The following is a 144179-nucleotide window of genomic DNA, read 5'->3' as shown; positions in this document are numbered from 1 at the left end:
GAAAAAATCATTCCTTTCAGCAATCTGGAGGGACTTTTACTTTTTTCTGTCTCAGAGTCTCCAAATCTTACACGAGTACCCCAAGAGTGGTATATATTTCTGCTTCATGTGTGAGCTTGAGCTATCCTGGTTTTCTGGGCTCAAATACTGTCAGCCCAAGCATTGTGCTGCAGTCCTTCAGCCTGAACTGTCTTGAAACCAATTTGAATTGCACTTAAACAACTTTGCAATCTCTGGGAGCATATCTGTAAAAACATGCTAAACACTGAAAAATATGCAAACATTCTCTCTATGGAATATTACTAGCATATCTCAAACACAAGTATGTCTGTGTACCCTCAGTTTACTTTTCACAATTAAAGGTCATTAACTGAAATTAGGCCAGAGAGCAATTGCAAGCAGAAAAACAGTACATATATAAATGCTTCTTTAAATGCTTTTCAAGTACATTGAAGTCCTAATTCATGTTTGGTGTAAATGCAATGTTTCCTTCTCTCAGCTAAAATGTGGTGGTTTATTGCTGTAATAAATGAAAATAGTGGCATCAGGAACGTGGTTTTAAAATAAAATGGATATCCTCTTAGGTTTATTTTGCTCAATTCTGCTTTCAAGGAACACATTGCCTTTCCCCAAAATTTCTGGGCAGGAAAATATTTGGGGTGGGACAGAGTGGCTATATCCCCAGAAGCATTTCAGGTGCAGTTTGTCCCCTGCGTATCGTACAGCTCCATTGCATTTTGCAGGTGTGCTTGTGCCTTCTGCAGGTGTGCTTGTGCCTTCTGCAGGTGAAGTTTGCCTTCCTTGCAAAGGAGTGCTTCCATCATCTTCCTGAGCACAAACTTGATTGCTGGTAACTTCAAAGCCAAAGAAACAATAAGGAATCTGACACAGATCCCACAGTGCTATTCATGATACCATATCCTGGCATCAGAAAGGCACAGTACTATCTTAAGTGGTTGGCAAAATAAACTTCCAAAAGCATTCCTGTTTTAAAAGAACAAGTGATGAGCTGTCTTTTTGAAAAATTCCATTCAAATTGGGATGCTGAATTTTAAATATTTTTAACAGTGACCAACCCCACAGCTTCTGCAGAGATTCCCAAAATTCTGTCTTGATTACATAGTTAAACAAGTTAACATCACTAGGACTGAATCTTTACCACACCTGCGCTAGAAAGTGTTCTTAAGATATCAGTTGTATCAGTTTTTGTATTAGTTATTGTATCAGTTATTTCATGTCTCAATAGAATGACTTTCAAAAAAAGATTTAACTACAAAATCATTTTACATATTATTGTCCTGTAAATTGTGACATTTTCCTTCTCATATAAAGTCATTCACCTGCTTAAGTTCTTCATGAGCAGAATTTGAATGCCCATGACAATGACAATACTGAAATGCATTTTATTTTTTGCAATAATTGAACTATTTACATGTAATCAAATTTTATTTTCAGTATGTATATATGTATATGTACATACACATGCATATATATACACACATGTATGTACATATACACACATATACACAAATATACATTTATATATATAAATTAAAGAATACTTGCCTTGTGTTAACATATATTATTGGCTGCTAGTAGTTGACACAACAGGTGGTTATGACATTTTATGTCACTCTTCTATATTAATAGCCTAGAAAGTCACCATTCATGTTGAAAATTTCACAGACTTAAAAACAATTGCTATTTCAATCCTAGAGGAGATTCCACCCCATATTTAGCAGCCAGCTAATATAATCAGTTGATGGCTATGAATAACAGAGAATGGTAGGTTATGAATTAGTGTTGATCTGGATTCTTTCTGTCAAATGAAATGATCTTATGGTAATGTGAAGCTGCTGACTGCATAATCAAACTCTTACCTTTAAACCAAACTATTGATACTGTAAATGTTAAGATTGTCTGTAAAGTAAATATTTTTTTAAATGCCATGAATCATTCAAGTTGCTTCAGTTCATACAGTTCAGCAGAGAATTTTTAGCTTTCTTTTTCATCTCTCTTTCACGTGTTTACCAAACTGTTACAAAACATATGCACTATTTTTGAGGAAGAATAACACAAGCCAAGCAGACGGATCTATTCATGATCAGAATGCAATGGCCTTCATTATATTCCAGTTTGCTTATAAGTGACTGATCGAGAGTTAGCAGATGGTGTTTTCCTTCACCCCTTCGCCTTGCTCTTATTTAATTACTCCAACTTAGTTTATGTGCCGGCTCTATAGTGCCTAATAAGCATGTATATTTGTAAGATCATCACTTCCGTGATCTCCAAATTCATCAATGCTTAATCCATCCTCACTGAACTTGGGTCCTGTATTTGAGCTATACATCTAGGACCAGACCAGTCAGACATCTTACACTGCTCTTGGAAGTGTTTCCATCAAATAAACAACCTAGCATCCACCTAGGAAACTGTAGCACCTGTGAAAAATCAGTCTGGAAAATTATGTATTGTACTTAAGTGTCCTTCCAAGCAGCAACAGCTGCAGTCATTAGTGGCACTGGGGCTCTGCAGGCTGCCTTGCTGGGCTGTCAGAGGTCTCCTGGTTCTGCCAGGGCAGTTTACTCAAGGCTGATATACCAGGCAGGCAGAAGGCTTGCACATACAATGCTCTGGAGCTCTACAGAGAGAATACTGCCTCTGTTTGACATGGTAATTGTCACACATGATGTTATTTATAAAGAACAATCCCATTGCTATTCAGATAACACGCCATTCCTCTTCCTCTGTCTAATTTTATCCCAATTCCAACCATTACATATCTGATAAGTTATGGTGGGCCCTGACTCTCAACTGATGATGTTTCCTTCCCTCCAAAGTCAGTTCTGTTTCAAACCCAAATATTTGTCACAGACAGGACCTCATCAGCAGCCCCTTCTACCAGGAATTTGGTTTTGGTGGATTTACATCAAGTTGTGACTTCTGAAAGCCCTTTCTGATTCACAGCCTCATGAAGCACAGCTCAATGGGCATCCCAGAGTGGAGAGCCCCCATTAGCCTAAAGCCACAACATAAATCACTCATGGTTGAGACAATTGAGACTGGGAAGACATGAAGGGCACGGGACAGAGTGCCCTTCAATTTGCTTTTTCCTCAGTAAAAACTCAAGAAAGGGAAACTCTTCAGATAGGAGCATATACAAATCCTAGGGCCTGCCTGGGCTAGAGACACAGTCAGATTTCACTTCTCCCCTGTCTGCTGCCTCCCAGTGCAGTCTGGCACATCTGGGTGTGCAGCAGTTAATGAAGAGGTTTTGTCTCCCCAGATTGCTTTAAGTATACAAGTGTGTCCATTTGACAGAATTTCTGTGCATCTGGAAATTCAGCTAAAAGTTCATTTTACAATATCAGCAAACATGATACTGACATAACTAGTTTTTCCCATTACTAGAGTGAATTCAGAATTAGCACAGCCACAGCACATAAATTCTGGGGAAATTACATTTGCCAAATGATCTACTAGAGAGCATCAAAGACAGAAACTGTGTCTTTGTTTTGAATCAAAGTCAAGAGATTATTTTGTTTTTGTCTTAGATCTGTTTTGGCACTCATGTATGTAGCACAAGTGAATTTAGCAATATAGAAACTGTGGAAAGATTTAATTGGCCAAAGTTAATACAAATGTTTGTCTATATATGGCATGCATTATTTATATCCATTACAACTGTCCAGCAGATTCCAGCAGATGTCCATTTAAAGTGCAGATTCCTGAAATTAGCCAAGACACTTCAGCAGCAATATTTTAATCTATGCCAAGTATTGTGAACTTCTGGAATATTTGGAATTTTATTATTTTGATTTGCAGTTTAGAAGGCTGAGCATGACATCAGTTTATTTTCCTCTGATAGGTGTGTTAGGCATCTGGATATTACTAGACAGAAAAAAGAGCCTTTTTTTTTTTTCTTTCTCCTTGGTTCATGCTATTTCTAAGCTAAGGAAAAGAATTACAGAGATGGTGGTTTACAAATCACTAATACAAGACCAAACTCCAATCACTGTGAGAACCCCAGATGCTCCAGTAAACTGGATTTCTGGATTATTTCCACCTCAACAGGGGTATCATGGCCCCATATAGAACCCATGATCTGGTTCATCATGGTTAAAGATGGAGTTTTAGTTTTTTTGGCTGGTTTATTCATGACACAGTCAGTACAAGCCCTTTGGATAAGCATTTCACACAGTAGGTGAGAGGTTCAGCTCTAAGGACAGCGTTACACTGCATTAATCCAATGACTTTAATACCTTTACTCCTACTATCTTACAGCCATGTAGCTGAGAGTGAATCAGGCTGAAGATTTTAAGTATAGGTAATTCTGCTATTTTTATGAGGCCCTGCAGGCTCTAATTCTTTGCACCATGTGGGAGCCTTCCATGAATACAGAGTGCCATCTGTGCTTGGGTCTCATTCCTTAAAGAAACATTTAGCTTTCTATTCATCCTTTCTGCATTCCTGGGGCTGAGCAGTGTGTGAGTGTGTTACCCCTTCCTCCCTTGTGTCACTGGAGTTTATTGATCAGCCTCAGGACTAAAAACACAGCAGAGAGCCCTGCTGTTTCCAGTAGCTGCTGCCTATCTTTTGAAGCAGAGATGAACGTTTGAACCATAATGTATTCTTTCAACACAAGAGTATTAAACTATTGTGAAAAATAAATGCAAGAGATTTTCAAACTGGGAGGTGAAAAGGCATTGGTGCATCAGAAAGCTTGCACACCGAGCCTTTTGCTTCAGCTCTTGCAGGCTGAGCCTCTTGTATCTCTGACTAATTCTCTCCCTGCTCACCACAGGAATACTAATTGCCAGACGAAGCTCTTTGTTCAGCTAATGCCCTAATTGTTGCTTAGAAGAGAAATTATCTCTGCCAATCACTAATTACAAGGAAACTTGAGACTTTATTTCTATGGTTGGTCCACAGAGCTCAGAGTTACAAAGTTACTGAAATTACAAGGCTAGAGTCACTGGGTGAAAAAAACCAACCAAACCAAAAAACCACAACCACATTCTTTCTGTAGTGGGTTGTTCAAATCCAGATACAAAACATTTTACTTTACATCATAGGTGACACCATTCAGTACTTTGCATCATTCTACTGTAACACAAAACCCACAAGACATCTGGAGTTGCAATATGAATGAGAATCCATGAAGTTCAGATTCACATCATAGTCACATTTGACTCATCAGCACTAAGCCATGGGAGCTTACAAAAACTACCTGAGAAAAAGAAACATTAAAACAGAAAAACACAATCCAAATGTAGGTAAACTTTTGAAAGGAATAGCTGCTTGCCTGTGTTTTGATTTTTATCCATCTAGTCTGTATGAAATGTTGAATGGGAAAATTTAAGAGCTTTTTGATTGGACATTGCCACATTTTCTGCAGCACACTAAGAACAAAAACAATAACTTAAATGTTTCCAGGTTTTCCAGTGATTTGGTTTATGATATTGCACATAAACCCAAGAACACACAGCAGTATAAGCACACGCATGCACACACACACATACAAGTACACCTGGTTTAATAAATAATTAAATAAATAAATAAATAAATTTTCTAAAAAGTACTCGTTTCTCATGTCTAGAACCCATATCAGTATGTAAGAGAGAACAGAATAAAAGTAGCAGAGATATGTACCACACTACCACTATTGACCTGTTTACATCAATAAACTCCTGCCGTATTAAATGTAAAAATAAATCCAATCCAAAAGACTTAATCACATAAGTAATCAAGAATTCAGAGACTTCTTTTGTACCTGAAGGTACTTTCTGGGAATCTGTCATACCTTACAGAGGACTCTTTAGTGCCTGCTCTGCTGATTGTGATCCTGTGCATAATAGCTATGATGTGTCATCCATTTATTAAGCTAAAGTGTTCTTACGAAGAGTAGGATTTATTAAGATTGTTGGTAGCATAAAATAAAACCAGAAAAGTACATATAGATATACTCATCCTTCTAATGTATTGGGTAGTGCATCTTAGAGGTGGTTACAGTACGTAACAAAAATCCTACAAATTTCTTTACTGTAATGTTTCTTCCTCTCTGACCTACCAAACATTTGAGCATTACACTGACTTCCTTTTTCATGGCTTTTCAAAGCTTGATAATACCTATAATTTTCAGGTTTCTTATGATATCACATAACTCCTGTGGTCTCATCCCAGATTTGCTCAGTGTGTGATTAAGTTTGTTGCTTCACCTTTCCTTCTTAATAACCCAGTGCAAATGTTGCAGACACTTATTTCCAAACATAAATCTGCAAGCACTCACTATTCTATGGGAATGAAGGAGGTGGCTATGGAAGAAACCCTGTAGAGACAGCAATTATTATGTTTGTAATTGCTTGATGAACCTGACCAAGAATGTTAGAGAATTTGGTACTTTTAATACTAATTCTGCTCTTTATGAAGTACGAATTACTGATTAATGAACACCAATCTGTTCCAGCTACATCCTACACCCCATATGGTGTATAAAAAGAATCTTACAAAAAAGTTATAAAAAGAGAGCTACTAAATCATAGGCAAGTGCATGACTAAAGTAGAGGGATTATCTAGAATCTCATGACTTAGTACATTATTCAAAATAGTTTAAAAAGTGACTAACAAGGATTCAGTTGCTTGTTTGGGAGACTGCCTCATTCCCCAAAAATTGCGTTAGCAAATTTTCACAGATATTTAAGGCAATTATTTCTTCCTTTATAGTAGACACTAGTATTGAGTCTAGCAAGAGCAATAGATAAGATCTACAAAAAATGTTCTACATAAAGCAAAAATTCCCAGTACTGAAAATATAACAGATAAGAAGGGTGTTTTCTAAAGTTGTCAGTGATCATGTGGCCATATTAGATCATAGAACCATAGAATACTGGAATGGTTTTGTTGGAAGAGACTTTAAAAAGTGATCTTGTCCCAAACCCTCCTGCCATGGCTAGGGACACCTTCCACTAGACGAGGTTGCTTAAAGCCCCATTCAGCCAGGCTTTGAAGATGTACTTTTTTTCAATAATGCAGTTATGTCTCTGACAGCTAACAGAACACTTCTTCCCATTTAATCTCTTTTTTCTCACCAATACCAGGAGCCATGTTATTCGGCAGTCTATGGCAAATGATGTAGTAACGGCTGTTAACAGGAGTATTTCTACCACAGCTATGCAAAAAAAGAAGGAAAGCAAAGTAGCTGAGAGCTGTTTGAAGACCTAGAGTAGGCTACTAGGCATATATGCAATGAGACATAGCAGTCCGGAGCTTGCGGCCACCAGTCCTTGGCTCCTGATTGCCCAGACTGGGACTGCCACTTCCCTGTCTTCTGCTTTGCAGGTCCCTGGTGAGAGGCAGGTTAGGTGTCACAAACCTCTACCAACTTTTGGATGATGGAATCCAAATGCAGCATGAACCTGGGTGTAAAAACCCAAAACACTCCTGGCTTTGTCAATTTGGACATAGCCTTGAAGTTATGCTGTTGCTATATGCTATATAGACCCTTGCCTGCATCATTACGCTTGTGTCCTGAAATTTATGGACATGGGGTTTTAAAACACTCAGACAGATAACTAGCATCAGATGTAACAAAAGGTAGGGATTTATCCAATAATTCAACCCCCCCACAATGGTTACACTTGCTTTCAAAGAATAGGAACAAATGTGACTATAAGCAGAGATCAGTTTTGCAGAAGATATACCTAGAGCAGATTAAAACAGCATGTAAAAGAGTATAAACCAGTGCACAGAGTATATATATTGTTTTGTTCATGCCAAACTCTATTTAAAAAAAATGAAAAGTTAGTGGAGATTCATATCCAAAGATTATTGAATATTATAAGCTGTTTAAAAAGTAGAGATTTTGAGGCAGTATTCATTTACCTATACACTAGGACTTTGATTGTGGTTTCTGGATTAGTTGGTATTTGATCTATTTGTTTTTTTCAAAGCATACAGAGTCACTAAACTTAAATGTTTCCTGTAATCCACAAAGAGCCTTTAAAATCATAGATTGTTTTCTCTCTTTTCAGGATTTATTTTATTTTAAAAAGTATATATACACATATTCCATAATCGTTACTTCTTCTGTAAGATTTGAAAGACATTCAGATGCTATATAGATCATGTATGACTTAGCCTGGACAGGGGACATAAGGTACTTATCAAAATTCATCCCTGCTATTGCTTCTGCTTTTATTTCTGTCCACTATAGCGAAAAGCTTTATATGCCCTTCCAGTAAAGGATGCAAGGCTGGCTAGCAGTCAGCATGACAGAAGGAAAGCAGTGCAGCAGAAAATTGGATAACAGGATAAAAAACACAAGGACCACAGGAAGCTCATCAAAACTGCCTCCTCTTGTCAAAAACCAGACAAGTGACAAGTACAAATATAAAGTATTATCCACAATTCAGTATTTCTAATGATATCACAATTACAATCCTGCTTCCTATAGGCAACCACTTAACTTTTTAGGCTTGACCTTACAATCACAAACCAAATGTGGTGCGACAAAACAAATCTGTGGAAGAATTGTTTGCAGTCAGACATCTGACTATACAGTCCCAAGCTAACTTTTATTTAGCTATTTATCCTTAGGAAAAAAAGTGTTTAAAGAGTACTGCTCAGTCACTGATATAAAAAACATGTTGACTTAAGACCATGTACATATTTAGGAATTCCAGATCATGCATCAGAGTCAGGCAATTTAAATTGTCTGCCAACAGTTCAAGACAGTGGCTAATTCATTACTCACACATCTCTAGTTGGAGTAGTAATTTAAACTCATGTGTGTCATATTAATTGTAATCTTGTTTCAAAATGACAAGATAAATTTCTCAAGGTACATAATATATTATGGACATAGGTCAAAACAAATGAGTGTCTAAAAGAGATTAACACTAAATACAAGCAATATGTCATGTTTGTAAATTAGGAAAGGATAAATTACATTAACATTTAACAGATTGTTCATTATACTTCATCTATGCTTAGGCTTAGGCAAATACTTCCCCTTTATAAAGATCTCTTCAAAAAACTCATACAGAATATATAGGATTGCATACTTGGGATACAGAAGCATCAGTTCCTAGATCCTACAAAGAACAGAACACAGTGCTACAGGATAAACAAAACTAGTATCCTGATTGGAGTTTCCATGATTTATTCGTATTAGTAGCAGGAGTGTTAAGGAAAGATTCAAACATTTTTCCCCATTTTTTTCTTTCCTTCCTGTTATAAAATTAAACATGTTGGAGACAAATGGTTTAATTTAAAAGCAGTTTTCCTAACAAGGAAAGCTTTGAGCCACTTGATCAGTTCAAGCACCTAAGCAATTCACGGTCACTGTGCTCTGTGTTCTGCACGGACAACAGCAATGTTGTGTGGGACATCACTGCCTCAAGTTCCCTCCATATGCAAACCCTTGGCCAGCTTCAGAAACTCACAGCAATGGCTTTCAAAGTGCTCCTAAAAATTAATGAAGGGTACAAGGAAATAAATAGAACTGCTCCTGTGACTGGAATTTGACCTATCAGAGTGTTCATTCATGTTTATATTGTCACAAACATGTTAAAAGGAAAGGATGCATTTCTATATTCATCAATATTCACTGATTATATCACAGTAAATAAGTATTTAATATAATTGTAACTATATTGACACTAAAATTTCTAGTTTTGTTACCAGTATTTCTCACCATAATCTACATATAGTCCAGTTCTTCTACACTTTCTAAAGCAAGTATAACCCTATTGATTCAATGTCCATTGAGCTAAAAATAAATAAGTAGGAAGCCTAAATACAACTCATTTTAAGCAATTTACTAAAAACAATAAACATTTCAGGTTGAAATCACTGATCATGCTGATTTTATCAGATAAACTGTGGGGCTTTCCCCCTTGTTATGTAAGGATTCCTTTGATAGACTGAATAATAATGAAAGGATTTACTTAATTCCAGATGACATTTTAATTCATTTAATTTTAGTCACTCTGATGATAATGCTGTAACACTCCTTTCAAATAAAGAAAATCTGCTGAGAATTATGTGCTGAATGGAGGCTTTTCCATCACTCACACATGATCTCATATATCTATTTATTTCTGCAGAAAACTGCTGTAGCCTCATACTCTTTAATTACTGCCATTTAAAGGTAATAATTTAAATTTCATTGCTTTTGCCATGTAAATGTCATTCCTTGTCTAAATAAGGTCAGCCATTTAGACATACTGGTTTTGATATGTGTGTCATCTATATTTCATTTCACTCTATTTCATCTCTTCTTAAGGCATCGTGATGCTTCTCACACTGCTTTACCTTCCACCCTAACATTTGTCTGCAGGATAGCTGTGTTGTTAACACAATTCATGTATCAGTCACCAGTCACTGTCATCTGTTATTTCCAACCTCCTGTCTTTAAAAATCTACCAATTTCCATTGGAAATGCACAAATGCTAATCAGAACCAGCAACAGCTCTGGCTGTGGGATAAAGGAATGAAGGAACAGGAATATGTGGGATAAAGCAGATTTCATTGCTAACTAATGCAGATTCACCCAGTGATAAAAACAGAAGCCAAACTGAAGCCTTTTTTCCTGCTATATGTTCAACATGGGCAGCTGGCATTCAATAAAATGGGCAGCATTAACAAGGCCAGTAGAATAGTATCTCCTTCTTCTAGTCTGAAGTCCCTGGGTAGCATGGCTTGGGGGATCATTCTGATTAAAAATATGTTTGCTATGTGTTTTGAGCCTAAGTAGTCTTTTGTAGATATATTATTATCTGGCTTCCACAGGGAAAAGATCCTCCAGAACTTTTGGTAGTTTGCAGTTAGGCTACCTCATATTAATAATATCTGTCACACTGGATGATGTTCTCAGAAAAGTTGTGCTTGCATCACTCTTCCTCTTTTAACCAGGTAGTATTAGACTGACAATGCAGAGCAACAGAAACACAAGCTGGAGGGTCACATTTGGAATCTATAATGTGCAAGGCAGAAGAAAGGTCAGCCCACATAGGAAGAAGACCATGAGATATAGGATTAAATACTTATAAAACTTTCTACAAGACAGTACATAGTTGAACAGTCTGAAAAAGTGAAAAAAATTCCAAAATTAGAGTAATTTTTTTTCAGTGCATTCTTTTCCACTTCTCTTTTGACTGAACTGAAAATTGTGGCATTATTTTTTGTCATATCAAAACTTATGTATAAATTCAATCTGACAAAACAGACTAAACTGTGTGCGGAAAAAAAAAAAAGTGAATTTATAATATTTAACTCTCAGCAGAAGTGTTCACATGCCAGGCAGACATATGTCCAATATGCTCTCAGGTTATAATCACCAAGATAAAATTCTCTTATGAACATATCATGTGAGTTGCTAACTGAAGCAAAACTTGAATTACCTCCAATGGTCCATTCCAGCTTGAATTTTTTTGTGAGTTCTGATATCAGATTATTTTTGTGAAATGTCCTGGATCACTGACTCAGCAAAAGGAGCAAATGTGTCAGTGAAAATGTGATCCAAATCTTACTCTACAGGAAGATTTAGTAGAAATTACAGGAAAAATTAAAATTTCGATTGTTTTAGGCAGGTTTTTTCAGATTTCTTCCCATGTTTTCTGGTTAGGTAGTGAGATGTGTGCAAACAAAACATGTGTATATTGTTTTATTACTTAAAAATCCCAAATATTTCATGAAATAAGAGATACTTCAAGGACATATTTTGATCCCTCATTATTACTGTAAGGTCAGTGGCTTTAGCAACAGGGAAAAATTTTGCACTTTTAAAAATAATTTCTGTTTGTAATCAAAGTTTTTAGTCAAGTACTTTCTCAAACCTGCTGAAATAAATGGAGTTTTTATATTCTATTTAAATGGGCAGAGAGCAGGGATCAAAGACATATTTTGCAGCTATAACCATGACATATGCAACTTTTTTCCTGCAAGAAATTCTTAGATCTTGACATTTTGAAGGCAGGGAAACAATTTCTCTTGCTTGTTGGTTTTAGGAGAATTTAGAACTATACTGAGCAGATGCTAAAACAGATGGACACTGTCTTCTGGAAAAGTGGGAAAAAATATCTGATTAGAAAATGTCATGCTATTGTTTCCTCTTAATTTTTCCAGCTGGATAAGCTACGAAAGGACATTTCTTTATGTCATAACTGAAAGAAAATATAAATGCTGACACTATCGGCAGCTAGGTCCTGGCCCTGCTCCACTACTCTACTACTCCTTTTTTCAAGAGGGATCTCATGTCGGGTAGCCCCAGTCTCTGCTTTTCCCTGAGGAAAAGCATTTCAGGATGAGAATCACAGCAGACTGTAGCTGGAGTCAGAGAAATCCCAAATGGGCAGGAAGCCCTATGGGAACTGTAAACCCTGCTCTGATGGGGGATAGTGGCAACAACCTGTCAGGCTGACATCTTTGCTGTATTTTATTCTTTCACCACCTGGGATTTATGTGTTTGTGGGAACACACTGGACTGGGAGAAGGAAAAAAGAAGACATGCTACTATTCCCCTTTTGATGACGTCTTTTCTGACTACTGCTCACCTAGGGACTGGAGATGCTGTTGCTCACCATAAAAGTTTGCCAAATGTCCCACATGCCCTTCTTCCTGGCCCTGCATCAAACTGCTTGCTGCATGGGCACCTTTGTTTCCTGCATACAGCTGTTTCAGCTGTAAATCCAATCAGCTTAAAAGCAAATTTATGTTGGTCACTAGTCCAATTGGTATCATAGACAAGAGTCTCCCAGTACTGGAACTGCAGGATGGAGATCTGCACATGGAGGGGTTACACGTTGTGAACAGAGCACACGAGAGAAAAGTGAGGGGCTTGGTCTGATCTTTCCTCCTCTATAAATGACTCCTCTCTTGTGTTTTGTCTGTAAATTAGATAATGGGCTCTTCCATAAGCCAGGTGGTTTCTCTCAGGCTATCCAGTAACACTGGCTGGTGTATTAGCCAATGGAGCATTCTCTAATCTGTTTCCCTCATCACACCAACCTTCTTTTCCTTTTAATAGCTGTTCTTTCTATGGTATTGTATTGCTCTGCAGTTAGATTTTTACGTCTTTCTCCCAAATAACACAAGAAACAGTTGTAAACAGAATCACAGCCCCATGAATAATTGAGTATGTTCTTGATTGTCTGAATTGGAAAAAGATTACTATTAAGAGAGGCTGGGATTCCTGTAAATTCAATTTTACATATAGAAAAATACTTCCCTCTTGTCTAAATGGAATATTTTGTTTCATACTGATACATTTAAAAAAGCTAACAGGAGATATCTATTTATACATAGAAATTCAATTCCTATAATAAAAGCTGTTTTGATTGTAGAAACACTTTCCTTTAAAATTTTGCAGCAAAATGTTTCAAGATTGGATGGTTTTGGTGTTCTGCTTTCCTTTATTGAAAGTAATCAAAATGAATATGGAAAATTTCATGTTCTACTCAAATTGGTAATTTGGAGTAAAAATATTTCATCTCCTGTTTGAAAGAAGTTTCTTTGTGATGATGATTTAGAGTAAATGTGAAAAATTTGCTTCAGGCTGCAGTTTTTCCTTTGGCACACCGTGATGGATTCTTAGGATGATCTCTTCTGAGGTGACCCTGAAACACTGGAGTGTGCTTTCTAGCAACCTTTTAGCTCGTATGATGTGAAGTGCATTAACTTGTCTGAATGTGAACTTTTAGTCTGGCAGAAATTGCACCTACTGCAATACAGACTGGATTTTGAACTGCATAAAAACTTGCTGCATGATCTGTTTAACAGCTTAATAAAAAAAAATTAACAGCTTTTTTGCTACAGTTTGCTAAATCCATTTAAAACAATGGTGAACTGACAATAAATAGACCACACACACAAGAATACTTATCCAACCAAGTTATTACCTTGCAACAATATGGCCATGTTATGCCATAAGATTGTCATATGAAGGCTGAGAAAAAGTTCTAGGCCCTTTAAAGCAATTAATTTTTATGCCAGTGTGCAAACAGATCAAAGAAATTAACTACCATGTTAAGCATATCACACTATGCAATGGAATAAGAGACTACCTTAGAAGCTAGGCCTTTTCCTTCTTTCATTTAATTCAGTACAGAAATATGAAATAACCATTTATTTTCCGCTGTGATGTCTAGCCACATGTCCTTAATATTTTTCTTCTGCATTAAATCATATTTTTCATGGTCCTATTATTACATAAAAATTACATGGAAGAATTACTGCATATCTCCTAACACGTATTTTATGATGCAGTAATCAAGTCTAAATTTTACACCTCCATTAAACTAAAAATATTCTTAATATATTTAACCTTATTCTGCTCACCTTTGCTGAGTATTTTCAGGCATATATCCTTCAGCTAAATCCTTTATTTAAGAATAATACCCATTGGCTTGTCCCACTCATTTTGTGTTCTATATAAATTAAGAAGTGTAGTAGTCTGTCAAACAGTTGTTCTCAGAAACAACATAAACAGAGAGATGTGTAGCTGATGGATTTGAGAAAACCTATCTTTATCACAGTATATCTGTGTAATTCTGAAACTATGTACCTACCTCTCTTCTTTCTTTCCACATGAAGAGTTTCTTTCATGTGAGTGATGGAAAAAATACACAGTCAAAACCAGAAGAAACCAGGAATAAACCACTGTGGCTGACAGTGTGTGCACTGGAGTAGCTCTCCAAAGAAGTCATAGAAGGCCTCAAATGGCCTCTGAGCCTCCCCGGCACAGCTCCCAGCATCTCCCACCGCCAGCACTCTTCAGACAGCTGTGGGGCATTAGATGGGGCCTTGAACAGAACCCAAGAGCCCTTAGTGCCATTTCTTATCACAGAACTCTTAACAAAGACCTGATGTTACTGGACAAATACTCATTACCCTGCTCTTTCCTGCATTACGTAAGCTACCAAGAGTTCTGGCTCCTATCTCTGAGTTATTGAAAAGTTACTTTTATATCTCCACCTTAATGCAATCCCTTGAAACTAACATACATGAATCTTTGCATGTAATTTTGGGCTCTAAGGGGTCTTTTAAGTATTAAAGAATAGGAACCAAAACTTACTCGTCTTGTAAAATTTAAGAATATCATGAATAATTAAATAATACAAATATAAATTTTCACAGGAAAAAAAGCACAGCTCAAACAATTCTGAAATGGTTACTGTTGAATAATTAGATACTGTTAAATGAAATGAGCAAATGTCTAAATTAATTTTAAGAATCCTGACCTTCTTTTGCCGAAGAACTAAAGTTCTGTGTTCAAAAGAATAGCAGGCAAAAAGTAAAAAGTTAGTGAATTGCCTTCAGATATATTAAGGAAGTCTTGTAGAATTAGGCATTGGAAAAGACATATGCTCTAAGACAGTAAGGAATGAAATAAGAGTGGAGTGAAAAGAAAACTGCTTGCCACAGAAAGCCTGCAGTGCCAAGTATTGATAAAAACAAGGAAACCTCCCAAGCTGATTCCAAACCTCATCATTTTACTCCAGCACTAAGAAACTGTATAGAAAAGAACTCACCACTAACAACAAAAAATAAACAAACAAAACAACAACAAAATCAACAACAAAATCAGTGCACTTTGATAACTAGTTGTGCTGAGCTACAAGAAATTATATAAATATTTATGCATTAGTCATTACAAGAAAATAGATACCTTCAGTGAGATATATCCCCATTGGGATATAAAGAGTATCAGATATAAATGTTAAAATCTTATATTTTGTATTAAAACTCAATGAAAGAGCAAAAATATATCAGTTCCATCCCAGAATAAAAGATATAGTTGTTTTTTTAAGTCCCAGCATCAACTTAACAATGAAAGTTTATCTGGATCCATACTTGAAAAAATAATAAAATGCATATGTGTGGTACATAGCAGGACAACATTTTCTATGAAGTTTTAATAAAAAGAAAGATTTCTAGCTAGAAAATACAAGGGTGAAAAAGAAGAGGCAAATATTCATCCTTAGCAAAAGGAGGGGCTCTAATACTCATTCATTGTAGAAAATAATCACAAGAACAATTGGTGTGTCTTTATAAAAGTACCTAAAAGTCCTCAAGTGTTTTAAAAGCTGGGATTCTCACCCTGAGGAATATCAGAATATGCATACTATAGATAGAACTCATTATTTGGTGCAAAAAAAGAGAAAAAAACCCCAAAAGGCTGCTCTGCTATTTCATCAAACCAGGACAGGGTCTATATGCCATCCTTTGCATCATCAGGGGAAGCTTAAGAAGCTTGGAAGTAAAATAGGCAGAGACCCACAAGTTCATGAACTGATGTTTACTCGTGTAAACTGGCATTTAAAAAAACCCTAATTTTACTAGGGGGTGTAGAGAGGTGGGTGGGCACAATCTGCATTCTGCAAAACCTGCACTTAAAATTAGTGAGCTACCATAAAGCCTGGACTGCAGCAAATGAGTCTCAGAGGCTAATGTACACTGAGACAGTAGAAAGCATGGTAAAATTTGTTAAGGGCTAAGATGCATTTTTTGTAATCCTGTAAATACTTCCAGCTATTATCATTAATGTTTTTATTGGTATGTCACTGAAAGTGCTCACAGCTTCACAATTTGCTTAGCTTCAAGAAATCAGACCTATGTGGTTTGAACAGCAGAAAAATCTTTGAAAAATCCTGTTTTTACACATGGAACCTATTTTTCTGGAACAAACAAAACATGTCAAATGTCGTCAGCAGAAGAAGATTTTAAGCTTTGTCTGAGACAAATTTTGACTAGCAGGAATAGCTGGCTTTAGCACTTGATTTGTGCCAGTGCATTTAGTATCTGATCCAATTTGGATGGAAAGTGCCTTTTCCAAATGTTTAGCAGATGGAAGGGTGGTGGGTAGTCACAAGAAACAGGTTATTTCTATTACAATAAATTGCTTGGAAAACCAGGTATTCCTCCACTGCCACTGACAGATATCATTACAGCATTACAGATACATACAGAATCAGGTAGACTACTGTCTATCCAAGAGCAAGGTCTCTCACTCTGCCCCATGCTGCTTTGTAAAAACCAGTTGCTTTCCAAACAAGTGAGTACATTGGTCAAGGCTACAGTTACATTCTAAGGAGCTTTCCTGGAACATTCAGCCATCCCTTTAGAGCAGGGTAAAGCTCATGGAGTGGAACAGGAGACCTTGCCACTGTAAGGACTTCATGTTCAGGCCTATCTGTATTTCACTGCTATTTTGAAAATTTCTTATAGGAAGGAAATATTTCATAGTACTTCTGCTGCTGCTTTTAGTATTAAGCATAAAAGGTACAAATAGGAAAATAACAGAATTAGTATCTTTATTTTCTATACTGTCACTTATCATTCTCTCGGCATGAGAGCTGCCAGACACTTTGACTCATGCAGTCAGAACTAATATACGAGTGTAAAAATAAGAGATAACTGAGACAGCAGGAAATGGTCCAGAAAAGCAGTCTGATCTTCACACAGCTTCTTTTCTGCTTTCTTCTACTTGGTATGCTGTATTTTGCAGCTCATTAGTTATCATATGTTCACTTTGCTCTCTGATTCTCATGACAAATACCTCTGGTAAAGAAGAGCACAGCTCAGAAAAACTGCCTCCCCATTTTAGGTACACTGAAGAAACTGCCATCATCCTTAGTTCCAAATTGAAGTTGTGATTTGGGATCCTCATCTCATACTCCATTTGATGTTGCTTACTTAAAAAAATATTAAAAAATCATAGCAATAATACAATCAGTTTAAGCTGATTGGGTCCCTAGTGCTTATTGGATCTACACCATATCCCTCACATTGTTCTACCCACGCAGTGACAAATGCAGCAAAGATCGTAAGTTTGGAGTATTCACTTAACCCTGATCTGCTTAACTAGATGTAGAGTACTCAGTTTTCTGGCTCTTTGGCCAATTGAATATAGAGAAAATTCTCAAAGTTTTTTAAAAACATCAAAATAAAGTTTCTGATTTCCTCACAACTGATCAAGGAGTTTTATAAGTTTTAAGTGGTATTTGAGTAGAACTCTATATTAGCTTTATTTTGCTAATTCAACCCTGGCAATTCACAGCTGTCTATAATGGCAGGAAGATTTGTACCCTAGTATATATAATTTATATATTATATATATAAATATTAAAAAATATATTTAAAGCTTTCTAATGCTGAAAGCACTGTTGCCACTGTACTTCCAACCAAATAAAACCAAGGAGGTATGTAAGCACAACTTGGAGAGCAGCACTGAAGGTGCAATGTGGTCATTACAAAGTATTCTTCTTGCTTTTGTATCCAGAAAATCACTGGGTGTCAGAAATATACCACAGCCTTAAACCATAGCAAGAACCTATGTGGAAGGGCAAAATGTTCACTCTTGCCATTTCTCTGTTCTCTGGCTCTCTTACAGACAGATATCCTCATCTCATTAGTTTTACTGATTCTTTAAGTTTAGGTATAGAGTTTCTGAGTGTTTAGATAAAGCTACAGTAGCATCCAGTGTTATCCTCCCAGGGATTCAGTATGTGGAGAGCACTTGCAGGCAGACCAGCTTGAACCCTCCAAGATTTATATTCTGATCTCAAGAAGGCACAGTGTTTTTCATCTCCTGTGGGTCGCCTTTTTCTATGTATGCATGTTCTTCTTAATATGGAGTAACAAATATATCTAAGTCAGTTCCTTAAATGCCATGGGAATTGGATTGAGAGCAGTTCCCACATTTCAACAGAAATGAAAAATTAGGAACTGGGAAGAAATCCAATACATATGAATTATGCTTCTTCACTTCCGCTGGTTTCCACTTACAAAGAGCCAGAGCTGGTAATGCCACTCTGAAGATTAAAGAGTCTTGCACTCCAGTGGAACTATCTTCTGTCTCCTTGTAATTATTATTCCTAGTTCTTACAAAATGTTACCATAATAATAAATAATTAAACAAAATAACGTTAACTTCAATATTACAATAGCATTTGCTTTTGGAAAATGTGCAGGAAAACTTACGGCCCAAACTTGCAGCTGGCCAAAAACATTTTCCCTATTACAGTTCTGCAGCACAATTCTCACACTCTCAAGTGTGAGAATTTATATTTCTTCCAGATTTTTGACTATTATAATTCTTTGTTACAATTTTAGGTATCCATAGAAATAGCTCAATGCAAAACTTGTCCAAATCTTCATCTTTATGATATCGTATGTAAACAGGAAACATTGACCAATGCTATCTTGTGAGAACATTCCTAAAACATTAATTGGTTTGAAGTCTGCCAGAGAGCTCTCAAATCTATCTGACCAAAAAAATTGTTAAAACATATAAAAGCCTCTTGAAACTTCTTTGATGATAAAATATTAACTTAATCTTTTAATTATAAGTTGAGCAGGAGATGGAGCTATCCATTTTGAATCTGAAATATGAACTGCATAAATGTCTAACAAGTCCAGTTGTCTCTTGTCCAGTTTCAAAGGACCAAGAGTAATCAGAAATCTGGTTTATCTCATTCTTTATAGAAGCATTTTCTGCTATTTTGATGGTACTTTAAAATTACTAAATGAAAGAAAACACACATATTGTCTGTCTAAACAAAACATCTAAACCCTAGTATTGCTCTTTTGGTTGCTCTTGTGGTTCTCCAGATGCTAACATTTAAGATTTAATGTCTATCAGCACTACCTGGGTGTGAAGCTCAATGTGTTAATGGGAACACTGTCGTCTATGTGATGCGTTCCCACTGAATCTGACTCTTTGAAAGTTCCCTATGACATGCCTGATTTAAATCTGAATCAATAATAAAAATAATCTGCCTTTATTTTCTTAACAACATACTTAGTTCTTGTACAAATGCCGAATGTTTTGAGTCTCCTCACTTTTGTGAGCATTTTGCTTCTTATTCTGAAGCTTTGTTGAGACAAGCCTCTGAAAAATAAAGGAATCCCCAATTTCAAATACCTTCATGCAAAATGAATGACTGATATTACAGCTTATGTAACTACAGATCCTACAAAGAATAATTTTTCCAAGATCTGATGGTGAAATAGAATCCATGGGACAGGTACTCTCTAAGGGCAATGAAATATCAGCAGTGTAGCATTGGAGGTATAATATCTGAACATAAATACTGACATTCCCTCTTCTGAAACTTGCGAGAGCTCAGAATTACTCAATGCTTTCCTATTTTTGTTTACATAAAACACAGCATCAAAACATCCAGGGTTTGTATGCTTCTCTAATAACAGATAACTGTTATAATGGATAGTCTCAGTTTAGTCATCTTAGTCTGAGAGTCTCTCTAGTTTTATTCCTGTATTTCCCTAGAATCCCTCAAATCTTCAGGAAAAAAAAAACTGAGTAATAGATACAGATCTGTAGCATTTAACCAAAATTTAACTGTCTCTTTGTAAAGTCGATTGTGTCAGTATTTTGGAAGACAACACAAGTAGGAATATATTAAGTTATTGTTCAGCTTTTAACTTACCTGGAAACACAGTGAAATGCTTTACAAATAAGGGAAGGCAGTCTTAATGTATTTCCTGCATACATTATGAGCAAGTAAACACAGCAGTTTATACAAGCCCAAGTTTTAATGCTGGGTCTTTTACAACAAAAACAGAGTCCATGAATTTACAGTCTTGCTTACAGAAGCCTGGCATAAGATTCCTAGCTAAGAAGATGGTAGGTACCTTCCAGCACAGATCACGATCACGAGATGGATTTCAGACAGTAGCCAAAGGTTCAACAGGACCCTGTGTAACACCATAGAGGTGTTGTGCTCTACTCCCCTGCTGATCTGTGCTGATCTGTGCATTTCTGACCGTGCTGAGCTCTTAACTAGCAGTAGTTCAAAGGCACTATGCAGCAAATTAAGGGATTTCTGGGAAAGAGAAAAGGTAGAGAAATCCTGATTCTCTTCTGCCACTGAAATGATTTGAGCTGGTTAGAAAATGAATTTTATTTCTTATGATTTATTTTATATGACAAAAAGGCCTCTTTCCTTTGGGCCCCTGTTCTTGTGAACTCCAGTGAAGAAAAGAAAAAAACAACACCCAAAAACCACTGAGATCCACCTAACCCCACCCCCCACCCCCAAAAAAGGAGAACCAATAAACACCAAAAAAAAGCAGAGGGAGAGGAATGTCCTGTAGGCAGAAAGAGGTCTATCTGTGGATCTTGGAAATAGAAATAAACATGTTCATAAAAAAGAGAAAACAATCTGAGAAAACAAAACTAGACTGATAAAAGCTACATGAAATGACTTTACAAAGTGTCTTTTAAAGCATTTAAGGTAATCTTTGGAAAGTGTCCATAACAAAAAGCTCTAAGATGGGCTTTTAAATGTTTTGGAGGTTTCAATCACTAGTAATGAGAATTTCCCAGTATTTATCTTGGGAAATTCTTTATAGTTTTAGAGGAGGATTGATCAGAAATACTCCTAAATTTAACCATTCCAGTGTCAGAATAAAAGTTCTCATACTGTGAAAGCAAATCTTCCTGCTCAGGCAAAAAAGATATGACAATTCAAGCTCCAAAGAACAGTCAAATACAGAATATAAACATGTTTTAGACAAGTCTCTTTGTATAAATTAAAAATTCTGCTCATGCCTCTGCCACTGTATCCTTTTCCAGGAATATGAAACTGAGATCTTCCAAATTTGGCTTTGTATGTTTTTAGCAGCTTTTTCCAACTGGACCTGCTATTCAAACTGATACCATAGCTCTGTTTTTCTTCACTGGGTTACTGCAGATTGATGACAGATTGCAAAACAGCTTTATATGGAAGGACTTTCAAAAAGCTTCCCAAATTGTTAGCAACTTATTTATTTTTCTCCTTACTGTGGAAATGTTTTGGCTCTGTATGGCAAGGTAGCATCTTTAACTGGCATCGCACAGCCAGTTTCAGGCCATTTGGTTCTACAGAGAAGCTCTGCCAGTCCTCTGAGCAAGCTCCAGAAGGGACCCCTTGAGCCTTCACATTCCTAGCCTCATGGAGTCTCTGTTATATTCTCAGTAGAATCAAGATTTAGATGCTTCAAATCACCTGACAGGAGTCAGACATGAAAGAAATATATAGAAGGGCAGTATTTATGCAATCTATACCCACACTGTGTCATTGAAACCCAGTTATTGTGCAAGCTCTTGATGAACCAGAGCCCATTCCTGTTCTGCCTGCAATGTGGTCTTTTCCCCCTTCTTTTCTATTAGATTTGTTCCCATGGCAGCTGACAGAGCATTGGGCCTGAGCAGTGCTGAGAGCAGTAGAGGGGAGGAGCAGCTGGGTGGGAGAGCTCCCCATCATGAGCTGCTTCACTTGACAGCCATGCAGGATGCACATCCTGACAGCCATGCACAGCTCCTGCCTTGCAGCAGACTGGGGGACAAGGAACAGTTACTGATTCACTTCTTGTGACAAAACAAGAGTCAAGCCAATATCCCTATGTGCAAGTTGCTGTGCAAACAAACCACTTCTTCCAGCCCTAATAGCAATGTAAATACAAAGACAACCCAAGGGGAAAAAATAGCATTTTCTGGATCTTTACATGAAAATGTGAGAGGTTTTATCCTCAGTTGTTCAAGAGATTCTGAAGAAAAAAGGATCAAAGAAATGGTAATGCACAGGTAATTCTTACCCATGGAGTTAAAACTGACCACATGGAACAAGGCCTCAGTGACTGAGGTAATCTCAGAATTAACACAAGGCTGTCACATCTCAGATCTAATCTCTGTAAAGAGAGGTGGTTAATGAGGTTGTTAATCTCAGGCCTATGCTGAGTTTTCTTCTTGCAGATGTAAATGCCCTCCTGGTCTTCATGGTTAACTTCTTCAGTGCAGCTAAGGTTTATTTGCAACTTTTCTTTTTTCTTAGCATTGTCTATATGTATATCTTATAGCTTAGTGGTATGCTAGTCTAATTAACTTTTTTATTATATCATCAATATTTTTATTTCCTTTGAAGCAAGATCTTTTAAAAAAAATGTTTCTTTAGAGCTTTATTTTTTGATCTTTCTCTGGGGATCAACACATAATGCTTCCAAATACATGAATCAATTTTTATCCTCTTCACTTTATTTAAATACCCAAATTTTGCATTTGCAACAAAAAAATGAACAGTTTCAACTTCAGACAGGCTAACTCTGGAGTGTCTTCCCAAAGAAGAGGCAGCTCTAGTGCAATGATCCTGTTTCACAATACAAGTCCCAGGGAGCTGCTCAAAATCTATTGGCAGGGCCTATCATGGAGTCACAGAATCATTTAGGTTGGAAAAGACTCTTAAGATCATTGAGTTCAACCACAAATGCCAGGTACACGGCATCATGGTGGCAACAAGAACACTTTGTCTGAACTGAGCTTCCTCTGGATAAATGTTGCTGTCTGTCATAGGAAAAAAATAGCTTTGCCTGGTGTTAGGAAAAGCATCTACAATTTTAAATGTAAATAAAATAATATGCAACTTGTGATGGATAAATATCTTAAAAGGTCATGCTAGAGCTGTGCAGACAGAAGGTGAAAAAATGTAACTTTCTGAACCCCTTTAAAACAAGAAATAATCATAAATAACTGTCTCCACACATGCTCTTCCTTCTCTGTGACTTTTTATTTACCAGAGTCACTCATTGCATGCAGCACTCAGCTCAATCACTAAATAATTGCCTTGCCAGGTTTTGTTTGTTTGTCTGATGTGTCTTACTTCCCCTGCAAACTCTCCCCCTTTCTGCTGGGTGGCCCACAGCCTCTTTAGATCTGGAATGCATCGTTGCATACTGAATTCTCTGGATTTGAGGTCAAAATTCAGAAATCAACATCCACAAGAGTGTCTGTAACCCATGTTCAGAAATTTAGGGAAATTAAAGCTGCTGAAGACAAGGAAATAAATTGTAGGGAAGGAACTTAATCCTGCAGGGCACCAGTGAGGATTGTTGTGCCATTTTGACAAGGCAAATGTAATAAACAATGTAAGAAGGCACAGACAAACTTATTCTTGCATGATTGCCCATTCTTATGTCCAGAAGGATGCATGCCCATGATTATCAGAGGCAGATGGAAGAATGTACAGACAAGCATTCATCTGCACAAAGGAGATCATCATTCAACTCAAACTTTCCTGAATGTGCTCATTCACTGCCCACAACTTGAACTCCTTTTAACCTGCACACTGGCAAACAGCTTGGAACTGATTAACTTCTCTTTAGGGCACAGTGATCTACCTCAGCCACCTATGGCACAAAGTGCAAATCACCACATCCCCTGGGACATATCACACAAGGAATTGCTGGCTCAGAGAAGACAGACTGGGCCATCAGTCACATTCCAGCTTCAGGAAACACTCATTACACATCAGATTTTCAAGTAAGCAAGACCAATGTAACTCTCTTTCTTCAGATGAGCTGTACTTAGGTGTGGGCACATACTGAAGTACCCTGCTGAGTCAGATAGACTCCATCATCTGCTTGTTCAGAAAAGATATCTTCAATTGTTTCAGGTTTGGAATGATTCCAGAAAAAAAAATCAAGATATTTTACCATCCAACATACATTTGTAGCTACATTTTTTGCATAATTCCTAAAAAATCATGTGTGCTTTTGAAAGTTTTTTTCCAATGTATCAGTTAACTTAAAAGGGCTTAAAAACTTTGAGACAAATCTTCTTTTCAGCAAGTCCTCAGCTTCCTCTGTTTTCTCATTAGTACTGAACACCTACCTTGGAAGGTAGATATGAGAAAGAGATATGAGAAAGAGAAAAATACTTTAATGCTGGAACACCGATTTCATTGATGAAAAAATTGGAAATTAAGCAGAGTGCCAGAAGGTAGGGATAGATTCAAAAGCTAAATGCTTTCCAGTACTTTCAAACATAAATATCTGTTAGATGAAAGCACAAGACAAGAAAAAGGAAAGACCATATGGTTTCAATGCTGTCTATGTGACAACAATGCCACTCTTAAAAATTGCTAACTGATGATCTTTCTGAATTAGATCAGACAACTTTCTGCCACTGAGAGGAAGAAGACATGATATTGCATGCCACACATGTTCTAGAAAAAATAAATCCTTGCATGAAACATCTTATATATGTAAATAAATTATTCTACTGATTCTAGCAGCTATTTTTACAGGCATTCTTGTGTTTTATTGGTTGCTTGGGAAGAGGAAAAAATAAGATAAAAGAGCTATAGGAAGAGACAGTTATGTCCCAGAAATGGATTTCCTACAAGCTGTGTAAACATTTTATACTGAAAACAAATGAATTTTAAAAAGGTTTAAATATTAGCTTTTCAACAGAACATTTACAAGAAGCTTTTGTCCCCCCCTAATTTTGGCTCTCATAGAACGAAGAGTTCACAAATGTCTGCAGCCTGTCTCTGAGTTTTACATGCTAAAAAACATCAGTTGATCTCAGATTCCTTGCCTAATATTTCTGAATGGAAATGTCAACTAAGTTCCAGAAAGAAAAGCACTGGACAAGGTTTCTGGGAAAATCTGGCAAGATTGCACTGTATTGGAATTTTCAAATTCTAGAAATTGATGATAACCCACTTTTGGGTCACCTTTGGAACCCAAATATGATATCTCTGACTATTTTGGAAGAAAGAAAGAAAACCTGTGGCTGATTTTGAGTGTTTCCTCTAATTCCCTGCAACCTTGTAGTTATCAGCAGGGATTGTTCAGCCTGAAGTGCTTGTGGTATTGGCTTGTCTTCAGGTACTGGAGTCACTTGAAGCCACCACTTAGGGCCTGCTTTCATCTTCTACCTTGGGAAATCTGGTCTGCTGCTAAATCACTCTGGTCTGCAAGACCCACTGTGAAAACTTTTCTCTCCACAATCCACATAATGGCAACTTCTGATTTTATCAAGCACATTGATTTGGTCTTCTTGAGTTTTACATTGTGTACAGGACTGTGACAGAAGTTTGGAGCTTAATTTTTCAGCCACAACCAATGTGAACCAGGTGAAATCACTTGTAGATTTTTGATTTGTAGCTGGGGGCAGTGCAAGGGCTCAGGCATATGGGGCTGCATGACTGGACAGTTTGTCCAAGCCCCTGCTGCTACCGGTGGCCTTCACAGCCTCTGCAGTCTCCAGTGTCATTCAGAACATTTTTCCTGTAATGCTGAAAGGCAAATAAGACTGCATCCACCAAACCTAAGCACTGAGATTTTGCTTTGAATAGGCCTCCACCAAACTTTTTGACTACATTCAGTCAATATAAAGAAAATATACAATTCCCATGTATGGTGGTCAAAAAGATTCCACAAGACTTTTTGGTAGGGAGAAAGAGTAGCAACCAACCCAACAACCAATGAAATTGAAAAACTCTCTGAAAGGCCACAGATATCATCAGTGTCTGGGCCAGATTGCCATGTTCAATTTTTCCTTGAGAAACTAGGTTATCTGTATTCATGTTACAGTACCAACTGCTAACACACATTCATTATTATAGTGGTGTGTCCAGCTATGTGCACTGCTGAGGGATAGGGGCAAAGAGGTTGAAAATACAACCCAAATCCTAGCTATTTGTTGTGTTAGGATAACATAGTAAGGCTGACAAATGGGGAAGAATATAAAAATTGCTCTCTTTATTTCCATACGGAGCTTTCTGTTTCTCTTATCTATTGTATTATTTTTCATTTCTTATGGATTAGTCAGTAATCTCCCAAGGGATGGTAAACTTCAGCAGAATCAACTTAGCTCTAGAAACTGAACTCCTAATGAGCTGAACGTTTACTTTAGTGTTTCCTTATACAAGTCACTCTTTTGTAACAGGAAGTCTCATGTTAAATAAAAAAAATGTTAACTGGGAAAATATAAGCTACATTCTGTTTTGAGAAAGGCCTTGAAGTTCTTGTAGAGGAGCAAAAGGATGTAGTTTCAGATTCTTCCCATATCTCAGTGTGGTTGGTATAAAGAGTGAGCAAACCAAAGCACTTGAAAAAAAAAAATAGAAAGAAAAGGTATGCAAGAATAGCACACGATTAAAACATGAAAAACAACTTTACATCCCAAAACAGTCTTAACTAAGGGAACTACCTTGATCATTGAGCAAAGACCAGAACCAAGATGTATAAAAGAAACAACTAAATTTCTCTCATGATTATCAGATCACATGCTTCTTTTTCTCAGATTTATTTTTACTTATTCCCTGAACATAAATTCATTACGTTAATATTGATCTATCAAAAACTAATAAAAGTTGTTCATCAAGAATCTGAGGGTTTCAGCTCATAGAGTATTTGTCGGTCCCTTATGCTGGTCTGAACAGAAAATGTTCTCTGATCAAAACAGATATAAAGCAAGAATGAAACAAGCCAAAATAACTCCTTGGAGGTGAAAACATAAAACTTCTTTTCAGCCTCTATTTCTGTCTTAAAAACAGCAGCTAGGTAAACTGAATCTGTTCTCACTGTGATGTGAAAACTGAAATGTTGGATACTTTAAGAAAGTGGCCATTAACTTGGACTGAAAAAAATTTCTTTATGTTCTGTCTATGCAATATGAAAGCAATACCTCTTGCATTTCTGACATTTGTCTGTGCTTTGTTATGAAAGTAACATCTTTTTTTTTACCTTGTTTTTAAATCTAGTCCATTTATAAATGTAGAATTCTTACAATTCTGCTTTTTTCTCTTCCTGTCTTGTCCCTTAAGATATAAATACAAAACTTGATATATTAGACATCTAAACCCAAAGCCTTTATTAAAGTTAATGAGGATTTAAATAATCCCAAGGCCTTGCTTTTTGTTTTAACTTTTGCTTGTCCTCTAAAGTGCACCATACTGATCATCTTTGAATTCCTAAAGGGCTCATTACAAAGGAAATTCTGAATCAAAGACAGCGGTCTTCTCCTTTTTATAGGACACTATCTGAATGAAGACAGAAGAGGGATTGAGATCCATGGCCTTGTATTAAAAAGCTGGTGCAAATGCTGTCATTAAAAAAAGTTAATCCTTCTAAGCAGCTGAAATTATATAGGGAAACAGCCCCTGTGTTAGCAGGATCTCTTACAGAGCTTAGTCCTCAGTGAGAAGTGCTGACAGGGAATTTTATTCTGCACTTCAGGGACTCTGCAGTGGAAGACCATAGTGTCTATTCCACTCTATTTCTTCCTCTTTCTTCTGTACTATCTGGATATTGAGGTGAAAAAACCAGATTCATTCTGGCTAACTCTTACTCCAAGAAGTCAGCATTTCTTGCTGATATAATGAGAAGAATTAAAATTCCAGTGAGAAAAACCCTCACTCATATAGTGCAAAAATCAGTGTGATTTGAATACATATGTTTATTTGACTCCTTTGAAAATCTTGCCTAAAAATCATGGAGTGATTAGCAATGTTAGAATACAGAAAAGAAAATTTAAAAAGAAGAGAAATATCCAAAAAATGAAACTCTGAGAGTAAGAATGAAACTATCCTTTAGAGGACAGTTGGGATGACTAATAAATTTCAGTCTGTGTGGTTCATTCCTGTCTAACAAGAATTCAAGAATTTCTAGAATTTCTTGATTTCTTGCTTATATGGTCACTTTCCCCCCCCCTTTTTTTTTTTTTTTTTTTTTTTTTTTTTTTTTTTGGTATTTATAGGCAAAAAGAAACCACCTGAATAGGTGTTGGATTACCTCAAGATTCTGGATAAATGCTATAACATATTGGTCAATTATCAGCTTTATTTTCCCTCCAATGGAGCAGCAGAAAATCTACACTATTATAATAACAGCTATTTGCTCAGCAGGTTTACTTAATGGAATAATAAGAATTAAGAGAGAAAACCCTGCTGCCTTAGCACAGCAAGAAATAATTCCCATGGCTTGAAAAAGAATTTGAGAGGATAAGACTGCTAAATATGGCCATTTACTCAAGTAAATTTTCCAGAAAATCCATATATTATCAGCTGAAAGCATTGAAAGCACAATTGCTAATTAAGAATACATATAGTCAGATGCTCATAAGCTAATTTCCAGAACACTTGTAGAATGATACAAAACACCCCTATGATGTTGCTTTTCCTGTTCACACGAAGTTGTCTTTTATTTCCATGAAGCCAATAGCTAAATATAGTTTTATATGTAATTAGTAGTCAGCAGTTGAGCATATATTTACACAAGTGTAAACTTATAAGTACTGTAGTACTTATTATTAAATTCATAAGTAATGCAGTGCTGTTTGTATTTCTGATTTTTTGTTGTTGAAGCAGATTAGATTTAGCATCATCATTTAGTTTTGCAAAAGGTCAACAAGAGAAGTAACTAAATGAGAGTTTTGTTTCTTTAAGTCTCCTGTTGCCTCAGCAACCCCCATTCACAACAAAAATGTGATACTTGGTCTGTAGATTTCGAGTAAAGTTCATGTTCTTCTAGTAAAAGAGTTTTGTTATGTATAAAACTGCCACCCAACAGCTTAATTTCAGAGTAGATAGTTCACAGCCTTCTTTAACTCCCTGCTGAAACAAAATTTCATTTCAGCAAATAATATGTCCATGGTTTCTGAACACTTTCACTGTAAATTTACCACACTAGATTTAAGACTGCATTCTGGTACATGACAGTAAGCATTGTGCCCCAGAAAAAAAAAATCCCACAACAATCCTATAAAAATATTAAAATTATTTGCATATTGCTCATGCAGCTCATGGGGATACACTGGAGTGTCTAGGGCAAATGATGTTCATTTTGAAGCCAGTGCATTCGAGCTAGAGAGACCTGAAAGCCAAAGAAGATCCAGCAGGGAGATCCACAACTCAGACATGGACCCAAAAGCAGAAACCATCATCTGAATCACAAATCAATGCTAGATGGGGATTGTGCTGTTGGCTTCTCTCCATGGCACAATAGGGATTATTTAGCCAGAACACATTGGTGGCTCCTGTTACAAACAGGCAGGAGGAGCAGAACTGTCATCATCCAGTCAAAAGTTCACTCCTCAGGAGCTGCAGAGGAGCAGAAATTTTATATTGAAAAAGGGATGTCATTCTCCAATTACCTGTATGAACCAACAAATTTGTTTCACTGTTTGCCTGAAGAACGCAACACTTTGTAATTTTTTGTTGCAGTCCTTATGCTGAACACAAATAAACTAAGTGTAGGCAGAAAACACTTTGCAGTATATCAGGAAAGTATCCCATAGAAACAGATTAAGAGCTGTTCTAGAAAACCAAGCAGGCCTTTAAATTAAATGCAGCTTTACTTTGAAGCTGGTGTACAAAGCTTTTTTGGTGCCCTTAAGATGCCTTTCTTTAAACAGAGGTTCCCATTGTGACATTCCTGTGCAGAGCAGTAATAACATGGGTTTACTCTCTGCATGATAAAGTTGCGTGCCTTAAGTCTGACAACACTCCCCATACCGTGCTGCCTATCAGTACTTTGAACAAAGCTGTTTTTTCACTTGGAAATAGTGCTGATGCATTATTAATCCAGGAATAAAATTGTAGGTTATCAAAAGGTATTTTAGAAGCTACTCCCAAAACACTGTTTTACATCCCAGATTTGAAATTTCTTAACAGTTTCTAGTTAAATATTAAACATCATATGCACAGAGACACTATTGTGCAGTCTGTCACAATGCAATCTAAACAATATCTAAATGAAAATTCTATTATTTCTGCTAGATGTAATCAATTGTTATTCTTACTACACCCCTTTGAGGAGAAGGAATTCAGCAAGCTTCAAGGAAGCTTTACAAAATGAACATTAGCTAACAACATAAGGTCTTCTGTTCAGGAGAGTGAAAGAAAGACTGACAATGAATACAGTAATGGAGTAATCATCTGTTGAATGGTCCATTCAAAATACTTCTCAAATTATTAATAGACCTTAACTGAGTCATCTTCTGGCAAATTTTTAGTGGTATCAAAACTGTTACCCATAGCTGATAAAGGAAATCACATGTAAACAATTACTTGAATGAGAATTTGTAAAAAGAACATGAAAAAATGTTGAAAAGATACTTAGGAACCTTATTTTACATAGATTTTTTTAATCCTGACTTCTTCATGACCTACATGAATGCAATTTGGCTGAACATTGGAGTTCCTTAGATCTGGATTAGCTAATTTACTGAAATAGCTTAATCACACTCCGGACATGTCTCTCTCATCTCTTAGTTGTACAGAAGCCTTAGAGAAATGCAAAGCTTAATTCGGGCACTTCCTCTCAAATACAGATGCTGAGTGTGATTGATCTGTGCTTTCTTTTATGGTGGGGTGGTCCTTCCAGGCAAAGCCCAGCCAGATCATCACTTTGATCTAACTGTGCTGCTGATTTTTGACAACAGGCAGCCTCTGTTTTCCCTCTCAACTTCACAGAGCTCATCCCTATAGCAAAGAGAAAGAAACTATGGCAAGGTTCTCACTGGCCCCAGTGGGACCAGCAGCGAGGTTAAGGGCAGCATCCAACAAAGATATAGTTTTCCTTTTAGCAGCAAATATAACTTTTTAATATCTCAAAGACTACAACATAGAAAAATAAATGCAATTCTATGTTGGCTTTTCCAAGTCACCATTTCATCCACCTCTACAGCCCGTTTTCCTGCTAGTTGAGGTATCTCTGTACCCCAATGAATTGCTTGGTGTGGATTCAACATCTTGCTTCAGACCCATCGGAGCCAGCCCCAACACATACCCAGCTGCTGCCCTGGCTCCAGGACACGGCAGGGAGCGGGGGCTCTGATGCACAACAGCTGTGGCAAAACTCAGTTCTTTCCCTGATTTTGGGTTTTTAATATCCCACTGGTGCACATTTACATATTAACATATTTTCAGTATGTCTATGGCCCTGAACAGAAGCTGCAGTGGCTAGTCAACCTTGTGGGAAGGCAGCATAGTCTTCTGAATTTTTGTCACCAGTAAAAGTCTCTCAGGACTGAGTAATACCTGCTCAATTCTCTGCAGACGTAGTCATTTAATGCTACCTTATACAGCTGGTTTTGTTATGCACTTTTTTAATAGAAAATGCCAAGAATGTAGAAATTAGGACACTTGAAATTCCAGAATATCTGGCACTCTCTGAAAGCAGTTACCTTGCTAAATTAATGGTCTACTGCTGGTGGTTAAATAAAGACTTCAATTTATTACTATCACCTCTACAGACTGCTTCAAGTAGACACAAGACCCTATCCTTCTCCTGAAATTTGCTGTCTATATTTTTGTTCTTGGCAAATTTGGACACTTCTGTCATCTATTAAGAAAAGTTCCAGATGTGTTTGCTGACACTTAAAAACTCATAAGTAGAAAATGTTTTGCTTGTAATAATGTTTACATGATTAGGTACATTTTTAATTAAAAGTAGCAGAAGACATTAGATCATAGAAATTAAATAACCGCCTCATTGACTGATTTATTGGAAACATTTAACAAGAATCTTTTAATCCAGTAATGGTAAAAGCACCAGTTTCCTATTTAATGTATGTTTTCAGAAATATTTAGCCCACAAATATTTCAGAATTATCTCACACATAATATCAAGTTGTTATGGAGCAACTGTATAGCAATAATCAGAAATACTAATACATTTTTCCATTTTCAATTTAAGTTGGGAAAGTTTTTAGAAAAAAGGGTTCATCTTCTTAAGTGCTAAACATAAATTGTAAAATGCAAAGATTGATCAAATTAAATAATTTGAAGCAATGGTGCTATAAACTAAACATAATAAATTTAATCACAACTTTAAGAGATTTCACATGATTTAAAGTTAGTTGCAGATCCTCTGCCATAATTTTTAAGGTAAAGCGATAAGTCACCAAATTCTGAGAAGAAAACTTTTCAGTAAATATTGAGAATAAACCACTACTTCACTTTTTTTTTTTCATATCAGTTTTCTGCATGTATTTTCATCAGGAATATTATTTCAGTAGCAAAAGTAGTTCTTGCCAAATAAAGACAATGCTACCTTAAGCTCATGAAGGGTGAATCCAGCAATTACGAGCAGATTGCCTCCAGATGCCAGGTATCCATCAGGTTTACCTTGGATTGCTTTGTTTGACCTGCCCTGCACTTCATTTGATCCTTGGTATTTCAAAAATAGAGGGAGAGAATGGGGAAATCCTTTTCACTGATTTTGAATCGCAAATGCCTGAAACTGGCATAAAATGTAAGGTGTTTTATTGCATTTCTCAGCAGTCCCTAACAGCAATGACAATGTTAATGCCAAATGGTTCTGTAACCAGCAGGAACATTGTAAAGTCAGTGAATTAAATCACTTGGGCATTACTTATGCTTGTATTACCGGAGACTTTATCTCTTTGCAAGCATTCATTACCACAGTGATTCAAAAATAAAACCAACTTCACAGCCTTCTTTTTAATTTAAAAGAGATTAAATAACTATCTGTTTGAGGAACATGGCCTAGCTCTGTAGCTATTTGTGCATACAAAACCAATTTAAAAGCAATTCAGCAAGCTGGAAGTAGTACAATGTAATAGCTCCTCATTTTGTAATACTACCCAGAAGTCTTGCTTAAGCAAGCTAAACATTCTTCAGTGATTCTCAGGTATCTGGGTTTACTTGAATTATGGAAAATTTTGATTCAATATCTGCAGTAGAGACTGCTGACAAGATGGAATAATTTGTGGGGCATGACAGCTCTATCCTGAGCCAATTCTTCTGATATTTCTACAGTTCCAGTGTGAACCTGACAAATTAATACCTGAGGCAGGTTGTAACTTTGAAGTTAAACTGCAATTCTTCCAGTTGAATGTAAAATGTTTTCATGACATGAACTGCCTGTGAGGCAGCAATTCATTTACAAGACTACAAGATGGAAGATTTAGCATCAGTCATGTAAATGGCATTTTGATCTTTTTCCATCCTGAACAGAAATACTTGTCAGGCTTCCAGGAAATCAGAGATATGACCATCCTCAAATGCTTTCCTTTTTTATAATTTTGATATCTCATTCTGTCACACAATTAGGAATTCCCTAGTGATAATTTTCCCAGTGCTTACGAAGAGAACAAATCTTTTTTTTTAGAGGATGTGTAGGATGAATAAAATGAATGTCAGTTGTAGGAAGAGGACTGCATGTGAATGCAGTGTGGAACCAATAGAGCTGAACTCTTGAGCTCAGGACCCCGACTGTTCTATCCTGCATGCGATGTTAAGTTTGCAGTTAGAGAAAACAACAGAAAAGCCAAACACAGACATCTCTCAACCATTTCTCCAAAACAGAGACAATGATTGAGACTGAGATTTTGTGGCAGGAACTTTTGGTACAAATGTGAGGCTGACCACCCATTACCATCATACACTAGGTGTAGACTTGCATATCTTATATATACATATACATGTGCATGCATACATGTATATATGCATTTATCAATTTATAAAACCATGAGCTGAGAGATAACCCATCCATCCACTAAAGCTGCAGACACAGTATCCTAACCCAAGAAGTCTGTCATTCTTTCTGGTGAAGAACAGCCCAAAACCTTTTCTTCAAAGGAACGAGCTGGAGACATATTCTACTGAGTGAGATTTTTTTGCTTCATTGGGAGCCAGAACTATCTTATTCTCCATTATCTTTCCCATCCCAGCATATCTAAACAGCCACTGAAATGAAAGGACAATTCTCAATAAATACAGGATTTCATTAATTGTGTTAAAAACTATGTATAAAATATTTCAGTGAAGAACAGAATCAGATGTAAGGAATAAGTTAAAATGAAGCAAAAGCCTTTCTATTTCCTTTTGTCAACAACAGTTTACTTTTGCAAATAAGTTTGGTAGTAATGGAATTGAATTCAAGTTACCTGAGAATCGTGCAGGTAAATTCTGACATGCATATATATGTGGCTTATGAATGACACTATGAACTATTATATTTATTAACTAGCTGTTTTATTTATCACCTTGATGTTCTAATTTTGAAGTGACAAGGAAAGTTAACCCATTAAATTCAATTTTGGTTCACAAATTGCACATGCAACCCAACTCCATGGCCGGATTTGTTCTTCACTCAGGCAGTGTTTTCTTCCTGTGAAAATCCTGGCTGCTGGCATCAGAGCCTGCCCCAGTCTGTCAAGAAATGAGACAAGGAAACCTGCACATCAGCAGCCATGTTCACCAATAATGCCAGATGTGAAGCTCTTGTTAACACTGAGTGAGATCCTGGCCCTGAGGAAATCGATGACCCCAGACAGGCCCAGCCCCCTGAGACTCCCCTAGAACACAGAGATGCTGCTGAACGTGTTAGCAGTGATGTGCAGCTGAGGAACAGAAAGCCTCAGCACAGACAAAGCCCCAGTACAGACAAGGCATAGCCAGACTAGTATAGCAAGGCAGTAAGCTGCACTTTAAAATAGATTTTAATCAATTGCTATCAGATAATATGTCAGCTCATATTCTATTGCCAGTTAACAGTTATGTTAAGGCACTGTCCTGAAAATGGTTGGCTGGATATAATAAATCATAATGGCCCTAAATTTCTACTTTATTATGTCATTATGAGTCTTACAGAATAATTTTAGGGCAATCTCTCCTTTTGCATTTAACATTTTTTTTTAGTTATATCTGTCTCTTTCATATTTTTGAAGCAGAAGAAAGTAATGGAGCAGATGGTCATGGTAGAACACTGAATTAAAATAGGAAAGCATGAGTCAACCTGTATAGAAATGCAGGCAGAATAGATTAGCAAGGAACACTGACCCTCTGATCAGGAATTCAAAACTCATGTAAAAGGGAAACCTGTGAATCCTTGTGGGTATTTCAGACAAAGTGAGAACAGGTAAAGTTGCCACCAGGAGTCCAAAAGCAGTGTTACTCAGAGGGAAAATGGATTTTTTTCTGGTGCAGGGGAGAGGCTGCAGTACCTTCCTTGTCCCATTTCTATCACCCACAAGGAAGTCATACATAAGCCATGTCATTTTTTGAGAATATGAACTGCAGCATCTGAAAGGTTGAATGCAGTAAATATTCAAATTCACAAATACATTTTTTTCCATTTGAAAGTAATATATAAATGCAGATAAGGGCTGCAACATGAGTCTAGAATGGACCCATGAGAGTTTGAGAGGTGTTTCTATGTGTGTGACAAGCCAGGGAAATTCAAAATTAATGATGACATGTCACATTTCTGGTACCATTCCTTCGCTAAAGATCTTTTAATGATGTCTGGACCTTGAAACGTGCAAGAATTTTTTTGGCACCTACACATTAATTATATATTCAGGTAGTATATGCATACTACTCTATCACTGTAGAAAATACTTCAATATAAAGCTGTTAAAAATTACTGGAAAGTGGACTTTAAAAAGCAAGCCACTGTGTTCAACTTTGTGCATGTATTCATGGAGTTTAAAGCAGAAAGGACCATCAGATACCGCTGTCTCCTGACCTGCTAAACACCTTTTAACCCAGTGTTCTGACAATTATTAATGACTGTCTTGAATTTAGTTAGAGTCTATCCTGCTGCAGATCATCAGTTCTTTATTTGAAGGAAAAGTGTGACCATAAGTAGACCATGACCTTCAAAAGCAGCTCATGCTATTTGTTCATTTAATAACACCTAATGTTCATCTAACGTTGCTCTAGTTCGCCTCATTTCAATTTCCCTGGCTTCAGCTTCCAGGCACTTATTCTTCTTATGGATTTTCCACAAGGTTAAAGAATCTGCAATATGCATTTCTTCCTTTTATGTGGCAGATATTTGTGCATGGTATTCATGTCACCTCTTTGCAGTGAACAAACTGATTTCATTGCCTCTCTAATTCAAAAACTTTTTTAAAGTATATATTCTTCTTGAGTGTCACTGCTTTCCAAGATTTAATTTAGTATTCTGGGCTGGGGTTTGCATTCCTAGTCCCTAGACATATTTTACATTTAACTCTATCTGAATACACTTTGCTTCAACTTTCCCAGCTTAACTATTCTACCTATTGTCGTCTGCAAATTTTATTTACTGTAATTTTTCCAGTTCATTGATGTGAATATTTAGTACTAGGCAGGATAGCTGCAATTCCCTGAAATGACTGCATAAAAAACTTCTGCATTAGTCCCAAATGAAAAGTTAGCACTACATCGTATCAATAAATCTCAGATTATTTTATTAGACAAGTCTAAACAAATACCTGTCAATAGGAAAAGTACATCAACTGTCTGAGCAAATCTTGTTACATCTATGTTGTTACAGAATGATTTGTCAAGCTCTGCTTTTCCTGGATAATTTTTACTAAGTTTTCCTGCCTACTTTGGGTAATCTGGCAAGAGAGATTATTCTTGTTTCTGCCCCTTTTAAAATTTCCCAGCTTGCTATATTTTTTGCTTCTACTATTATGTTTTCAAACTCCATAAATATTATTTTAATTGCCTATTTTAAAAAGATATTGTCAATTTTTAATTCATGCAGTAAAGCAAATGCTCTATTTTCATTTTCTTTGAATAAATGTTTCTCCTCTTTTGTTTTCCTCAGATGTGAAATTGTAAATATTCATGTGCATGTAGATGAGTGTACCTCAACTCACCATATGATCATTTACTCACATATTCTTCTGAAAATTTAAGTTCTAGCCACAAATAGTAAAAGACTGATGCTAAAAATATCTTTTAAAATAAACAGACAAGCCTCACAAACATTAAAATTTGAATGACAATATAATAAATTCCTAAGCTGTTTAAATAAGAAAACCTTTAAAGAGAATATTTGTTTAACAAATCAAGCAGTATCACCTGCTTTATAATGCATAAAAACTAAGTCAGTCAGTATACGGGTTTTTACTCTGTGTGCAATGTACAAATAAGGTAAACTCAAATGGCTCTTTATGAAGTCAAGCCAAGTATTACTTTCCTAACTTGGAAAGTTTCTTTGTGTGCTTCACTAGGCTTTTGTTGGAGTTTTGGTTTGGCTTAGGCATTTGTTTCTTTATTTTGAAAAAATTCTTATTCTGAAAATTACTAATATAATGTGGGTGGAGAGCAAGACCCTGTTCCTCCAGTTCCCACAGAAAAATTGCAGGGATTAAGGGACATCTGTGTAGAGAAACCAGTGTCCTGTCTCTTGTGGTTCTTTTAAACTGACACCCACTTAAATTTTATTTAGGCTGACAGAGAGCAAATAAACATTAAAACTTTTGGGTATTTTTCTCTGTAAATAAAGGAACTTTCATAGATACTTTGGTTGAAACACTGCCTATTCATTTTGTAAAGCTCTTTTATAGCCCACTATGGAAGATAATGATGTAATTACTGTCCTTTCAAGGCTATATTTTCTTCATGATGAACTAGCAATTACCTGATTAGAAAAATTTTTAAGACAAATACTAAATACACAATAGACAAGCCAGGTCAGATAGGCAATAATGGGCCAGAACTTCTGTTGTTACAAACCAAAACGTATCTAAAGGCAGTGCTTTGTACATGTGCAAAATATGTTTAAAACCTGGATTTCTCATTTTCCTTTAATCAGATAAAACTATAGCAGATGTTAGTTTGTGTTGAAAATTGCTTTCTTGCTTTGTGCATTTATTTTTAAGTTTATTCTAGTTTCCTACTAATGTAAATCTGTCATACTGGGTGATATATTATGAAGTCCATTTTTAATCTAACTCATTTGGAGGGATGGAAATTTATCCAGTCTATAGAAGTATAGATGATTTATTCCAGTGTTAGAATTTTCCCAAAAAACTAAACTCACAGAAGTATGGAAAGAACTTGAATCACCTTTCAGATCCAGTGGGACCTTAACTGTCTCTACATTCTTCAATCTTCAGTCAAAGATTTGTAGGACATGCAATCATTACTATCATGTGATTGCAGCCTGCAGCAGTCTTCAGTGCAGGAAAGTTAGAAAATTGGAAGTTGGAAATAAAATCAGACCCTTATAGTGTGAGGAAACATTTAAGTAAAGCATTACAAGTTTTATATTTGGGGAAAATATTCAATTGGTCTGTAATAAGAGGGGAACCAGGGGAACTGACGAAAGAAGTGACCCAGAAATGGCACTGAGGTTAATGTGGTAAAGGAAACAGAAAAGCAGGCCCATACCCACCTGAAGTGGAAAGGGGTAACTCAAGTGTAGGATATTTCCTTTAGGGTCCAGTATCTGTGGCATGAAAAACCTAGCAGAGGCTTGTCTGGAGATTCTGGCAGGAGAACAGAGATGAGCCTGCTGTGAAGAGGGTGCAGGGCCCTGGGGAACATCTCCACCCCATCAGAAGCAATGGTCCACCTGTGGCATCCCCGTGATGACAGCGCCTTATTTTGATGGTGCTGGAAGAAACAGAGAAGAAAGTGTCTGGCCCTGGGCAGCTGGGTAGGGGATCACAGCTCCTGCCCACGAAAGTCCCTGATTTTGCTGTGGTGGAATCAGCAAAATGTAATTGTTGGAAAGGTTTCTGTGCAAATACATGAGAACAGACACAATTTCTGTATTTTGGGGTTATTTTACTTTCAAATTAGAAGAGTAAGCAGCATGTGTAGAAAGAGTAACTATCTGAGCTGATATTATGTCTCTATTACACAAAGGTGACAACCGTATCCAAAAGGCAGTATGTGTAAACATTTGGAAGGGCAATTATTTTAATTCCAATTCCTTTTTTTTGCCCCTGAACCATAATAGCAAAGATGATAATTGTATAATATGTTTTTAAAAACCCTTTCACAGATATTTTAATGATGTGTTTATGAGAAACTGGCATTTACACATACATTTTTGTAAATGAAAATCATACCAGCTTCAATGTCAATGAAAATATACTATCCTATATCTTGGGATTTGGCTGTGTCCTGGGAAGTGCCCCTAGAGAGGTTCTGCTGTAAAAATATTCTGGCCTGGATCTCAAGCTGTATTTGATGGTTATGTTTCCCATTTGTGATAGAAACAGACAACTTTCCTACCATACACATTTGTGAGTTCATGAACTATGAGAGGAAGTTTTCATATTGTGAACATCTGTTTTTTTCCCCATTCAGCTGCACAACTACAGCTGGTAAAGACATGAACTGAGCTGTTAGTCATTTCTGAAATAAAAATAGATACAGTATATGACTTTAGATTTTAGCTATGAGCCTTTAAGGCATTTTATTCACTATATTTTATTATGTTAACTTACATAATTACAGGATTCTTATTTAAGAAAATATTTTAAAAGAATGCAAGAAAAGTACAATATTTTTTTTTATTAACTAAAACCCATTTTAATGGACTATCTTCCAAAGATAACTACTTTTTTGAATCTTCAATCATTGACTAATCAGCATACCACAGACAAAACATATGGATCTAAACAGTTGAAAAACTGGCACGCTTATTAATCTTTTTACAGGAAGCCCTGATTTCTGGCAGTCATTTCATATAATGGTGTAACAGTTAGGTGTAGCCTGTGCTCTCTTGCCTAGATTTAGTGCTAAGCAGTAGAGTAACATATAAGAAAAAAAAATAATCTAAGAAATACTTATTATCAGCAATTTTATTTGAGAGCTAATTTGAACACAGGAAATGGAAGAAGTTTAGGCATTCTTATGAAAAAACAGTGGTATTGGGCAAATTTATCCAGAAGAGACACGCATGGAAAGAGTGCTTTCAAACCCATCAACCTCTGCTGCATTAATGCTTCCCTGTCTGGGAGAGCTGGGGATCTCCCAGGTGAAAAGAGTATGAGCCAGGAGTGGGATCAAGGATAATGACATTATTTTCTCTGTGACTACTTCACAGTTAATGTTTTTCCAGGCCTCAATCTAGTGAATAAGCAAACCAATTTTAGGTGACTGCAGGTGACCTAGGTGTTTCTTTTTTCAATATACTTCTCACCACCAGGAACTTTAGTAGCATGAGTATTTTTACAAACTTTTGCAATGAACAGTGAGCTCTCCAGTCTATATCAACATCTTCAAGCAGCCCCTAAGACAGCTCATGATGTGCCATGACAGCAAGCACTGACAATATTCCTGTAAACACAATTTGACAAGATATCATATACCAGTAATTACAGTCAGTCTCAGTCTTTGGACAAGATCAATGAATGAATTAAGAAGATAATAACTTCTTAAAAATGACCTCACAAAGAGAGATGATGCTGAACTGTGAAGGAAATATTCAAAGATTTTTTTGCAGACCTGCTGCAGTCCTTTTAATGGTACACTTGTATAACTAAGTGGTTAATAGACCATTGTAAAAGTCATCCAAGTAAGGTGCTCTACTGTATCAGACTGGTGGTGGAATGTGTCCCTCCCTGGCAGTTGGTGGCTTCATCTCTCACATGTGTCTTCTCCTGCTTCATGGAAAGTAGCAGCAGATCTGGCCATAAAACTGAGTCTTTAGAATGCACTGATAGAGAGCAGAGGAGCATGGGCCCCTAGCCACTTGTCTCCCATAAAGCCCTTCCCTGTATCTCCACCTTCTCTTCCTCCTGTCTGTAAAACTTAGGAAGAGGTTTAAGGCTGGCAGAAGAAATCCTTACCATAGGGCAAAACTTATGTAGAAGACAGAGCTTTGCTGGAATAATCTCAGACTAAAGAACAAATCTACATGAAACAGAACAGCCACTTCATATATTCCTGCTGTGTGATCTGTCTTTTCTCATACAGGTGCAGTAGGACAGACCTCTGTTATTTAAAAGGGAAAAATATATCCTAAAAACTGACTTTTCCATTTAATGTGGTGACAAGCATTTGTTTTAAAGCTTGTGTCATCTGATTTGCAAGTTCACCTCATAACAGAAAATGGACACAGAAATGTTTTTTTCTGATAACATTTTCCTGTAAGTGTGTTAAATGCTCTTTCTATTTACAAAATGTGTGAATGAGACACAGTGGATGAGAAGTCATAACAGGAGTGCAATGGAAACTTGGACCAAGAGGAGATCATGGTAATAATTTCTATCCACTGGCAAGGATCAGCTGTCCTCCCTCCTCCTGATCTTTCTTGTTCTGCTCTTCCTACCCTACTTCCTACTCTCCGACTGTTCTCTTGTCTTGAATTCCAACATTTACATCTTGTTTAACAATTCCTCCCTCTCCTGGAGATTTGAGTTATCTTAGATTAACATCCTCAAATATCTTCTCTTGAAATACACTAACAGCAATTTTAACTAGGAAGGTAAATGAGCCCAAACAACCATCTCTAGTTCAATCACACAGGAGGCACAATGGCAGCTTCAGAGCCACCAACAGAACTGCCTCAGAACCTGTGAAGAAACCAGGTGCATCTATATACAGGAGAAATCTTTGCAATTTCTGCCCCTGAGACTTTTCTGTGCTTGGAGAGGAATCTGCACTTGTACGAGTACACTTGCAGCATCCCTCTTTCAAAAACCTTATGTTGTTAAAAGGTATCTCTATTATTTTCTTCAGGAGCAGAAAATAAATGCGTAAATAGATCAGTGACTGAAAAATGAAATTGATTTTGGAGTATCTTCTCTCATTTTGTCAATGACTAGCTAAATAAAAGGCACTGGACATGACAGACTCCCCTCAAACTACAAAACAGCATATAGAGCATGCAAAGGTTCCAGGAAATATATGGTCATGCTCTGATTCCTTCTAAAAGAGCACAGACTGGTGAGAAGGTCGTTCCTTGATTAGTGGAGAATTTTATCATGGTTTGGTTTTAATTTCCATTTAATTACTAGGTTTTGTGGTGATTTCTTTATGTCTGTGAATGTCTTACAAGATGAGGAGTATTCTTAGGTTCTTGAGAAGAGATATGGTGAAAGTAAGAGTTTGCTCCAGATTTCAGAATGGAAAACCACCTATACTTTAAATGTGTATAATGTTAATTTTGCCTTTGAGTTTGCTTTAATTTTGAATGTTAAAAATTCAAATTCATCTTTTTCCACCGTATGCTTTCCAATAGGTTTCTACAGCTGCCTAGTGGGAAACTGAGATCAAAACAATAATTCATCTCCATTTGTTTAAATGTCACTTTCCCCACTATCCTCTGATAGCTCATGATCTCATACCTCTATCAAGAGGTCTCAGATTATGAGGAAAACCCATATCCTAAGGATGTTTGACCTCCATCTCATCTTTGTGGTTTCTATTGGACAAACTTCTAGAGCTGGATGTGTAAGATTTTTATTGTTTTATCTCAACAGATTTGAAATTGTCCATCAAAATATAAAACTCTTTTCCTGAAACAGACTCCCAGGAATAGCTCAAATCTGCTATCATTTAAAAATTCTTATATCCACCCAGAATCTCTTTTAGGAAAAAAAAATTAAAATGTCTTTTTAAATTTTATGAACTGGACCTGCACATCTTAGCTCTGTAGATCAAGCACAGTGAATTAGGTGCTTAATTTAAAATTTGACAGGCATTAATTTATTACAACATCTTATGAAGGTTATCTTTCATATGACTGAAATTTGTAGCATTGGTGTTAATTTTTCATCACTCAAAACATATTTATCCAGAAGAATGTTCTAAGACTATTTAAGATAATTAATTTCCCACCAAAATTCTGGAGCTTCATACACTTTTGAAGGTACATATTTCAAAATATTTCATTTGTGAGGCTTGAAATTGTTCCTTGAGTAACATAGAAAAGATTTCAAACCAGAAAGAAGTTGGTATGCTAAATTAAATGGAACTGCTTTGGGAGCAAAGGAATACATTTTAATGTTTAGATAAAAGCTCCCTTGAATTTCACAAGACAGAAATGTACAAACATCCCATCTAACATTTGGCTGTATTGTATCTGATATCCTGGATTACTACAGGATGAGAGGCTGAGAAATTATCTCAGGACATATGGAAATGAAAATGTCTTCAGATCCATATGGGAAATATCTCTGAGAGTAGAGAAGTGATTTGCAGGCTGGTATTACTTCCTGTGGGAAAAGAAAATTCTTTCTACAGGAATTGATCTTATCCTGTCTATTTCCAAAATTTTTTTCCGAAGTTTTATACATGGCTGGGTAAATTTTTTCAGTGTCTAGTGATTCTACATTTGCCTTTCATACTGATTGTAGCATTTCTGTTAGCTAATTCTTTCTTCCATGAAATTGTTTGAGCTGGTTTGCATTTCTTACAAAAGTTATCTTCAAAATGTATAATGGCTGGACTCAATGATCTTAGAGGTCTTTTACAACCCTAATGGTTCTATGAATTTTTTCTTCCTTCACATGCAATCTCTTTGAAATGTTTAATCATGTAGAGTAAAACTGTTTACCTAACTCAAATCAACAGCAGACAAGAGACTAAAGTTTGTCCTAACCATGCTAGAGCTTATTTCACAAGTACATTTCACAAGTACATACAAACGTGTGTATGAAAACCTGCCAACACTGAGCAGTTCAGGAGTGGCTGTTTAATGTCACAGAGCCCAGACAGACGAGCTTACATGTGTGGATAAGCTGGGCACCACCAACCAGCAGGAGAGGTGAGCCAGAGGCTCGGTTATCTGAGCTCTCAGAGGAGCATCACAGCTCTGTCCCTGCAACTCAAATACCTGCGGTGGAGCCGATAAAATCTGAGGGGAGGACTGAGACTCCATTTACTTCAGGACAATGCCCTTTGTTCAGGAACAGCAAACACACAGGCACAGTGCTTGCTTACACTTATGTATATGTGTGAACTATTTTGCCAAACGTACAAAGGGCAACAAGATCAAGTGATTAATATTTTTGATAAAAATATCAAAACCTATTTGAGGGAAGTAGTTAGAAAAACTAGCTATCTAGTTATGTAGGGACTGCTGAGATTACTGGAGAGGACGAGAAGAGGCATTATGGCAGGGACTGCTTCCCCACTGCAGATATCTGAATAAAACGAAAAGTTGTTGGCCTCATTTGCTGATAAATTCAACTTTGTATCTCAGTGCTCAAATAGAAAAAGGAAAAGACAGTAAACCACTTGGCTACTGGTCATGTTGTTAGTTGCATTACCCACCTGCAAATATAAAGAAAAGGTTCCTTCTTCTCCCCCAGATGTTAGTGTGTTCAATAAGAAACAAATATAGCGAATTCACGCTTTACAAGATAATTTGTTTTGCATTGCCAGTGCCTGTGAAGTCAGTAACCAGTTTCAAATGCTGACAAAGATGGGTTTTTACCTCATGTTTTATACTAAAGAGAAGAATACTGCAGTGTATCTGTCTGGCAGTTCTCACCTCTGGCTCTCAGCTTTAAGTAATACTTGGTACCTGAAGGACGAAAAGTGCTTAGAAATCTTTTCATCTGAGCACATTCCTACTGCTTTTGTCACATGTCAGGAAGTGACACACAGTGCGGAGACTACATCTTTATTGCTTCAGGCAGCATAGACTGGAGAGCAACTGAGTGGTGCCAGTCCTATGGCTCCCCCCTGCATCCCAGCACCCTTCAGGACACCTCCAGCAGAGCCAGAGGCAGCCCAAAGGTTTAGTGCACCCAGCAAGGCCAGCAGCGCCTTGTCTGCCAGCTGCTGGCTGTGGCAGTGCCTGCTTGGCCTTTCTGCAGCCACAGCTGTCTACAGAGGGCAGCTGAAAAGCAGTGTGGACTGGCCTGTGTGACTTCTCTGCCAAGCAGAGGAGGAAAACTCCCCTGATGGAACTTCAGTCTAACGCAATGCAAACAGCTGGGTGGCACCCAGTTAAACATGTGGGACAGGGTGAAAACACAGCAGTCACCCAGGATGTCCTACATTCTGCCATTGCTCAGGGCTGCCCTCAGCTACTCTAGTCCTTTAATGAGAACTGGGGCATAGATGAGGAAAAATTCAATCCACCTCTGGATATTACGAGACCACTGAGAAGAAGAAAAATTATATGCTTTTGCTTTGTGTTATTTCTTGTGATGTGCATCATGTTACACCTGCATATGTCAAAATGCATTATGTCACGTGATGCTCTGTAACCTGGTGGCATTGAAAATGTGTGTCAGGCTGCAGAAGTAGCTTACTCAAGACAGATTTAAAATAAACAAGAGAGAAAAACTCAATAAAGGTTTCCAAGGCAAGGGACCCAGCAGAATTTGCACTTTAGTCTATGAAATCATGCCAGTTGAGATTTCTCTGTTCACAGAAATGCATCCTGAGCAAAACCACCAGCTATTTTCCTCAGTTTTATCTAATCTCTATGAAGTGATGAGCTAAATTTTATTTAGCAAGGGAAAAGAATAACAAGCAGTCAGAACGAATACTTTGTTAATTCAAAAGATTTGTGAAGTTTGAGGCTTTCAACTGCAAATTGTTCATTTGGCTGCCTCACATGACTATAAATGCATGTTTCTGCAGAGGGAGTTATTCTTTCATACTTCTCTACTGCTAAAATAATGTTAAATTTATACTATTGAATGTAGAGTGTTAAAATGCTAATTTTAATTTAATTTATTTTATATTGTTTAGATTTTAAAACTTGAATTCAGACAAGAATGATGCTTGTTTTTCCATTCAACATTTTGTAAAAGAAAAAGAAACTTAGAAATATCTAAAAGATCCAGATAACCACAAAAGCTCATATCTCACTGAAATGACTGGATACAGAAATATGCAGAACTGTTGCAAAAGGCTGAATTAAATCACGGAAGTAAAGAACAATATATTATGGCTGAGTTATATTTGTGACTGTTAAGTGGCAAAAACACATCCTTCTTCTGAAAGAAAGTTCAATATATCTTCTATATCATGTATACACTAAAAATGGGAAGGAACTCTTAAAATACACTGTGGATTTTTCTTCCTTCACTCACATCTTTATTTGGCTAAGCTTCAAGCAGTTGTTACTTGCAAAGACTCCAGGAGTGGTTACACTGGTAGCTTAGCAATCTCCTGCACGCAAGTAGCTCAGCAGAAGCCCTGTGGTCTTCCCACTTGGTGTAAGAATAAAAGGCACCCTAATGCCAGAGAAAGAACTTTATAGCTCTGTAAGAAGACTCCTGAAGTGGTAATGGCAGCAGCCAGGACAGTTGCTAATTTAGGAGAAGTGGGGATTTTTTGCAGGCAGAGCTGGTATCTTTTGTTAGACTAACCTAAAAAGGAAAATGGGAATGCATCTATGTTCAGGCATACAAATACGAGGTTAACTGAACTCAAAGAAGAGTTCACATCCTGATAAACTTTAAAAATAATCAAGGTAAAATGCATATTTCAATGATCTGAAAAGCATTAATTGGCTGATTAAGTTCCCTTTTCTACCAGTGTCTCTCCATCTCTGCCAGAAGGCACATTAGAAAAGACTCTGCTTTTTCAGGTTGTGGGTGAAATAGGCCTTTTTAGTCCTGTAGTAGAAGAGACTTTTGCTGTTCTTGGTGTGGAATTGAAAGATATGTTCCTTTCAGTAAAAAAAAAAAAAAATTATCCTTCTCACTTGCAGTTCAACATCAAGAGTTTTATCCTGAAGGAAGATTTTTTTCTGTCTTTATGCAAGTGAAAATAGGACATACAGTGCAGATCAGAAAACATGTGTTCTTATTGAATTCTAATCATTATTGATTTAGTTTTGACAATGTGAAGATATAGAAACAAAGCCATACAAACTCATACATTTACTTTAGCCTATTTCCATGAATAGAAAGAAAATACAGAAGTAAATGTGGTTCTGTTTCTCTTTTGCTGCACTCAACACCAAGAAGATGCAATACAATAATGAGAGCTTCATGTGTGCTTGTGACAAAACAGCTAGTGATAAGCTGTGGTCGAGGAAGTGGTTTCTGTTCTGTACAAGAGCAGGTACAAGTGGTACTTGAGTGGCTGCTTGAGTCAGGCACAGAATTTCTGTAGTACTAAGAACAAGAGGTCAAAATAAGTTCAGAAGCAAGTAATGAGAGTTACACCTTTTACTCTGCAAGGCACGCTTGGCCCTACCCAAGTGAAGAAAGGACATAAATATAACTGCCTTGTAGCAGTTGCATCCAAAATTGCTTTGCTCCCAGGATTTAACCGTTCTTACATTGCTTGTGTCTCCCTTGTTGGTTTTTCAATATGCCAAGCTGTGCAAATACAGAACTTCACACTACATGAAGAAGTTCACACACATATTTCCTGCCATTTAGCCCCAGTGTATCAATACATACATATTAGTTTTCACCAGGATTCAGCCCTGATACTTTACTACTTCAAGATTGTCCCAATTTGGCTATATTGTGCTTATTTGCACCTCTAGCAGGCCACAGTAAAACCATAATTTGCACCTTTTGAAGGAGAAAATTCAGAGGCAAAAAAGAGAAAGGTGTTACTGTTCAAAAGCTGTCACAACAGAAACTTAATCAGGAAATACATATAAAAGGGAATGTGGGACAGTATGTGATGACAGCCTCTTGTTTCCATGCCTGTGCACAGCATGAGGCTTCTGCATCACACTACTTCTGAGCAGCTGAGACACACACTCTGCTTTTCCAGGTGTCTGAGCTTGGTAAAGCAATCTCTTCATCATCTTGCTTCCTCTGTAATGTGATAGAATCCATCATTCCTTTTGTTATCTCCTTTTGTGTTTGCTTTGCCTCGTGGTAAATTTGCTAACTGCAAAGCAGGCAAGCGCCTCAAAAACATACAAGGCTACTGCAAGTTAAGTCAGATGTGCTGGTAATGAATCATGCTGACAGATTGGCTCTGTTTACCTTAAACAAACTGTCAGAAATTTTCAGTACATGAACTAAAGTATGGGAAAGGCTTTCAAATACACAAGCAGATCAGAACATAGCCCAGCATGTCATATTTGCATATTTCATAAGGTATCACATGTACGTTTGCATGTAACAGTCTGAACATGCTGCTTGCAAAGATATTTGGTATCTCTACAAGAGAAAACAATTAAGATTCATGTAGCTAATGGAGCAGGAGTGTATTTTCTCTCACTCTTTCTGCCCAGTGAAGCTATTTGGGGGGCTGCAGGAGCTGCTGCAAACGCTGCTGTCATTTTTTCAGTGCTCTGTCTCTCTGCTTTGTACCAGGCTTCCAGTGGTTTTGCATTGCCCTTAAGAATAAAATTATACAAACCCCAGTTGAAATTTGTTGTTGCAAGTTCAATACTGTAAAGTCTGGGGGAATAAATAGTTCATAGTAAAAAATGTATCCACAGCCTTCCCAGTATTAAAATGGAAGTCAAGTGTCACAATCTGAGGCTAGGGCAGAGGAAGCAGCAAAGGATTGTTTTGTTTTTCACTTCTCCTTGGTTTATTTTTTGTGCTTTCTACCTGTGAAAGTAGTCAGAAAACCTCCCCTGAGGCTGTGAGGCATCATGACTGACTTTCCTGAGCAGGCACCATGCCCCAGATGCTCCAGATCTGCACTTACCCAAGGGGGCTGGCAAGTGTTAGAAGTGTGAGCAAGGTTTCTCACTGGAAATAACTACAACTGCATTTCAGGATGGGAAATGCCCTGATGAGAAAGGGAGCACTGCTTATTTATGTGTACAGGAAATAATTTAGTATTGACTTGGGAACCCAGAAACATTGTTGGGATAGGGTGATGGAAAAGGCTTTCCAGGGCTGTCTTGTGCTCTAAAAACCAGCTTAGAGCTGCAGTGCCTGTCACTAAGTCTGCCTGTTCCCCAGAAAACCACAGCTTGTTTGCATCCAGTACCACTGAATATGGCAAATAAGGCACTCTGAAGGGTTCTGTGGTTAGAAATACAGCAAGTGGATGTGATACTAATGCCTATTTTGTGATTAGGATACAGGACAGGTTTGCAAATTGGCATCTCTCCACACAAGAAAATAATTAAGTAAAAATTAATTGCCTCAAGCTATTTTGCTGCTGGTGAAAAATCAATTTGTTTATATAAGGACAACAAGATGGGTCAGTAAATTCTCAACTTTATAGGGAACTGGATAACAGCTCTTTCCTGCTAAGTGAACAAAGCTCCTGACTTTTTACCCAATGTGTAGTGCTATAACCAGCAGCATGTTTATGAAAGGGACTAAGAATACTCTGCTATGACTTTGTGCTTAACTTTCATTTTATTAGTTTTGTTTCAATCTTAGTTTTTGTGATTTCCAGACATCCTTACCATAGACCAGTAGCCGCAGAGTGAGGGAAACAATGGTGAGTTGTTCTAGCCAAAATACCTGCAGTACCATGGCTGCTAGCAACATCCTTTCCCTACATTTATGGGTATCTGTTACTTAGGGGGAGATGAGCCTTTGTAGATGACAAGAAGAGGATGGACTAGAAAGATTCATGTGGGTCATTCAGGTGACCTGCAGAAATCCACCAGAAAGACAGAAATACAGGCAGATGCAAAAGCTGCCTGAAAGATTTCTTTATATACATATTTCTTTCACTTTTTTTTTTAAGGCGTTTAGCAATAACATTTTAGTTCTGTAAATGTGGCAGCCAGAAAATTTTCTATTTCTATATAGTTTTTCACATTCATAAATTGGGAAATAATGTGCCACTTGTCAACTCCAACTGAAAATGCAACCTTCTGTTCCCTCTTGAATGGTATTACCTGTATCTATACTACAGGCTAAAGGAATGGAAAAAAAAAAACAAGCTAAGACATTCTCCCTGGTCTATGATACTAGAGCAAACTGCAGATACATTAAAAATATCCCCTTACAGTACTTTAGATGTGATATAAAATCCTGAAAATGAATTGTCCTCAGATGGCTGATATTTTAGCTGAAACAACAATCTAAAACAAAAAGTTTCCCAGGGCATTCACACAGACTCTGCTCAGGCTTCAGCTTTGGGCATTTAAGTGACTGAATCTGCCAATCACCAAAAGGCCCTGGGCTCTTTCTTGTCTCCCTGGGTTTGTTGACAGCAGCTTCTCAAGTCTGCAGCACCCAGATTCACCACCTACACAAACAGATGTATACCAAACATTTTAAGAAAAATGCCTTCAACAGTGGTTCGGAAATAAGCACAGCTTTTTCTTATGAGATGAGAACAAAATTGTTGTGGAGTATTTTTAACACAGTTACAAGTGTGTTGCTTTAATGGCTTCTTCTTGATTTTCGTTTTTCTTACTGAAACTATTTTTATTCAGTTCATGATAAAACCACTGAAAACCTATCCTTGGGACAGCATAATAGGACATCTTTTACATCACCAGACAAAGCACAAGCAGAAGAAAAAGCTTCTTAACCAAAGGGTCCAGTGTGAGATAGATATGCTAGCATCCTGGATTTATTTATAATATTTAATGTCTAGCAGTTTCAGTGGAAACTTTCAAATCTTGACAGTGATGTGGGATGTCCCAAGCTGCTTATAGAAATGAAAGATCCTGTTAGTTTTTTTTCCAATAATAGACTTGAGTAAGCCCAAGGTCTGTTTGATCCCTAGTTAATCAGATTTTCTGTCATATAAGGCACAGGAGATGAAACAATTCTGATTTTTTTTTTTTTTTTTTAGATGTTACCTAGTTCTCTGGAGTTGCTTGTATTTCAGGCAAACTTTCCTGCAAGTAGCTTCAGGTGTCTCATGGCAAATTTCTGTTCATTTAGTCATCCTAGAACTGTCTCTTTTTGTGTGTTCTATAAACCCCCAGTCCTCCCTCTGTTTACCTTTTCCTCATTTCCCCACTACCACTTTTTAAAAGTAGCATTCTGCTTTTCTGTGTTGCTATGGAGACATTTACACTTGCCTTTTGAAGGCAAAATATGTGGCTTTCTAGCATATTTTTGTCAGCTCTTGTGTTAGAGGGACACACAGGGGAATGAAGGCAACTGCAGATAAAGCTTCAGCAGCAGACTGAAACTTCATTTATCAACATAAAGGGCATTTAAGTGGGTCTAGTATGGATTTACCTATGTGTTCCCCTAAGACAGATTTATTTGTTTAGTCTTCTGAATCTTCTTCAGTGCAACAAAAAATTAAAGGAGAAACCGTGATGACTTCAGAGCTGCCTCTCTCTCCTGCCTCCTCTCATGAAGGCAGAAAGAACAGCAACAACATTCACAATGGCCTTTGTTTCTAGACCTTGTCAACTACTTACAGAGATGGAGAGCAGCTAAAAGCAGCCAAAGGTTCAAAAAGGCTGCAAGTTACTTTTTAAATCAGAAGGCAGAGACAAAGAGAAAAAGACTTTTTGTTTACCCTCCAGTTTCTCAGAATAAGACCTTTGAAAATGCACATTGCACTGCAAAAATGTAGGAACTAATGCTTGCCCCTGATAAGAGCGACGGTTGATTCTATGGGCAGAGAGGGAGCTGTGCTCCCAACAGAATCCTCGCTGCCTTGCCAATGACTTTCCATATTGTGAACAGGCTGACTGAACTCTGCCTCTTCACAGGCCTAGGAGCTTGCTGGCAGCTGATCTACAGAAGAAGAAATCTCCTCCAAAGATGGAGGTTTTGAAACAATTGGGTCTTTATTGGAAATGCCAGGAGCTAAATAAAACCTCCCTTCACAAAATGACTAGGTCTCCTACTGCAGCCACAGTATCTTACTTAGTCAAATAAGTCTTACAGGCTTCAGCACTGTGTTTGGAACATAAAAACAGATGGAGACATCACATTCCCTCCAAGCAAAAGAGTTGGGCTGGTTTTGATGATGCTTATTTCAGATCTCTTTAGAAGACATGCAGCAGATATATCTCTACCTTTCTGGCACTGTTAGCAATCTGAACTGCCTCTCCTTACCAGAGTGTGGGAGCATGTTCCTTTGTTTAACAGAACATATCTCTGAAACATACTAACTTACTAGCTGAAAAAAAACTTGTTCTTGATGAGCATGGGAAAATACCAGACTCTGAACACAGCCTACAAGATGCTAAGCCAGGTTAGCAGACTATAGAAGTAACACATTTGCAAACAAAATGTGTTTTATTTAAGGAGATTATTAGTATGTTTTCTAGGTTATAATGTTCTTCATTTTGTAATGGTGGCAACTGAGTGGGTTTAGAAAACTCACTGCAGTCACAACTAAGTCCTATAAAAGCATGGAATTCCAATATTAACCTAGTGTGTCTGAGCATGTCATGAATTCTGGGGGAACAAGGGCCTCTCTTTCTCCAGCACTAAACCTTGGATTGTTGACTATTGATTTCCTATCATTCTCGTACACAGAGATATCCCTCAACAGAATGCAATCTAGACAGACTTTCGAAGGCAGTTAAATAAGCTGAATGTTATCAATGTAGAACAAACATGATTTAACATGCTCAGAGGCCAAATCAAGTTTGCACAATGCTGGTGACAGTTCCACTTTTGGCAGAAAAGCTGGATACTGGCAATGTCTCTTCAGCACCCATCTCCAACTGCAGAAAAACAACTTAGCAAAATAAGAAACAGAAGGTGACTGCAGCTGTCATGCAGAGAACCTGATGATCTCCATCCCCAAAGGCTGAGGTCTAAGTCACATCTCCATTTCTCAGTTCCATTTTTATTGCCCTGTGCCTTTCTGTCAGTGACAGCAACTACTCTCTGGATTTTATTAGTGGTGTCAAAATTGTAACCACTGTCAGCTTCTTAATGTTTGGGGGTTTTTAATTTAAAGGTGTATGTTAGAATTGAATCCTGCCACCATGAAGGACAATGATATGAAGAGCTCAGCTCTTCTACAGATTTGTAGCACCTGGGAGATGCAAAGCCATGACTGAAAGAGGCAAGTTTTGGCACACATCATTAGCATGTACTATATTAATGATGGGAAGAGTTGTTCCCATGTAACATGAGAACTCAAGGGAAAAGACAATTGGAGTAGGAACCTCTCGGTTTCCAGATCTTTAATCTTTCAGAGGGCCATTCTTTCACATGGTCATTTCTGCCCACTGGAGGGTAGAGGGCAGCTCTGGGTGGGATATGCAATGGTGTGGTCCCAAGCACACAGGGAGAGGGAAAACCCTGGTGCCCACACAGCAGCAGAGATGAGGTGCAGCACGATCTCACTGTGCCTCAGTCCTGTTCCCACTTCTCCAATATGTTTTTATGCCTTTGCACAGATTGACTGTGGCACATTTATATCCAGCAGTGCTACTCTACAGCAGGGAATTCATGTTGTGAATTTATGGATGGATTATGTCCCTCTTTAAGTTACCTCATAGGACAAAACAGCTGTAACACATGGTCCTCACAGCACTCCTGCACTGGAGGCAGGCTTGAGTAATGGGCAGTAGTCTCATTCACCCTCTATGTGTTGTCACAACAAACCCCTCTAATGTGGCAAAAAATTTAGACAACACCCATTTTCCTGAGGTAAGCAGACTTAAAGCTTGCATTTCAGCTGAGCAGTTTAAGAAAAAAAGGAAATGAAGTACGCCTTTCTTCTGAAAGCATATGTTTGAAATCTAAGCTGTATATATTTTTGTTAATATTATATCATTCTGGTTTAAAACTCCATTAAAAAAAAATTACACAAAATAAACATAAAACAACCACTTGAGTTTTTTTCTTCTCCCAAGTCCTCAGTGATATTACTGCATGTATGCAAATAAGGCCATATTTATTAGTCCACAGTTCAGTCTCTCAGCTCATTTTTTCTGTCCCAAGAGAGCCTTGGAATTTTAAGTTTCCTAAATCAAATAATAGTAAATAAAAAACTTCACACTAGAGACAGCGAGGATTGCCAGTTCATGCTAAGTTCCCTAATCACGAGTGCCAGCTGCTGTACTGTCCTGTTGCAACATAACACTTCATATATTCCCAAAGGACTAAATGATCTGTACCTGTAGATCCTACCAAGCACATATGATAAGGTATTACTTTTGTTCTGATTGTGCAAAATATCAATGTGGAGACACACACATAGATGCAGATGTTACCATTGGTGAATGCCTGACCTCTTTAGGGTGTGTTGGTCGCTGTTTTGTTTTTACCAAGAAATTGGTTGCTTTGTTTTGGTTTTAAAAGCCAAACAATGAAACTTTACCCATCAACCATGGAAAACAGTCCACAACCTGGCATTTCAGTGACAAGAGCTCTCTTGATTTTCAGTCTTAATTTTCATTCCTTTAATTTCTACTTCTTCATTGGAATTGTGTATGTCATGCTGATTACATTCTCCCCATTATGTGGATGTAGTTCTCAACATATTTATGCATACAGTTAACTTTGTTATCACAAGGCATATGAGATAAAGGTAGTAAAGCAATGAGTGTGTTTATGTGTATAGAGTGTTGGGGATCTAAATATCCTCAAATATCTCTTCACTCAGATGGCTAAAATCTCCTTAAATGGTGCATTGTCAATCTACATGTTTTGCCTGTATTGGTCTCCTGTCTGAACGCAATCCATCCACATCATTAATCATGTACTGATTTTTCCCTGTTAAATATCCAGTCTCTTCAGTTAATCAGGTATCCTAATATATACACAGTAGTCCACATCGGATTTCTTTGCATCTGTTCATTATCATATAGCACTCATTCACATGGTTGGTCACAACCATTGATGTACATATATGTTCATAAAGACACATCTCCCAACTGGAAATGCTCCTGGGGGTGAACAGCATATGTTCCATTTTATGAGACTGGACTGTATGTTGCTCAAAAATTTTCCATACTTTTTTTTTTTTTTTTTTTTTTTTTTAATAAAATACATTAAATAGGACAGAAAGAATATGAAGATTTCATAGACCCAAAGCATTCTCTATTAAGATGAATCAGACAGGTCTAAAGCTGCAATGCTATCTAAAATGCTCTAAACTGCAATTATTAATTTAATGATTTAATGTCATTCAGAACCTTTTTCTCAAGCAAAGGAAATTAAGAGTACTAGAAGTTCAAGGGTTTTGTGGTGTCTCCACATGAAGAAAAAAAGCATAAGGAATAAGTAAATAAATAATAAGTGCATGAATATTAAGAAACAGTATGGTAATAACTTTGAAAAGAGAAATATATAAATAAATCCTTATTTAACCCTCATTCTTACACACTTCTAATATCTTTCTCAAATACAGAGGATCTGGCATTAGTGCCCAGCAAAATCCAGGCTGTGCAAAATTGTCAGCTCTCCCTGGTATTTAGCTGATATTTTTACCAGACAAGTAAAAAAGACAGCTGCATGGGCTCTTCCAACTACTGTAGCCTCTGCAAGCAGTAGCAGGTGGAGTCTTAGAGCAAATACACAGTGCTGTCTTTTTTAATAATGATTTTTCCACACATTATAATACATTTAAGTGCTGTGCTTGCTCTTTAAGACGGCCTCATCTTGATAATCAATGTAGCCAGTCTAGTGAAGTGCCACTTCCCTGCTGTGAGAAAGCACAATTCCTCTTACTGCCACAGCCCCCTGCCGACATGTTTTACAACATTTAAGAAGGAAACTGTTAAACCTTACTTCTCTCTTTTCCCTCAATGCAGACAGAAATCTTCTTTCCTGCTGGTTTCTCTCTTGAACTGAGAGCCGTTAAGATGTGCCCTGACTTTTACCCTGAGCATTGCCCTAACTTTAACCTTGTGCAACGGTTATCTTAATTTTACTCAGATTTTTGGAACTGACTCATTCAATAAGACTGAATTCAAACTGAAAGTGTCTGGTAAAAGAATAGATTTCCTATAAGCTCAGTAAAAAGGTCATCTTACCAGGCTTTCTTCACAGGAAGCAGGAGTCATTCTCAGTGCACTGACAAACAAGCCCCATCTAGTCAGACTGGGGCATTCTTGCTGCTGTAAAGAGTGTAAAAGGCAAAGAGGCTGTGCTTGGAATTCTGCATCTGCAACATCAGGCACGAGCTTTCATGCCATGAGCCCCACTTCTCACCAGCAGCATTTTTAAAGAGGCTAGAGAAAAGTGAAATATAGGAGTCGATAAGTGAAATATAGGAGACTTTCAAGCTGAATAAGCACTGTTAATGGAAGTTAAAATTATGTCTGAGAAGATGATACAGGTGCAAGTTTTATGAGTGTGAAACTTTACCTTGACATAATGAGTAAAGTTAAAGCCTAAGGTTTTTATGCCATTATGAGAGGCTCTGTCAGTGAGCGCTGTAACCTAATTAGTTTTGATGCAGCAAATCAGCAAAGCCACCATTGGTTATGACCTCTGCCAAGAGCATGAGAGAGCCAGACAAATGAAGCTTAAGATGTTATTAGTTGTTCTGTTCCAAAGTTCCAGATAAAATATGACAGGATGTTGTTGCTTGACTTCGGCATCAGTTCTCCAGATGGCACTCAGCGCTGGCTTGTAGCGAGGCTCGCAGGGAGGCTGCCACATTGTCTCTGTCAAAACGAAAGTTTTCCAATTACAAAGAGATAATTTGAAGAGATGCAAACTTAATCTCCTGAACGAAAGGTTGCAAGCTGTGTAATAGCAGTTGAGGGGAGAGATTTTGCATAGTTCACTTGCTGTAAACACTGCTGCTCAGGAAAGCTTTATTAACCTGCCTAGCGAAACAAAGCAATCAGATGCTCTTGACTCTGTGCGTTAGGACAGCTGTGGCTGGACACAGCCAGGGCACAGCCTCTCTGGTGGAATTAGTGGGTCTGATCCACCTGCAGGGTTGTTGGTGATGATCAGGAAAGAGATAAAATAGAGTAAGATTTATCTAAAAGGAAAATTAAGGGCCTTTGAACTAGCTGAGACCTGTGTTTTATGGTAGATCAGATAATTTCTGCCAGTTTGGTTGACAGAAATAATGTGTGTTTTTTTTCTAAAATTATTATGAAGTCTGTAGTGGAAAGAAGAAACAGAATGTCATGCAAGTAGTGAACTTGTGGAATGTTTTAAAATATCTTCATATTTATAGCACTGTACCAGGCATGTTGAAGTTATTCAGCTGCCACTGTGACAGAATGACAAGGTAGTGGCCTGATAACAAGCAGAATCAGTATCTAACCTAAAGATAATTTTGAGTTGCTGGGAGCATTGGGAATTGTATAAATGATAGAAGACAGAGTAAATAAAATATCCTCCTCTTGACCTATGTACACAAAGAACTTTTGAATGAATGTACCACATTCAATTTAGAAAGCCCTCAGTAGTAAAGTTTTTATATTTCACTCAGTATCACTGAGTGAATCACAGCTGTGCTTTTCAGGGTGTGTGTCCCTTTCCACCTGACACTGCTGACAACTGAAAGCAACGTGTTTCAGGAACACTATTTGAAATACTTGGACACATGAAATTCCCTTTAAACATAAGAAAAAATCTTCATCTTGTGAGGATGGTCAAACATGGGAACAGGTTACCCAGAGAAGTTGAGGCATCTCCATCTCTCGAATTACTTGAAGCCCAGCTGGGTGGGCAGTCAACTGGCTCTGGCTGACCCAGATTGACCCAGTGGTGAGATTGGACCAGCTTTGGAGTCCCCTTCTGGCCCTAACTGTTCTAAATATCTATTAGCCTATTCAAATTATCATCAACTAAAAATTATTATCTACAACAAACCAATTCAAAAGGAAGTTACACTCTGTCCTCTTATAGGGAGGTACACATAGGAAAATATGCAAACGCAGGCAAGTAATATAAACCCATGAAGCAGCAGGATTAATTTCAGTTCCCTGGTTTCTAGGATGAAACTGCTCAAGAACCCCAGCCTTGCTTTGGGGCCTCATGTGGTGGTGAAATTCCTCCTCCAACCCGTGCTTCCAAAGAAAAACTCTGCAGGCTTAGCTGTTTGGTCTCAAGGCAGTTTATTGCTAGTTATCTAACAGATTATGTTCTTGGACTGCGGCTGTTTGATCAGCGGCCTGGGTAGAGGCACACACACACCCTGACATCCTCTCTATCTGCTGTCTTCATCTCCCCCCCCACCCAGGGCTGCTGCTATATTTATATGATATATTACGTATAACATGTTAACAATTATTCCCCAATACCTACTACCTATGTTGCCAAGAGTTTTTCTACTCTAAACCAATCTGTGAGTGCCAACATCACCAAGAACTTGGAGGAAAGGAAAAAGAAGAAGGAAGAACAGGATCAGCACACTTTCCTCCATCTTAGAACTTCTGACCCCCATGTACAAAGTGAAAACCCCCCTGTACATGCGTTAAAACCCCCCTGTACAATACTAAAAAAATTTCCCCTCTACTTTGTAACTACTTATACTATACTATCTAACCTTTTGTGATTGCTTGTTCCACCTCCAAAGTTGGTAATTCATTCCATGGCTCAAACTCAAAATCACAGCTGTTTGCAGCTGCCTGCCAGGGTCTAAAATGCTTCTGACCGAGGCCTGGAACCCCCAAAAATGTCTGAGAGACATTTTGAGTTCCCACAAAGCAGCCTCACCAGCACACAAAGCAGGAGGTTTGCTGCGAGGACAAAGGCAGCATGAGAGCAGCCCTGCACCACTTTGGGCACTGGGAGCCTCCCAGAAGGCTGGGCACTCTGTGGGTATCCAGAGCCCAGCCCAGCCTGGGTTTGGCACATCCATCAGGCCCCTGGCCTGGGTGCTCTGTGTGCTGCCCAGTGCCTGAGGTGTGAGGGCAGCCCTGCACACCAGCATGCTGCTGCCACCACAGGGGGCTGGGGCAGCTGTCTGTGTCTCACTGGGGCACTGCCAGGGAAAGGGAGGGCTAAGCTGAGAGCTGGCTTTTTCCTCTTTCTGTCTTTAAAAAGGCCGAGGGACAGTGAAGCTGGTGGGGGAGCGGGAGGAAACTCTACACATGACAAAGCAGAGTTACAATTTTCCCTTTGTGGTATGAGGTGTAAACAGGAGTGGCAAGGGAACAGGACTTGGAGGTCTACACAATCTTCTGGATTGTGTTATCCAGAAGCAAATCTACAAACAGATCTTCAGGAGGGGCATTTCTGTGCATATTTTTCAATTTAGCCCAAATAGCCAATTCAAAGTCAGCAACTTCTGGCTTTAAGATGTTCTTTTTTTCCTCAAGGTCTGTGTACTAGCTATGTTGGTACATGGATTCTCTTGACAGTACACTAATGTCTGTCATAATTGCTACCGTGACCCAGCCCCAAATATTTGGTAGGTAAGAAATACTCTGCTTATTAAAATGAAGAGGAATGGTGACATATATGCATAGAATAAAAACTGGCCTCATTTTCACAGATGTTACTATAAATAATTTCTCTTAGAATGATGCATCCTTTTTCCTCTAAGTTAGGACAGGACTTTCACACAGATACAAACAGCCATGGCAGCCATGTGGCTGCCATTATGGAATGAGAGGACTCAGGGAAGTAGGTCACTGAATCACACAAGGTCTTATCTGCAAAGGGTTCTTCTGATGAGAACAGGATACTTCGAGATTCATCATTTTGATCAATGGCATAGCTTGAGATATTGAAACCCTGAATCTGAAGGGAAATGTGAGAGCATTTTCACTTTTTTGGAGTAACATTTGTTCAGACAGCCAAACATAGAAAGATGAGCTAGAAGATTTTCCTATAATTAGGGTATTTGTCTTCTCTAGGGCTCAGAATGCAACTGTGCCAGATTTTATTCATACATATAGTTTTAATAAAATGCACCCTTCCCAAACCGCTGAAATTACTTATATTGGAAATGGGAGCTGCACCATGAAAAGGAGATCCTCCAAAAGAGCACCAAGTGGGTAAGAGACTGCTATTAACTGCCTTGTAGGCAACAGCAACTTGGTAAATGCCCAATGGAAGTATGAGGTGTGCTCATGGATTTCCCCAGGGGGCTTCATGCACAGAAAGAGCACAGATGTCCTGAAGCAGTTTGCTGGGGCTCTACCAGGACTGACCCTTTGCTTTACCAAGCAGGGAACAGATCAGAGGCTATGAGTGCAGCACAAGTCCTCATCTGATGAGTGAAGATGTGGCATGGACATAGAAAGTCTATAAGGGAAGAAGACTCATGCATGTTTGATTTGGTAGAGATGAGAAGGGTCTTTTTCTTCAGCAAAGTTTAATGTTCCCTCAAATGTGCAGCAGATCAGGGCCTGCCACTTCTTCCTGGTTTAATTATATTTTCCTTTTCAACTAAAAAGAATCTTGAAAAGCATCCTACTCTAAAGTGTAGCTATAAATTCAACATGAATAGAATAGAATAGAATAGAATAGAATAGAATAGAATAGAATAGAATAGAATAGAATAGAAAGAATAGAAAAGGAGAAGGACATTTCTTTTCTCCACTGAAATCGCAGGGTATATAAATCTCCAGTGCAATTGAAGGAGGACTGAAAGGAGGACTCTATAAATGGGACTAAAGAAATAGATAACTACAAAACACAAAGAGAGGAAATCGGAAATTCATGCAAAGAAAAATGAAAATGCCTAAAGCAGAACATCTTGGGGGAAGTGATTCTAGTTTCACATAGGTGTGGATGAGAACAAAACAGTGGTGAAGGGCAACACCCTACAAAGTGTACATGTGTATTTACTGAAAAAAATTGTAGAGCTATGGGGTTTACAGGTCTAATTTTACATTGTTCACAAAATTTGCGAAACCTTTTGTCTCTAACCATCCCTGCACTATGAACTGTTCCCTGCTTTATTTTTCTGAAGAAAATTTTTTTTTTCCTCATTGAAGAAAGACAGGTTTGATGCAACCAAATTTTTGCAAGAACATACGGTGTTCATCAATGTTATCTTTCATGGAAATTATTGAAAATCCCTTCTGTGCTTTTGATCAGGTGAAGCCACTTTCCACTTTGTTCTGCCTGCTTGGATGCTGATGGTGGTGCCCTGGAAGGCACACATGCAAATGGAAACACCAGAATGAAAAATTCTGGTCTTCTCTCAGCCTACTGTCCAATAAAATTACCTTTGGTATTTGCAAAGTTTGTGATTTTTTTTCTATTCCATGGCCTTTGAAATGTCAATTCCTAACTCCATTTTGGGATGAAAGGAAATTCTGAAATGTTAAACCTAGTATTTATTAATGTGTGTCCAGCAGAGGCAGAGAGTTCAAGACTTTTTTTTTTTTTTTTTTTTTTTTTTTTTTTTTGGGCATTATTTATGGACAGTATTTCAATAATAAGATCCTGTAGCTTGGAAACATTCTTTTACAGCTGTTGATGCATTAATCCAATATGGGAAATAGAAACCAGAATAAACACTTCAGCCATAGGGTTTACATTTTTATAAAATTAGAATACCGTTTAAAGCTGACAGTATGTTTACATCTGGATCCTGTATGATAGCAATTGATACATTTAATCTGGCATGTGGCATAAAACAGGATTAGATAAGGTTTTCTTCTTAGCCATGCCTCTCTTGTGCAAAAGAATATTTATAACAGTGTTCTCAACAAATCACATCTCAGTGCTAGATACTGTGTTGAAAGGCATTGTGCATCAGCAGTATTTTCCAAAGGTCACGTCCCTGTGATTTGTGCTAATTAGACAAGAATTGACTCTGGAGTAGATGACATGCTCAGGAGCATGGAGGCTTGAGTTCAAAAGCCCAGACTGACCAGATCATTCCCCAAATTAGCTGGTGTGAATGCATCTGAAAAAATAGGCTGGAACAGGATCCCACATAAAATTTGATCATTTGGAGCTAGATTATTCAGAACTGAGAAAAAAAAAACATATTAATGTGAACACTGGGAAAGACTGTACTCAAAATTCTAGGCAAGGGCCCAGGTGCTAATTTATTATTTGACGTTTCTTATTCAATGACTTAATCTTTAAGTCCTCCCAGAATCTGAAACCACACCAACTTCTATTTGCACAGTCCTTAATTGTTGCTGATTTCTGTGTGTTTCTGTTCCCACCTCCTCAGCTCCTATAGAACTATTCTTCCCAAAGTGAACACACAGGTCCTGAGCAAATTTTTTTTTTGTGAGAAGCCTAACTAATTTGTAATTATGCATTCAGAGGAAACCTTCTCCCTCACATCGTGGTGCTGAGCATCTTTGTGTATGTCACTACAGTAGGTGACACTGTGTGCTGGGGGCTGGAGTGCCTGGCACTGTGGTCCCCTGACAAATAGGAAAGAAAAAGTGACATGTGAGCCAAGGGTAGCTGCAGTGTGTATTACTGACTGCAGTCCACTGGAACTCACTATCCAATACTAGAAGTGATGAGTTAGGGGAATGGACACTGAGTATACTTTCCAACCCACATTGAACAAGAGTGAGAAATCATGCCTCTACATGTGCTGCTGGTGCACATTCAAATCCCCTTTAAGGTAATAGAGACATCTATGGAGTTAAAATAGGTAGAGAGACCATGCTGCTAGTTTTTTTCCTAGGCTATAGGTGTAAAAAAAAAAGGCAATACTTGATGCTGTGAAAAAATATACAACTCACAGCCTAGAGAAAAAATTGCAGCTGTGTTTGTATATGTCTACTAAAGACTTGAAAGAAAAATGCACATTTCTCTCACACTATAGTAGTAAGCCCTGCTGACATCACTCTGTCTGAAGAAGAACAAATAAACATTATGAATATAGAGATAATGAAATAAAACAGGATTTGCATTTGAAGAGAAAGACTATTTCACTATGCATCTTGAGTCCATTTATAAGTCATGTAGTCTAAATGAGAGAGCTAAAGCACCACTGATAGGTAATAAATAAGGCCTTAGAAATGCTTGCTGTAGTGTGTGCCTCTCCATCATGAAACGGAAGCATTCAGTAGAGAGGAAAACTGACCAGACACCAATAGGAGATAATGGACTTATCTGTTAAAGGAGTGGAGATAACGTAATGTTTAATATGACATTCCTGATAACTAATCAGCAAGATCTATCTGTGCCAGATTTCCAAGGTTATTTGCAATTGAATGCAACTGGATATCACTAGGAAGCAATGTGAAAGGAAAGGAAGAACTGCAGTTGTTTGACAGGGGCAAAGCACCTTCAAATCTGAAGAGAGGGTCCCCCCCATCTTGAAGAGCTTACAGGCCCCAGTTTAGGACTGATTTTTATTCAAGCAAGCAGTGAAGCGCTCTGCAGGAAGAGGGCACCTCATTTTGCTGAAAAGAGCAGACATCTTCCCTCCCTGTCTCTATGTCTCTGCTCCTGCTCACAGCTATTCAGTCTCACCCATCTCACCCACTCTAGCACACACCTGACCCCACACTGAGCTGATGAAACGTAAGGCAGCTGCACAAAACTACACCTTTTTTTTTCCCTATGTTCCTTGTTTGCTGGTTTAACAAGTTGGGTTGGCCTGATATTCATTTGTCAGCTGCTAGAGGGCTGGAAATTGCAGCTCTCAGTAGGTACAGTCCTTAGACCTCAGTGCACAGTAGTAGCCATTGTATGTGTGGGGCAGAGTGGGGCTGGAAGGGCTTCTTATTGTGATGCTTCTTATATGTGATGTCTCACATATGTTAAATTACTTCTTTTTCATTTCGTGTAGGCTTAAATCCCCCACATCTGCAGCAGTGCAGTATCTGTTGGGTTTGGTGCAGCTGGTGTAGGGCCAAGAGAAAAATTTAGATGGTGATGTTAAAATCTTTCATGGAAAACATCTTGTCTATTCACTGCACACATGTGTAAAATCAAATACTTACTTTTTCTGTTCTTACCACTTTTTTGTCTCCATATTTTCAGCTAAGGAGGAGTTCCTCAAGAAGAAGAGCATTAATTTCTTAATGCTTAAGGCCTTTAAGAAAGATGTATAGGGCAAGAAAAGTGCCAGGAAGTGGTGTGTAAACATTTAGGGATGATGACTAAATGGTGGTGTTGGTTTTTATTTATTTATTTTTTTAAAATATGTCCTAGTTTCTGGAGCAAAATGAAAACATATTTTGGACACTATTACAGGGTAGCTCTGTCAAAAATAACATTTTGTCTGCAACAAGTAGAGCTGTGGTCCTTCTCTTTTTCATTTACAGGTACTTTCTGTGGACACTCAATCTTAGACTTACAGTCTTCCCATAATTTCTTAATTTATTAAACAAAAAATGCAATAACCCAACAGTTCCACAGTCACCTTTATCCCTAACTCTATTCTTTGTCTGGGGCTCAGGCTGAGCCTGAGACACTTGGACAAGGACCAGGATAAGCTCATGCAGAGACCAGTTTTTGGGCAGCATGGCCTCTCTCTTGGTGGCCTCCATCCTATAATTCTCCAGCCCAGGGCCAGGCTTTGTCTGCCTCCCAACCCCATCCCTAACCCTAATGGGATGAGACCAATGAAAGCCCAGTGGGATAACGGCTGTCTCAGAAGGTGCTGGATGGAAGCCAGGATCTGCACCTTCCTGTCCATGTCTTTTGTCTCACAGTTGAATGACCACCCCTTTCCCTAGGAGGAGGATGAGTAGAGCTGTCCATCTGTCAATTTGCCACCAGTCAGGTCTAACTCCAGAATGTGTTTTATTTTCTTTGCTCCCACTGTCTTGCTCCTCTTGTTTACCAGAAAAGTTCCTTAGACTAGTCCAATCTTTTGGGTTTTATTCATTTGGGCTTTATTTCCACCCTTTGCATTGTGTTGGATTTATGTAGTCACAATGGAGGCTGAGCTGGCCCTCGGTTATGGGCTCTCTGAGGAGCACAGACTCCCATGCTGAGCATAGCTGGCTCCTTGCCACCTGCTCCTGTGATAGAGGATGGGTGTCAGAACAAAGCTGGCGGCATGAATTGGCATGATGAGGTGAGAAAGTAGGGTGCACGGTGCTCCAGCTGATGCTTGCCAATGTAATTGCCCTTCAGGCAATAATTCTTGCCAGTGTGATGGCCTCCAGGGACCTTCTGCATGCCAGCCAGAGCCACTTCTGCTTCCCCATCACTCAGCCGCTGTGAGTGTTAACCTTATATTAATTTAAGACTGAAGTGCTACCTTCACATTAGAATTTCATTATAACAAATTGAAGGAAATTAACTCTTCTTTCAAAATTTTAAAGTGGGTGGTAAAGAAAACATTAGTGAGGCTTGGAAGGATGGTCTTGGGAGAAAAATCTTTTATACTGGTGCGTATGCCACAAGGAAGGTGTACTCATCTGGTGCTTGCAGCCTGCTTGGCACTTGCTACAGTAAATTAGTTGGTTTTAAACCAGCAGAAGCAGCTCCCAAAGCCTTTTTCCCAATGCATCACTAAAAACGGCTGGGAACAGCAGAGTCAATTGTACAACAACAAAAGCAGGAAAGCAGGAACCACTGTAAATTTAAGGGTGAAAATAAATGGGGGACAAGACCTGAAAAGAGCTAATTTAGTTCCCTCAGCTGACTGCAATTTTAAAAAATCTTTAGTCTTAGATTCCAAGAGACAGTCAGATCCTCACAGTAAAAGTCAATTCTGGCAAACGGGAGCAGGTAACCTTGAGGAATTTTAAACTTTCCTGTCTCCAGGGCTTTGTGTTTCACAAATGTGTGCATCCCAGGACACTGCCAAGTCCTCATCCCCTCCCTCTGAAGAGCTGGGGCTTAAATACAAAGGAGCAGTTTTTAAAACGCCTCTCAAATAACCTTTTCATTTGATTCTCATTTTGTAGGTACACAGTTTGTAGTAATTGGGAGTGGGGCTGAAGCTGAGCCTCATCCCTAACGGGCTACAGCTGTGTAGGCCAGGTGAACAGCACTGACAGCAATGAGCCATGGAGTGCCCAGGTGCACTGACCAATCACCACAGGAACAGAGGGCACACAGGTGCAATGCATGAACATGAGGGTATAAAATGTTGGGCTAAAGAAAAAGAAGGGCAGCTGCTTGAAGCCTTCTGAAGTGGAATGAAGTTACTCTGTATGGGCAGATGCTTGAAGCCTTCTGAAATTGTGTGGTGATCTGTGTATAATGGCCACCTCAACTGCGACATCATTATGTGAGTGTTTTTATGTTACTGCATGGCAAATGTTCCTTAGCTCTCAATGACTGCCATTATACAAAAAAAAATTGACTTGGGTTGTGAAATGTTCATCCTCTCCTTGTAGTTCCCCTTCTAACTGGAAGTTTGAAGGTTCCTGAAGTCCAGCCAGACTTAACAGTAGGTAGAATGTCCAATACCCCAAGGGAATGAGCAAGAAGGTTCCTCATGTAGTAGCTACTGTCTCTAGGGAGCATCGCTGTGATGGATGGGACAGAGAGATCATGTAGTGCCTAGGGTGGAGGTACAGTGTCATGAGACCTCCCATGTACTGCCCTGTGCCTGACTTCCAACCCAGATTCTGGCCTGATTGCAAAAAGCTTTGTAATTTTTAACCAGCTTTCCAAGAACTGCTGCTGACTGTCAAAATTGCTAAATCCTTAAAAAGCCCACAGCCAGGCAGTACCGGTTCCTCCCAATGCAGTCTGTGGATGCAGCAGTACTTTTGTAGGATTTCCAGCATATTTGCAGACGTTACAACACATTCAAACAAATCTCATCAATTTGCATCAAACATCCTCCTTTGCAGTTTATGGCTATGTAAATTTCTTTAATAAAAATCCTACCACAGGAAGCTTCTTAAGACAACTGCTATTTCACAGCTTCGCTACAGGTTCCTAATGTAAGTTAATAAGGCAAACACGATACCTGACGTTTGCAATAGTAATTGCACAGGCCTCACTGTGAATGATGGCTAAATCCGATTGTGCATGACTTCCTTTGCGGAGTGTCTGAATTATAGTGTAGGTTGAAGCCTGAAAAATCAATGGCTGCTATAATCACTCAATTAAAGCCTTTGAAAATCATTAGCAATTTGGTAAATTTAAAATACTTAACCATACGTCATTTTTAAACAGAGAGTGCCAGACCAGCACAACTCCATTTGTTACACTGGGGAGCTGCTGCCAGAGGGGTAAACAGGAACAGCATTAGGCACTATGGCTGAGTAGGCAAGTGTATCACTGGAGCTGAAAGCTGAGAGAGATACAAGTCACCTCTGTGAGCTTTACCTGATTTACAATGTTTAGCTGAGGTTACCCTTCAAGTGGCCAAATACATGTCAAAATCTTGGAAAAGCCTTGCTGGCCTACAGAGCAGTAGTCCCACTACAAATGCCACAGTTTGGACGAACTCCGAGCCCGAGCAGCAGACGGGATTGCAAAGGAGGAAAGAAGCAGCATCATCAGAGTCCTTTGTTACTGAGACAAAACCACAGACAGCAAGGCCTGGTTTTAGAGTGGGACATATGAATGAATGTGGTCTATAAAAAGAGGGAAAATAACTTACTGATGCCAGGAGTCTAATACTTAATTTCCTAAATAAAATAGAAACTGAACATGATATTTTACTCCATCTGGACTAAATCTATTCATCTACAAATACTTAACTTTGAAATATAGTTGAAAATATATCTTCTTAACTGTGAGTTTATTTTCTTTAACAGCCTGTTCTTTGGAAGCAGTGGCATCTAAGTGCAGCAGCACCACTATTCTAAATATATGGTCCATCTGTCTGAGAAGAACACTCCGAGAAAAGGAGCAAGTTGACAGGCACCGGCCAGTGCACCAACGCCTCACGTTCCCCTAGTGCTGTTGGATTTAGGTAAGTGCTATTAACTTTGTGCAGCTTAAGCAGCTTAATGAACTTGAGAGAGATGGAGTATGGGGCTAAGAGCAGTTGCTTCACTTAATCTATTGCAGCTTCTAATTTTGAACAATTTTGGGGTAAAACTAGATTTTAAAGCAAATTGTCTATCCTGAGAGTGCCACGCGTGGTGGCTGCTGAGCAGAACAGGCGGCAATCGCTCCCGCAGGCCTCCATCCGCGCGGGCAGGGGAAGCCCCGGGGTCTCGGCCTCCTGTACGCAGGCTGCCGGTGCGGGCTCGCAGGCCCCCGCGCTGCTGTGCGGGCAGGAGAGCCCGGCCGCAGCCCCGCGTCCCGGGAGCGTCCCGCCCCGCGCGGCCCGGCGCGGGCCGCCGTGGCCGGTGCGGCAGCGCCACCTCGCGGCGCCCGCCCCGCCCCTACACCTGCGTCTGGGAAAGGGCTCGAGGGAAAACTTCTCACCGGGTTTGGCTGCTTCCCTGGCTCGGTATTTACTTGTTTTTAAAAAATTATTATTATTTTGGGGGGTTTTGTTTGTTTGTTTTTTGCCTTTTTTTTTTTCCCCTGCGTGGAAAGGTAGGAATTTAGCTGAACTAAACAGCAGAACTGGACTTGTTTTGTCCTAACTTTAGTTTTTCTTTATGACTGGGTCAAGACACTAATGTTTTTCATTTAAGAAAGATAATCCAGGTAATTTTTACTGTAAAATATTCACTGAATAAATGAATGAAGCTTAATTGATACCTTAATGGTTTTAGTTTTTCATCAAATCCATACTGATGAAAAAAAAAAGCTATTTGAAAAGAGCAACATGTAATAGTGAATAGAATAAAGATGTCACTTTTCTGTGATAATTGATCATTCCAGTGAAATGGCAGCATATTAATTTCCCAGTTAACAAGGAAACCTAGGAAGGGGCAGAATAGCATAAGGTGTATTAATATTTCTCCTCAGAAACTGAATAGAATTTTCAAGTTGTCTGTCACTTTAAGTCCACTGTCTATAAATTAGGAACTGTAAGTACTGGTAACCTTTATTTAGCATGTAGTCAAAAGTCTCAGCTTGGTGCAAATTTTCACAAAAGTACACAAATTGAAAACACTGGAGTACATAAACACAACCCTAGATTTCTGCACTTGCATGAAGCTGCCTTCCTGAGTGTAAGAAATGCATCACACTCTGCTGTACTTCAGCAGTAGCTTCATTCCCCTGCCATTTATCACTTCTACATTTGCAGCCCCACTATTGCTGCCTGGCACCGTGAACGTACGCTAGGCTGCAGGTTTCCAACCCAACTGTACCCTTCAGACATACATCCAATGGCTGTGTTCAGAGGAATGGTCTCCCACAAATTTTTGATTACCCTGTCTACCTATATGATATCCAGAAAACGATTCTCCACAATGACAGCTCATTCAGCACTCTGGAAATTTACCCAAGCTAAGCTCCTCTCTAAATAATGACCTGACATTTGTTCTGTAGAGGGAGACAAAGCCCAGACTGATGAAAACGGTTGGCAGCTGCTTTCATTTGTGCCATTCAGAAGCTAGATGATAATTTGTCCTCAGGGACCCATCACTTCTTGGCAGCCAGACCTGTCCACTGCACTTTGCTATTACTTTTGCTGTTACCTCCCACCCCTGGTGCGTGCAGCACACACACAGAGTCAATATTCAAAGCAGCTAAGCTAAAATTTACTGCCAAGAGTCATGAAGGATTTAATGTTTCTGAGAAGTGGGAGATAAGATCACATATTAATTTGGTGTTGATAAATATAAAGCAGTAGATATTGGGAAAGACATTTGTTAGATCTACATGAAAGGTTAAATTAGCTATTTCTCAGAAAAGAGATCTCAGCCTCTCTAAACAGTTTAATGAAGGCATTAGCTAAGCAATAAAGGTCAAAGAGGCAAAGCATTCTGAACTAGCAGGCAAACAGATCAAACCTGAAAACATTGTTCCAAATGAGCTTTGAGTTCATATTTTGCATGCAGCGTGGAGCTCTCATTCATTTAAATTAGCTAGAGTGGAATTACAAAATGCACAGGCATGAGTGACCAGATTCTTCGGAGCATGTTCCATATCAGCAGAGATTAAATAAAAGAGGACTTTCCAGCCCGGAAAAAAAGGTTACTAGGAGCTGATAATAATGATGACATATAAAATCATCAATGGGATCCAGGAAAAGAGATGCAATTATTTATTATTTTTTCACAGTATAAAACTGGAAGACATAAAATGAAGTCCTCACATACCAGGTTGCATGAAATAATTACCTACCAAAGTGCTTTTTTCACACAGCCAATACATATCTGTAGCATTAACTGCCAAAGGATGTTATGGTAATAATTTATAATGGTTAAATGAGGTATTTACCTTGGACCACAAAGTTAAAAAAATCCTTCCCAACACTTGGAAACACTACATAGATAGGGCCATCCACCCTTCAGCTGTGGAAAAGCGATAGCAATAGCAATGAGATGACTCCATGAATTTATATTCATGCATGTGGTCTCACCACATCTTAGATCCCTCAAGATGCAGAGCCTCTGATCCCCATGAAGGGAGAAGATATATATATTTCATACTGTGTCTTTTCTATCTATTTCTGACAGTTTTTATTTTTAAGGATCCCCAAATTGTTGCTAGTATGTTGGATGCCATCTATTCTACCCAGCAACAGAGGAAGTCATAGGTTCCCTCCAGAGACATGCATGCAGAGAGATGGGGGAGAGACAAGCTGAAGCAGACTTCCCATTTTAAGGATTAAAAAAGCAAAAGCACTGGTGTGCTGCAAATGTTCAAGCCACTATTTTCCAAGTACATGATCTGCTCTCTCATCTAAGCTGAACACTTGAATGTGTCCAACTCTCATTGCAAGGTCAGGCATTAGTACAGGCAGCCATGCCCTGCTTCTCCCTTTGGAACCAGTGCTCTATTACAGAATCCCTCCTGCTGTCCTGGAACCTGTCTGCAGCCACCTTCAGTCAGGAGTGGATAGTGAAGGAAAGGGAGGGGGTTCAGCCTTGGAAGTTACTGTGCAAAACAAATGCAAGTGGTGCCACCAAGAAGTTGAAGGGATGCTGTACATAAAGCAGTGCCAAGTTCTCAAATGTATCTGTTTCCCTGGCTATAGCACAGGCTGCCAAAATACAATGCTGGTTTATGGCTGAATCAAATTGCATTTTAGTCATGCTACTGTCACTGTTCTTTGCTACTGCTTTAGTCCAGGATTCCTGCACAAGCCTTCCTTCTTTCACATAACTATCCACTGATGATTTTTGTTGAGGAAAATGCAGGCAAGTTGGAATTCACTCTTCAGCCTGGAGTCAGGAGTCCTTCCTTTGCTCCTTCAGCCCACGCAGACAAAAGCCCAGGGGCAGAAGGCCAGGAGCTCTTTGTGTGCTCTGCAGCTTGCTTCCCTGCAGCACTGTGGGGACTCAGGCCCTGGGGAAGCCTTGCAGCCAGGGCTGCCCCACAGCTCAGAACTCCACCCAGCCACTGCAAAGCCCTTCAGCCACAGCCCTGCAGCTTTCCTGTCATGGTGCAAACGAGAACACCTCTGAGAAGCCACAAATCTGGTTCTCACACATGAAGATGGAGAATGGAAGAAAACTGGTCTCATTTTCTGCAATATCTATGGCCAAAAATAAGCCGGTACAGGGCAGGAACTGGTGTACCACAAAGCCTGAAAGAGTTTCCTTTTTCCCCAAAGGGTAGGGAGGGAACAGAGCATGAACCAGATCTGGTGCAGTTGCTTTCCTTACAAGGCTGTGCAAGCCAGGCCCATGGCTTGGGCTGCCCTGTGGTCTTGCTTTCTATGACTCCCTTCCCTTCCTGGCTATAGACTTGGAATGATCACTACTCAGCACTGATCAGCAAAGACTGTATCAGGCACACCACACATCACTGAGACACCAAAAACATCCTAGTACAGAAATACCAATGCTTATATTTATTAGCCTCCCCATTGTATGCAGTATCTTTATTTTTTAAACATGTACATTTACCCATCCCTTCTCATTTGCCCTGAATGTAGCCAGTAGCTCAGCTGAAGAGGTGTTTGCCCCTTTCAATTTCTCAGCAATGTCACAGGCTGGGACTGCTGGCTTCCCACCAGATCTCTTTATGCCAGATCATCATGGAGCCCAGTTTGTGCAGCTTCCCAACCAGATGCATGCATTCCCCATTCAAATCCCAGAAACAGCAAAAGAAAAGCCCAGCCAAAATGGAGAAGAAGAGGGCACATGCAGTATCTTCAGTGTTACACAAAAATGTAATTTCAGTTCACTGTTTCCCAAATACAGAGCCTAGTGATTGGTGATAATTTTCTCTTCTGTCTCCTTAAAACTGTAAAAGAGGATCAGTGCCATTCTTTGGTAGCATGCAGTATTCACCCCAGCACAGGAAATAGTTTGAAACACCAGATGTTCTTTGCAACCAGTGCTTTGGATGTATTTCCAGCAGGGGTTTCTTCCCTCCCCATGAAAACAGACACACATTCTCATTTAACAACTAATTGATTTATTTAACAATACAAATTTCTTTCTACTGCATGGTTTAGCAGAGAGAACTTGAGAAACAAAATTAGCTTCTTTTCTTTTTCTTTTAAAGTTTAAATGTTTACACAAAAACAACCTTTACTTCAGTAAATATAAAATTTACACACCAAAAAAATCTACATTAAAAAAGAACAGAATCATGACAAACCAACAAAAAAAAAAAAAAAGAAAAAAAAAAAAGAGGATGGGAATTCAGTGTAAAGGATCCAATTGCAAGGAAAGCAAGATGGGGCAACACTAACAAGGCATCCCATTTGTACACCTAGGTATCTGAAGTTGTAAGTACGACACAAACCCAAAATACATTAAAATTAGAATTAAAACCTGTATTTTTATAGCAGAATACTTTATGATATAAATATCTGTAAATTCTGTAGGCAACACAGTTAGTGCATGAACTCCATAGTTTGCTCTCCACTGGAAGGTCACTGGAGTGGTGTACGAGCACCCTGTGGCCCACGAGTGCACTAATGGTCAGCAGGGAGCAGACTTTAGATGTGCAGCCCGGACGTGATAGCCCCTCGTTTCTTTGCCAATCTGTGCTATTTCTCACACATCCAATGACATGACAAGAAATTCTGGTCACCTTCAGCAGTGATTTCCAGCACTTCATCTCCTGGCATTAGTCTGTTACCTGACTTAGGCATATTCACCTGCCAGATCCTGTTTCTCATTCCCTTTTGCACTTTTTAACCTGAACTCTAAAGCTATCTTGTAGCTACCAAGAGAGATTGGCTTCTAGGGTGAGATATTTGGGATACACAGTTCTTCAAGCCACCTTCAGGCATCTGTAGAAATATTTAAAGTAGGGTGGACAATTCACGGTCAAAGGTTATGCGATACAAAAACCAGGGACCTGTATAGTAATGGTTAATTTAGATGTAAATATTTATTATTTTTTGTATTGATTTAAAATTTTAACTTAACATTCAGCTTTCATATATTAAATGAGCAGAGTATCTTATTGATGGAAGTGCTACTTTATCTCTGAAAACACCAGGTAGTAAGGGAGACTGTAAAATTTAAAATTAAGTGTAATTTTAAAAATAATCTAAAAGAATCAAGTGTCTTTTGTTTTTATAATCAATACTGTGACTGGCAAACTATAAAAGCTTAAACTATAAAACTATTAGTGACTCTACCTTTTAAATGGTATCTACTATAAAGCTGTATTTTTGTACTTACAGATGTTACAAAATTTCCAAGGCAGGAAGTGGAGGGGGGAAAAGGTAGTCTAAAACACTTTTATAGATTTCATTTTTACTAAGAAAGGTTGTTTCCCCCACAACTGTTTTTATGTCATATAAATCTGATTAAATTCATTGTACTCCTCTTTTTTCTGGGTAGATGATACAGTGTTCAATCATGCTTTGGAAGACCTTTTTCAGTGGATAACTCAGTCCTCTAGGTCAGCAAGTCCAACTTGCTTTACTCAGAAAAAAAGCACCAGACTATCTCTAACTTGGCCATCCTCCTGCAAAAACCTTTGTAGCAAGACTGAGGCAGCCTGTTCTGAGAGTAGGACTGGCCCTGAAGCAACCAGCTATGTTAACTTCTGAAGTAAGCATATGAAATGTGAACATTTCAAGTTGAGGAAGAGCTGAAAAGTATTAAATTTCAGAAAATTTTAGAAATTTCACTTGTTCTGTTAAAAACAAAACAGGGAAAACTTAAACAATCCACAGGTGTGCATTAAAAATTTAATAGCAAGCCTTTGCTTATGTATATTAATTTAAAAATTATCCACAGGGATCTGTGATACATTGGCCTTGCCTTGTTACTATAACTAAATTTATTAAAATATTAATTTAAAATAGGAAAACAAAGAAACTACTCCTTGGGGAACATGTTTATTGTGTTTGAGATGATACACTGGGTGCTCTCTGAGCTACAAAGGGAAAAAGGAAATCCTTTCATTACAAACTGACAAAGGTAAAAGTTAAAACAGTTTTCACAACAGCATGTACCACATATTGGAAATAGATCTGGGTTTAATACAAATGACATAATTCCTAGTAATCTACAGCTACCTTTAATAACTTCATACAGATAATGAATTAGGCTAAAATGCACTATAATATTTGGTTGACTTCAGGAACAGTATCCTTAGTACATCACAAAATACATTTTGATATCCCAAAGAAGCAAGACTTGCAAGTAGGCATTTTAAACATAACTAATCTACAGCTACAAACTTCTACTCTTGATAGCATTTACCTTTCTGAGGGGCAGTATCCCAGTCTTCAAAAGGATAAAAGCAGAGTAGAATCAGTATAACATATACACAGAAGTCCGTATTGTAAAGGCTATAAAGATTTGTTGCACACTGCAAAGTTGCCTTCTGCACCTTCACACTGCACAAGTAGTTTGTCATTTATGTTGCATATCTCTTGGTCCACTGTCTGGCTATCCTGTCATGTTCTGCTCTGTTGGTCAGGTATTGAGTGGCTATGCTTCCAACCAGAGGGTCAGCTGCAAAAGGCAGGAGAAAATGCATCAGCATGCATCCCACAGTAACAAAAATCCCCGAGTAAAACCGTATTTTAAAGTACAGCATCCATTCCAAAATATAGTTCAGACCAGAAATATAGTGGAGCTTTTATCATATAAGACATTTCCAAGAAAGCGCACATGAACAAAGCACAACAAACAGAAAAAGAAAACAGGAAACATCTATTGTGGTTATCTGCATATGAATGACTCTTGCCTCAGGCAGGTGCTCTGCTTTCAGCCCTTTGCCTGCAGGACACATTCAGCAGTGCTGCCTGGCACCCTCCTGTCAGGGAGGTGCACAGGACAAGTGTGAGTTAGAGCATTAGGGGAGCCCTTCAGGAGCCATCGAGCCTTTGTACCTAAGAGGCTGATCCATTTCTGCCTAACTGTGACCACTTTCTGTAAATGAAGGGTCCCTCAGCACTGTTGCTCAGCTCCTGCCCTGACCGCAGGCAATTAGCATCCATCGCCTAATGACACTGGTCACACAGCTGCTGCTGAGAATCTGTACTGCTTCCAGCAGAGCTCCTCCCCTCCCCACAGCATCAAGGAAGCATCTTTGAAAAAGGGAGAGTTTTCTCTGAACATCACCTCCCTCACATTTGGAAGATTAAGCCTTTCAGCTGCTGTCTTAAGAAACTTCCTGCAGCCTCTTCCCACATGCAGGAATTATATCTCAGGAGAATGTTGCTCCTTTCCTGGACTGAACACTCATTTGCTGGAGCTCCTTCAGTACAGACCTTCAATGACATCAGCTTATTTTCTGCATCACATCTTGAAAAAAAAAGGACTTAGGGCTATTTACTTTCTGTTATGTCACAGGAGTGTAAAACACCATTAAAAGTGGGACCACATCCAATATGGAGTGATTCATCACAAATTAAAAAAATATTAAAATTTATTTAATCTGCGTGCAATCAAATATACAAATTACATTCCATGGCAACTAAGTCAAACGACTGAGAGTCTCTCAGTGAACTATCATCTCCTTACCTGGGTTGCAGTCTGTCAGAAGTGAACAAATAGACAGCAGAACCTTTGAAATAGTCAAAGCAGGGCTCCAGTTGTCTTTCAGGATATCCAGACAGATGACTCCCTGACTGTTGATGTTGCAGTGATAAATTCTGGTGCGGAAAGTAACCTGAAATCACAGCACAAGAGACAGAGAGAGTCATTCAGTGCTGCCCAGGGATGGTGCCCCTTGGCTCTGAGCAGCCCGTGGGATCCAGTTCTGCAGAGCTTTTGCAGATGCAGCTCCTCTCTGCTTGGCTTCCAAACCACAATTGTTTAACAGGAGAGTGACTATTTTCTGTAGCCAGGGCTGCCTTTAAGAAACCTACCATGATGAGATTAGGGGCATAAACTGCTTTCACACAGGCTCTCTGTAAGGACCTACTTTATAGTATGGTAGCTATTTAATGAACATACCACATGTCAGGAACATTCTAATTACAAATGTAACTTTACTGTGGTTTCTGAAGGTGAAGAAGTACACAGAATTTGTCTGCATGTGCAGTATTAATTAATATTTTTCTTTCTTTCAAAAGCCTAAATACAGACCATGAAAATTAGTCTTGTTAAATTAACAATGAAATCTTTGTCCTTACCCTTCATTAGGCAGAATATAATGTACAGCCAAAACAATGCTATTACACTAACTAAATCCATCCTTAAACTATTTCAGATTAATATTGATAAAGCATGTGAACAGTCCGCACAAATAAGAAGTGAAAAATATGTAACTCCTTTAATTACACAAATCACAAGAACATATGGAATTTTTTTTTTCATACTGATGGGGGAGGGGAGTGGAATCCACAATGTATCCTGAAAATTTAAAAACTATCATGTTCTAAAAAAATCTATAAGATTAGAATGAGGAATTTGTCCAAAACTGTGCATCACTTCAGTATAACATTCTTAATTCAGAACTTATTAAATGCTGTGGGTTAAAAAGAAGTATGAAATACAGAGTATATATTCTTCATGTTGTAATAATTCTGGGAATGAAAAAAGATATTAGATTTATAGAAACTAGTTATAGTCCCCAAAGACGTAAGTTGTATAATGTTGTGTGGTAAAATGTATTTAGTTGTGAGAGTTTTGCAGTGTCATTTGTAGTGACTTGGTCAAGAGTTGGCAATTTGGCATTAAGAGAGGGGAAAAGGGAATGAATGACCTTTAAATTCTTTCATATCCATTAGTAAATTACAATTTATTAGGTGTCCATACTATTTCTGAGCAAGGAAGTGACATTTTAATTTAAGATTAGTTTAATTTAATAAAAAGAGCTTTTGCTCAAAAACATTACCAAACAAGATTGCTGATTTTAGCAGTAGTAAATAGACATTTTAAAATAATGGAAATTCATCACACTAATTTACCCAATTTAAAGTCACAATATAACACTCCAGTTTTCTATATGAACTTATTTTAGTCTTTTCTTATTTTTTTAAAAATTACTGATAATATTTAATGTACAATCTGGCTTATAACAGGAAAGACTATTAAACACATATTTTAGTAGCTAGAATGAGAAGAAGGAAACATAAGTCTTCTGTTGTTTTCTACTAGAACTAAAATTTCTTGACTTTTACGTGTTGATCCGAATTATCATCTCATTTATCACTTGGTGAAGTTTGGAAATCAGCACTGACTGTGTTAATCAAGAAGTAAATTAGATGGGATTTTTCTGAGACTGCAAGCCAAGATTTTGGACCTTGTAGTTTTCAAGAGACCATAAACAAATTTGCTATTCAGAAAGTGATGTGCAGTCATTTGGCTGTAAGCTGTATTCTTCTCACATGAAAAAAGGATAAGCACAATAAACATCCTACCCTTACCTTTGGTGGCTTGAATGGATAGTCAGATGAAAATGTGATATCCAGGAAGAAAACACCTCCTTCATATACAGAACCTGGAGGTCCAAGTATAGTAGATCTCCATTCATAAATGTTATCTCCTTTAGGACCGGCACTGTGTAAAGAAAAAAGAGGAGAGGGAAAGGAAGACTCAGATGTACTTTTGAGAGAGGCATTTTATGGATTTCCTTCAGCATACATTTTATTGCATAAAAACCATTTGATTCTTTTTAACACCTGCTCAATTTCCAGCTAATTTCAGTGGGCTAGGTGTTTTAAACTGGCACAAAAGCTGGGTACTCTGCTGTCCCCTTTGAAGAGACAGCAATGAAATAGAATGACAATGCACTACTGGTTTTTCACTGTCCAAAACATATCCCCAGATTTATTTTCTTGAGTATATCATTGCTCTGAGTTTCTACATCACCCTTTCATTGCCATCATATTAGTACACAAAAGGAGTTTTACATCTTGACCACATTTGTCTTCTCCAAGCATTTAACAGATCACATCTCCATAAAAAATGTGGCTTTCAAGTATATTGATACACATTTATTGCTACTTGTTTCATAGACTCGAGTGAAATGTTACACCTTGGGCAGCAAACTAGGGAAGGGTGAGAGAACCAAGTAACATGGAATTGTTACAACTTCTTGCAGCAGTTGCTCCAAATAACTGTTTCTTTGGGATATATTTGTGCTATGCCTCTGGGCAATCGGAAATGAGACAACGAGCCAAAAATATTTTATTTTAAGAATGCATTTCTCACTAGGGGAAGGGTTACTGCATAATTACTTCTTAAAGTAAAGGTTTGAAAGAATGGATGATCCAGCATTTTCTCAAATTCTAGAGCTGTCACTAATGCTATTATCACACAGTAACCATCTAACCTCACAAAAAACCCTAAACAAACAATAAATCCCTCCCCTCCCCCTCACTCCCAAAAAAAGCAACCACCAAAAAAAAAAATCAAATCTTTAGCAAGTCTGAATAAAAATTAACCTAACCTTCCACAAAATGTCCTGAATCCACCCTGCTGAGAGCCAAACTTACTGAACTGACTGCTGTGGAGAGCAGCAGCACTGAACTCATGCAGACACAGTGGCCTGATGACATCCATGCAGATGAGCCAATGAAACAGCACTGTAAAAGGTCCTTTCAGTTTTCCCCACCCGGGCAGTTTCCCAGGCACCACCTCCATTTCCCAGACATGCTAAAGCAGCCCCATCCTTGTCTCGCTGTGGTGGCCAGGAACAGGCCCTGGGACTGTCATACATGAATTGTATGAAGTGAGTGACAGGGCATGGCACCACACTGCAGCCTGGGAATTTGTGGTTTCTGGAACTGCTCGACACACAGAGGAAACTCCCCGCAAATAAAAGGCTCTTCCTATGTCATGTCAGCCCACATATTTGTCATACATATGTTTGCAGTCTGTAACACAACATGTTGGACATTCATCCTTACTATGTAGTCAAACATGGAGACACTCATCAGACACAAGGAATATGAGCAGTCTGCACTATGGATCTGCAATCCCCAACACCCACCCCTGCAAAATGTAGGGATTTTTACACTGAGATAATATTTGAGGAAAAAAATATAATTATGATTATGAATTCTCTTTCAATTCATAAATTTCCAAGATGCTTTTTATCTTGCAGACATTTCATGTACCAAATGTTGCAGTTCTTTCATAAACAGGACAAAATAATCATGGAATTTGGATGACACCCCATTTAATTAAAAACAAAAAAATTATTTTATGAAGCTGTAGCTATATTCCTGTAGCCAAAATGAAAGTAGGTAACAAGAGAATGCTGGCCTCCAGAGCATTCTCCTGGGAAAAAAAAGCATTTTCTAGTGAAAAATAAATACAAGTGCTGTCAAAAATAAAGTTTGAGTCTAACATCTTACTTCCTATTTGAAATGCATGCATAGAAGTGGAAGAAAAATATTAGATACATTTTAAGGAAAAAAAAAAGGGAAATCTAAAAGCGAACAGGTCCATTTTTGGTAATGCAATGAACCATTTGTACCTTCAGTCCCTCCAGAAGATAATTTTATTCATGCTCTCTAAAAAACAATTAGTGTAGGAACTGAAAATACTGGGGCAATAATGACAACACTTAAAACCCACACAGGGCACTGAAATGTTTCAATTAATTCTTGACATTCATCAAGCTTACAGCTAATTAGTATTGTGCTTGAAAACCAAATTTCTGTGGAGCAAATCAATTTCAGCATAGGATGTCCTAATGACTGCTTTATAGTTTAATGCAGAGGTTAGTGCTCTTGCTCTGCATGTCAGGTACCTTTCTTTCATACACTTCCAACAGCTGGACAAAATTCAAACACATTAATGAAATGGATGTATTAAATCAGTGACGTTTCAGCCCAATGAATCAGTCACAATTAAGTGCAGCACCAGAGTCAATCACTTACTAAGTCAGAGCTAGGGCATCCGTGAGCTGGTAGCCACAAAACACAAAATCTTGATGGAGCAACAGGTCTGAATGACAACTTCAGTGTTCTGGCTACAGAGCATACAAGTGCAGCCCATTGCTAACAGCCTGCTGTCCTCCTAAATTAGCTTCAGAACATCACAAATTCAGTAAAGGCACCAATAATTCATTCTCAATAAAAAATCCACTTGATTAATTTTTTTACAATATGGGCTAAAAAAATCTCAGACAAAATAACAAAGCAATTTAATTGAAATGACAAAATATTATTTGCAAAATTAGGGGGGGTTACTACATACATTAAAGATGAATTGCTTTTTAAAAATAAATTAGTTAACTGCCTGCATCTGCTTCCTAAGCAAATATTCATTATGTCACTTTACTGAGGGATATATACCTGATTCAGATAAGAAAGGATTTATGACCATGCTGTAGCCAAGCTAGCCCACAGAACGGATTTAATTTACAAGTGTGACTTGAGATGGTGAATTTGAAAAGACATGAGGTTAAACTTGAGGAGCCCATGGGGTCACACAGGTCTGTCACACCTAACTCTCCTGAACCCCCGCTCTCAAGTTTCCCGAAGATGAAGGACAGCTTTTCCAGAACAGTATTAAGAGCATTCATGTGGATGCAGTGGCATTCACACCAGCAAGTTCTGTTAGCTCTGTAACCACTAAGCAGAAGTTCTGAAGCAAGAAGTTCTGTAACCACTCCTGATGCAGTGGTTACAGAAATCCAAGTTCAGCTTTTGTTACAATTCATTAAATCAAAATGTATTAAAGCTGCCCATATGGAACTAAATGCAGGACAAGAAACTAGGACAAGGAATCTCCAATCTACATGATGCTGGTAGCATTTTGCTTTCTGCACTTACTAAATGCAATGCTGCCAACAGGCCTCCTCTAAAACACAAGGCTCTAAATCTGGCGACAGAATGCAACTTCATACTGAGACTGTGCTAACGGAGAAGAAAAAGAATGAAGGAAAATGTAATTTGGCCAAATTTGATGTTAACTCTGTGTTACGCTTTATTATGATATTGAATATGGGCCTGCAATGGCATACAACTGGGAGGGAGTGTCCTTGTTTTTAGGAAGCTTCCAACAGTGAAGTCAGTCTGTCTCTAAAAGTCCTATGAGAAATGTCATTGGTATCACAGAACTAAAGGGTCTACACCTCAAAAAAACCACTGGGGGTGCCTACATGGCACATGTGTAAGTGGTGGAGTATCTTCTCATGTTCTTCTCTCAAAGGCTCTGCCCTCAGGTATGATACCCAAGCAGGTAGAATCATAGAACTGTAAAGGCTGGAAAAGATCTCTACTCATTATCACAAAGGCAGCAGCTAACAAACCAAATGGGGCACCTAGGGTGAGAATTAGGAAAGGAAGGTAAAGAAAGACCTCCCTCCATCCTTCCCAGATGTTTAATTCAAAATGAGATTCAGCCAAAGTAAAACTCTTGGAAGACTGCTCAGCTACAACTCTGTCACTGTGTAATTTTTACAGCAGTGTAAGTGAAGACATTGCTTTAAGAGAGGGATAAGACATCTCTTTTGATTTTTCTTATCTTAACTGAAGGTACTAAGTAAAGAAAGAAAAATGCCCTCAAGCACATTCCATAACCTTGTACTTGAAAAATCCACTTCATAATGCTACAGTATAGTGAAGTTCTGCAAAATCTTCAGCATAGCTTTGGAAATTGACTTTTACAAATCCTGCTGGAGGAAAGGCACTCAGGATGTTACCAGCACAAAAGTCTGTATATTGGAACCACTGTCTCAGCTAAAGCTGTTGTATTAGCTAGCTCAGTGTCACACCACGAGATACTAAAGGGGCTCTGACAGATGCCACCAGCACATACAATTCAGGTAAATATACACACCCAATCTGTAGGGAGTCTGCCTGCTTCACCTTCTCAGCTTCTGAGCTTGATGAACTCATTTCCCATTGAAGAAAAGTGCCCCAGGCTCAGGTAACTTCAACTTATCACAGCAGTGTAGATCCATATTTACCATGCAGGATATCTAGTGTGGATGCTGATGTTTGTCCCACAGGCTACCCAGACAATCAGGGTAAAGAGAAGAGTGACTGCAGCACCCAGAATATCTAAATACTCCTTAACACCAATGTGTTCCATCTCCCTCTGGTGACACCTACCTTTCACCAAAAACAATGGGGAGCCTGGCTCCTAACTCAAGCCACTAAGCTCAGCACTTGAGAAAATCCTCCTCACCCTTCCATGTAGTGAGAAAGTGAATGAAAACAGAGCTAGACAACCCTATCTAGTAGCACACTACCTTTTTATCTAGCTACAGATACACACTTATGCTGCTGGTAATTAAAGAACAAAAAGTAATCTCACAAGCAACCAAAGGATCTCTATCTGGGGCAAGCTGTCTGAGTTGCTCAGTGAGGCTGAAGAGAGTACAGATCACTTACCAGTAGTTATGTTTTAATGGTAAGCATGGGAATAGAAAATGCTCAAAATATTTTCTTGCTTTGATATTTTCAACATTTTGAAGAAAATTTGTCCATTATCCTTTTTTTTCTTAATTCTCTTTTCCAAGTGTGGAGGCCCTCTTGTGGTTTTGCAAGAAAGGAAATGAACATTAATTAAAAGGCATATGTTTGTGTGTGGCTTTCAGTTCTATGACCTATGACAAGCATAGATAACAATTTCTATTTTCTTTATTTTTCAATGCCTTATTTACAAGGCTCTCTGGAATGCTTATTCTCAGCATTCATATTATCAGTACCTGTGCCTAAGCACCTCTACTTAAAGAATCTGAGTACTACACAGAAAGTGTTTCCCCATCCGATACACACAGAAAGCATTCTGGTTTCACTGGCAGGAGCTACAAGTATAGCCCTAATTTTAGGATTACAGCATTTTTCTAAGGTTGGACACATGAGGGCTGTCTACAGCAATATATCAAAACTGTGCAGAAAACACATTTTGATAAGGTGCTCACTATTATTAAGATTTAGATGTTATTTTTTACAAAGAAAAAGTTCAGTCTATTGTGTTCTTTATATAGCTATAACTGTTTTTATTTTACCTGTCACTGTACTGCCTGCTACATTTGTTTGCTGGGAAGGGTTATTTACTGCTTCTAGCAGATCCACAGAGGCTCTGTGGAATTGAGGATATAAGGATCTAGTTCAGTTTACAAATCTTTCCTTGTGTCACTTCCCTAAAGTCTATCATACCCTTACAATTGAGACATTGAAATTAGCATTAAAAAAAAAAAAAAACAAAAAACAACAACCTATTTTTACCTTATGGATCCCTTGATAATTCAGCTGGTTATAAAGCAGTGCAGAACTTGTGCCCAAGGACATGGTTCAATGCAAAGCAAGTGCAATTTGAGAACTCCTCAAGAGCAGTGTGGCTACTCCAAGCGAAGTGCTGACCCGGCCTAAACTAACTTGGCCAAACCATACACGTTCAAAAACCATCAATGGATTATTAGCTTTATCCTTAATCAGGTGTCATTTCCCCTCCTGCAGCCAGAGTAGGGCAGGAACTTTAGTTGCTTGCTCTGGCTTAGAAATGCAACCACGCGGCTGTGTTTGGATCAGGTCACACTGTACCATCAGGGGACCTCAGCCAGTGCAGGTCTGCTATTCATCACCCTGAAGGGAAAGAGGTGTTTTACACCACTAGAACCTCCAGTGCTAAACTTGCCATTAGTAGAAGAATATACACTCTTGTTACCAAAGGAAGCTAAGTAACAAATCATTTGCTAATTCCATCAAAATTTTAATATGTAGAAAACTCAAACAATGTATTTTGGAAAGCTGACAGTTTTTCCACTGCCTAAAGCCCCATTAAATTGGTTCATTGCTACAATAGCTTTAGATTACTTTTCTCCTTGTATTCCTGCTAGTTCCTAGGACCCTTATTGCTGCAGTTAGAAGTGTGTGCAGGTCCTTTCCATCTTCCAGGACAACCCAAACTAATCATGGAGGCAGAATTCCTGTAATTTTTCTTTTGAAAAAGTAACTAAATACCAGAACACAGTTTGCTAAATTACAACAGAAATACTTAACTTAAACCATGTAACAAAACACATCAGATATTCTATGTCTATGCTCTTGACAGAGAAGTGTACCCAGGCAATACACAAAAAAGTTTACCAAATGTGAGTTGTTTTTGAAAACAGAAATCTCATAGGCATGAAAGAATTTAAAATAAAACAAATGTTCAGCAGGAACTAACTTGAAATATGCACATAAGTCCCTCTTGTATGCCTACAAAGGAGAAATTATCCATACTTCCTAATAAAACACAGAGCAGGACAGTCAGTAAAAGGAAACATTTCCTGCTACTCTGCCATGTGTTCATAATAACAAAGCTTTAATTTAGCACAAAATAAAAGACCAGATCCCTTTCATCAGAGTTGAAAGAACTGTAGTACTAGTGTCAAACCACTATTTTCTTGCTGTTGATATAAAATTTAATTTGTAGCAGGGCAAAATCACTTCATTGAAGAAATTTATCTAGCAGGTACACAGTTCCCATTTTTCTTCCACTCAAAATTACTGACGAACCTTGGTTTAATAATGTAAAATTTTGCTTTTCTTCTGTGAGAGAGAATCTTTCTCAACTCCCTAACACAAACAAAACTCATTTGGAATACACACATATTTTGTTTTTCAGTATCTTTAGCCTCCATACTGATTCTAGCAATTCACACTCAAAGAATCACACAGTACCTGAGAAATTGTGCAGCTTTAGTTTAAGGTGTCCGCCCACAAATACATCCAGAAAATGTGTGCTGGGGAGTATGCCTGCAACATCCAACTCCCAAATCCCAGACCACCACCTTACCCTCTGGAGATTACATTTATTAAGTCATTCAGTTGTTCTGAGGCAACCACGTGCTTCAGATATCAGCCACCTCCACCCTTCACTGCAAAATCTTCATGTCACAAAGCTAAGTGACACTGAGAAATCCAGTTCAGGATTTCCTATCAATATTTTCAATAACACTTTTAATGTGAACAAAGAGATTGTTCCCAACATCCCTTATGCACACCCTTCAGATGGAGGAAGAAAGAAGTTAAAGCAATTTCACTAAAAGACCTAATTAAACTAAAAATACAACTGGCTTTAAAAATACAGTAAACATATAAATACTCATGCCTAAGAAGAAGAAGTGAGAAGTTTTCAACAGACTAAGCCTGCTGGTTAACTAAGCTATTCAAATGAAATCCCCACCTATCAAGCTATACCCAATACCTAATTGTTAGGCAATTCCAAATGTATTAAAAAATGTGACCAAGGTATTAAAAACGTCTTCTACCTCTCTGCAGATTATGTCTTGTTTTCTAAGGAAGGTACCTTCATCCAACAATTGAAAGCAATATCTATGAATGGTGTTTTTTAAGACAGAAAGCACACTGGTGAATGAGAGAATCACCACCATCCGGTAATTCAAGCCTAAAGGCAGACTCTGTGATTAAACTTGCGAACGGCGTTAATGTTGTGGAAAAATTTGATTCTAATATCATAAAAGGATAAAGTGCAATTTCCAGAACATGATTTATTCAGGTACTTCATGAAGGACCAAGAAAGAGAGAATTGCTGAGAAGTCACCTTCACTGAAATGTGTGTATCCACCTGTCAAGAAGATGAACACCCAACATGCCTGGTGCTTCCACAGTGAAACCTCCTCCTCCATCTCCAGGATGTCCAGGATTGGGCTTCTCTACCACTTTACAACATATAGCTAGAAGATGCATTTCCCCCTCCTCTTAAAAAAATCAGCTTTAAACTTCAGCAAAGAAGTTCCAGCTTGCTCACGCAGAAGTAAATACAAAACCAGCCAGTCAGATAACCTTGCCTCCATTGCCATACATTAACACTCTGAATAAGAAGCTCCTACTTGGGGATTTCTGACCTCTAATACAGGCATATCAGTTCTGTACTTAGAGCTGCTTCATACTGACTTCCTGAAAGTTAACCTGTAGCGAGCACTGAGTATTTTCATTCAAAAGAAGCCTGTATTTTCAGCATCTAAGTAATTTCTTAGTCCAGTCTTCCTAACCTTCCAGCACAGGCTTTCTCCCAAGTGTAATTCTATTATTACCTTTAAATATTTTCTTCCTCTTGCCTCTATTCATTTCCGCATAAGACTGTACAGAATAACAAAGCAGAAAATGCTGTGCCACAGCTCCCTGTCAGGTGCCTACATTGAAGCCATAAAAGTCTGATGCAAATCTCTGTAACTAGAAAAAAGCTGTATTTCTCAAAAAATAATTGTTCTTTCCCAGTTCATACACCAAGACTTTCTCCACTTTGCATGCAATATAGACACCTTCTCCAGTCCAGCTCTTTTCCAAACGTGCTTGGGGTCACCATGTGGATGAGCTGAATTGAAAGTAGTTATCTCTTTTGAAGGGGCATGAATCTGATTAGGCAAAACTCAAGAACCTTGTTCAGCACAACAGTTCAGTGTTCAAAAGGTTTGTCTTTAGTTAAGTCTCCACACTGGCCAACAAAATTTCCTACACTGAGGGTTGATTAAATGAGCTTCTCACTTTTTTTTTCTTTTTCCACTGAAATGAACACCCAAACTCTGGCTATGAGCTTTAAATCCTGCTTGGAGCAAAATTATGACAAGCTTCACATTCTGTGCAAGGGACAAGTTTATCATTGCTGACAATTTTTATATATCTAATTTATTATTTGATATTAATTGCTTTGTGTTGCTGAGCAAGCTGAGAAGTAACCAGTGATTGCTGCCAAGACTCCTGGAAACAGCAGCTGGCTGCAGACTGGCTCAGATGCCAGCACCAGCACAAGAACTGCTGCAGTGGGGAGGAGGGCAAAAGAGGAGGCTGCAGCAGCTCAACCTCAACTGGCTTAACACATGCTGGAATTATATTCTGCATGTGCAGCTCCAGAGCTACAGCAGGGATAAAATCTGGGCTCAGGATCCTCCCTCTGACATTTCCATAATGTTAATTTAGTACGTGAGTTGTAGAGTGACCCAACATTATGAGCATTACCCGCACTGTACCAGGACAGGGCAGGCTCCATTTGGGTTCTGAAACATTAGCCTAACAATGTCCACCACACTAGTTAAATATGAGTGTTTGGAGAGTCTCAAAACAAATCAGTTGAGGACAAGGATCTGCTTGTGTAATGCAGAACTGAAGACAGATGAAGCAATACTTGGTACAGAGAATATATAAATGTAATTTGTGTATAAAAAGCATTAAAACACTCTGAGAATACCAACTTTAGTTCCAAAAACAGAGCAATTCAAAGGAATAGAGAAAGCATCATGCATATAAATACACATAAATCAATGTCTGATACGAGTTTATTTTACTCCACAAAAGTGTACTACGCTAAAGAAAAATGTGAAAATAATAATCATTTCAAGGGAAAGCAAAGTCATAAACATCTGAGTGAAACAAGTCTCACCTAGTAAAATCTGTTTATTGAAAAGCTAGATCCAGCCCAACTATTGCTTCCTCTAGCAATAATTGAATATTCAAAGCAAATGTTCTCTGTGGATATAGTTGTAGTGTAAGGAGTAGAAACTGTTTGGGTTAGCCCTAGGAGTAGGGCTTTGTACCCCTCTCTAAGGCAGCTGCCACTGCTTAGGACAAGCAGCGAATTTGCTTAGGTCAAGGGATTTGCAACCCCCATGGAATTCTGCTGTTGAGCTTGGACCACTGGTGCCATTAGACTAAGATATGCTGGAACTCCATTGTAAGAAAAGTCATTTTCTCTCACAGCCCAGACTGGAGGCAGCTGTTGGGAAGTGGCATTTTTCTGCCTGCAGCAAGATACAGAAGCTCAGACCATGGGAAAATCAAAAGCACATGACACTGGGTGCTAAATCCTTCTTTCCAATAGCTCAGGCAGCTGCACCAGTTGCACCACATTCAGGAATTAGATACTGCTACAACACAGACATGGAATGGCTGTGATCTTAAGAAGAAAAGGCTCACACTGTGTATGGTCTTTACTTGAAGCTGAAAGCATGATTTATTGGTGGAGATAATGTCTACTGCAGCAAAATTCATCAGGTTATATCAAATTAAGTATAATCTCTTCCAACATGTCCTAATATTATATATTCATATGTAACTCTACTTCCTTCATATTTTCAGTCAGTATAATTTAGTGAACACTTTAACCACACATTGGCTTACATTTGCAATCTAGGAAAAGGAATTTTATTTCTGATAACAAATCTCAATAAAGCTTTTCTCTGCTGCAAATGCCTAATTTTTAAGCAGTGAACTGCTATAAAATTAACTTAAGCCGTCTGCTCATTGCACTTAATAGACACAGAGCTTAAAAGATAAACATCTTTACTAGTAGTGAGTGTGCTGGGACTGACTGCTGATGTTTAGATGGTAAAATATTTGTAAAAAAAGGAAGTAATATTTGTTCTTAACCACTTTTACAGCAGATATCTAAGACAAGGTCAATATTCTGTTTTACACAAAGAATAATAAACATGACAGGGCAATGACTTGATAAAAGTAGCTGCACAGGTAAGGGGCAGAACAGGGTACAGAAGTAGTCTCCCAAGTCTCTGACAAGGAACCAAAGCACTAGGTCTCAGCAATTCCCATTCATTGCTTGAAGGTTTATACATCTCAACTTCACACAAAAACCCCACAAACACCCCTTATCCTATAACCAGGTGTAGACAAGTGCTCCCAAGAGACAACTTACAAAACTAACTCAAATAGCAAGTTTTCTTTCATGTTTAAATCTTCCTTAATGAAACAAAAAAACCCCTGTGGAAAATAACAACAGTAGTAGTAATAATAACAACAACAATAATGATAATAATAACAAAAGGATCAAGCTCTGGCCTGGCTCTAGGTCCCTTGCACCTGAGTGTGCTACCTCACTTCCCTGGAGAAGGTTGCCAGGGGCCAGCTCTGACAGCAGTGGCAACCCTCTCTGGCATTTTGGGCTGGGCAGGGGAGTAACCAGCCAGTCATGCCCCAGCAACTCCCGGCTTGCTGCAGTCCCTGGGGAACACAGCAAGCTGGTGTGGGGCAGAACGGCTCAGGCAGGGAAAGCCAGAAAGAACTCTTTGATAACTTGTTCCCTTTCCCCATCGTGCCAAGCAAATGCCAGAATAGAAGACAATCCTGCAGTGGGAGAAATACTGGACAGATTTTTGGTAGGAGTTAGTTTTCCAAAGGGATAGTCAGAGTTTTCAAAAGCCCACTGATAATTTGTGAACACAGAGATCCAGCTTTTCAGAGTTAGGCTTCATCTCACTCCTGCTGCACCAAGCAGCAGCAGCTTTCACAGGGCAGGACTCCATAAGAACTGGAAGCTAATTACCAGATATCTTGGAAATCTTTCCAATCTGCACAGCTTCATCCAGTTTCCAATGCTTAGCATTAGCTCTTTTGGAACCTCTTCATCCTTATTTTGTGTAACAAATTTTCAACAAGGCAAGAGTTCTTTATTCTCTCCTAATAAAACAACCTAAAATGTTAACACTTCAGCATGAAACTAATGTACTAAATGCACTTTCCTGGAGATCTGAGCAGATGTACGGGCATTTCCAGATTTATGTGAAAACATATTAATTCTGGAAGAAGTCTTTTAGGCTGTGTTTTTAAAATAACTTCAGAACTACAGAAATTAATACAAACAACATTTGTAAATTATCTGTGTTTTGCCAAGCATATGGCCACTCAAGTGCTGCACTTACTGAGGATAACCTAAAATAAAATCTTATAAGGGGATGAAAAGAGAAGTGGACCAAGTCAGATTTTATTTAGATGCAACAGCTTTGTCCACAACATTTTACTCCAAATATATGCTAGTGGCAATGCAGAGATATACTCTGCAGAGCATTAAGTGTTCCAGTCTACAATTTACAAGGATGGAAATGATTTTAAAATGTCTCCTCCTGGGGGATGTAGCAAAAAAGATTAAGAGTTGGTTGAATATTTCTGCTCCTGCAGTATAGCTGACACAGCAGACTGTCAGTTTGATACAACCTATTTCACAGGGAGATTTACCAAGTTACTGGATGGATTCAGTACAAAGTGGGAATACAGACCCCAATATTGACCCCATTCACATGAATCCTCCAGCTGGCAGAGTTGGGAGGGCTTTGAAATGCCACAGAAAACAGCTGGCAGCATCTCTGTATGTGCAGCTAATTGCAAAGCAAATGTCTGACCATGCTCTCACTGTGCTATGGAAGGGAAGAGGACCCTGAACTACCTAAGAAATGTATCCCTATGCCGAGAGCCAAGAGGAATGGGTGATATACAGATTTTTGGTAGTTGTACAGTGGGAATGTCCTGTTTAATGTCAGCATTGCTTTATTTAAACTTCTTTGGACAAAAGAGTTTTCACCTTGGGCAAAACACCAAGACTGCTGAATGCCACCTGCAGAAAGACTGTCATGACTAAAACTGGAAGCAATACCTTCACTTTCATTTTGTACAAATTTTACCCTGTGGATGTTGTCAATTACACACTAAAAAAATAAGTAACCTTTATCAGCCCTCAGTTCTAAATTTATTTAGATGCATACATTTTAGGTAATTAGCCTGCAATACTCTGTACTCCTTGAGGGCTGAAGGTCATCTGTTACAAGAATCATCTTACCTCCCTTCTCCAAAATACTAACTTAAAATATGGCTCTTAGTAAATGATATTCAAAAACATTCAGAAACATCAAGTTTATAAGAACTGACACTACAGAGGTACGTCCCAAACCATGTGACATATAAATCACAATCTTAATTTGAACTACTTTTTCAAGCAAACACTATTATTCACTAAAAAATCTCCGTGGCTAAAAGGAAGTGGCAAACATAGAATTAGCTGTGTTCACATGTGGATGACATCCAGGAAGACTGTGCTGACACGAAGCTGCCTTTTTAGCAGGCACAGAATGACACAATCCCTCTGTTGCTGGCATGACCCAAGCAGCAAAACTTGGAAATGACTGTCCCCTTCTACTACATGTTACATCCTCTGTGCCTTTGGGAGAAAGAAAGAAGCACCATTCATTCAAGGCAGTGCTGCTCCTGAACTACATGGCTGTGATGAACTTGAGGCCAGCATGGGCTTCCACATGAAAGTCAAAAGTGTAATGCTAAAACAGCAACGCTGGTTTTTTTTTGTTTTCAATCAGACTAAAAGTAAAAAACTGTTTCGAATATATTCTATGAAGAGAAATATTGCAAATTGTGGTACTATTCTCCTGCTGACAGTCATTGCTAAACTGATCTATCAGTCATTTCTGATTTTTTCCATAAGCTTTCCTTGTCAATCTTGACAATCCTTGGCAGCTCTTGGGAGCCCATCCTAAGTTTTTGCATATGTAAAAACAAAGAAAAGATTTACACCATTTTCCTCCAGGACATTTGGCTCCCCAAGGTATCCTGAATGCCTTAAACACTTTCATGAGTCTTTTTTTTTTTTTTTTTTTTTTTTTTTTTTTTTTTTTTTTTTTAATATTAACAAATTTCAGTAGTTATAACAGCAATTGTATGAGTGTGGCTTTTTGAAAAGATAGATCACCTACCATGCTCTGAAGCAGTCAATCTGTAACACTTTCACATGCCTCTCAAACACTTCAGAACTTGCACCTCCCTTTCAAGATCTGCCCTGGAGAGACCTCCAGCACCTGGCATGACCTCAATAACCACTGACTCATCCAAGCTATGGAAGGTGCAGCAATCCATGCCTCACACAAGGCGCTAAACCACTCAAGGTATAAAGACAGCAATTAGCAGTTGAAGTGGAACATGTCATGGTGATCTATTTTTGATGATGCTTCTTTGTGTTCTTCTTTCCCTTTTGAAACCTTTATATATACTCTGCAGATTGGCATTTCTGTGCTTCTTGGATCAACTAAGTGCTTATGCCAAGCCTTCCTACGAACAAGAATAACATTAGTCACTTAAAAATGAACTGCCTACACAGTCATAAACTAATCCACTCAGCTCAATTATATTGGAGCTACAGATCCTGACCAAACCTGCAGTGTAATGTGGGGAGAATTTTGTGGAGCACTGAAAAGGGTGAACCTGCCAGGTTCTGGACAGAGAGAGCCATTGGGATGCCTCTTGGAGACCCTGCTCAGGCAGCAGGAATGGAGCAGCAAGGACCCACCTTACAAATATCCCAGCCTTCAATATCCCTAATGGGGATTTTGAATCCTCTGAAGGTCAAGCTCCACTCTCAAACACAAATAAGAGCCAGGAGGCAATTTTGCTGGCACTTCCAATAAAGTGTTGCCTAACAAACAGGCTAGATTTTAGCTTCTGAATGGTCTCTGGGCACAGCTCCAAGCAGCAGATCATAGAGTCAAAGAAAAAGGTGAAGCAGAAATGGCTAAGGGTTGTATCTAAACAACATGGTACATTTGATATGCCAAGCACAAATAATCTAAACATAGCTGTCTATCTGGCATCAGAAAGCAGCCAACAGAAAAATAAATCCCAGCTTTTAAACACTGACTTGCCTCCAGCTTTATCTACTTGTTGTTTGACTAATTTTGACAAGTTTGGTCCACAAAATTAATGTACCACTTCTGCAGACTGCATGTTTCCAGCCTCCTTATACTTCAAATTTTCAAGTTCTTTACACCTTCCCACTCTATTCATAGCCTTCTCAACCTCCCTTCAGGAATGCAGGAAAAAAAGGATGTCTTCACTAAAAACTCAGCCAGCAGAGACTGACTGCAGTTCTCCCAGAATGTGCATATGTTTTCCCTACCTCTCTTTCTCCATCTGGTTCAGTTGAATGCCTCCCATCTCTTCCCAATAGATCCTCCAATCCTTTCCTTGAATAGGCCCCTAGTAATCCTTCTAACTATTACTCTTCTTACAATGAAGGCAATCCTCATCCCATGAAGACAAAATTATTTTTCCTAGACAATCTCTCAAGTTCAAAGAAGAAACATTAATTATAAATAACAGTTACATGCTTCCTATCTGTTGAAAACATATATCAGACACACAGCAACACCGAAGTGTCATTCACCATCACTAATTCCAACTTGTTTGAATTACTCACCTTAGACTCATACTCAAACTGGAGGAGTTTTATTTACTTCTGAGTGTGCCATACAACTAACAGCAACTACTGAGAACTAGAATTCTGAATTCCTCCTGAATTTCTAGGCAAATGACCCTCTTTTTATATGGCTGTGTGAATCAATGCACAGAAGTGATTGAGGACAACCAAAACAACAAAACTGAAATGCAAAGAGTAAATTTATTTTGTTAACTCGCCAGCTAGAGGATCCCAAAACCAAACTGGGCTGCAGACACCCAAAATGAGAGCGCAGGCACAGCCCAATCCCAGGCAGGGTGTCAGGGCTGCTGTATGCACCCATTTATCAAAGGGCCACACATGCATGGGTTAACACCATGCTGTGATTTTCCTCTCTGCTTTTTATGATCTCTGTTTTGATCTCTCTCCAAAGACAGGGAGCTCAAGCATGTCTGGGAGGGGGCCTCCAAGTTTCTGTAAACACCTGTCTTATCTCTACACAGAAATTCCTCTTCTCAAACAGACAAAGGATAAACAGCAGTAGGCATAATACATGGTTTTCCACACTGTTATTCTCCAGGCCTCAGCATTCCCAGCTGCAAGGTCACTTGATGGAATCCACCATCCTCCTTACCATTCTTCCACTTTCAACCCTTCCCTCCCCACACTGGCAAAATACTTCTTAGCTCATTACGTCTGTTGTGTAATATCAAAATAATGTTTTTATTATAAATTAAGTCTAAAGAGGATGATGAGTCTAAACAGCCTCTGTTTGCATCTTAATCTCAAAACTATATCAATGCAAATCTGCTGCAGTTACCTGAAATACTTTGATCTGTTAACAGTGCTTATACTCCTCCTGTCAACATTTATTTCTCCTCAAAAGTCTTTCTTTTAAATCTAGAAATATTTCAATAGTAAGGAATAAAAAAGGAAAAGGAAAGTGACAAGGAAATATTAGAGGAGATGATTAAATATTCATAAACTAGGTAATGCTAAATTCAAAGTTACACATGACAACTTTAATTCTAAACTCTCCTATAAGTTCCTGACATTCCCTTTAACTACCTGACTGTACATTCTGTCTAATAAAATGTTTCACAATTTCAGAGACATCACCTATTAGTAAGATAAATATTTTGTACCTATAACCTATAGCAAACTGTCTATACCCTGCCAGTAAAAATACCAAAATATCAGAGAACAGCTATGGCTCACATGCCAAACTGAGTTCACCACTAACATCCCTTAAGAGAATTATGAGTGTAACAGTTTCACTGCTAAAAGGAATTACATGTTATACAACCATTAACTTTGATAACAAAGAAAAAGTCTCGGAGAATAGCAGGGTCTTTTGCTAGGAAAGAACTCAAACTAATACCAGTGTCATACCAGAAGAATGAGGCAAATATACAGGAAATAATATATTACAGGATGTATTAAATGCACATGAAAACAGGCAAAACCAGCATCCTCAATTGGAAAAACAAACACAAATTTAAAGCAACTGTACAGTATGGGACAGTAGTATATACAGTTTTAGAGATACTGCAATTAGTCCATTTGCCATAAAAATACATTCAGATTCGCAATTGTTTTACACTTAGATATTTGTAAAGTTATCCAAGCAGCAGCTGCATTCCTTCTGAGCTTAGTACTCCAAATCCTCATTTTTTTGAAAGAAACCTAAAAACGGTAAGACATAAAAAATCCTCTGATTTCTTCACAGTCAGTTCTCAGCCAAATATGCTGAGAGTTTCCTTGCTTGCTCTCAGATCTCTGACCATGACGCTTGCCCTGCACAGGGCTTCTTCCCTGCCTCCTGCTTACTTTCAGATGCGTGACATTGAAGTTACTTTTCTGCAACTTGTATCTAAATCAGAGCTTGAGATGATACATGGTAATACTCAAATATTCACAAAAAAGAAAAAAAAGACAAAAGATTGAATTATTTATTCTGCAGACCCCCATCTGTGAGAATGGTTTTCATCTGTAAAGACATTATCTCACCTACTTTCTATCTCAATAAATAAAACTGTAAAGACTTACATTTTTAAACACATAACAGAAACATTTGATTTCTTTTTATTTAGTTTTCTCAAATACTTTACTTCTACTTTAGCTGAGGACTTAAGATTCAAAACATAACTACATTACTGAAGAAGACAAAAAATGATCCCAGCAGCAGCACATCTGAACTAAACCAACTCTCCCTGAAAGACAAATAAAGTTCTTCACACACCTGAGGCTGGATATCCCAGTCTTGGAGCACAGACACAACCACAGAAGACACACTGGCAAAAGAACACACACAACACAGTTAAAACCTACAGAAACATTCTCAGAGATTTCTGCACAGCTACTGAATTATGACTGGATCCTTCAAGAATGATCAAGCTCCAGCAGCCATCGTCAGAAACAAGCAACCAGAGAAAGGAGGAAAGAGCAGCAGGAAAACTCCACTGGTGTGTGGTGCACACAAATAATGTGGAAAAATATTAAAGTTGCTTTTCCCAAGCACAGAGTGCCACACTCTGCTCTGGGAATATATGACACACCAGTGCTGAGGGAGGCAGGAGCAGGCCTTGCTCACGGTGACTCCATCAGTGAAGTCTGGAAACAAGCCAGCTGAGTGCTGCATCAATCCGTTTTCCTGCCTGGCATAAGACAAGTGATGCTGAGAAGTTAAAGCTGTCTGTACGGTGTTTATTGGCATCTGAGCTGTGCACTACTCTGCAACTGAGATGTGTTTTCCAGGTCAAATGCCATCTCCAGACTTCAAGAGGTCCCACGGGTGTTGTAACAATAAGCCAGAAAGACCCAACACCCAAAAACTAAACCCTCAAACTCTGTGGTTGGTTGTTTTGTTTTTGTTTTTTTTTAATTACAGAAAGACCAAAAATAAACTCTGCTGAGGTAGAGACTAATTTGGTATTAGATGAAGTAAACTGGACTCTATCAGTTGACTCACTGCATTCCAAGAACTGTTCATCAAATGAAGCTACTCATTCAGGATTTTAAAGAAAGTAAAGCCTAGCTGGAACGGGGTCAGTATTGTTCCGTCAGTACCTGAGGGCCTGACTCTGTATGTTCTGCACCAAAAGGATGGACAAGGTGCCCTATACTAGAGCTGTTACCAGTCTTAGATGGGAACACTTGCTCAAGAAGAGGTTAGAGATGTCATTGCCCAGCAGATGCACCATGCACACAGGAACTAGTGACACCAAGTCTGAAATTTGACTCCAAGGCAACATTCAATATCTTTTCTGTGTGCTGACACAACATTAACTTTTGAAGCCTAATTATGATCATTGAGATTCAATAAACTTACTCCACTGTTGAAAAACAAACAGAAACATGTTATCAGGCAGGATTTGTTCAGAGCTGCCAAGGAGACACTTGGCATGTCCCACTCCTCTGTTCCTTTCAGTGGGGCTGTTCCAGGACAAACATGCTTTCAGAAAAATTTAAATAGTCTGGAGCAGCTGGATGCAATCTTGATTCTTACTTAAAAGAGCAGCATACAAAGGCATGTCCAAAAATGAAACAAAAGCTGTGTGCTCAGGTCCAGACTTGTTGGGAGAATTCACATGAGTGCAGAGAAGCTGTCAGCAGAGGGTCGGTGGGAACTTGTGGAGAGGAGTGGAGAGGAGAGGTCTCTTTTCCCAGTGCTTATGGAAAGTCAGACAGGCTCAGTTTTACTATCTGGGAAATGTAACAAATGCCAGCAGCAGGAGGTCAACTAAATAGAGCCTTAAAATGATAAATCTGATCAGCAAAATATACAGTATTACCTTCTGTTCCTGGAGAAGTAAGAGTGTGTGTTGGCTGGAACAATTTTAGAAACATTTCATGCAGAAGACATTACAGGAGGAGATCCTACTGGCCCCTTTTCTGAAGATTTACCCAAGACCTTGACCAGCCTCAGAGAAGCAGGGGGATCCAGGTAGAAGAGCTGATTTCTCAGCCTGGACTACTCACTACCTATGTCAATGTGATGAGTAGGTTTAGCTCTTGAGCTCTTAATGGTTTTTAGCGGCAAATCCCAAGAAACATGCAACAGGGCAGGAGAGAGGGAGGCAATGAAGGCCAATGGAGATCCAAAACTGAGAACATTTTCAAATTTAAAGGTTTTCTGGGTATATACTCCTCCCAAATTTAATGGAGGAGGTTGAAAAGTTTTCAGCATAGCTATTTAAATCTGTAGCATTTCACAGGGTGCATGCAGGGTATAGAATGGTTGTTAGATTTAGTTGGTATGGAAATATTTTGCTGGCATAGATTATGCAGAGAATTATTAAAATTAACAAATGTATTCAGTCCTTTTGACCAAATTCAGTTCTCAAGTCTTGTCTGAGGCTCAACTAATGTCACTGATGTCAGTGGAGTTGCTTTAAACCAATACACTGTATTACACTTTGGACACTAGGATATGTTAGTAAAAATTAATTTACTTAATTCAAAATTAAATAAAATATGGTAATTTGTGCTTTTATCTAAAGCATAAAGTATACTTTAATATGTAGCTAATTAATAATAATCAACATTTAAAAACTAAATTATTAAAATTGATAATGTATAACTAATTAATTAGTTTAGTCAATGAATTAATAATATGTAAAAAAGAGGCAATAAAACTAAAAATTAATCAGAATTCCAGTGCTCTGGATAAAAATCTATTTGTAATTTGTTCAGATTTAATATTTGTTTTACAGAAAAATCTGTAAGAACCTCTACAATCTCTCCAAATAAAATATAAAGTCTCTTAATATAAGATACAATCTCTTGGCATAAGAAACAAAATCTCTTCAGGTTAATTCACTGTTGTTCTGAGCAAGGGCAAACCCCACAATCTTATTATTTACTTTCTTGGTAAACAGATTAGATCCATATTCAGCTATGGTGTTACATATGCATGTGACAACTGCTGGCATATTGCTCTGCCAGTGCTTAAGAACATTTCTTTACCAGTTAAACAATCTTTCCCGAAATAAACACATCTTTTCTGTTATCACAAGCTATAAAGCAGTTCAAGAGCCCTGAAATGATCTTTTCATTAGTTTGAGATGCTTAAGGCTCTCAGTAGTGAAACACCCCCAGTAAGCCTTAGGAGTCAGGAAGCGAATAAATCCTGCTCTCCCATTCCCTTAATGAGAATGCCTAATAAAAATGTAAACTAATTCTCTTGACTGCCACTATCCCATATCTACTGAATGAAATCTTCCTTTTCCTTACCATATATTTCTATAACTTTAAAGCTACAATATATTTATGGCTGTTTGAGATTACTCAGCCAATACCACAAGCTGGCACTAGTTTCTTAACTTCCCTCATTTTTTTCTCTTGGCTGAGGCCAGACAAAATCACCCGCCCTGTTAGTAAATCCATCCTCTTCAAGTCGATACTGTAATAACCTCAGCAAAGTCCATCCTCCATCAACAAAGCAATCACAAAGCCCTTAGCTTGCAATATTTCCTTGTTGAAAGTATACTTCAGTAAATTTGAATTATCTATTTGATTACGAACATTTATGGGTTTTTAAATTCAAATGAATATTAAATATACTTAAACTGTGCTTTCCTTCCTCTCTCTGTAAATGTCTCCTTGTCCTCCTAATGCAAACAAATACAGACAGTGCTTCTCCCCACAACATTTGTCACTGTTAGCAGCTGGGTGGACACTTCTGCCCCCTGTTCTACCTACACAGAGGTCCTTGATGAGCCCTTTTTCTGCATCTCCAGGGTCTCTGCAGGGAAGTAAGAGCTCAGGCAAGCAACAACCTGCCTGTCCAGCAACAAAAAGAAGACAGTGGAGAATATGGATATTTCATCTCATTTTTATGCCAGACCTGGAAGCCAACCAAGGATTCCAGCAAGAATCTGGAAGATTTGAAAAGTTGTATAAAACAAAATAATCCTGAAGCCTCCAACAAAAAGCCAGGTGTTATGAGAGAGATTCAAGAAACCCTGGGATGATGCACAAAAGCAAGTTGTCTGGAGATTGGGTCAAGAAAGAGCTGAAACAGGTGCTATTCTCACACGTGACCAGTAACTGCAGCTAACTGCAAAGCAGAGCCATGCCACCCACACCAGCCTTTTATCACTCTCTGGTCTAAAGCCGGATCCTGAGATGTGTTTCAAGGCAGAAGCACCACGGTGGAAGCTGCCAGAAAGAACATGAAGAGGATGAGACTGTTGGAGAGGTGGGCTGCCTTTCAACACACAGTGCTGGAAGCAAAAGCAGATTCCTTTGGTCCTGATCAGCCATTTAAATTGCTGTCAAACCTTCTGCTAGGGAAGTGTTTCTCCAAGCTCACTCCTGAGGGCACACATCTTGCCAAGGACCAAACAGGGAGAAGGCTCCAATCTGCATTTCCCCTCTGCAGCAGACTGCTGCTCCTTGCAGCATGGTCAGCATGTGAAAAGAAGTGCTAGGCTGTCTGCTACCCATGGATACAGAGGACACGGCTGGACAAACTGATCTTCTAGGTGTGCTTCTCTCTTCTTTTTGTTGGGCGCTCTCCCTCCTACTACCTCAAATTTGCCAAATCACAGGTTCAGAATGGACTGGCAGGCACCCAAGCTTGTTCCTGGCTCTCACAGGTAAAACTGCCAAATGTACTTTCCCCTGAAACAATGATCCTCCCCCTCCTCGTCTCACACCTAGCAGGGCGAGTTTCCCCCTGGCCACAGAGAAGGCTTCAAGGCAGAGACAGACCGGTGCTTGGGAGTGAGTTCTGTGAACATCAAGGGAAAGCAGGAACTGAGCACCATTAACTCCTTTGTGTGTTTGTACAATAGGAGTTAGACCACTTAGGAGACAGACACCTACTGTAAGGGGCCTAATGGATAATTAGGCAGAGGGCCCTGCCCTTCAAAGTCCCTATTCTTTCAGCCTGTGCTCTAACCTTTAAATGAAAAACACACAGAAGAAGGGAACTAAGCATGTTTTGCCCATGTAATATAAGCAGGTCTGGTGGCATGCTGATATTTCCCTGTCTCCAAGGACAGGAGAGAAGCTGTCTTGCTGCTTCAACCTCCTGCTTCTGAGTTGATTCACACAATGTCTGAAAAAAATAAAGCCACAACACGGTGGGTCCAAACTGGGAGACAGGCAGAACATCTTATGCAAGTGTCATTACACCATTCTGCACACAAAATGTCCTGCACCAACCTCTCTGTACTTGCATGAGACTTGAGTGTTTCCTCCTGACAAACTCCAGCTTACCTTTCTGTTTTAAGTAATGATTTTTTTAATTTAAAAAAAAAAAAAAAGTTTTACACAAGTATTTACATTTTCCTGGAGCACTAGAAGACACAAGGCAAAGGAAGAGCTCCTTCTGAGAAAACCCTCTGCCAGTCTCCCAGCTCCAGGATGATCCTGTTGTCTTCTCCACACAAGTGCAGGATGTGCAGGAAGTCCCTCTCAGGGGCACTGGCCACATTGCCTTTGCTGTGTTAACACATCTCCTCAGAGGATCCAGTGACAGTTCTGTACTGAAGAGCAGCCTGCAAGATGAAGTTAGGCCAGCTGGTGTTCCCTTACAGTATTCATGGCTCTGTGCAGATCTGCCTTTTGGCACTCTCTGTCAGGCCTGGCAGCTCACCTGTGCCTCCTGCTCCTTGCCTTCCTGCCAGCAGCACAGGAAGGGCAGCTCACTGCATCACTGCCTCAGCCCTGCTCCTAATGCCAGCCACACCCCCCAGCTCACACAGGGAGAGCAGCTCCCAGAGCAGGCAGGAAATAAAGACACACCCCTGACAGATGCCCACTGCCTGCAAGTCTGGTCTATACTTTTCAAATATGCTCGCTGACACCACAGTGACCTCACCCTGCACAAGGGCTGAGGCCCTTCTCAGCTCCCAGCTTCTGGCACTTAACATGACTTTCTTCCATGTTCACAGAACAGACTCAACAAAGTCATCCAAACTGTTTGGATTTGAAAAAATAACTGAGATGAAATCACTGACAATCATAAAGATGTGTTTCAGGAACTGAGGACAAGTCAAAGTGTTTTTTTTTTATTATTGCAACTGATTAAAAGCCGACAGAGAAATTCCCATGTGTCACTGAAGTAAGACATCAGATCTACTTTATATAATTTCCTTCATTGCTGACTTTACACAGGGAAGCTCAGCCCTGTGCAGAGGAAGACAACTTCTGCAGTGATGGCAGCCATGTGTAACACAGATCCTCAAGTCTGCTTATCTCAACTAGTAAAAACTACATTTGCTTCCATTTGGCATTTTTCCCACCTTCCTGGAAATGCCATGGTTAAACACTTGAATTTTCTTCCAGAAAGTTGTGATTTAAAATAAACACACAGAGTTTCTTTAAGAAATGAGGCTTTAATCCTGATTTCAGTGATCACACAACTGCTAGAGAACAGCACTCGGCGCCCAAGCTCGGCAGACAGACACACAGAACAGAGGCAGCTGGGCAGCCACCTCCAGACACTGCCCATTCCTGCCTGGTGCCTGAAAGGGACTGATGATCTTCTGGGGTGAGACATCCTAACTCTCATCTCCTCCCACCACCACAGATATGCAGACATTTCCTATTCAAACACACAAGCTGCCAAGGAAGGGAGTGAATGAGGAGAATCTGCAACAGCAGGGTTATAACCTGTTCCTGTGACAGAAGAGGGAAGCTCAGAAGGAAATCAGCTCCTGATCTGACTTTTTATTCCACCACCCATCCAGATTACAGCCCAAAGCATTCACAGTGTACTGTGAATTTGAGTCCCCTTTGGGTCATTTCCCATTTATGTGCACTGCTAATGAATTCAACAGCTGCAAATCAGGGAGGGGAAAAGGGGGTTTCAGACCTATGACTGCTTCATCTGGCCTACACCTGCATTTTTGGCGTATGTGCAAAGTGTACTTAATTGACTTCTACCTCCAAAAGTACAAAGTTCCTCTGTAAGGCACTCTGAAAGGGGTATGTGCTACCTCCCTGAGCAGAGCAGCAGCCTGAGCTCTGTTTCTTGATTATATCTGACCTGGAGGACATCGAGATAAGCTATCCAGATCTCTTTTTCAACCAAGCAGGACAACCATTAGCTATTGCAGATAAACTCTTCAGTGCAAAAACCGTCCTTCTGGACATGTCTTTGTTAGGATTAGCACAACAGGGCCACTGAGAAGCATCCCAAGTAAGAAACCAAAAGTAAGCATCTGTAGTGTTGAGGAGGCCTGTACAAACAGACAGTGCACATGAACAAGAGCCCATGATGCCTTTCAACCCTCTTACTTACTGGGTAGTGCTAGGGCTTGCCCATCCTTCTCCCACATGTGAGCCCAGAGCCACTCCTGCCCTGAGCATTACACCCTTCAGCACTTACTGATGACAAAAGAAGGTGCAGTTTACACTTACTTTTACAGCTCCATTAAAAGGTGACCTGCAAATAAAAAAAAAAATCAAGCACATTTAGTATTATGTGCTGAATGCCCCCAGATAAACAGGATTAAATGAGCATTCAGTCCTCATGTAAAATTTCGATGAAAAGACTGGCACTGAATGTGTAGTTTCATTTTATGCTCATGAAACAGAGTCCTTCCAAACAGCAATGTTCTGAGTAGTTCCTCAAAACTACTGGCTCCACATTTCTGCCTCTCCCTGCTTGCAGACTGGGATGGAGGTATGGCAGAAATATTATCCCTCTGAATGGTGTATTTCTGAAACTACAAGAAAGCTGGAAAAGAGAGGGCAGAGCAGGCAGGCCCTAGTTCCCCTGCTTTCTCTCTCCTCACCCTGCTCAGGCACCAAAGCCTATGCTTTCCAAATGCATTGACCTGGCACTGGGGGATCAGATGTATTTGAAGATGAGGTTTTGAGGTTTAGTACAAATTTTAGCAGTGCATTGTGCAGCTACAGGTAGATCTTTTCCCTTGTAAAATAATGAACTCAATTCCCATTTGCTATTTCCCATTTGCAGTCACCATGCTGGTTTCCCCTTCTCTTTCTGTGTTTGGCCCTGCTTGACTGACTCCCCTCCCTCAGACTCAGCTCAGGAAAGTGTTTCTGCATGCACTCAAAACACGGTGCCTTCGATGGGAGACAAGCTCATGCTTCAGTACATTACTGGCTGGGGTGTGCAAATATATACCTTTCCCACCAGTGCTCTCTTGTACCAAATTTTGTACCTTTATTATCAATTACTTGGTATAAAGCGATGAAAAATAAGCTCGTAAGTGACTTGTTCACTTTATAGCTACTCACATTATTCTGACTTAAAAACATGGATATGTAAAAGAAGATTAAGGGTTTTCCTGCCCTGGTATTCTTACACCACTTCCCCAGCACACGTGAGGAGCTGTTAAGCATTGTGCTGCAGTTCTCACACAACCTTGCTCTCTCCCCAGATCTTATTTGACATTTCTCTGAAGTGAGGCTTTGCAAAGAGCTACCTTCACGTACAGAAATGCACTGCACAGGTTTCCAGAAAGTTGTTCAAATAAGGTCTAGCACCTAATTTTAAATCTCTTTTACAAACAGAAACTTTGGTGACCAACTTTCATCAAAAGCGTCTGGTACACACTTACTGCTTGCTGGCTTCTTAACTTGGCTTTTTTATCCCTCATTCTTCTGTGAAATGTGATACTGCTTTATAGGTGTCCAAACTATAAACCCTCAACATTATCCTAAAACTAAGATTCTACCATAAAGTCTTTAAAAATATTGTTTTGTAAATACAAGTGTTAAAACAACCAGAGGTCTGCACACTCCCTACATCTAAATGTATAATTACAGGCAAACTGATTGACATTATCTAGAAATATTATTTAAACTAAGAAACTAAACAAGTGAGTTATATCAATTCCTGTCAACAATAATTCTTTAATTTTTAGTAGACTGGTAAAGACAACTGCAATGGATTAAGAAAGAATTTAAAATAACTATAATGTCAAGCAGGAGATCTTTTAAATTAAAAGTGCTAGTGAACTAAGAAAAGGGAGTAGGTTATGCCAAATTCTCACAGTTTAAAAGAGGCAGGTGATGGAGCTGAACTGAAAGCACTGGACAAAAACTGCTTGGTTCACCATTTCTCCTTACCATCCTCCCTGAATAAATCCACCTACCTGACATCTTTTTGCTTTCAGTTAATACACTACTCATATGAAAGGCAGGTTTCCTCCAGCCTTGCCTGGGATAAAGCACACCAGAAAACCATGTGCAGGCATGGTCATGCCCCACGTGCAGGCACAGCAGTGTCATGTTAGTGCTGCTGCCAGAGCATGACTGACCACTGACAAAACAGAGGAAACCAGCCAGGAAGAAAAAAATGTGGCATGGTGTCTAAACCACAAAATAAACAACAGAATAAAAGCTCCAAACAACACTTTTGGGTTTTTCATGTTGTCTGTAATAACAGTGGACATCATACTTTAGGAAAAACATGTACCAGGAGCTTTCTATAAAGTAATACTGGCAGAGTTTTCATTGCTTGTCTGCTCTGGCATCCTCCAAGCAGTCCTGCTAATATTTCAGCATACCATTAAAAGAGGCTCATTATGTACATAGAGAACCCTGCATGATACAGCAGCACAAGCTCTGGCTGAGCCTCAGTCCCTCAGCACACGACTTCAAGCAGTGTTCAAGCAAGCCAAGGAAGAGCAGAACCACAGCAGAAACTCCAGCACACTCACTACTTGCTTAAGAATTGCAACAGGCAGAAGTAACGCTTCAGCTCAACGCCCTCTCTTGAACAATTAGAAGCATGACTGAAAAGGAAAAAAATACCTAAGACATACACACTGAAAGATCTAAATGTTTTAATTACTCTACAGATTTACATTAATTTCATCTATTTTCAGACTCTCAGCTGTTAGACTACTAGGCAACGCCATCTAGTGATGCTAGCAAAAAAAAGTCATGCTCCATTCTTTGTTGAAAAGAATCACCCTTGAAAAGGTTCACTCTTTCAAAGTTGTGGTTTTTGTGGAACCACAATATCAAGAGGAGCAAATATTTCAGTACCCATAAGCATTAACACAGAAAAAAAGATCTGAGCTATTTTAGTTATCCTGAAGTACTTTCCAGAACTGACAACACAGAAAGTGAGCTGGGTTAATCACATCACAATTTAAAAATGCACACAACGTGTAGTGTTGATATGATATCAGGATACAGTGCAAAGCCAAATAAATGACCTCCAGATTTGGAAAGACCTAGAGATATTATTTGTATGATAAAATAATTTACCTGAATTTTGAAGATTTCTGCTTGTATGTGTAAAATATCTGCTTGAAAAAATGAAAAGAAACCTCTGTGTGGGTTTAAACTTTTTTTTTTTGTGAAGTGGAACCAGTCAGTCATCTGCTGGTGATAGCTGTGAGCTGTAATTAGCTTCTGGTGGAAATTGCCAGCAGATGCAACTAAAAGTTTAAGTCAATTGGCTCTGCTTCCTCCTTACAAGAAAATTGGCATTTCAGGGCTGCATTCCAGCGTGATGGATCTTAGAAACCAAAACTAATTTGACAAGAAAGGGAAGTGTCCCTTTTCCTGGTCTGCTTTAACCCTGCTGCATGTTCCTGCCAAGGATGTGTATTTTTTTTTTTCTGTTCTTTTGTTGGCTTTTTTGTGTTTTTTGTTTTGTTTTGTTTTTTTTTTTTTAATCCCCAAAGAAAGTAGCTATGATTATACAAGAAATATTCTACTGAAGAAAGGACAGTATTTAGTCTCAATTATTGAAATTACAGCTGTGGAGATGGGAGAGGAAGAGGATGCAAAAAGTCAGTAATGGTGAACGAAGGCAGCATGTGAAACAGGACTTGGAACAGGAAGCACAGCAAGCTTAGGGACATGAAAAGCCATGCACAACCCTGAAGCACCAGTATTGCAGCTGGTCCACACTCAGTCTGAACCGTCGGCCTGTGACAGTTCTGCACTCTGGCTGCACCACACTGCGCCTTTCAATATTCCACAGCAAATGCAGCATGGGTATTTGCTCTCACCCTGCTTGCCACCAGTTTCCTGCATTTGATTAATATTTCATTGTTTCAACATTCAGGCTTGATCAGCCTGTAGTGGTGTATGGGCTATGCATTCTTGTGACCTGTCGTGACCATGTCCTTCATATCTGTTGCTGAGTAGATAGTAAATGTCCAGCCATGATGAGCAATTGGCATCATTGTTTTGCCAGCTGGGCTTTGTACAAGCCTTGCTGGGATTTAACTTCCTAGTATCTAACTCCCAGGGGTATCTGAAGACCCCAAACCGTAAAGAAACTTCACTTCCTCTGAGCAACCATTAGTTTGCAATGACCACATCTCACACGTGTTTTTCAATGAGAGGGTATCTATTCATTGAGTGTTGGAACTTCTTTTCAGAAATAAAAGCTCCTTAACAAATCAAGTAAAAGTCTGCACCTCCATGTCAGTGGCACACAGGCACACCTGCCTTATCAAGCCAGGCAGCATGAAGAGAGGAAAGGTTTCTGCAGGCTGCCTTTCAGCACCCACTTTATCTGTATACTACAAAACTTAGTTGATGATGTCTTCAGACTCACCACGAAGTAGAGTGATTCACAATACGTAAGAAACTCACATGAAAAACCTACTAAATTCAGTACTTACACAAAAGCTTAATGGAACAATGAGGAGTTTTGTCAGGCAGAAACTCAAGCAAAGTGGCATTCTTTGACACTGGATAGACTGGTCACATTGTAAACCACAGGAATTATGCAGAGCTTGCTAAAAAAAAATGATACTAGTGACTGTTTTGATGCATTTCCTGAGGAGACATGCAGTGACAGCACACCAGAACTGCCACAACCATTCTCACTCCAGCTGCCCCCTATATGTACAACTCTCTCCTACATACCTTTGAATGCTCATTTTGTAACAGGTCAGCTTCTCAAAAATATATGTTAAAAGGGGGTTATTTACCACAATTTTTCTAGCAGATTAACCAGAAAAAACATACATGCACATGCTGGACTATATTATCCTCATACAGTATTGTATTTTCCACAAGGTTTAAGAGCACTCTTTAATAATTTTATATCCTTTTAAACAAGTCCATTTTAATAATCAAACCTCTTCCAGTATGCTAGATGGCTTTAGCTAGATAGGATACTTTCCCCTCCAATTAAGAAGAAAAAAAATCCCGTAGATCCTGCCTACAGGATAACTTGTTCTTTCTTCTCTTTTTTAAAGCTAATCCTTACTACTTAATTATAAATCTAGTGTTTTGTACAAAAATGGGATCTTTCTTAGGCGCTCTTCTGTTCTGTCTTCCTCTGAACTGAAAAGCTGTCTACCAAGACTTTTATCATGTCTTTCTTGTTAAATAGTTATTCTTCCTATTAAACAAGCAATGGAACAAATCCTGACTTCCTCTTAAAGCAGTGGAAACGCAAAGTTTCTGCCAAAAAATCTACATAGCCAAGATTGTTAGCTAATGTACCTTCATTGCTCTTAAGGCTAAAGCATTTGCACCACATAGGAATCCATTCAGGAGCTGAAACTCTCAAGCTCTTCAGGCAAAAAATGAGCAAGATACTAATATCTGTACAAGGAGAGGCAGGCAAAACTGAACTCACTCAGCCCAAGGATTCCCTGCACAGCTAAGTGCTATGGAGTACTTAGCCCTCCAATATCCTGGTGTCACACTGAGTGGCTCCATCCCCCAGGTGGGGTGGCAGGACACAGAGGCAGCCTGCCTTAGGAGTTTCCTGATGGAAAGCAGGTGGCTTTCCAAACCAAATGTGCTGTGTGCAAACAGCACTTGCACCATTTTCTGCCTCTATGAGATACCATTCACACAAACCCCAACATCACCTTCACCCAAAGTATCCATTTGGGCAGAAATATGGCTCACAGGCTTTGCTGTTCCTTTTGAGTATGCTTGCTCTTTTCTAAAGCCAGAACAAAGAGAATATTTGGCTTTTAAAACATCTTGGAAACTACAAATGAAAAATTGCATGACAAGTGTACAGCTTTAATTACATCTCTCAAGGGGATGAGATAGCATTTCTGCATCCCCATCTTGCCTTCTCTCTGCCCTGGAAATTTGTAAGATGACCGGAGGTACAAATGTTAATATTTGTAGGGGGAAAAATGACCTACATTACATTCCTAGCAGATCATGTAAATAACAGGATGTACAGTCTCACAGAATTAGTTCACATTTGAAACATTTTCAAAATATTGTTTTAGCTGAGTATAATAGACCACCATAAGATGTGACACACAGCAAACACAGGGCTGCAATTAAACAGCTGGCAAACAGCCAGAAAGAGATAAAGGCCCAGGCTGTCACTTGCTAGACAATATATATGGCTATTTTGGCAGCCAAAATGAATGTGATAATTGAGCCATGACACATTAAAAAGGCACACAATTTCCAAGGAAAGAGTTCCTGAGCACTAAACAGGGAGCATCTATAGTGTGCTTACAGCCAAGCACAGTTGAGTAATAACAAGACCGGACGGATGACAATTCAGCGGTGCCAAGCCAACCTTGTCTCATGCACTGCACCGCTGTTTGCACTGATTTACCACAGACACAGAAATACAGCAGTCAAGCCCATAGTGGCCTTCAGAAACAAAGGGAATTGAAGAGTGTGGGCACTGACTTGAAATGTTTCTCTGAATGTTTTTTATACTAATAAGGATTTTGTACAGTAGCAGTTCTATTTCCAGAAGTCACAGTGACTTGACTTCAACATCCAGAAAAGGCCTAATTTATATAATTCAGTTTTAAAATAAAAATACACGGTAACACATGAAGAGTAAGTAACTCTTCAAAAGCATACTTTTGCTATAAGGAAAAATGACTGCTTTGTTTAAGATATGAAGAACCCTAACACTGACACCAATAGCTGTTTGGAAGAAAAAGTGCAGGAGTTTTTTTAGTGTTTCACTGCATGTTTTATTAAATAACCTAAGGACACAACAAACAAACAAATGTAGCAAATGAAGACATGGTTTTAACACCCAACAGTTATATAAAGCTTCCTCTAAATGTACTCCGTCAAATTAACACGCTGTCATCAACTGCATTTCCTTCTTGAGTAAAGGACTTGAAAGCCTATACACAGGCAGCCCCCAGCCCATTCATTCACTACCTCCCACAAAGTGTAGGTTCTTCAAGATCTAAAATGATGCTCATAAAAAAGAAGGCTAAATTTAGGCTCTGTTACAGGAAAATCCCTATGAAGAGTTTACTTCCAGATCTTAGTCTAAACTTAACCACATTAGAGGTATATTCAAATAAAGAAATTGCATGTGTACCTTCCTCAATCAAAAAGTGCAGTGCATCAAGAGAGCTTACAGAAAGTGTAAGAACCCACTTGTAGATGCATTCATACCAGTGATATCTATAGCTCTCCATAGCATCAATACCAGTGAACCACAACTGACCTGAGGGATACTAGCAAAACTTCTGTAAATGATCCCCTGTACTAAGCATCAAAGAAACAGAGGAAAAACTTTTGAGACATTAAAATAGGGTCTCTTCAATGTAAATTAATTTCTCAAACAAAAGTATCAAAGTGCTCTAAAAAACCATTCAGATCTCCTCAGAAAGAACTCCCTAGCCACCTCAAATAACCAACACAGACTTCCAAATCCAACAATCAAACTGCATTGCCATATTGGGCCAAAATAAAAAATCAGAATCAATACTTGACTTTATACTAAAACAGTACAACTACAATAATTACATAATCTACTTTTACACAATTATCTTTAATGGCTGTGATAGTAACTTCATTAAGTGTGAGTAAAGGAAATGGAAAGGCTTAAAGATGAGGTCAGAACATGCACTTTTGGCTGCTTCCTCAGGAGATGCATCAAGTTTGTTATTCATGTCTAAGGAAGAGCAGACCCTTGAGAGTAGCTGCAGCGCCCAAAAGAAAAATGAAATAATGACATGCATTTTTCTGACCCACAAATTAGAAGAAGCATAAGGGAACAGCTGCAAGAATAAATTAGCTGACCCTCATCTGAAAATTTCGTACTATTGCATCCATAAATGGCATATTCTAATACTGAAATATATTAAAGAAGTATAGTCTTAATTTTTTTTTGTCCTCAGTACAGCAGTCCCACAGGCTGGGATGTTTAGTGGCAGCTGAAACAAGGCCAATTCATATTCCCTTCGGAAAAGCATTTAAACAAACACACAGTTTCCTGGAAAAGGCAAGAAAGGTGGGCTTTCTCTGACTCAGGGCCACAAAGTAGAAAAGCGGTAATTAAAAATGTAGACACAAAAGAGGAATGAAGAGAAATAAGTCCCAGTTATTTAGCATACTTCATATATTTGCCCCTTGCCCAAATATCCTACAAAATCTCAGTAAAAAAAGGGTTTTTTCATAGAACTCATAACCAGACTGATTGTGAACAGACAATTATGGAAAGAGTTTCATGGAATTAAATTGCAATCAAAAATGGATTTTTCTTATAGGTTAGGAGGAAGTAGGATAGCAAACTGGTTTAGGACAAGAAACAAACACACTTAAGTAGCTTTGAAGTACGAGAACCTTCAAGGACTGTGAATAAAACTGTGTCAGGCAGAAAAGACTGAGCAACTCAGAAGAAGAGGAAGTAACTCAGAACTGCCTACAAGAAGGCAGTTTTTTTACACCTACCAGGGAATCAGAGAGTGTTTCTCGTTATGGCTGTGTTAACTCAAATCAACCTTTGGCCCCTAGTAATGAGCTGTAATTGCAAAAGAAAATTTGGAAATACAAGGAATTAAAGGAAAACTTTTTAATCTTCTCCTGCAGAGAGTAGTAGCTGTAAAAAAGTGTGTCCCAGTATAATGCAAGGCACTAATCCTCCCCATAAAGCAGAATTCCCTGGAGTAGATAATAACATTCTCTATGAAGTAAATCCTCTATTTATTTACACTCTGCCACAGTTTCCAAGTGTTTACCTCTATTCAGTAAGCTAAAAAATTACTCAGACTTATTTTTTCTTTATATTTAACATATAGAAGAATGGCAAAGCTCTGAGCACCTGGACCATAATTAAATCTATAATTTATACAGCAGCATGAAGACTATTACATAAATTAACTCTACCTGCCAGAAGAATTAATAATATCAGGAACAACTTACTGCAGAGTCCAAAAATGAGAATAGAAAGGGTTTATAGTAAAGCTTCTGTCTTTCAAACTTCCCTAAAGAAAATCTTTTTCCCCAAATTTCTATTCCAGTGGTGATCCAGACTCCACCATTAAAACTTTAGAGGCTAGGACAAAGCTCAGAGAAATGACTGGCAGACTGAGAGGCACAGGGCCCATTAGTGCAGGCACTGGAGCTACAGGCAGGCTACAGCTGCACCACCAGCACCCTGGGCCCAGCACCGCTCCTCAGCAGGAGGAAGGGTGCCCTGGCTCACTGCTGCACTGCTGCCTCTGCTGCAGAACTGGGGTGCCCCAGGAACATGCTCACTCCTAACAGAGGTTTCAGCAGCATCACATGCAGCTGGTGCAATTTCATACTGCAGTTTATCCACCCACCTAAGACAGAACAGCGCAATGGGGTGTTCCTGCGTCCTGCTCTGCATCCAAACTGGATGAAAGCCAGGCTCTGGCTTGCACCTAGCTAAGAGACTGTAGTTACACACTCCAGCAGTGCCAGGATGACTCATGGTGCTTTGCACTCTGATGACTTTGAAGGAAACAGAGAGCTGCATATGGAAAGCACAAGCAGATGCAGCACAGCATCTCTCAGACACTCGTCAAGCATTCATTGCTTATGGCATCTACTGCAAAGCTAACCAGAACTAACCCCTCGGTCTGTGATCAACGACCAACTTCAGAAAAAGATCAACAGAATTACTTTCAGAAATAACATTCAGTGCACTGCATGGACTGCTCACTGCACAATTTAGCGTTGCCTTTTTTTTTTTTTTCTTTCATTCAGGCTTCAAAAGGCAATGGCTCTTTCAAAGTTAACAAATATGGAATTCTTCTGGGCATAAATGGATCTGGACTACGACCTTGGGCAACACAGTCTCTCATAATTACTTTTTCTTCAGACACTTTCAAGAAGCAGAAAACCCAAATGATATTTCTATTGGTGCATTTTTTTCAAACAGCACTCTTATCTCCCCACTTCCTGAACCCAGCTGCTATCACACTGGTGGGCATATGTCATCTTTACTGGAAACCTGCCCAGCCTGGATGATTATTATTTTAGCAGGGAGGTATCCAGCTTATCTCAGGTGTGGGGAGAGGTGTGTTCACAGTCATTCCTGTCTCCTTACTCGCATGTTTGAAAACAAAAAGAGAGTACAAGCACAGCTGAGTCTGACAATCCAGATAAGAGATTTTATTTATATTTATTTTTCCAAGGTCAGAATCTGGGAGTTAAGAAAAATTAAGCACATCAACTTGCATTCATCAGGAAAAAAACTCCAGAGTTATCAAAATCTCTCTTACAGCCCTGTCTGAATGAAAAGTAGGCAGTAGCCATCTACAGCAAAAATATCAAGCACAGCTTGCAGAGAAATTCAGAGGCAATGCAAACAGCATCAACAGCATCCAGAAGGATGAAAAGTCATTTCTCAGAGTAGTACAGCTCACATCCATCTCCATTTTCTCCATCCCCGACCCCACCTTCTCTAGTAAGGCACACTGGTCATTGTACAGGCATTTTGCCAGAATGCCCTTTATATCTGGGACAACCACATGGTGCTCAGCCTACAATAACTGTTTTAGTATCGAGAGCCACTACTGTTAGCTTGCCTTCTAACTGATATGAAATCACTTTGCTTCTTCTATTCCTAAAATAAAAAAACCCAAGCAGAAAACAAAGACTTTAAATATTGCTAGTCTGCAGTATTACTATGAAAAACAAACCAAACAAAACACTTTAAAGTAAAATGCTTTCACTGCATTTGTTTCCAGAGAACCTTGAAAGTAACTGACTTCTCCACATATGGATCTATTTAAGGTTTGCTACTCTGTATTATCAAACAAATCGCTGCTTTGTTTTGATGATGTCCCTTTCAGTTCAGGAACTTGTTTCTTTTTTTAAAAAAAACTAAGTTGTGGTGTGCTTGCTCTGGTATAACTAAGTACACCACCTGGAATTCTGGCCTATAAAAAAAAAAAGGAAGAAGCAAACTACACTCAAAATACACAGCAGCCAGGTTGCTACTGCAACTCTTCATACTACTCCAGTTATCCATCACTCTGTGGAAGAAGGGGAAGGTGGAGATAGGCACTACCTGGCTGTATAAAACTTGTATGGGTACATATGAAATTTCTACTCCAGACAATAAACACTTTTTCAGCCATGGATTGTGCTTCAAATTGTTTATCATGCGAAGACCACCCTCCCACATTAATGTTTAATCATGATTGTAGAATTTTAGGTTCTATAGTATTTCTACCTTTTGCATAAGAACATATATCACTTGAGCAATGCTTAATGTGCAGTAGGCTGTGCTGTGTAACTTAGATCACTTAGATTTGCTTCTATGTGATATAGATTAAGAGTATTCGGTGCAAGTTGATTTTAGTCTCTCAAGACCTCTCTTTGCATTAGCTTTATAGAAATCAAACCAAAACTCATTATTTCCCTTCCACACCCAAAGCTCTGAACAGAAAACCAGGTATTTGTATAAGGATGTTGGTTCTTTGGGCCCTCAGGGTGTCTGTAGAGGGAGATGCTGCTAAATCTGTAATGGCCAACTACAGCATCTGCCATTGATATTAATGAAGCAGATACAGATATGCCCTAGGTTTCTATGAACAAGTTAGGACAGGCACTGATGCACAATGACAACACCAAGCTCTGTGTCAGCTAACCATCCCTGCGCCACTTCACTCATCCCTCGGATCCTCCAGCCTGGATGAAGTCTTTGATGTTAGGATAACAGGGAGAAAGACAGACAGAAGCTAAAGTATTAGCAAACCCCTTAGTCAGAAAAGGTTTATTTGGGGACGAACCTTCCCAGTCTGCCACAATAGCAGCCTTCACAGCAAGAACCACCATCAGCTGAACATCTTTCCTATTGCATAGCTACTGATCTATTGAAACACTTTCCACACTCTAAAATCCACTCTGGTTAAAGCATTTACAGCATAAATGCTTTACTGAAATTGCAAATAGCAAACAAAAATAGCTTTATGCTTGTTATCTTCCCTTACAGAAAAGAGAGCACCCATGTTTCCATTTGTCCAATGAAATCTGACCAGCTGATGCTCTACTGATTCACCCTATCCCATTTTGGTGATTTTCCATGTCTAGGCTTCAGAGTGAAGTGATAACCTTAGTTCAAACCTAAACCACCTCACTGCAACTTCTTGAGCTCAACAAACTGAGCCAGCACTGACTGAACCCTTGGCTTTCTGCAGCACCTGTACTGCTAAGCCAGGCACAGGGTAGCCTGAGTGCTGGGCACAGCAACCTTTGCTCAAGCTATTTTAAACAAGCTCCCAAAAGGCAGGCTGGCTCTGCACTGAATGAGAGCCTTCATCTTCTTACTGATTTCCAGCCCTGCCACTGAAGCTACATGAAGGGTTTCTGGCAAGGGAGGAAGTCACCTCCAAGACAATTCTTTGTGAATCCCTGAGGCTGGCCTTCAGCTTTGTCGTCTGTTCTCTGACTTTGCTGGCTACCTTCCCAGCTCCTGCACCCTTCTGCATGCTTCAGAGAGGAACTACTCAAGTTTATAGCAGCATTAACTCATCAGCTGGAAACCTGCCAGGCTGCTTACATTTTCACTACAATCATCTGAGCTCTGATTCCAGAGGGTGCTTTGAGACAGGATCCATGGTCACGGACAGCACTACACAACTGCTTTCTGATGTGCTTGATCCATTTGGGGTGCTGGGAAAGATGCATTAGTGCTTGCACAGCTACTGCAAACTGCCTCTGTGTAAGGACAAAAATGCCCCTTGCTTTTGTTTAGCTCAGCATTGGAGATGCTCATGTGCCTGTGGAACAAACAGAGAGAACCCAAACACGGCGTATGAAGTATCAAAAATCAAGGTCTACTGCAGATCTACTGTGCTATTTGTTTCTCCCAAAGGTGACGCGTTTCTGGAGAACTGAGGACATGTGCCTCGTTTATTTCTAATTAGCAGAAGGTCACAACTTTGTGCAATTAAAGTAGGATTAGGTAACAATTGGGGGGGGGCAGAAGGACAGAGTAGAATAATAAATCAGCAGAAAAAAAAAATCACAGGACATTTGCTTTTTTTGACTAACAACAGCACAAAATCTGTGCACTTCTAGTGACTTTTAAAATAATTGTTGCTGCTGCTTGGAATCACAGAACCTGTATATCTTCCAGGATGATTATACTAAAACCCTGACTAAATTACAGTTTTTAAATGAAGCAAAAATCGCTTCCCCACAAGCTTTCTTTTAGCATTATAATTTAAATCCAGTATAAATGCTACTTTGGGCAAACTGGTCTTTAAGAGGTCACTTAGTCCATTTCCTGCTTGAAGTAGAAACAACTGTATCTACAATGCTCCTGTCAGTCCTTTGTTTCTTGAAGACCTCTGGCAATGCAGACCCACCACCTTTTGCATGCTGTCTTTATGTCCAGGTACTCCTACATTGATATTAGGTCTTCATTATGGTAATTGAAGTTGCTTTTCATAACTACCAACTCTGGACTAGCAACACTTCCTTTATTTCCTTTGCAGCAACTTCCTTCTATATCTGAAGATCTTTTCCTTTTTTTCCTTCTTCCTTCAAAGCACACAATCCTCAAAGTGGCTACACCTGTTGTGAAGAACTGCTCCTCATCCAGTCTTTTTTTTCCCCACGGATTTGTGCAGCTGATTATGCCTACTAAAGCAGTTCTCATTATTAAATTACACAATATTTTTAAGGTCACTTGCTACATTTGCCCCCATCACTTAGCATTCTAGTCCTGTACTCCAATGTGCCACAACCCTTTCATCCCCACTGTTAACTCCAAATGCAGTATTTATATGCTCTAGGCCAGTATCCTCATCAATAAGGAAAACATCAGTTACTAGGGACTGTCAGATGGTCCTCTACAGATTCTTCCAACCTGAAAGTGACTCACTGCTAACTACAGGTCACTTTGCTATTTAATAAAAAAAAAATCTTATCCTTCCATTGTTCCTGAAGGTGATGCTTACAATGGTAGTTTAATAATTGTCAACTAAACTTGTATCTGAGTTCCTAAAAGTCTGGCCAGTCTGTTTTACTGTAAGTGCTATAAAATTAACAACTGCTCCAGCCACAGTGCTGAACTACGTAACACTATAGTGCACTCTCTGCAGAGGGAAAATTAATCCACATTAATGCAAGCAGGCTAGGACTCATTTTTCACCAGCAGTTACTGGCTTAAAGTAAGGCATCAATATAAAGAACAGCACAGTTCCTGGATAGCTTAATGGTACACATGCCCCTGTCTGAGATGGCAGCTGGATATTCCTCCTCCTGCCTACCCAGCCCTGAACTCAGAAAATATGCTCAAGGTATTTTCCATGATCTGCGTATTACCTGTCTCCAAATGTTCCACATCTATGCAAACCTGAGTTACACCAGCTCCAGGAAACTCCTCCACTCATCAGTTTTATAGGAATTGGGTAATTTTACATAAAGGGTTTGATGCTGTTTAGCTGATCCTCTTGTATTTGCACTTTGTTACATCGAATTTGAAGTCGGTGTCCCAAGTCTATAATAGTAAAGAAACTGATACACAGAGACAAGCCAGTCTGAGGGGGAAGCATTCAGTGCTAGGACCTTGCCACACATACTATTGATCACAAACTAAGTATGACAGGGTGGCAGGGGTGAGAAATGCAGTTTGAGCATAAAAAGAAGGGAAAAAAAAACATATACATGGCATATTTTAGTCAGTTTTATCACAGAGCCTGAAGGGCCTTTGTACCAATATAAAAATCCAAAAAGCAAATTTGTCCTTAACTCTAAGACCCATTACTTGGCATTTTTCACAAATTTTTTGCACAGTACCTAAAGAATTGTTTAAAAAACTGGTCAAGCTTTTCTATTGTTTCCAGATAAAACTTATGACATAATGGACATCAGTTCTTTAACACCAATAGCTGAATGAAAATGTGTCTGAATTATTTCTCTAACTTTGAAGTAGACAGACAAACATTAATTTTATTTTTATTTTCATTCTGACAGTATTGAAAACTAGCGAAGTGTCTACATAATCTTTGGACTAACACACAGATTACAGAGCAGTTAGGACAGCACTGCAGACACTGCTCACACAAGAGTCAAACCTGCAAATCTGCAGGCATGAAAACTTACTCCCATGAGTAGATATGTTGATTTGTGTTGCATAACCCTCTCTTAATTATGCCACTGAGAATACTTGCATGAGAAATTCACTATGTGGGGGCTGATAAAAAAACCTTAGTTTATAGCTTGCAGGAGGTCAATACTAGCAGAGGGGGAAAAAACTGTCATCTGGTCTCAACTGAAAAAAAAGTAATTTAAATACTCTCACAATTCAAAACGTTCACAAGTTACACAATCCTTCACTAGTGCATTTTTTAAATGAAAGTATATGAATAACAGTGCAGTCTGGCTCTACTTAACATTTAAATATTTCACTGGAATGCCTTTCTAAATTTGCATTATCCCTCTTTCTTAAGCATTTTCACTCACCAGCAAATAAGGCAAAAGCCACTCTGTAACATAAAGGTTGCTTCTACAACTGGACAGAAGTCTACTACCAGACTTCTGATTGCTGGGCTAAATTACACCACTCTTTCCTACTCTGACCTGGACTATAGCCTTCTGGTTAGAAAAAAGGAAGAAAGGAGAAGGGAAGAAAATGCTTAGGAGAAATAATTCTAGATAAATTAGATATGGGCAATACTAACAAGTAAAACTTCAATATTCATTTGAGAGTTACTTCAAGCATGTTTGTAGAGGAGCCATGAACCCTCTTCATAGTATTTTTTCTAACTGTAAACTTCTGCATAGGGAAGGAAGTATTAGAAATAATCTTGTGGGTTGTATTTTCGAAACCACTCTGTAAACTTCAGCTTTCTTTTAATGTAGAATGTATTTATTGCACTTAGTGGTGACAAAGTGCTGGGCAGGGAGAGACAATAAAAAGCATAATGTGTCACAAGATACATTATCAAGTAGAGTTTGGGTGATTTTTTAGGATTTTGCTCATTCAGCTTCAGCACAAGCATTTGGGGACATTCTTAAACATAAATATCTCTTACACATCTTGATCAACTGCTCTTTCTATAGAGAACAATTTAGTGCTCACAACTGGGCTTTCACTGCAGAGGTGTAAGACAGAAAAATTGACAATTTTTTTTTTCTCACTGGGATTCAGTATTTAATACTATGAAAACATTTGCCCAACAAGAAATTAACAGAATAAACACAAAACTGGGGGACTCAGACCAATCTGAAAAGTCAACAGCTTGAGTGGAAGAAAAAAATGTACATGTGAAGATGGGCACACACTTTTGCTACTGTATAAAGGCCTGCTATTTGACTGCATATATTCTTTCTCCTCCTGATTTCATAAAGGCAACAGAATGCCTGGCTTTGACACACGGGAGATGGAAACTTACTACATCTGAAAGACAAAAGAATGGATTGGCTTATTCATATCCTGGTGTGTGTGGCAAAAAGCTTTGTGTGAACAATGCCTTCTGTGAGAGGAGAGAGGAAAAACCCAGCAGAGTTCATTTGAATCACCTATTTAAACCATTTAAGCAAACTTGGATGGTTTTTTTCCTTTTTTTTTTTCCCCTCCCTGCGGAGCATTACAGAGTAATCACATGAATCTGCTTCACTTTCTGACTGGAGTAGTCATGTCCGTGGCAGAACCGGAGCAAACCACAGCTGTGCAGTAACATCTTCAACAGGCACAACTGTTTGCAGAGTAAACATTTGCTTACAGCCTTACTGCAGACAGAGCATGTTAACAAAAGGAATGCTTCTACAAGCTTAGCTGCAGCACCTTCCTCACAACATGAAGCTGCATTAGCTCAAATCCAGCGCTACCTCTGCACGTGGATGAGCCTGCACCACCAGCACAATTTTTCATTGCTCCTCATTGTTTCAGGCAGCTCAACTGAAAGAGCTTAAATTGCTGGTCTGAGGAATAGCTTCACAACATTGCTTTAAACACATACTGCAGTGCTCCCACACTGATGGAATAACAAGCACAGTCCAACAGTCACAAACATCTGGATGCATGGGTCCATAACCAAAGCAGTAATAGCGCTCGCCTGCCAGGGTTTTGCAAGCATTCTTCTTTGTGTCAAACTCCAGATCTCGGCCTTGGCAACACTGCAGGATGGAATTAGCCCAAGATGTGGCAGTAATGAAACGGACAAATGCAGCTCTTAGGAAGCAGAAAAATCCTGTATTAAAACAAACTCCTTACACATCTTCCTTCCATTTGTTCTTAGTCCACATACTTTGGAGTTATTTTAAAATACATAATTTCAAAATTAATTACTCATAAAATATCAACCTATTTGCAAGTCTAGGAGAGGCTACAAACAGCAAAATCATCAACTGCCACTTTTTGTAATACTGCTCAAATCACATTAGTATGTATTAGCATACAAGGCCTGAAAATAAATAGGAATCAATATTGTAATCCCTATTAAGGAAAATCTTTCCAATAGTCCTATAAGGTCAGGCACTCACTGGCTAGAGGATGAGACAGAGCAGGGAGCCTTCGGGGTGATCCAAGCAGCTCTCCCTTAGCAGTAAGTCCCATTTCCCAGCAGCTACAAAGAAAGCAAGTTGTTTCTCTGACCAGTGCTCCAAGGCATGTGTTTTGCCTGGCCTTTCCACTTTACGTCTTTTTTTTATCCACTTGCTTTCAAATATCTGATTAGTAAAGAGAAGATATTAAAGCCAATTTACAGCACAGGATATAAAAGACATTCGCCTGCTTGCCTGGGAAAGATGCACTATTTCAACTCACCACTTTTTAAACCACATGAATTAAGCTCCAAGTGGATACACTGAATTTGGTGTTTGCATTCATTTCCTGCAAAGTTTACACTAAAGTGGATTTGTTGTAATATGGGCTGTAAACTATAAACTAAGCTGACATGAGTGTTATTAAATAGAACTTCAAAAACATTTCCACAAAGAAGAACAATATTTAATTTAGGAATGGAAAGGAGGAAGAATGAGCAAAGAAAACTGGGAATACACATTTTTGCTATTGCAGATCAGCAGGGCAGCCAGGAACAGCTAAAGGAAGCTGCTATAAATCACAGTACCCCTGGGAACAGCCCCACTTGTGCCAGCCCTAAAATCCAGGAAATACAATGAGAGCTGGAGACGCAGTGCCCTGCTCCACCTGAGCTGCAGCCTCCAAGCTGGGCAGGTCTCAACAGCAGCCTCAGACAAAACCTCAACTACAGAGCAGTGACTTCAGATCTAAACAGTTTTATGCTATGAGCTGAAAATAGTTATTCCAGATATGTCAAACTTATTTAAGAGCATCTCTGCAGCCCAGATTTACCATGCACTACGTGCGAAATCTTTGCAGCATTTACCTGCGAGTCTGTAACAGTGGGGCTTGGCACACTTCCACACCTTGAAGTATGTATAAGTGCTTGGCCATGGCTTGAAACTGAGCTGCCTAGGAGTAATAGGGCCAAGATCTTTTTAGCTTTGCTTTATGCTATTAAAAGCACAAAAGAAATTAAATACAGTACACTGCATCAAGTAGCACAGCTTTGAGTTAAGATTGAAAAAGGAAGAAAAAATGGAATCAGATACCTGTCCTCAGTTTACCTATGTGTCCTAGTGTTATGGTCTATGTTGGACAGTAATTGATTTGTTTCAGGCTTTTCTGTTGAACGGGAGAAAACATGAGTGGAAAGCAACACTTAGTTTTTCTCCAAGATTTGTAGTGGTTTAGGACTGAACTTAATTTTATTGCTTTTGATGCTTTATCTTTCTTGAAAATCACACCAAAATCACAGGAATTTAGTACTACTGCATGTCAAGGAGAAAGCTATCAGCATGAAGATATTAAGTTTTATAGTTGGTACCCCCGAGATGCAGCTCATATTCACTGCTCACAAACATGACAGCATGATACATGACAACATGATTTTTTCAACAGTTCATTGTCCAATTAACAGAATCAGAAATCAATCCTTTCTGTTGAGACAGGCAAGCGAAAAACTACTGTTTAGTCAGTTTTACTGTGCCTGTCATTCTGCTATCCCAGTGCCTAAAATAGAAGTCAGTGTGCAGCCCAGCCCTGCTCAGCATACCCAGGAACACGCTTTCTTGGGGCTCTGGCATTTTATAAAGCAGATGTTACAGCAATAGATGTGACTGCAGGAAAAACAACTGCTGGTGAAATCTACACCTCTTTTGCATGAGAATCACAGTGCAGCCAGTCGGTGTCATTTTAAAGTAGATAAATCAACCTCGAGTCACTCCTATGAGGTGACTCTGGGCAGTTGCATTGGCAGGTGAGAAGGGGCCGCAGATATCAGTGTTTAGCATGGTATGAGAGAGCTTAACATATTTGTACTTTAGTATTTGTATTGTATCCTGTTAAAGTAACATTTAACATTTCATATGTGCCATTACTGCATTTTTAAAATTGCTAATTTTTCATTACTTATGTAAGTGAGTAAGCAGGACTATCAGCATCCAGTTGTATTCTTGTGAAGCTTGCAATATGCAGACTGCAAACGATAAGATAGTGCTCTAGAACACGAAAAGAAACAACTGTGCATGAAAAACTGCTTTTGGGAGAACTTAGACACCAGGTTTTTATTTTTAAAGCACTTGCACACTTTTAAATGTTTAGGGTTTTTTTTTATAAATTCTTTTTCTTTCACAAGAAATGCAGTAAGTAGCACTCTGCTGCTTGTTACATGATGAGCAGTGCAGAGGTCTCATCAGCCTTTTGTTTGTCTGTACCCTAATCTGTGCTACTACACCTTGTAAGAAAGTAAAAGTGTCAACTGTTTCTGCACATAACACACAGCTGCATTTACTTCTTGATACCAGAACGGCTCCTTCTAACAAGTCAGTTTCAATGAAACAGTAAATACTTTGGGCACTGAAACTCTGCTCAAACTGTTTATCATGAAAACCCAGATTTCCTGTTACAGAAGCTTGTTGTAGATTTTTCTGGTTTTATTTTGCAAAAGGTAAAAAAGCACTTATTATAAAGTTGTTACTGAGTAAATCCACTAAATTCTTCTTAAAAATACCTATGGGAACAGAAGCATTGACTTTCTCACTGGCAAAAAAACCCTTTTTTTTCTATTCCCTGTAGGAAAGAAACTTGAATAATTTTAGACACACTGCGGGGTTTTCATCATTCTCAACATCATCCCTGTGCATCTGGCTGTACCGGCTCACAAGCAAAATGCTCTGCAATACTCTTGTGCTAATATGAGAGGAATAAGCTTTGCCAGGGAGCCAAGTATCAGACAGTGCTGCAGACTGTGAAAGCTTCTCTTTCTAAAAGCTGTAACTTGCTGTACCCGAAACTGCTACAATTATCTTTTTGGCAACTGTAAGCAAACCATCAGGGTTCTATTTCATTTAAATACTTTCTTTTCTGCCATGCCCCTTTGATGGTCCAAATATAAAGTGCAGGACCAACACAGAACTAGAGCCCAATATTTAAAGTTATCTAAAGCAGTTATTTAAAACCAAACCAAACCCATCTTCCCACAAAAAAAAAAACAACAAAACAAAACAAAAAACCAAACGAATAAAAAAAACCAACAAAAAACTCAAACCAAAACAAAACAAAACCAAACCACAAAAAATACAAACACCAAACCCTAAACAAACAGAGCCACTGACCCTACATGCAAATACATCAGACTGCCACAGGCAATCTACAGCACAGTCCTCAGGACAAGATGCCTTCACCACAAATTCAATAAAACTCTGCTCTGGTTTAGCCCCTGCACTCATAGATTAGTGAGACAGAGGAACAGCTCATATTTTATCAAATTCACAAAACACCCCATCAACCCACTCAAAAGCCAAACAATTCCAACACACAATCAGAAAGCATCTCCAGCAAATTTTTAAAAATATGTACATGGCTCACTGTTACATGAGTTATTAAGATACCTTCCAGACAGAAATCCTATGGAGATGCCTCAAATGAAAGCAACATTATTTAAAGCTAGCTTTACTGCAAATCTGAACACCGGATGCTCACAGCTAATAAGAATTGTTATGCACCCTTTAAACAAAAGTAAAACATGCCAAAAGATTTAAAGAAATCAAACTGTGCTACTATCTAACTTTCCTACAGATCAAGTGCTTCAATTCCAAACCATCACTTTAAAACTAAATCACTCAGTCTCCTGTGCTTAAAATTTCATTTTTCTAAAACCAAACAGAAGTGCCTACCAAGCTGAGAACTTCCTTAAGAATATTCTTTATCAAGAGATTACAACTTTGTCCAACAGACACATGAATTTAGAGGCAATAATTCAGTTTATCAGTTAAACAACATACTAAGAGAAAGCATATAAAAATCACATACAGTTCTTTACTTCAGAATGAAAAGATCACTCCAGAAACTCAGCACTCAAAAAGCCAGTTCAAACTACATGCAGACATTAAGTTGAAAGATTCAGCATATTTTGACATTCATATAATTAATGTTTCACAAAGGCAGTGACCAGCTATGAACAACAAACTGAACAGATTTCACTGTGTACATCAATCACTAATGACTACACCTCCAACATGCAGACAAAATACCAAACTTCAGTTTCAAACATTTTGTATGCTTATTCAATTCACAGTATGCAATTTCTGTCTAACAGTCACCCGTAGTAAACGCTAAGTTTGCCTTTTGTTAACCTGAGTACGTTAATTTCCTACCACCGACCACAATTTAAGAAGCCATTACATACCTGCAGTTAGGAGGAGGATCAAGGGTTATTTCAGCTAGCTCCTTCTGGATTCTGTTGGTGAAATGAGAACAGACACAAAGCATTTGAGATAGTCTATAGAATAAATCAGGGAATTACACTGCCCTCTACCACCATGCAGTTAAATGCAAGATTGGCTTTGCCTTCAGTAATGCTAACATGGCTGCTTCCTCTTTGTTCTCAGAGGCATAACCCAAATCCCACAGCTGAGAAACTTTGCAGCTTTTTTCCTGCTCCATGCTGTATGTAAACAGAACACTTACAGCTGAGCTGGGTAGAAATTTCCCACAACTATTCAGAAAAGTAACTCTTTTTCACATCCGAGCACTTTTTACCAGGGAGATTTTCTTTTCAAGCTAATATGCAAATGAGGCGGGGGTGGGGGGGGAGCGCCTGCACAGGCAGATGTGACAATGACTTTAAACCAGAGCTACAGGACCTGTGACTGAGGCTCGAGTGAACCGTGCTGGCAGCAGACACAGTCTTTTCACAATATTTTACCTATTACTTTGCGGTGTGTTTAAAAAGTGTTTTTGCAGATCTGCCAGGCTGTCTCTGTTATGGAATAATCTCTCTGGATCAACTTTGCTTCTCTCCATACCTTCTGCTGCCTTGCCTCCTGCAACCTTATACAGTAGCTGTATTTATGTGATAAAAAATGATACAATAACTTGAAATAATCTGTGCATAACTTTACTCTATTACAAACATTCACAAGGAGTTAAGATTTGAAAAATGAGTACAGAAAACTTCCTGTCAATTTAAGTTTATTTAAGTACGTAAGAGGTGCAATTTCAAAATACACATGGTTAACTCCTCTTAAAAAATTAAGACTTCTCATAAGAGCAATACTGTGAATTTCATGCAAATAGCAGGCCTTAAAAGGTGAGCTAACAGAAACTGCTCTGGATGTCCTTGCATTAACATCACTTGCATTAACATTAAATAAGTTCAGTAAGCCTACTGAATTATGTGAGATGCATGGAATTACACTTGCAACAATTAAATGAAATAAAGACAATATGGGAAAATTCAATGTCAAAACCCTGTATCTTAGGCTTGTCAAATAAAAGACAAGTAACAACAAATTACAAGTGCTGCACAGTAGTTGCAAAACTTTTTTCTCTTTAGCCAGTCCTATTTCAAAGGGTTTCTTTAACAAGCTCAAAAGTCATCAAAGGCATGCAGCCATTCTCTGCAACAATTTTAACATATTTCAAAAAGAATTTACTAAGTTTAAGTCCAATACAAAATTACTAAAGTGCTCATAAAAGTCAGAACTACAATAGTTACGCTGAATAAGCAAAATTTGAAGCTAACTACAGCTATTTTTCAACTTTTCTTGCTACTGGATACTTGTAAATGTTTTCAAAGAAAAGCAACTCCAAGGAAAGGACTGGAAAGTTATGTTTCATCTCCAAAGACAGCCGGAATTAAAGAATTTAAAGTTTGAGTATTTCACACAGCTGATCTTTGAGAAAATTACCAGAGTAATTCCTGAGAGCCCAGCTGCCAATAAACTTATATGCAAATGAAAGTGCAACCAATATAACTAAACGAGGTTTCTGAAGATTCTTATATTTAAAGGCAGAGGCTACCTGTAGAATGTCACAGGTTTAAATCCACAGCTCCTAAGGGAGAAAACTCACCTAAGTTTCTCCCAGGAGAATGGCAGAATGAACCCATTCCTTCAAGGTGTGTAAGGCTCTCCTGTGCATCATCATGAAAAGCTCTCATAAGGCCCAGAGAAGCCACTGGGGTTTTATGACTTCTTTAATTAGACAGCATTGCCTGTCATCAGTCTACCAACCATAATAAAATATTCCAGGAGGACTCCACCCTATACCAATCAGGCATGGAAACCTAACTCAGAAAAAAGCACCAAAGATCTCTCACACATTTTTGAAAATACAAAATGTACCTAGGTGCCCCCCTCCCAGTCACCCTGTAAGTCACCAAGTTCTGCACCAACTCTTCAAAAGACATAGCACTATTCTGTTTAACTGCTACCCCAACAAGACTTAGATTAATTAAAACACTGCTTAGCAGGCTCCTGTCAACTACCAAAGCTGATAGTACATTCCCTTCCACACAGCTTTACAAGAAGAATGCCTCTGCCCTGACAAGCGCAGTGCAAGTACTGTGACTCCAACTATGTGCAAAAATACTGCAGGACGTTTCACGCCCTCCTTTACCTTTTTGCACTAGTAGATAGTTTAGCAGTAGTTTTGCTGGATAGTTTGGTGTTCTTCTTCTGCTGAGTGGCAGAGGGCTTTCGTTCTTCTTGCTCTTCAGGTTCAGGTGCAGGCGGATCCCTCTGATCGGCATCTGAACTACCACTGCTGGTACTTGGACTTTCATCGTCTGACCTCTGCCTATCACTGGACATCGTGGGGAACTTTTTGGGGAAAGAAAAGAGACAGAATTAATACACAAGGAAGGACTCTCTCTTGTCATTCCCCAAGTTCCGCTGACCTCTGCCTACCATTGGACATCATGCAGAACTTTTTTTGGGAAGAAAAGAGGCAGAGTTCATACAACAGGCAGGACTCTCTCTTGGTATTCCCCAAGTCCCAGAAAACTTTGAATAGGTGACAAGTCAGTTTCAGTGAGAAATTAATCAAAATATACTTCTTTGTCTCATACACAAGGGCTGGAGTTTGACAGCTACAAAGCAATATTTACACTTCTGAAAATACAGATATTTCCAATTTTTAAACCCACTCACATTTTTTTTCATACTTTAAACAATATGCCAATTGTCGACTTTGTTTAAGGCATGAGACAGATTTAGCAGAGTACTTAGGCAATGAGCATTAATAACTTATGACACACTGTAAATAACAGACCTCACTGAAAATGTTTTTTAAAAAGTCACTAATAACCCGTAAATATTTACACTGGGACAGAGCATTTTATTGGGTCCAGATCCCCCACTCTTCCCCTCTCTCCGAGAAAATACACTGCCAGTTACACTTGGGTTGATTTCAGATGGAAATGTACACTTGCTCTGAGCATTTAAAGGGCTGGCACGCGGGGGAACGAGGTCTGGTTTTTTATCGGTGGTAGGGCTTTTTTTGGTAAGGGGAAAAGCCCCGCGACGCATTTAAAGCCACTGGGGTAGCAGCAGCCCCGGTTATTTACATGGCCAGCAGCGAGAACTGCATTTGGCCACCACAGAGCTGCCGGAGGGGGAAGAAGCATAATTCAAACTGCACCTTCTGCACGGCTCTCCCCGCAGCTCCGCCAGGCAGACCGACATTTTTCCGCCGATCGGGAAGGCGGGGGGGCGGGGGGGAGAAGGAGGGGGCTGCCCCGGCGGCCGGGGGGGCCCGAGGAGGAGCGGCGGGAGCTGCGGCAGGGCTGGATCCGGGCGGCCGCCCGGCCGCGCTTTGTGGGGAGCGCCAGCCCGCCTCGGCTCGCCTCGGCTCGGCGGGCGGCGGCGGCTCGCCCGGCCCCGCTCCGCACCGTGCGTGTGCACCAAGTGAGGCGTGAACTCGGGCCGGCCCCGCGTCCCCGGCCGCCGCCAGGCAGCGAGCGCCGAAAACAAGAACAAAGCTCCTCTACCAGCCCCCCCGCCTCCTCCCCGCCTCCCCCCACCGCGCTCGCCCAGCCGCCGCGGCGGCCGCCTCGCCCGCCGCTCCCTTACCTTCGCCGGCGTCCTGTCCCGATGCTGGGTCGGAGGGGCGGGATGGCGGGGGGCCGGGCCGGGCCCGCGGCGCCCGAGGAGGGGACGGAGGCGGCCGGGGGGCTCTACGGCGGCGGCGGCGGCTCTGTGGCCGGGCAGTGTGGAACATTGAGAGCCGGAGCAGGGGGGGACGGGGGGAGGCGCGGTGCGGCCCCGCGGCCGGCGGGTGGCGCTGGCGGGCCCCGCTCTGCGGCGCGGGCTCCCGCGGCGGGCCGGGAGGCCGGGGCGGGGGGCGGCGGGCGCGCGCGGCGGAGCGGAGGCGGGGAGGGGGCCCGGCCGCCCCCCGGGCTCTCCCCGCCCCGCCCGGGCTCCCCCGCCCGCCCGCGGCCGCCGGCGGAGCTCCCGGCGAGCGGGGGAGGGGAGAGGGGGCGCTCGCTCCCGTCTGCCGGCCGCCGGGGTGCGCGCAGGCGCGCTCCCGCCGCGGCCGGGGGCGCGCGTGCTCCGGGCCGGGCAAGGACAAAGCGGCGGCCCGGGAGCGGGGGGGGGATCGCCCCTCGATGGCCGCTCCGCCCGGCCGGGCGCCTCCCGCAGCCCTCAGCTGACCCGGTCCCGGGGGCTCCAGCCTCCGGCCCGCCGCGGGACTCGCCGGGCCGGTGCCCGGCAGAACGGCGATGCCCGGGGGTCGTGCGGTGTCCACGGCCCTCGGCCTCGCACCTCGCACGCCTCGGCTCGTGCCGCGCGCCCCGCGTCAGGCCAGGGACACGCGGGAATGGGACCCTCGACCCCAACACCCCCAACGCCTGCCTTCGGCTCTTGGAGCTGGAAAAACACCGGCCACCCTGCAGCCTCCCCACTCTGAATAGAAGTATTCACCATCACAACCAGGGCTGCTCTGCGAGCAACCAGCGCGCCAAATCACAAATGTTTTAAAGAGGAAAGGGGATAATTGACAACAATTGTGGTGTCACAGAAAGGTGCTATGGTACGGAGATGCAGCTTATTTTCTGGCCCGTCCCAAATGCACGGTGCCGGTGTGCGCTGAACAGCTTCTCACACTATCTGTCCATAGCAATCCACCAATTTAGGGAATGTAAATACTCCAGTTTTAGAGCCTGATCACGCTGGCGTTAAATTCCAGTTTCTTTAGAAAGATCTTATCTATCTGGGAAAAGTAGATGAGGTTGAGCTGGTGGATTACTGGCTTCTGCAGAGAAGAAATTAACAATTACTATAAATATTTGTGAAATGTACATGAAATCTCAAGGCTAACAGTTGCTGTCCAGCACAAGGGCTTTTGCCTAGATAGCTTTCATCATCAACAGCCTAATGACTTAAAACTGCTGTGTTTTCTTAGCTTGTGCAAGATCAAGGGCTCAAAGAGCATGTACCATGCTCTAGAGGGAATGAAGAATTGGTGCGTCAAGGAGTACCCTTCACTGGCGTTAGCTGAAGTTAGCTCATGCTGAAGATTTGGCAGGAAAGTTGAATAATACGATGTAGGGGAATACTGGAGGTTTGTTTCTTAAAGTAGGCTATAGAGAATTCCCAGCTCACCACTACAGGCAATTTGCCCCTGAGGTATGCTGTATAAAATTCCTAGCATAAACAGTATCTGGCATGATGAGCAATCTGGGCATAATTAGTAAAAGGAAAGCAAGGCAGTATCAAAAATCTATCAGTCAGCACTGAGAGCCTTTGCCCCTCCCCTCTTCCCATTCTGTTGATGATGCTCAAGATGAAGCTTGCTGGAACTTTGAAAGTCAGGATTAAGTCTTTAAAATTATTTCAGGTGAAAATTTGCAGTCATCCCAAAAAAAAGTAGTAGAAAAGTGTACATCTACAGAATGAAAGTAAGTAGATTGGCCAAGAGTTGCACACCACATCAGCTACATGTGTGGCTTTTGTGGCTTTCAGGATACAAAGTGAAAATTAAGAAAGCCCGTTTAATGGAGACTAATAGAAAAATTATTCTAGATTTTATTTTTTTTCCCAGCATTTTTTACTATTTTAAAATGAATTTACTACAGCAATGTGTGGACATAACAGATATTTATTTGATTGAATATTCATTAATTTGACGTCAGGTGTCAAAGGATGACACTTTGTTCTTATGAGGTTGTATTTTCCTTGGGCTCATTTGTTATTCACAGAAAGAAAATGTTTTCTTTCTGTGTTATCATCCACATAAAGAGGACTGCACTGAAAGGTGCAGTTTGAAGGAGAGGGAAAAATGCCAATTTTAGTAGTTATTGTTACAAATCTACACCTCTGTGATTTTTCATATCCCTCATAATTTGCCTTCAGTGTAATTTTAACTGATGTACAGAGTCATGAATGTGTTTTCTCTGTCAGTTTATTGTGTGCTCAAATTGTGGAAGTGCAGCTGGCATTGCAGAGCCTTCCCAAGGAACTCCTGGGCACTCAGGCTGAGGCCTACATTTTTTTCCCAGTTGCCTTTCTTGTTTGTGTTTTGTTACTTTTGTTTTCTTTGGGTTATTTTTTTAGAAGCCCTGTTTGCAAAGGTGGTAGATTGGTAGCTGGTTTTTTCAAAAGCCCAGTATCTTTTTGGGTCTGTCTTCCTCCCTGTTCTGTCAGAGCACAGATATGAAGTTTCTGTTAGCACACAGAGGTTGAACAGTTGCCTTGGACTGCACAGACTTCTGAATATATTTTTCTAGATTTAGGAGTTCACAGCTGGGTCTCCTCCATCTGACATGAAGTTCTTAGATAGCAAACAATGGGACCAAAACTAGGTGAAAAGCATTTGGATCTCCTGACCCAAATAATTTTAAGGGCGTACAGGTGGTAAAATAAAGCCAGCATACATTTTTCATGATTAAGAGCAGTTCAACTCAGTTCAACAGTTTACAGTTGTGTACTTCATCTTTTTTATTAAAAAGTCATAGTTTCCTGACAGTAAATTCATCATCTAGAAATGCATCTCTCTGTCCTAAGTGTATTCCCATTCCAGGTTGTGTTAAAGCCCCTGCTGGACCCCTACTACAGCACCCTACTGCAGTGCTACAGATAGATGTGGACAGGCTGGAGAACCAGGAAATGAACAATTTATTTTTTTTTTAAGTGGATGGGGTAAGATTTAGATTGTGTTTTTGTTTGTAGGTAATGTCACAGTAGAAACTAGTGCTCTTTGTAAGGTAGCTCTTTTTCAAATATTCAGTGTGTCTTGTCCCAAGACAATTGACAGTTTTAACAGAGAGTTCTAGGAAAGCAGACAATGCAAAAATCTTGGGCCAAGAAGGCATGTAGTGACTTACAGAAAGGAGTACAGGAAGCCTGCAGTAGCTGCAGCTCATCCTGTTGTGCCTTCACCATAACTCTGATTATTCTTACATTGTGATGCTGTGGATTCTTTGGGGTTTATGAAGGAAAAATAAGCCCCTAAAGAACAACGTCCCTACTTCATTTGTGTTCTCAAGAATTTACAAAAACAGTGGAGGTAAGTTTTTGAGAAATAAAGTCAATGTGGCAGTGGACAGGAACCAGCCATTAGAAAGCCACATCCTGGTCCCTTTGTCAGCTGGTATTCAGCCCATCTGTTAGTTTTGTGTTGCCACCATACAAAGTTTGGCATGGGAATATGGTGGAGGAAGGATTGGAAGAGGGCTGGGCGGAAGAGATGAAGGCAAGAGCCAGAACACTGCTGTGCTTCAATTGTTCTTGTTTGAAGGATGACTTTCTGGAGGCTGCTGTAGCTCAGCAATAATCCTGAGACTGCTCTAATGCAGCCTGTCATGAGGCCTGGAAGTTGGGATTCTTACAGGACTTTTCAGGATATCTTTCCTTCTCTGAATCCTTGCATGATTGAATAAATCAGGAAGAGAATTTTGCCAACTTCTTTTAACACAGGAGTTAGCTGTTTAGCTGGGATTTTTTTATTACATTGAATACTGCTAAATCCATAGAATGTATCTAAATCCATAGAAAAATACTTAGCATGCACTAAAGCACCACATATATTAATTAATCTTCATCATAATCCTAAGAAGTAAACCATAAGTCCTACTGTTCAGCATATGCTGTATTTGACAGTTGTATATTACACACTGGAAGGCTAAATGGTCAGTTGGCTACTGGTTTTTAATGGGCAGACTAGCATTAGGTACTTAAAAACATAACAGATAAATGCATGGTTTCAGAGCACAGAGTAACGTGGATATGTTTGTATTAGGGTGTTCCCATGGAGTTCTTGTGTTCTGTTTTGTAAATTCTTTCCTTGTATGTGGATTATTGATGCAAGTTAGAAACACAGTGGCCCCTTTGTAGTTCCTGTAGTCATTCATATGAATTCAGTGCAGTGCATGTCAAATGAATATCAGTGCTTTAAAAAAATCCATCCTTTACTTTTTGTTGAAAGCAGCTTGAATTTACCAGCATTTAATTGCTGTAGTTTTCATTTTACTTGGAAAGCTTTAGGAAAAACAAGAAAATTAGAGAAAATTTGGGTGGAGTTGTTCTTGGCTACTGGACAAAAGTAATTTGACTTTCGTAAGGATATTTCCCTCAATAGCTAAGCATTATTTCATCTGTAAGCAAGAGGATTTTTTCCTCTTTTACAAATTTTAATTGTAAATTTCTCCTTGATGTGTAGATATGTGTAGTTATAGTTGTGTTAATGCATGTAATTTTTAGTGCAGTGTCTTGAATATTTACTACAGTAGAGTAAAATGTAAATACAGACTCTACCTGTACCAAAGTGTGAGATCAATAGGTCTATAAGTAACATCATAAATTCCATAACATTATTTTGTGGTATATATTCAGCAGTATAGTGTGTAAATCATAAGCTAGGGAGAGCACAGCTCTACAGATACAACTCTGGCAGACCAGCATTTCTGGGCAACTTTCGGTATGAAATCTGCCCCTTTTCTGCTCACAGGTGTAGTAAAATTGTGTTGTCATTCTTGGTGTCTGATAATCTGCTATGAAAGCTGTAATAGTGAATAATGTTGAAGGCCTAGTGAAAATTACATTTCCCTGTTACAAATAGAGACATTCCACTCCTAAACTATCTCAGATTGAATTATGTGTAAGTCTACACATAATAAGTATATGTCTTAGTGCTATCTATATACTGCTTAGATTTTAAACCTTTGGCTCTGTAAAAGCTCTGGCTCCAAAAGACCAAAGTAAAAGCAGAATGTGAATATGCTGGTAGTATTGGAGCTGATGTCCTCATTCATGCCAGCCAAGGAAAGGCAAGATAATTATAAAGTCAAATTCATCTGACCAAGTTGAGGTCAGAAAGAAACATACACATGAGGCAGACACTATTCATAAGCTGATGGATGTTTTTATAGAAAAGTAATAATTAAAAAGTACATGACTAAGTTGGCCCATCCTGAGAGTGTTATTAAGAAAAAGGATCCTGGACAGCTCCTTACTGCCTCAGTCTGACTAACCTATTTATTTCCCCAGAGTTAGGTGAGTAAAAGTTTTCCTTCATAGCCTTTAGGGCTGGTTACAGTTGCACAAATAGCTTTATCTGGCTTCTCAGCATTTTTTCACTTCAGTCCCCATCAGGATCTTCAAATTCTGACATCCTGTTGAGGAAGGAACCTATCATCATTTAAAGAAAATCTTACAAATTTCCTGAGAGCCATCACACCTTCTAGTGATAATTCACAGTGCTTTACATTTGCCTGCCTGGAAAGCCAGGGACAATTCTGAAAGCACCCTAATTATAGGGTAAGGCCTCTACGTATTTCCCATTATCATGTCTGCACTGTGTAAAAACCAGCTTGATTGATGCTGTTTTGCAATAAAGAAAAGCAATACCTTTTTTAGTTTATGAAGATCAGGATTAGCAAAGAATCCTGTGGATTACCTTTGTGGCATCTTGCTTTTTGACTAGGGTCAAAAAATGGTCTGCATTTTTTCTCCCTTCACGTACAGGAGCCCTGATCTCCCACAAAGGGGCAGGAAAGTCAAGTCAGATCCCTATCATGATAAATCTCTCCTGCAAATAACTGGGCAGGGCTGGTCTTCCACAGCCCTGACTCAAGCATGCTGGACAGTCTCTGCAATAGCAGAAGACTTCTTTCGTGCCCTGGTCAGTGGGACTTGTTCCCATAGTGGGGACTTGTGTCCAGCATTTCCAGTAGCAGTGGGAGAACAGATCTCCAGCCACGGTGGTGGTGAGGGCTGAGAGGGGAGTGCAGCCTCAGCTAAAGTGTTCCCACATATTTGACCTGCTACCTCCTGTGCTGGAGCAGTCGCATACAAGCAGAGAGCCTGAGTGGTGAGGTCGCAAATAATTGCAGCTAAAGCCATCTAAGATGGAATGTCAGGCCCTGGAAATATACTGGCAAATATGCTGGAAATATACTGGCAAAAGTCAAAATCAAGAAAGGCTCAGATCCTGTTTGTCATTCAGCATGTTGAAATGTTTCTCTGAAGTATTTGAGTGGTGAAGTTGTGCAAATGTAGAATTGAGCTGCTTTAATGTTACAGTCATTTCTATCACCCCGTCTGTGTGATGTCAAGATGTGGCTATCTTCAAGTAGCTCATTTAGTATCACCATCCAGAAATCTTTGCACAGGAGTTATGATTAGCAGGTGTGAGACCAATCTGATTTTAGTCTTGTCCCATGGTTTCAACAACAAACTCTTATATGAGCTTTTGTTCCTTTTTGTAATGAGGATTTCTATTTTATCATTTAGACCAGCACCCTTTTTCTGCATGAGAACTGAACCAGTTGCTCTCTGGAGTCCTTCCCTGCTGCTCATCTGGGTGGCAGCTGATAGATGAGTGTGTCCCTCCTGGCCAGCCACTGTTCTGTTTCTCCTGCGCTCCCAGCAGAGAATGAGAGACCAAGAATGTTCTCTGTGCCCCTGTGGAGCACAGATGCACTGCCCAATGAAGGTATTTCTCAATTTTTATTTTTTTTTTTTGGTCGTAAATAGCCATTTTGTCATTTCCCTACCTCTATTCACATGTTTGTCAGCAGACCAACTGCCGTGTGTTTTCCAGTGCAGTAATCCGAACTGCTTCTGGAGCCTTCCTTCACAATGCAGTGTGATACTGCAGTTTGTGCTTTTACTTACAATGTTTAATAAATATGTAAATTAACCTACTCTATTTCTTCAAGTAGGAGACTTGTATGACTGCACTTGTGTATCACAGAATATGCTATTCATGAAGATGGTACAATGGGGCAGGAACTTGAGGTGGAAGTTTAATATATAATTAGCACAATGAAAGTGTCAGTTAAAGCCTAAATGTAAAGTATTTTAATGTCTCCATCTGGAGTTAAGCTGAAATGATGCTCCTGTGTTCTGTGCAACATTGGTGAGAAAGTGTAGGAAATGCAAACTTAATTCATGTCAGCTTTGCTTGGATCAGACTACCTATGCTATTGCCTATTCATACTGAAATTTCTAACAGTTTTCATTTACTATCATTTGTTATGTTTTCACTAATATTTAACATGAATATTAACATACTGTGGTTTTACGAGTGCTTTTGGGTTAAATAAAAATAGAGAGTACTGTGCTATGACAGAACAAATAAGAACATGGTGATAACTTCAAAACAGCAGAAAAAAATATGCCAGTGAAGCTGCTTCCACTCATCTAACATCAAAAGATGACTTTACTTTGTAATGTATCCATGATCTTGAAAGCCACCAAAAAATCTCTCAGGGGTGTTCTTATTCCTAAGTTACCTTACATTGTTTTAATTAATCAGCTAAATGGAGATCATTATTCCTGAGGTCTCCTTATTTTTGTCTCTCTTTCCGCCATGTGTGAGAATGAACTTCTGGCCTTTGCTGTCAGGCTGATCATGATTTTAAATAGTAATGTTCTTCTTAGTAGACTGTATTAATCCTACTGGTGGAAATTTTAAGACATAACATCTTGGTCAATCAAATTAATCTAATTTAGTGTTGGACTGGAACACAGGTTAAAGTTAAGTGTTTAAATGCCACCATATAAGCAGATGGCCAGGCTGTTTTGAGAAAAGCTAGTAACTCACATCAATGCTTTACATATTATATCTCCTAATATCCAATATATAGTTAGCTGGTGCATTGCTGTGGTACTTTATTTTCTCGGTATCAAATCAAAGACCAAGGAGATATAGAACCAAAATGGTTCAGTTAATCAGAAGCATCAGCATATCCATTTAATAATTTGGCAATGTGGATTTAAAGTCTCCAGAAAAAATAGATTTTTTCTATTTGCTTATCTTTCTCAGTCTTCACATTGAAGTATTACAGTGCTAATATAGCCTTGGCTTGAAACACTTGTTTGATAGCTCTTTCAATGAAGAAATCCTGAAACAAACAAAACTATTTAAATTTTTCATTGGTTTCTTGTAGTGAAGTCAGTCTTTACATTCACAAATTTATCTTTCACAACCTTCTACACAACAAGTAAACACGTAAATGGAAAAAGAGTTTTAAAAGTGCAACACAACTACTTTGCTTTGTTTCTTAGCAGTTGCTATGCTATTGATGGGGTCATTCTGAACTATCAAAAGGCATAGTTCATACAAGCAATATCCAGCAGAATAGGAAGTGCTTTTGTGCCTGAGGCTCATGGCTGGCAAGTGATAATCTCTGTCTCTGCCCCCTGTAAAAAAAACAAAAATGAGAAATCAGTGGGAGAACTTGCAGTGAAAGTGAAAGGATTGTACTGTAGGGAGACCTGAGCATACTTAGCAGAATAGGTCAGCCTTCTTTGCTGGGCAGTAACGATGCAGCAGTCACAGGACTTTAATATATTTCAAAGAAGTGGACAGATTTCTGGGAAAAGGCACTCCCTAGAAATGTACAAAATGCCTACTTCAGATTTGGGGTGATGCCTGTCCACCTTTGCTACAGAATGCTTCAGCACCTGGCAAAGGAGCTGAGATTGCCAGGATCATATCTCAAGAAGCAAACTTGTATTTTGTTCAGAAGTGTGCTCAAGTTAGAAACATTTCCTCATACAACAGAGCTTCCAACTAAAAAATAAATAGCTCTTTTCTGCCAAGCATTAGAAAGGGGAGATTTCTATTCTGTCTTTGTGTGTACCTGCTCACTAATACTTACCCTGCTGCCTGGAATCTAAGAGGTTTGCTTCTCTCTGTAGACTGGCCCTCCACAGAATTTGGGTCAGTTTCAGAATATCATTATTCAATTTAAAAGCTTTGTTTTCTAGTCACTACCTGGAACAGCTTATTTTCAGACAATGTTCCCTCCTGCCATCTACTTTACATTGTGAGCAGTGTTTCTCCTAAATTCAAGGGTAAGTCTCATGACAGAAGAAGACTTCTGAGGCCCTTGCAGAAACAGAGAGGAATGATCACAACATTCAAAGGCTTCAGTGTGAAGTATAACATGTTCCTTTAGCTCTGCTAGCCCCACAATGTACTCAGCTTAAAGCATCAATGAAGAAAATAGAAAAGCAGAAAAGGTCAGAATGGAGAGTCAGAAGAGGAAATAAGTCAGGTAAACCCTGTCTGGGGAAAGGAAAGAGCAAATTTAGAATTGTGGCCTGTTGTAATATTGGTTATTAATTTGTGAGAGAAGATCATATACTGTGGGAAAGGGCAGCAGAGATTGACAGATGAGATAGATAGCATTGCTGCAGTGTGACCTCAGAGTCACAGAACCGTTCTGTGTCTGAGTTCCCTCATCTGTAAAGTGAGAATAGTTCCTATTTATGTTTCAGGGTCCTTGGAACCATTAATCAGTGCATATTGTTAAGGCTTATTGAGACCACCAGTTGGAAATACAGAATAACATCTGTGTCTTCTGGGCTGTCTTTTGCATGGCTATGTAATCTAGCCAAAGTAATTTAAAAAACAGGTACAGAATTTTAAAATTCAGAGTTTGTTGGGAAATGATCAGTTTTAAAATTAGGAGGAGAAAGAGTTGTTGTGAAACACATATAATTTTAAGGCAGGGGGGCACTACTTATGCCCTCCCTTCCCATTTCCATGAAGCACAATCAAGCATCAGGTTTGACTGCCCAGGGTCCTTGTGGGACTGTTCTCTGACATTTTCTTTTGAAGGAAAGAGTTAATTTCTTTTCAAGAGCTGAAAATGAGATACCAACCTTACCTCTTCTCTCTGTATCATGTACTTTTCCTGCCACCAAAAGAGACAACTGTTCAATAGTTGCTGTTATAGGGCAGGTCAAACTATGGCATTTTTTCTGGAAAAAGGTACAATAGAGAAATGGAGAGATCTCAGTTCTGTAGGGGTAGGTGATGCAAATAGAGCTGCAGCCCTTGTGCTCCTCTCTGGGTGTCTGCCTTTCTACAGTCATGCAGGGTGGGACTTGCACCAGTGGTGTGGTTGTGAAGAGTGTGGTGGGAGTGGGCAGTTATGGAGAGCATTGCTTTTACATCATGTCTGCACTACCCACCACAATGCTCTTAATAGTTACGAGAGTGCAAGAGCTGATGAGATGTTCTGGCCCTCATCAAACAAATGTCAGGAATGAGTTAAAATAATTCAGTTGCATTTTTAGGTTTTAAATTAGCATTAATTTCACAATAAATTACTAAATAAAACCAAGACCTTTCATCCTCAGATCAGGTTAATTGCAATCTTTACAATTATTCATATTTTTATAACATTTCCAAACTAGTTATAGTGCCAGTGACTATTTACATTTACTGATTATTAGTTACTCATCAGCTGTCACAGAGCTCCACAACTTCTCTCACCATGACCTCTTTCCCAAGGCAATCCTGGAGCATGAGCCTTCTTTAACTGAAGATTATTTTTTAGCATTGTTCAAATATCTATTCTGAACAGCTTCTCATTCTTACAGTTTCAGTATGCAACATCATTTCTTTTTGCCCTCTCTGCTCCATCTTTGAGAATATCAATGACATCCAGAGCCTCTGATAACTGCCATCTCTTATGTCATGGGAAATATAAAGATTTTTTCCTTTTGTAGGTTTCATTGCTTGCATCATTCCTCTGTGCTCCCCCAATTGCTATTCTCCACAGGAGAGTTCCTCAGACTGTTTGTTACAGTCCCCAATAATCTTCCAGTGGATCACAGGAGCTGTGAATTTTTAGACTCGCATCTTGAAGAAGCAATGAACTACTTTGACTTCCTGTCAGTCTACATCTGCAGTTGTTATATAAAGCTAGTTTTCACTTCCTTGCCTTGGAAGTGCTGAGCAGATGCTGTTTCCTCAGAGAAGTGGAAGGACTAAGTGGATAACATCTCCTCTGAGATGCCCTCTTTTTCCTCACATAATTTGCGTGAAGATGAATGAATGTTCTTGCAAATCATTTGAGATGATATCCTCCAAAGGGTCTAGTTGTTAAATAGTGTCAATCTTTACTCCCCAAAAAGCTAGTTTGTAATCTCCATATTCTCATCCATATATATTTATTTCTTTTTCTCTTCTCTGATTTTTTTTCATCTTTCTTATTTGTGTTTGTTTGCTTTCATATTCTTAATTTCTCATGTGTCAGATTGGCCACCCACATCACTGCCTCATTTGACCTTTCATTTTAGCTCTTTCTGTTTAAGTGCCTGCTTGTCCAGCCTTTTCACCTCTCACCATAATAAACCAACTGCTCCTTGTAAGATCTTCTGTCATCTGGTTTTACGACTGGTGTCTTGAGGAAAAAAAAAGTCTGTGATTATACTGTACCAATGCATTTTAATCCTTAGGCAAAACTTGGAAGAGGAGTAAAGGATTTAAAGCATCTTTAAGTTTTATCAAAGAAGATGGCCACAGAGAAAAAAAAATAATTTATTTTTTATTCATCTGAAAAGAAAGAATGCAGTTTGATCTCATTTTTCCTAGACAGTAGAAAATCCCTACAGAGAGCTGAGGACTCAATGTATTAGGTATTACAGAGATTATAGTCTTATCTGTGTTTCACTCCTCTGTGGACTCTTCATAAAGAATTTGATTTTTGGGTTTTTTCCATAGTGCAGCCTTGAAATTTTTTTGGGTAATACTCCTGTAGGTATTCTTTGGTGTCCAATAAAAAGTGAATTTATGGTATATCATTAATACTATTGAGTATCAAAACCAGTCAGCCATAATGTGCAACTCTAATAGAAAGAAGACTTAATGGACTCTGATATTCATAGAATTGCTGAGGAATTGTTTCTTAATCTATTTTATTGTTTAGATAATAAATATTTTGAATAAGGCATCATCTTTGGGTTTTTTTTTTTTGATTTGAGTGTCTGTTGTACACTCTGTGTGGAATGTTGCAATTCTTAACATTTTGCCTTGGTTTAAGTTATACCATGGCTGCATGGGTTTGATAAATCAATTACTTTTCTTATTTAGCTATTTTTTTACTAAGAAAATATTAAACATACTTCAGACCTGATCTGGTTCCAAATATGAATAGGTTTTCAGTAGCAACATCATATATCTTAGTTGAAGGAGTGAAGAAAAGGAAGAAAAAAAACTGTTTTAACTCCAGTGCAGTGCTTTCATGCTTCAGCATACTTGTGTTCCCTAGGTGTCATGTAAGTGATAAATTAACACTTTTGACAGCAAGCATATTTCTATATAACCTTCTTCACAAAAAGTGACTAGTTATTAATTTTAATTTCTCTCTGGCCTCTGACTCTGCTAAAATTTCTGAACACCATAGAATTTCATGGACAGGTTTGCAGGGAAAAAGGCATGACTAGATTGTAACAGGGGGCACTTGTGTATCGTATTTTGAGTCAGTGTTGACTAAGTGGTTAATAAAAATATTTTCAATTAAAACCAGTTTGTTTTTACAAACCTGCCCTTGTCTAACAACATCTTCAATCATTAGTTTGCTTTTCCTTTGAAGATTCTTTCTCTATGTAAAAATCTGTGTGAAATATTCCATGTGGAAAATTAGCCCACAACATATTCCTGTTTTATGGAGCTCCTTGTAGAATACTGTGAAAGCGAATCCTTAGGAATTTTCATTTTAGCTAGGAAAAAAATATGATGATCATACCAGTTGAGTGACCAGTTGATGATTTAGGGGCTGGAGCTCCTGTCCTTTAAAGATAAGCTGAGAGAGTTGGGGTTGTTCACCCTGGGGAAGAGAAGGCTCCAAGGAGACCCTGGAGCGCCTTCCAGTACCTAAAGGAGCTTGCAAGAAAGCTGGGGTGGCACTTTGTACAGGGGCATAAAGGCACAGGATAAGGGGTAATGGCTTCAGACTGATACAGGGGAGATGTATGTTAGATATGAGGAAGAAATTTTTCACTATCAGGGTAGTGAGGCACTAGAACATCTTTCCCAAAGAAGCTCTGAATGCCCCATTCTGGAAATGTTCAAGGCCAGGTTGGAGGGGGCCCTGAGCTGCCTGGTCTAGTGGACCCGCCCATGTGGGGTTGGACCTAGATGATCTTTAAGGTCCCTTCCAACCCAAAACATTCTATAATTCTATGAATTCAGCGCTTCATTGGGCAGCATAGAAGAACCACAAAGAATCTTGAAGATGCTGTTACTGTCATCTTTCCATGCTGTTGGTAGCACTTAGACAAAATATTGTTGTCCTGGGAAAAAAAGATGAGGAAGCTCATTTAAAAGTGGTATAAAACCTGAAAGATTTAATTGAGACTCAGTTTGCACAGTTTAAATGTTTAATTTCCATGGCGTTGCAATTACAACTGCAGCAGGTCTGGATGTGGATACACATTCCCTGCCAAGAGCAGTTGTACTGCCAATGGTTCTCTGTGTCAGTGTGTGTCAGTTGCCACTCTGCTTTGTCAGCTTTTGGTGTCACTAAATCGCCAAATTGCCTCAATGCAGAAATGTAGCTGTGATTCTGGGATGTAATAGCTCCTTTATTTTTCTTAACTATATTCACAGTGTTGCATGCTGCTATCATCCCTTTGGGATGCTGAGACAATGACTGAATTTAGACCTTCAATAACAGCAGCTTCAGTACCTTTATTAAAAATGAGATTGTCATTGCTACAGTCTACATTCATCACATATTGATGTCTTTGATCACATCCTCTCTATCCCAGGCAAACCTATGTTACTGTTTTCTTTGAGGACTGATGTGCAAATTGAATTTACTGTTTCTGATGTAAAAGCTTACTTAAGCTTGAGTCCCTTAAGTTTGAAGTCTTTTCCAGTCCACAGATGAACAGTGCTAGCCTGTATATTCTTCTCTACATTTCTAATTCATTGTTTGCCAGAGCTATAAATCAATATCCAGTGGTATAAAATCCAAGTAGTACAAGCTGTGCAGAAAACATTTAACTAATTAAATGTGGTCATCTTTTCCTGAAGAAAAGAAGTCAGATATTTTGATAAACTACTCACTTAGCAGCAAGAAACAGAATATGTTAGTTGGTGTCTCTTCCATATGTATTTCTTCTCTGATTATGCCAGAAACAGCTGTGTTTAGAAACCTTTAACCTTAGGAAATGTAAAATTTTTAATTTACCTAAAATAGGAAATCATAATTTTCTGTCAACAAATGCTATGAAAAGAGTACTTTTTCTAGGTGTATTCCGAAGGAATCAAGGAATTTATGCCCTGAAAACTTTTCAGATGTTTGAGAATATCCAGTCTTTATTGTCTATTAGTATATATCTGCTTATAAGGAACTTTTTCTGTAGGCTCTTCAGTACATATGGTTTTTGAATGTGTAAGAAAAATTTGTATTTTTCCCTTCAAGACCTAATTTTTATTCTATGAAAACAGAAAACATTCCCTACAAAATCCTCCATGAGATTGTATATTTGTATTGTTTATATAATACTGTATAATATATCCTGTGGATAACTGAAAAAGAAATCAGTAGTAGCAAATTATATTTGTTTGAAATTCAGGCTATTTCCTTCAGAAGAATATATCTTTTCAACTGAATGATCTCTAGTGAAAAATATAAACCACCTGTATTGTAAGAGTACCACATTGAGGAGTGATGTCTTTTCACAAGTCACCACATCATCATCCACACATCATGTCCTGCTGAACACAGTAGTTTATCTTCAAGAGATAAATTCAGCATAATTGCAGGAGGAGAGATTTATGTTTGACATCAGGAAAAACTTCCTAGCCCTAAGATTAGCACACCTTCCTAAGTGCAGTGCAACAAATGAAGCAGGTTGCCTGTGAGATTGTGGAGTCATAGAGGGTTTCTGAGAAGGTGCTAGAGGAAAGCATCTATCAGAAATAGGTTAATTCAGCTCTGGAGTGGGGAGATATACTCTTGTGATTCCAGTGGGGAGATATACTCTTGTGATTCCAGTCATGATTGTCTCCCTGTGGCCAGAAGATCACAATTCAACATTGGCTCAAAGATTGAAAAAATTAAAGTATTTGACATCTATGAGAAAATTAGATTTTTCTCTTTTAGCCAGAAAGGAAAATATCAGCTGTGAGAATGTCCAATTTGTCCTCAAGGCAACACTTGCAGATAATAAAAATAATGGGTTTTCTAGATTATTCCACCTCGCCTATGGATCCTTTCATGGAGGAGGAGAAGAAATCCCCACACAGGTGTGGCTTCAGACAAAGCACAGCTGTTTCACTCTGCTAGCCAAGGTGTGCCACAGAGCTGATCTCTTGGCCCTGCATACAGGTCTGTAGGTGAAAACTGTTGTTATTTTTGTGTGAAAACTACTTGTGGAAAGGAAAACTTCTCACTGACGGGCTTGTGGGCTTTCTTCTCATCTCTGCTGTATTTCTGCTACAGTAAATCAGGCCCTATGTCAGCATAAGGGTTTGTACACACCAGTGGAGAAACTGCTTCCCAAAATAACCCTGTGCTTGCATAGTGTTTTCTATTGCTGTGTATGCTGCCTACTTTAGTCATTTATTACTGCCCTCTGTACTATATTAATCTTTCTGTTTAGGACAGTATTGCAGGTGTTAAGGATATAACAATTTTTCATTCACTGATTTACTTTTTGTATAAACTTAAGCCTTACTTATAATTTCAATATCTGCCTTTATACCCATTTCATTGAATACTTCCTCATCTTCTGATCATACCTCTTAATGCACACTGATTTGTCAAGCATGACAATCCTCTCAAAAAAAACTTCTCTAAAGTGTTTGCTATTAACAAGAGACTTGGAATATTTAAAAAAAACCAGTGAGCAATTTAAAGGATTTTCAAAAAGCTTTGAAAATTAGAAGTACTTGGGTAGAAAGGCTTAGAAAATGTCTTTAAACTGTAACTTTTAGGTTGCTATAGCAATGTTGTAATAATGTCTTATTAATAGAAAACTACCGAAATATGCCTTTAAAACTGTAAAAATTTGTGCAATGTTTATTAATGTTGGTGCTGGAAACAAGCTAATGAATCTGAAGACATTAACCCCGTTGTTTTGGGTTGCTTCAAGCCATGATGGAGCATCCT

At 39.1% G+C, this 144179-nt stretch overlaps 1 protein-coding gene across 3 annotated transcripts; it reads right to left on the bottom strand.

Moving 5' to 3' along the window:
* Positions 1 to 72473: 72473 nt before the first annotated feature.
* Positions 72474 to 128078, bottom strand: UBE2E3 (ubiquitin conjugating enzyme E2 E3). Of its 3 annotated transcripts, none has more exons than XM_031505399.2 (6): positions 127888 to 128078; positions 126434 to 126636; positions 124221 to 124271; positions 77871 to 78003; positions 76021 to 76168; positions 72474 to 75006 (listed from the first exon to the last, which is right to left on the bottom strand). In XM_031505399.2, exons 2-6 carry the CDS (start codon positions 126625 to 126627, stop codon positions 74909 to 74911), a joined length of 624 nt encoding a protein of 207 aa, XP_031361259.1. In that variant the 5' UTR covers positions 126628 to 126636; positions 127888 to 128078; the 3' UTR covers positions 72474 to 74908. The 3 variants fall into 3 exon arrangements, with proteins under 3 accessions (XP_031361259.1, XP_031361260.1, XP_077641232.1); XM_031505400.2 differs by lacking the exon at positions 127888 to 128078 and adding an exon at positions 127457 to 127508; XM_077785106.1 differs by lacking the exons at positions 124221 to 124271; positions 126434 to 126636; positions 127888 to 128078 and adding an exon at positions 102635 to 102738.
* Positions 128079 to 144179: the final 16101 nt, after the last annotated feature.

The sequence above is a fragment of the Lonchura striata genome, chromosome 8, assembly GCF_046129695.1.
Source record: "Lonchura striata isolate bLonStr1 chromosome 8, bLonStr1.mat, whole genome shotgun sequence".
Taxonomy (NCBI): domain Eukaryota; kingdom Metazoa; phylum Chordata; class Aves; order Passeriformes; family Estrildidae; genus Lonchura; species Lonchura striata.
The sequence above is the reverse complement of the archived record's forward strand: the minus strand, read 5'-3'. Positions and strand labels throughout refer to the sequence as shown.

Coding starts and splice junctions, on each gene's coding strand:
- UBE2E3 (XM_031505399.2), bottom strand. CDS start 126,627: ATGTCCAGTGATAGGCAGAGGTCAGACGATGAAAGTCCAAGTACCAGC. Junction 124,272..126,433: donor CTATCTACTAGTGCAAAAAG/GTAAAGGAGGGC, acceptor TTTCACCAACAG/AATCCAGAAGGAGCTAGCTG. Junction 78,004..124,220: donor GATCCTCCTCCTAACTGCAG/GTATGTAATGGC, acceptor TTCTTTACACAG/TGCCGGTCCTAAAGGAGATA.